This window comes from Trematomus bernacchii, unplaced genomic scaffold, assembly GCF_902827165.1.
Source record: "Trematomus bernacchii unplaced genomic scaffold, fTreBer1.1, whole genome shotgun sequence".
Lineage (NCBI taxonomy): Eukaryota > Metazoa > Chordata > Actinopteri > Perciformes > Nototheniidae > Trematomus > Trematomus bernacchii.
In genome coordinates, this window is record NW_022987654.1 from 1,916,204 (window position 1) to 2,060,382 (window position 144,179).

The window sequence follows — 144,179 nt, forward strand, 5'->3', positions numbered from 1 at the left end:
GCATGCATTCCTCTGTACCTCGCAGACAGTGCTTCACTGTGAGTTTGACAGGAGTGGATGCGTGATAGTGCCTAATCCTGCAGATCCCAGGTTGACACTGCTTCCAGAAACCAGGATTTGAAGTGTGAGTTTATCAAGACGTTGTGTTCACATTGATATGGGGTTGGTTGTCAAACAAGGAGCCGTGCTGAGAGAGGCCATAGTGTGCTACATTTACCTAAAATATACAGATTTACTACAGCAGAGAAGAGAGCACATTGTGTCAAAAAATGATAGGATGCATGGCCTTTTATTGTGTTGGTGTGAACATACAGTTTGCATTGGGATTGTCATTCTGTATTTTGCTCAGCGTTAAGGTGCACGTGTTTTGTAAACAATTATTCTCTTAGCCGCAGTCTTATGTCTTGATAAACTCATTTCTGAATTTCACGCTGAAAAAGAGTTTTCCAGCGCGGGCGGCTACATGGTCAGCTCTGAACTGCTGACTCACCGTGTATTATTGGTGTTGTTTACAGCTAAAAGTGGACTTAAAATAGCTGACACAGCAGTGGAAATGACTTTCATGTGATGATGTCAATTACAGTCAGCATTATTATCTGGAATAAGTAATGTTTTTTTCAATCCATATATAGAGGTTACGGTCCAGCTGTTTTTTGTATTGCCCCTGTATCTCCTTATCACATGCACATGGAAGTCATATGACCTGCTGCTTGCACACATGGACACAAAGTGATGTAATATTTAGGCAACCTTACGCACACACACACACACACACACACACACACACACACACACACACACACACACACACACACACACACACACACACACACGCACACACACACACACACACACACACACACACACACACACACACACACACGCACACACACACACACACACACACACACACACACACACACACACACACACACACACACACACACACACACACACACACACACACACACATTTAGCCTTATACCTTAAAATTATTAATGCGATATCTTCCACTTGTTTGTTTAACATGTGTTTTTTGTGAAACAGTGAAAAACTTCATGAAGAAAATTCGTAACCATTTTAGGATCCATTTAAAAAATATGGATGCCTTATAGAAATGTTTTTTCGTTTTTTCGTTGTTAGGTTGAGACTGAATGGACCATATGACCTTGCTTTCCGGAAAGGTGCTTTCATTAATGATCATCTACAAATATAAGTGCTTTACTACCAAAGGACAGGGTTTTTCACCAACTCAGATTTATAAAGCAGACACAATGACCTGTTAAAAAGTGCTAAAGAAATGTGTTTGTACGGTAAAAGTCTTCTCTAACCATCATGCCTTGCTTCTTCCCTGGATGTCCCAGGATAAGCCACACAAGGTTTTATGCGGCCCAACCTGCTGCTCCACGTGCACCGGCGCTGCATGTGTATCCCCAGCTCAGCTGTGAGCTCCACTGGGACTGTGTGCAATGTGCCATGGACGAACCTCGGCGCTTAAACACTGTAATCAGAGCCAGAGCAGGATATTGGCTAAATTACACATGAAAGCAGGGACATTTGAAGGAAGCTTGAGCACTAAATATTATGATAAATTACGACCTAATGCGAGAAGATAAGCCACAGCTAAACAAGAATAATACAGGCTTGCACGCAGCACGGAGAAAAATGTTTTTATTGCACGATTGCACTTTTATATTTGAAAAACACACATGTTAAATGACTCTATAAACATTTGACAAAACACTTCAAGTTTAATTTTGTTTATTTTCTTGAGGTATAATTGTGCCACATTAACTTCTTCTGCAGAGAGAGGTTTCCAGACAGACACACACTTTATCTAGTGTTCATTATTGGATTAGCAACAAGCAACAAATAAAAGAAGGGTTAGGGTTATCTAATCAATCATATGTATTAAGAGTCTACCAGATAAAAAAAAAGATATGCTCATACGCACTGTGCGGATGTATGAGATTTGCTTGACCTGATATTCCTACAACTGTGACATTTTCGATCATTTTCAAATACTATGTATACTACACATATTTTTTCCATATGTTCTCAGAGGAGTGCTGGAAAAATACAATACAGACAAAAGAATATCTCATGTGAAGTAACTATAACTTTTATTTTTATTGTTATTTCATTCATAATGAGAGGCTGATTTAAGGCTTTTAAGGATGTCCTGTCCATGATGGCTTATTAGTTATATACATTTGAATATCTTATAAATTAAAATCTCTACAAACATATGTCTGTGCCTTTTTTCCTACCACAAATCTCTGTAAATAATCTGTTTATGATTTGGATTTATCATTTGAAATCTTGGATTTAATGGGATAGTTGGATGATTTATGGAAATGCAGTTATTGGTTCTCTTGCAGAGATTAAGATACAAAGTTGGATGTCACGCTCAGCACAAACTTAGCACAAATACTGTAAACAAGGTAAAACAGCTCGCCTGTTTCCGTCTTAAGGTAACGAAATCCCCTGTTACTGTCATGTTTACACTTCTTTTGTGGATTTAAAAAAAACAAGATACAAAAGTTTGTGACTGATCTCAAGAGGCTCTGATATGCTGATGTTGGCTACCTGTTTCCCCCATTTTACAGTCTTTATGCTAAGCTATCTTCATATTGAACACACAGACATGCGAGGGATATCAATCTTCTCATTAAAGTCTTGGCAAAATATAAGCTTATTTCCCAACTTCCTGAACTAGCTCATCTGTTCATCAATGGGAAGAGGCAGGTGGAGATAACATACTCCCTTGCACATTGTGCATTAGATTTGCTTATCATCCACACCTCTCTCATCCTCATTAGAAGTTGGCAAGCCCCCCCACCCCCCACCCCCCACCCCTCACTCCACCATGTCCCATCACCAACCATCCCCCACATACCATGCACCTTCACCCCTACAGCCCCCCACCCCCACCCCACTCCTCCCGAACCCCTCTAAGTGGATACCCCACAGGAAGGGCTTCTCCAGGGGGGAAATGGGTCCCAGATGTCTGCCTTTGTGCCACTGCAGGCTCCTCGGGAGGGATGGAGCCATGGACGGGTGGCTGTGGGGTGGAGGAGGGTGCGTGGTGCAGTGTGCAAACATCAATAACGGCAGCCATGAGGGTGAAGAAACTCCTGGGGTGAAGGTGAGGAGGAATTTAATGATTAGTTCCTTTTGTCGAGCCAGCATGGATTTCCAAACACATCATTTATGATTGGTCACACTGCCGCGCTCCGACCAGCTGAGCACGTCACCGCAGCGCTACGACCTTTTGGTGTATGACGGTAATTGAATTGACTGCATTACGAACTTAAAGAAACTGTTTTCCCTCTTTTATTTTTTTCCCCTGGAAAACTTCAAAAGTTTCAACATGGCCGCCCCTCAGTGCAGTATTTCAGTCAGGAGCAAACCATATGTTGTAGAGACAGAAACAGACAATACATCCCTCTTCTTTGATATCCAAACCCCCATGTGTGTGTGTGTGTGCCTGTAAGCTCATATATATATAGATATATTGATATGTGCATGATCTATTTTCAGCTCCAGAAAGGGTTAATTACGACCCCCATGGAAATAAAACAAAGGACGAGAGCAGGGCCTGAGTGTTTAGTGAAACATTATGTCAAGACTCTGACAAGGAAATGAAATGTGCAACATCAATCAGCCTATGAGGACAGAGATCAAACGAGCCTCCACACTCCTGCATCTGGTTCTGTTTGGACAGCCTCACTTTTTTCCCCCTTCTCTCTTTGCCTTTCTTCTCCTTTTCTTTTCCCCTTTTCTTATTCTTCTTCCATTCTCTCTCTTTCTTTCCCCTTCTGTTCTTCGACGTGCCACGACATTCCTCTAGGCCTACTCGCTTTGTTAGCTCATTTTTTCCATGATGGTGGCACGGAGCCACGGTTTCACTAAAAGGTAAGCGGCAGCTCCCGAGATTAGCCCGGAAAACAGTGACTTTGCTGTCCCTCCACTGTCTCCACCGGAGCTCTCAATGAGACTTATTTCTAAAACCAGCTAATCCTGGAGATGACTCGGCCTGTTATGTAAATACAATCTCATAAAATTCACTGTCTCTGTCCATGGCCTTGCTTTGATGGCCAGATGAGTTTTTTTTTTTTTTCAAGTTGATTGAACCCAACTGGGATCGAGCTACTTTCCGTTGAAACGTCCCTCTCTGACTGAAATGTAAACCAGTGCAATCACGAGGCTCATCAAAAATCTTCTGAACTGCTCTCCGCACACGCGGTCCTTCAAATGCCGCGGCAATCACACCCAAATTGTTGGCTAGGAGCTGTCAAGCAGCGTGTCATGAATGAAATGAGGCTTAGTTACAACCCAGGAAACTTTTGTTAGTAAATAATACAAGTTTCTGAATGGCATGTCTAGACGGCGACTGAATTTAAATCAGTATTGGAAACATCAAAGATGCAACCACTCTTGTTTGGAGGTGATGACATGTAAATGCTACCATTAGGTATGCTGTCATCAAAAAGTACAAAGTTTCCGCAGCGTAGAGTGCAGAAAGCTCCCCACAACATTTCCCTGCGGTGATGCACACATGAGTCACTGGAGTTGTGACGCATGAAGGTATAAACTGATACAATGTTGGGAAACTGATCCGGATTCAAAGTTAGATAAAGTAGTTCTGTTTAAAATTGTAGGTTGTCCCACGCAGATTGCTCAAACATGAGCCAGAAACATGTCTTGTCATCTTTCCAAGAAGACCTCTCTGCTGTGTCATGACTGGCAACGCGTAGCAAATGTGTTTAAGTGGGTGCAGACCCAGATGGGTTCGCGGTTTGGAGGTAGAACATGTGTTGGCTTTGCCTCGGGGCCGTGGATGGCACAATTAGGTGCTCCCTCACCTCTGCAGACCGAGGTCACAGGGCCACTGAGGTCAGGGGTTATTTAGGGTCCTGTCTGTGCTGCTTTCCCAACCCAAGGTGGATGACAGGCAGCAGCTGACGTCATGGTTTTAACCCAAGCTCTCGTTGGTGTTAGAGAACGGGTCATAGAGAGTTGCTCAGTGTACGTCAGTATTTACATACACTATGATATTTCAGGGAAAAAGCTCATCTTGTGAAATTATTTCCAGGATGTGTTCTTGCACAACTTCACATTTTCTCTCAGATCTACCCAAGCTGCTGTGGCCAAACGAATTCATGAAAAAACAGACTTTACAGTTTGTCATGGTCAAATGTATAATTTGTACCATTTATAAACAACAGGTCTACATAATAAAGCACTTTGTTTAACCTGCACATCCTCCTTGAGCTTTTTAATCTGCAGTATTTTCGATGACTCCGTCCAACAGGTTTAACAGATTTGTTTTTATAGTGTCTGGTTATCAGCATGGTAAAAACCGTAGCAGTGTAAACACATGCTTCGTAAAGGAAAAATTAAAAAATGTTTAGCACAACATTAATACACATGATTTATTGCTTTGAGTTACAAAAAATAAAGCTGTTGTTTGTGTTCATAAAAATACTCAATATAAATGTTGTATACAAAAGTTTACACTGCTGATTGTCAGAAATAAAACATTTAGATTCATTTTTTTCCTAATAACGAGTTGATGAATGAGAATGCCGACATGAGAGCATGTGGACTGACGCTCCAGCCCCAAATCTGGAACCCATAAAGCCTCAGACATCCCTGCAACATTAGACACAGCACTTCTTATTGGCTGAGAGCTCCACTTACCCCCTTCCTCTATCGCCCGCCCAGCACACACACACTTCCTGCTTCTCTGCCTGGCTAATGCCGGACCACGCCCTCTGGAAGTCCTCTCAGCCAAACAGAACTGCCCGCAGGCCTCGAGTTAGCGCTTGGGTATAAAAGAGGCGGAGGTGGACCTGCCTGTCAGATGGTTTGTTGTTGTTCTGTCTGCCAGGTTGAGAGGGGAATGTGAAAGTTAGATATTTAACAAGGTAACCAGGAAACAGGACAGCCAGAGCGACGTCCAATCCGATGGAGCTTCAGAAGCCGTAACTTTCCCTAACGAGAGAGAAGACTTTTGTTACACACGCTTTCCAAGTCCAGGTTTGAGAGAAGCATCACAGCTTCTTGTCTTTGCAGTGGAAACTGAGAGGCTGTTTGTGGACAGTACAATGAGAGAAGAGGTGTCCTGCACTAACTCCCCTGAAGGAGGTCTGGGGGCCAGCGAGGAGGAATTGGAGAGAGGATCGAAGAAGAATCACCAAGGAGGAAATCGAAAGCGTACGCCTTTCCCCAAGAAGGACAGCATGGGTCAGACAGAGGAGAGCAGCACCGGCAGTCCCACCAGCCTGCTGCCGTCAGGCCCCAAGAAGGTGAAGAAAAGCCCAACGACAGTGGTGTCGTTGGCCCCCACGCCGCTGGGGCCCAGACTCGATCTGCCCTTTGAGGACCTCCACACTCAGCGTGTTATCGCAAACGTGCGGGAGCGTCAACGCACTCAGTCCCTGAACGATGCCTTCTCATCTCTACGCAAAATCATCCCTACACTACCTTCGGACAAGCTGAGCAAGATCCAGATCCTGAAGCTGGCCTCGCGCTACATCGACTTCCTGTACCAGGTGCTGCAGAGCGATGAGATGGACGCCAAGCTAGCCAGCTGCAACTACCTGGCCCACGAAAGACTGAGCTACGCCTTCTCCGTCTGGAGGATGGAGGGGGCCTGGGCCATGTCCGCAAGCCACTAGGATCCCATCGAACTTCTCTCCTAAACCCTCTCGTGTCCACATCTCCACCCCACCGCCCGTGTCTGTGTTTGCACCCACTTCCTGACCTCTGAACCTCTGAATTCTTCCCCTCTTGGTCTGATCTTAACCTTTTCATCTCAAACCTCCCTATACATTCCTGCTACATCTATGTGATCCATGATGGTTCACTTCATCTGTATAGACAGAGTTGGATCTTTAAACCCTCACCCTGTTCCCCTCCACTGTTTCCACTGCTCTCCCTTGTCTGTCTTACAGTTTAATCCAGTGCAACAAGACGCTCCACTGCAGCCCCCCAGGTATGGACAAAATCTGCAAACACACACTCACACAGACTGCATGAACACACACAGAAATCCTACAAACACAAACATGCACTTTTGTGCACTCAGTTCTGTTTCGCCATGTCATGTGCACACTTTGTAGGTTATTCGTAATTGTCTTTCAGAATATTATTTGTAGCTTTCAACAAAAAATACAGCAAATGCACTTTTAAAAAGAAGCAGACAGGATTACAAAAAAATAATAATCTGTGCTGGTCAAGATCTCTTTAAGTATCCTGTTCAAACTAACGCAAACATAAAACATTTCCCTAAATGTATAAATCTGTCCTACACGTAGAATGTAAGAATTGATCACAGATATTTTCAGACTAAACAACTTAAAGCAAGGTTGATCTGTAAAGCTCCTTTAAAACTGGACATTAACTGAGATGTTTACAAATCATCGTAATGATCACAAGATAATTTAAACTCAGTTTAAACGTAGTTAAAATAACTAAATATCAAAGCAAGATGAGGGTGCCTCTGTTTACATTCAGTACTTATCGATTTGGATATTGACATCTGTGAGTTTTGTGCAACCAGGGGAAAAAATATAAAATCTACCTCGTAAAAACACAAATATACAAAAAGTGTTTTCCGAGGTATAACAGATTCATAAAAAAAAACACATTTACAGTTTTATAATATTACAAATGATGTTTCTAATTCTGATGTTTCAATGTTAGTATGTTTTACTCACACGAGAATATTATAATATAAAGTAAAAGATCACTGATCCCTAAAACTAATTATTTCTCTCTTTTTCTTTTTTTTTTGTTCGGGTTTTCTTAGATTTTAAAATGCTGATATTTAGTTGCTTCTCGTTACATTAAAACTGACTTAGTTAATAAATGGTACGTGACTTAGATAACATAAAGGATCAAATCAAAACAAATATGTTTGTTCTGTGTTGGTTTGTGCAAATGATTCTACCATTTTGGGTGCAACTCTTGCAAAAAGAGATGTTGCTGTCAAAGAAAATCTTCCAGTCAAGTAAAAGTCCTTCAAAAATATATTTGGCAAAATTAAAAATACTGTTGCAAATGATGTGTTCATTTTCTCCATGTAATTGGAAATTGTCAAAATGATCAACAAATGAGATACAATGCAAATAATTCTTTTATGTTTGTAAACGGTAATGAAATAAATATCTATAAATCCCGTACAAACAAATCCAGTGTACTGTATAGACTCTTAAAATCATTGCCATGATTAAAACAGCTAACATAGTCAAATATAATGGAAGGTTGTTGCAATGCATTTTTAAGCACTCTAGTTGTTTCACTTCATTGTGACTAAACTAACTAAACAGCACATTATCATCATAGTAATCTAAACTCTGCAGTGTTTGACAGACCTCTGATGTATTTAAGACAAATGTTTTCCTCCAGAATCTGAAGGATCAACTTCACACAGGGCCTGGTTTTTTTCAACCATTTTAACAGACACCAGATTCCTGCACAGGTACAGCATGAAAGGAAGGAGAGAAAGGGAGAGTGGGGAGAAATAAGTGGAGGCACATCTCCCTCTCTCCCTCTCTCCCTGCAGCCTTGCCCTCTCTCCTTAGGATCTTGTATCGTGCAATCAGGCCCCGCCGGGGCCCAGACAAGCAGGAACCTTTAGATTGGAAACAGTTGTGAGGTATTAGGAAGGTGTGTGTACCAAGGTTAGGGTCAGGCACACAAGCCTGTGTGTGTGTGTCAGCGCATGTACATGTGTAACGATGTGTGTGTTTGTAGTGCACTTTAACTACCTGTGCAGTGTGTGTGTGCATGCATGTGTGTGTGTGTGTGTGTGTGTGTGTGTGTGTGTGTGTGTGTGTGTGTGTGTGTGTGTGTGTGTGTGTGTGTGTGTGTGTGTGTGTGTGTGTGGGGGGGGGGGGTTTGTGTGAGTGTGTCTATGTGAAAACATCTGCAGGTTGGTAAACAGGAATACACTTGCAGATGTTGTTTAGGGGATTTTAATCTCTAAAACACTCCAGGTTTTAGTTTTACGAGAACCACAGTTTAAGTTTTAGAAAAAAAGGAAGCCAGGAAGAATGACAGCATACAAGATAAGCACTTAATTGGAAAAAGAGCAAAGGGGCAGAAATGTGACCAAGTGCAGAGACCTCCATGTCATCAGATAGATGATGGTTCAAAGTAAACTTTAGTACACTTTATTCACTGTGCAGGAATCACAAATAATCCTTCAAGTACTAACACACAGGCTACATACAACCTATATACATTACACTGTCCAGACACACACACACACACACACACACACACACACACACACACACACACACACACACACACACACACACACACACACACACACACACACACACACACACACACACACACACACACACACACACACACACACACACACACACACACACACACACACACACAAGCAGCCTCCGGCCATGTGCACACTGCAGGTGTTCCACTCGCGTTATTATTAAACCTCTAGTGGCCTCAGCAGCAGACGTCCAGGGCTCCACTCAGTGCTGTGGATGGAATGCCAAGGCCTCTGCACGTGGTAGCTGAGTGTGTCCTTGAACACAACGCGGTAGTTATTACCTACCACTTTGCCGGCTCTGCCTGTTATCATCAGCTCTGCAGGGGCCGCCGCAGAAAGTGCTACAAATGTAAGGCCTGAAACTGACCTGAACGTCTAAGTTTAGGAAAGACGATGAGGTTAGAAAGAGTCTGAGAAACATCAAAGGTGTTTGTGCATGATGCATGTAATTTAAAACAGTGTGTACACATGCGTTAAATTACATGTATATCACTCCATTATTTGAAAACCCACAGAAGGTCCAATATATCAAGGGTGTCATCAAAATATTAGATGCAGACTCTTTTTAAGTTTCCTGAAAACTTAAAAATCTTAATCCACATCTCCTCTACAGAATGGCAGATGGTTTTCAGGGAGCGGACAAAAGTAAAAGGAATAACTGACAATATATTGCGGTTAAAACACGTTTAGTCATTAAGTGTAAGAAGAAGTGATCGGAGGTTGTATTTTTTGCAGCATTTTGTTTTAACAGTGTTTCTGTAATGTATTCATCTAAAGTATTCTTCCACTAAGAAAGAAACTAGAAAGTTGTTAAAATACCATCTTAGACTTACTGAATATTCAAGTATTTCTAATATGTTGTTGTACTTTTACTGGCAGAGATCATTTTTCCTTGATAGCCTATAGCCTATAGCATACAGACACACACACCATCACAAATATGATCACACAGCAGGCAGTTGAGTACATTTTGATGATTTGATTTTAGGACGTGTGGGTGTCTGGCTCAGAATGAGAGATGGTTCTGTTTGAGTTGGAAAAAACAATACTCTCCATTTTGTTTATACTATAATCAAAATGCCTGTCACTGCTCTTTCCTCTGCCGGAACTCCTGGCTCTGCTGCGTCCATGTGTGTGAATGTGTGTGTTTTTTGTTGTACAGTTTGCACTGACCAGCTGTTGGTGCTCTGCTGTGCATATTAAATCTCTGGCTTTTACTTTGGACTGATCCAGGACCAGATGTAAAGTCCTCTGCGGCTCGAATGCGTTTAAAAAAATTGTTCATCCAAAAGTTGTGGCTTCTGATACTCTTCTTTATTTTTAGAGACTGTGAGGCGAGCGCAGGTGGGAGGGTTGTTGTTGTGTGTGCATGTGTGTGTGTGTGGGTGTATATGAGTGTATTTGTATTTCACTGCTACATGCATATGTGCAGTTGTGTGTGTGTGGGCCTCGCTCAGACAGCTGCAGGGATAGAGAGCCATGGAGGAATGACTTCTGGTTTGACACGTAGGCGACAAAAACGGCACATAACTTTAGTGAAAAATGCATCAGGGTCTGTCATCCATTGTCATTAATAAAAGTATCTTCGAATCCCAGAAAAGTGCAAAATCTTGACATAAAAAATGCTATACCAAAAAAACTCCAGAAACACATTTTAAGGGGTTTTCTTTAACAATTATATCCAGTGGATCTCTCTTGCTTAGATCCAGTGCAACAGTGGCGGAGTCTGCCACTACCAATGAAAACTAGGGTAAAGAGAGATAAATACTAATAAAAGTAGATTATATGAATTCTTAATGAACAAAAAAATGTTCTGAATGACCTATATTTATATATTTAAATATCCTCCATGCTGTAACTTTAAAACTCAGACAATGTGAGATAAAAAGAAGAATAGAACAAATGTGAACAACAGATTAGAGGTCGCCCAGCACAAAGACGAGCTTTTGTTTGTCAATTTACACATTAGCGTGTTTATGGCATAATGAAAGTCATGTGATGAGCTGACACCCACAAACATACGTCTAACTCTGTCTTACAGACTTCTTCTTCTTCTTCTCTCTGTGTGTCTTTCTCGAAGCACGGAAAGGCACACTGTAATTAGGGTGAACAGAAAATGCTCCAGATGAAATGTTTGCTTGTTAAAACAAGAGAAGAGAAGTCAAAGGAGCTGTAGGGATTTTTCCGCTTTGCACGAAACCAAAGTGTTTGTTTGCTTTTACACATTTTATAACCTCAACATATCAGAGTTGTTTTTGAAACAAATATGCTTCAGACTGACACACAAGTATTACAAGTATGATCCTATCAATGTTCTCATCTTTGGTTTCTTATCTTTGCAGAAAACTGACGATGGAAAATCCTCGACTCTCAAAAAAGAAACATCAGAAGACAATTCCCCGGCCTTTTATCTTTCATACAACTTTTCCTCTTTCTCTGGACACGTGCTTGCCTCATGACACTGAGATGTTTTCTTGATTAACTGTGTTTCTGAAACATCAATGACTCCTCATTCGAGAGTCAAGAGCTGAACATTTTGAATGACGCAAACAAGGAGAGAAACAAACTAACAAACAAACAAACAGCTGGCCTGCGTTGACAAAGAAACAAAATGGCTGCTGGTTCGAGTGCCTTGGGTAACACCGTGATAACCATCATCCTCTTGGCATCGGATGACTCACTGCCAGACGGACATTAAGATGAGTAATGATAATGGCACAGTGATGGTTAGAGGGCGGTCACAGCCAATGAATGTTTACAGCTAAAATGCTAATAAGCTAATCGCTCTGGCTCTCAGAGCCCCGTGTTGTGGGAGGAAGAGGAGCATGTGGAATCTGACGAAGATCTTCTGCTTGTTGTGCTGTAGAAACTGGATAGCTTTCTTTTTATTGTGTATGTTTTTTTGAGTAAGTGTATGTTTGTGAATTTGGTGTATGCACACTGTATAACTTCAACTCTGCTCATGCATTACACTCTGCTTTAATGAAAATGCCCATGGGAAAACGTCTTAAACCACTGATCATAGTTCAGCCACTATTCTGATTATTTTCACTTTAGTGTTTGTTATGTGTCGCAAAAAGTTGTTTTTTAAAAAAGCAAAAAATACTGATTCATGTATATCTTTTTCCCGCCGCTTTAAGAAAGCCGCTTGCTAAGAGTGTTTTCATTAAATAATGCAAAAAAATTGAAAAGCAGACAGTTTCTTGTAAAGTGCGCCAAAGTGTTGATATTGTGATTTCAGCCATAACAGAGGACTCATTTGAAACCATAAGTAGTCTGATTACTGTTTGAACATTTGTGTTTTGTATTGATTTGCATTTGCTTTTGATAATCTTTATTTTGTCAACTCCTGTGGACAATAAATATTTTCTTAATGCTGTATACGAGTGTTATATTTTGATAGTCAAAGGAATATTGCATTAGCTTTTGGCTTTCAGTCCAAAAATTCCGATAGGACAGGAAGCCGTGGTGAATTTACCGTTAAAGTGAAGCAAGTTTATATGTTTATAGGAGTAAATAAAAGCTCTTATGCAAATTAATAGAATCAACCTTTATTAAGGATTTATTTGGAAACAAAAATAGTAGAAAAGACAAAGGCAGACAAAAAACAAAGTCAATATTTACACTTTACATAGTCAGTTAAGAATGAAACTGGCCTTTCAGTTTTGATTAAGATCCAGTTTGTTAAGGCTACCTTCACAAAGGTTGGTCAGCATGACACTTCAAGGCACACAGGCGGACAATTTGGTCTCTAAGTACGCACAGGGTTCATTTTTGATATCAAATATAAAAATAAATCATTTGCATTAATTAAGACAAAAGATAAGACATATGATATGTCAGGTCGCTGCATGATTTCTTTTGTAAAACTGCAAAAGCTACACTCGGACTGTCCTTCATGATATGGAGCTGAAACTCGCCGTCATTCTTTTTCTTCACATTTTCATAACATCAACAAAGATTCGGCAGGTTTTTGGATGCATACACAATGCAACATAAGGAAAGGAACAAAACAATAAAACATACTGCATTTTAAATCCATAGCACCGTCTTCATTGCGTTACACATGTAAAAAGCACTTCAAAGACACAGAATCTGAATGTATAAATAGTTGTTTTTTTCAAGAAATGTGTTTATATATCCATCCTGTGCTTTTGGTGCTGTTCAACTGTTTGGATAGAAAAAAGAAAAATTCACAAACTCTTCAAAGTCTTTGAAGTTCTCTAAGCCATGCCAGTCCAGGGACGGCACATTGTTCTCATAAACTTTGGTTGCGCTTAACCTGTGTCCAATTGCACTGTGGGTATTCAACTATCTCAGTGCTATTGCTCTATCTTAACTGCTAAAATCGTATGTTTGGTCCGGGGCGCAAAAACATCCCCGCTGCTGACGGTAAACAGAACGCTGCCACGTCAATGACAAACCAAGGACACGTCATGTCCTCGTTATAAAGGAAATATAAGGAAATAAAAAAGTACAGCAGGAATGCTCATCCACAGGTAGAAACACTGGTCCACTTAACAAACATCATCAAAGTTCAGATTTTAAGACCCCTCCCATCCTGAGGGTAAGTGCACTTTAGGTTTGTCTTTGAATGATCCAAAATGTGATCAGCATCGTCGTATATACAATCATTTTCTGAGTGGTCACGCTGTACTGAGGCATCATGGGTGATTTGTGTCTTTGCAGACGTGTAAAGAATCTCCTTCTCCCCTGATATTGATACTCCAATGACGAGAGGTATTAGCTCTTCATTGTGACTAATGCCACTGTTACACAACTACAGTATGTCTACACTTTAAAGATGCCCTTCATCAAAGGCTGCTTTTATCTGCCGGGGAGCCTCACCAATAACTGCAGCCGTCCACAGACTTTCTGCATGTGCTCGCCCGACAGGCCAAGAAAGAAAGAAAAAAGCGATTTAAGAAAATATTCAGACATACAAAACAATATGAAACACATGTATGTCGGACTTTACTGTAGCTTCATACTGGATTCTTAAACATCTCCGGCTGATATTCGCAGAAATGTGTGCCGAAGGTCAAATGAGTGAATATTCAAAAAAATAAAACATGAACAAACAAAGACGTTTGATTGTCAACATGGCCGACCTTTCACATTCCAGAACGGCGCAGTGCAAAGCGATCAGAAGATCTTTGTCCTTCATTGCATCTTTGTCACGGTCGGACAAATGACATCATCATAGTGGGACGCGGAGGATGTGTCTGGTCTCCGTCACCGGCACGTCCTGCGGGGATGACTCCTTCTGCTCAGAGTGATTGGCTCCACTAAGCCAGGGTGACCTTTGACCCCACCTTCAAGGTTACAACAGTTCTTGTGGGAGTCATTTACAAGGTGAAGTCGCAGAGCTGTGCTTTGTCAGAAGTGAGTTGTCAGCTCCTGACGCTTCAAGAGAGAGCAGATCCTTCATTAATCCGCCTCTCGTTGTCTTTCTTTTTGAACTTTTTCTCAGATCAGTAACCAACGCTCCCTTCAGGACAACACGTAGAGGCGTCATGAGAGAGTATGAATGTTGCGCAGGTGGATGTTGTATCTCAGTGTGTGTTTGAAGTAGGTCTGCAGGTGGAGGAGTGTTTGGGAGGCGATGAATACAGTGGAGGACATCTGTTTCCAGTGATAGTCCAAATTCTGTGGGTTTGTGTGTGTGTGTGTGTGTGTGTGAGAGAGAGAGACTTGGTCAAAGGCAGCTGTCAGTAGACTCTTTCCTCAGAGAGAATCACCTTTTTCTGTCCGTTTTTCTTCCATTTCCCTTAATGAACGAGAGGAGAAGAAAGACTGTGAGATACATGAAGTTCAGTACTGTGATGTTGCTAAAGCAGAACATATTGAATATGTGCTCCCTACTTGTCAGGGGAAACTCCCATTGACAGTGAGGCGATGGCGCTGACGGCCTCGCTGTCCGAGTCTCGCCTCAGCCTCCGTCTCTGCGCCTGCAGGTAGGACAGGTCCACCGCCGAGTCCTTCACACTGTGCCAGTACTCACCTGCAGGAAGCAAGGGGAGAGAACAGAGGGAGAGGAGGAGAAGAGAAAGATTAATGGCCTTGGTATTCCAGTGTTGTTTTCATTGAGAATTGTTCCTTGAGGGAAAGTGCCTGCACTGCATTAATAAAAAAGCAGTTCTTGGTGTTTGATCCACCAGTTGAAGCGGTTTGATCTGAATATAAGCATTGCCTGTCACATAAACAGCCTCTGGTCTAAATATCCTTGTTGATAATTTCAGAAACTCAAATGCAATCCGTTCTCTCAGGGTCTCCAGGCTCCTGCGACACACAGTTAAATCAATCAGTGTTTTCAAATGTGTTCATCTATGAGTGTGTGTGTGTGTGTGTGTGTGTGTGTGTGTGTGTGTGTGTGTGTGTGTGTGTGTGTGTGTGTGTTCTGGCTATGCATGGAAATATATTTCACCCCGGGCCTAAATTATGGACTTAACATTCTTGCGGCTTTGCAAATATTTTTAATTAATCTAATTTGGTTGGGATAACATTTGTGTGCAATCAGGAGGGGATGTTGCGAAGGTCGTGTGCCAGAGAAGTGTTTGAAGATAATTGGAGCCAGGGCGGTCGTGTGTGTGTGTGTCTGTGTGTGTCTGTGTGTGTGTGTGTGTGTGTGTGTGTGTGTGTGTGTGTGTGTGTGTGTGTGTGTGTGTGTGTGTGTGTGTGTGTGTGTGTGTGTGTGTGTGTGTGTGTGTGTGTGTGTGTGTGTGTGTGTGTGTGTGGGACGGCTGGAGGGAGGGATGGGAGACAGGGAGGTTAAGGAGGAGAGGTGTCCGGAGAGCAGGAGGGATATGCAGAGAGGAGTAGGGGAATGTGTAAAAAATGTGATCTTAAACAAGAAAAGTGGATTGAGAATTAAAAAAGTGTTTTTTTTACGCTGAAGGTGTGTGATGTAAAATAAAACAAAAGTAGCAGAATCAAGGTTGGTAGCAGAAGGTTCATTTAAAAAAGAAAATGTCTTTCAGAAGATTCAAGGAATTTGTCTGTCCGTGCGCTGCCTGCTGTGAGTAATATCACATATGATTTTGGTTTTAAGGTGGTGTCGTGCATCAGGTGGAAACACAAGTGAAAATCATTTTCTTAAAACGTGAGGGGCATTCCTGCCAGCCAATCTGCACGTGCAACATGTTATTCCATACAGTGCCCAGCAGCCCGCTCCGAGCGTATATGGTAGCCTACTGTTCACGCTGCGAGTCTTATATTAACGTGTCAGGCCGGGTCAGGTCTGGCATTGATTTAGTGATAATTTGCAGGTAGCGGGTCGGTGCTGAGCTCTGCAGGTGAGCGGCTGGAAAGAAAGCTGCAAGACTTTTTTGAATATGAATATAAGATGGAAAATGTGTGTGTGTTAACATGTGGCTTATTACTTTGTTAATGCACCTGAAACTCATCACTACAGAAAACACTCAAATGTCTAGGTGTTTTTCACGGTACTGCAATTCCTCTGAATACGTCCTGCTGTAGTTGTTGTTTTTTGTCGAGTTCTCACCCTGAACCTGGATGACTCTCTGCAGCGACTGGACGGCGTTCTCACAGGGCTTCTGGTCCAACACGGACTGGGACAGAGGCTCCACCTGGGAGAGGGCAGGGTCAGGGTTATAGGATGGAACATACTGTGTATCTCTACAGACACACACACATACTGTAGGTTAACACACACACGTCTCACCTCCATGCCCAGCAAGGCGCTGACGCAGGCTTCAGAGGCGTCACAGATGGCTTTGAGGTCATGCCCCCCCTCCAGAGCCAGGACCACCCGACCCCCGGCCAGAGACATCAGCTGACGTGTGAGGAAGCCAAAACCTGGACAACAACACACACATACACACACTTTGAGTGGTTCCTTCATTGTTTGTGAAAAGTTCTCAACATTGAGGTGATTGAGGTCGCCATCATGAGTTCTGAGCTCTTCCTGACTTATAGATACCATTCACTTCCATTCAGGTCAATATTCATTATAAACAGATCTTTTCAGATTCTACAGTTTATCTAAAAATAAAAGAAGAAGTTCCTGACAACAAACATTTTCTCAAATCAGTGCACAAATTAAGTCTAATTTCTGTATGAAGTTGCACTGAAGAAGTTTTGTTTCAATTAAAACATCACCAGAGGCCAAAATGTTCTATCTACCTGAAAACAGTTTTCAATTGTGAGGTGCGATTAGGCTTTATCATTTTACAATTTGTCCTAAAAGTGAATTTAAACTGTCTATTAACGCAATCCTGCTTTATGTCCCTGCATTAAAAATATGGATATTATAAGGAAATGCAGGACAACTTCTAGCTCTAAACAGAAGTGAACTTAAGACCTTTTTCGATCACATCTCTACAGTTGCCCCCTTGTTCGAAACCAAGCCCATATTCAATCATGACTATAATTTAGGTCTTAACTAAACATCTGCTAAGTTTTGTGACTGCATCTTGAACGGTTGTGACGCTTCTGCGGTGACAAAATCTGTCCGCAGAGATATAAACATATGGCAGAGTTCGGAAAACCTCCCCTGTGGTAGTTCCCGCTACAGTAGGTGTCCATGGACACACACAGAGACCCACAATGTGAAAACAATATCCACATCGCTGTCTCGGCTGGTAATAGAAAACAACAGTTCATATGAGGCAGAGGTCATTCTAAGACTTTCTCCAGAGAAATCATTATCAGAGTGTCTGCCGTTGTCTGTGTGAGAGTGTGTTGTTGGGGTTGATTGAGGCTTACACTTTGCTGTGACTTTGTAGCCTCCCAGTGACGACAAATGTCCTTCGACGGCATCAAAGCCAGCGGACACCAGCACCACATCAGGGGAGAACTCGTGGGCGATGGGCATCACCACAGCTCTGAGGGGGAACAGAGGAAACAACACGCTGTCAAACAAACGCTCTATCCTACATTACGTTCATTCAAGCCCTGTGGCCTGGCTGAAACAAGATAGTACATTCAAGAAATCATGTTTTCAACAGGTGTTCATAGTTTGTGCAAGAAATGCAAACTTGGAACAGTGCATACTATATTGTAATGTGAGAGAGGAAGTCATTGAGGGATTAATTTAAGATCAGACCAGACTGAAAAAGAAGTTATTGAAAAGAACAAACTTGGTTTCTGTTTTAAAAAACATCACAGGGTTGATTGATTTGCAACTGGAACGCTTTTACAGTGAAATCCCTTTTTTTCTGGATTGTTAACTGCAAACATTTACTTCATTGCAAACTCCATCCATTTAAAAATGATGAAAGATAAATTATCAAAGGCCTTGTGCCAAGCGCTTGATCTCTGTTCTCGATCCACTCCTGGGTAGCGGCCAACTGTAGAAGGTGGGGTAGCTCCCAGGTGTGAATGTGTGCAACTGTTTAAATGTGAAGCAGAGCACTGCTCAAAAAAAAGAAGCATGAACGCCCTGCAAACCATTCCTGGGTATATATAGTAAAAAAACGGTCAAAGCAAAGCAAATTTAGGGCAAGTGGAGAAAAATGTCTGTATTTGAGAGTGACACGAACAGATAAGAATGGGACCCTTGACATATCTGGACTGAGACGCCCTCATACTGACTGCTCTGCTCAGGGGAGACCACTTTCCTCTCCTCTACGCTCTCCTCCTCACTTCCTCTCGTCTCCCGCTGCCAGTTATTTAGCAAGAGCGCACGGCCCATGCCGCGTTTGATTCTCTCTCTCTCCTTCTCCCTCTCTCAGCGGCAGTTCAAAGGCGTTTGTGTGCGTCTGGTTCCTATTAGGAGCTCGTCCCTCTTCTCACGTCACTGACAGCCAGCCATCTGGGATCCATTGGGCCTAATTACGCCGCCTTTGGATTCCCTAACAATGCACCCCCCACTTCTTCTCCTCTCTTCTGCTCTCCTCGTAGTTTGTCATTCGTCAGTAGCCACCTTAAAAAACCATATGAAAATATGTGCATGCATGTACATATATATCTAATGCACCAGGCAAAATGTATAAATGACTAAAAACGTCCTTTAGTGTGTGCTGTGCTACTGGTGATTAGACTGACCTTTAAAATCTGACCATCATCTAAATGGTCCACACATACACACATGCTATGTCATGACACTTAATCTCAACGCAGCTGAACTTTCTCTTTATTGAACGAGAGTCCCACCGCCACTTCTCGACCACATTATTTCCCCTGTCACTAACACACACACCCAAAAACAGAGACACGCATCATCGACGACTGCCAGTTTTCTGTTCCATCATGAACAGAAAACACATAGTCTGGAACATCCCACCGTGTAAATCATGTTTTCAAATTGAATTAAAGTGCTGGCACCAGGCTCGATGCTTAATTGCATAAACATGGATTCTTGATGCATAAAATGTTGCCTGTAAAGCGTCTTATGCATTTATTTGCACCAGTGAATCCACAGAATGATGGAAAAATCCCTCCTGCGATGTATTTTGCTTTTCAAAAACGTTTTTTTGCTGCACTTTTGCAAAATGACCTTTTTAATATCATTGTGGAATTTGTTGCTTTAATTAGATAGTTGATACTGGAAGTAAATGACACGTAACAAGGGTCTTCGGGGCGGATATGGGCCCCGGACATCACAGCTACTTGCTATGTGCCTCAAACCACTGGACCACCGGGACACTCCTCCTCCTCAGAGCTTTGATACAGGGCAAAGTTTCTCGGGCTAACACACAATACGGTACAGTTCTGCAGTGCGGTCGACTGAGGAAGTTTTACACATGAAAACACTTGCCTTTTCCCAAACTGGATAGAAAATACCAAAACCAGACGCCTGCTCAGGAAAAAGACCAGTTGTTTCTTAATTAGCATCCGAAGCTCCAGTAAACACTGGACTTAGTGTTTCCGAGCCTCTCTATTGGCTCTTCGGGTTTTCTTTACCAGTATGGGTTAGCTCATTAGCATCTTTCCTTTGACGAGGGGCCCACCCACTGAGTCGGCTGCATGCAGAACTGTACAGAGCTCACATAATGTTTAATCATCTGGTGGCGAGCCGGTGTTGCTGACAGAGTTTGTTACCGTGTAGAGCGGAACCAAAGTATATTCATTCAGGAAAAATTAAATAAAAACTGTGGTGAGAGCAAAGGTTAGTCTTGTGTGTGGTTTTGTTTTTAGCACAACAATAAACGGAAAGCTGTGGCTTAAGAACGTATCTATGTTTTGAACACTGACAGCAGTTTTACTAAGAAAATTAAGTTATGAAATCTGTTCCAGATCCTACAGGTAATCCGTCATGGAGAAGGACATCCAACATTGCATTGTAATTGTATGATAATACACTCAAAAGTCTGTCTCACACACAGGTGTTGCATCCCACTGAACTTCAACCAGGAGGAGAAAAATAATGGCTCATTGTACTCGTCCTGGCACACACTCTTCTAATTCCTGTTCCTCATGAATATAATATGCTCTCTGCCTTTTCCTGACCTGGCTGGTTCTGCTCTTCTGTCATTGTGTGGATCTGGTGCTTTCATTGGCTTAACTAGCTCACCACATATTGGTACAGTGCAGCATACGTCAGGAGATGTACATTTTACCACTTATTATTTTATTTAATCTTGTGTTGAATGTCATTGTTCATCATATTAGTTGAAAAGTATCCTTATTATCTTTTCAGACACTTTTACTTGACTAAAAGTATTTTGTCTTATGATAGTCAACTAAAAAGACTTTAAACGTTTTTTTTAGTCAGTGAATATTTGGGCATCGATCATCAGATTGTATGAACATTTGAGTCATTCTAGTCTCGCCAAAATATAACCTTGTTTATTTCTCCTAAGTTCTGTTGTTGTTATGGTTAACTTTAACTTAATTAAGATAAGTAAGTTACTCAGAGTCCTGACTGTGCTCATTGTGTATGTAAGGGAACTGGATTGTTAAAAATAAAACTAGAGTCTAAAAATAATTTATCTCTACTTTGAGTCAACGAAAAATAAATAAATGTATCGGTATATTTAATTATATATATATATATTATGCTTTTGGTAAATGTTTGAGAGACAGTGATGTGTAAGTATATGTCATTTGTAGCAAAAATGGGCTTGAACCTGCAGACACAAGAACAGGCCAAGCACATTTAAGAAAGAAATATGAATGGGCTGATAAAGACATGTTTATTTACCTGAATGCAGCCAGGTACTCCGCATCACCCATGGGAGGGTTCAGACCCCCCGTCCATCCTACGTTCACATTGAAGCCCTCGCCTGCACCTGCACCCACCTGGATGAAGGGAGAGATGAAGGGAGAGATGAAGGGAGAGAGAAAGGGGGGAGCGGGACCAAGAGAGAAAAAAGTCTCTGTGAATGTCTAGAAAAGTTAACGAGTCCCAGTGGAAGTTGAGAAACTGCGTGAGGATGATATATTTGTGTCAAATGTTCACAAAATAAGCACGGCGTGTTTCAAAACCTTGCATTGCACCAATCGAGGAAAAGAGGCTGAATCTCTTTAAGGCAACACCAGGGAGTGATTACGATTCCTAAATGAAAGACGGATGGCTATTAATTCAACACCCCTGTCCCTCCATTTTGATTTTGATACAATTTGTCAAATAGGCGTATCAGTAAATCAGTCCGAGCCACAACAGAGCTACAACCATTTATGATTCAGCTTTAGGTTATAGCCATACTGAGAAATATTTCACTTTTGGAAATTGCTGCCTGATCTTGTAAAACGTTTTATTTATATATTATTTGTATATAACTCGACTGTATACCATGTGTTCTGTATGTAGACATTTAGTTGGTTCGGTGTGTATGTCATGACAAATAAAACCTTAATACTACTCCACATTACTCATTTAGATTTGATGAGGTACTGTAAATGATTTTAGTGGATTTTATTTGCTGTATTGAGATTGACATATACTCCCAAAATGCCAGGCAGAGTGGATGAGGGTTTCTTAAGTTTGACCTCACATATTTGGGGCAGAGAGTGAACTGAGGCCCGGGTCTTGGAATGAAGGTTTAAAAGATTCCTGCTTTTCCCTTTGTAGTCCCGCTAGCAGCCATTTAGCCGTTCTCAAAGCCCTTCACCATCAGTCAATGTGTCAGTTTGAGAGCAGAATGAGGAGCTTGATTGACACAGTCTTGGCAACAAGGCGTGGTAATTTCCTTTGTGTGTGTGCATAAATATGTGTGTATGGGTGTGAGAGGATGTTTGAAAGAATTCTGATGAGCATCGCAGAGCGTCTGTCTCCATTCTTCTCTCAGTGGACGGGATGTTCACAGGGCAAACTAAAAACACATGAGGCCTCCTGTCCTTTGCCAACTGGTAATGTACCCGCATGGACGCGCCCGTGCACGCCGACACACACACACACTCACACACAATTCCTGCCTTTGCTCCAAGTCTCTTGCACTCTTCTCTATCCTCTTTCTCTCTTTCATGTTTCAAGAGTTGCTGGACTGGATTAGGCCGTCGCTGGTTTCTGTGTGGTACTGTGCGCTCTCTGTTATGGCTATGACATCACACCCCTACCCCATGGTGTGTTATATACCTACACGGGGGACAGCTAGACTCCAGAGGTTTACCACACAGCTCAGCAGAGGCTGAGGGGCCACTTAAGGCGAAGCCACATCCAAGTCAGCAGAGCGTTTTATGTACCGTCCCTCATCGGGGGATTTTATGGGAAAACATTGACTATTTTATCCTCATTATTGTGGGGGAGGATGGGAGAACGAGAGGAGGGGATGTGGGGGATTGAATGGGTTGTGAATGCCACCGTGGGTTGGGGTCAATTCATCTGACTGGGGATAGTCATCACACTTGGTTTCTGGTAAGACCGCAGGCAGAATTCATAGGCATCTCAATTTCCTGTATGCAAACATTGGCATGCAATCCGACTGTACACATCCTGTTGTGAACTTCTTACATCCAAAGCTCTGAAGTTTCTGCAATAAACTCCAACAGGGGAAATAAACCTGCTGCACACACTGAAAATCAAAGTGTGACGGGGCTTACGACGCAAATTCACTGGATAAACTTATTTGTAGCTTTTGGAAAATGCACGTTGAAGTCAAAAAGTTGCAGGAATCACAGGCAGCGAATGCAACAAGTTTATTTGAGCTATTTATTTTAAGATGGAAAAACACTAAAAAGAAACGCTTAAAGACATTTTCCAATTAAACTTGAAGAAAGCACTTTGTTTTAAGATTTAATAGAAAGATCGCATTGCTAAGATTCCAGTGGTAAGTTAAGTTAGTTTGATCTTATCACAAAAACCTTGGCTTAACACCTTAATCCACAGCAGGATAACATACATGCTAACCTGTCCCATTTCCCCTCTGCAATGCAAATTATCCATCAATATGACCAAATTAATTATAATTGAGGCTTAACATCATGCAGATTATTCCTGGATTTATTATGACAATCATTCTTCCTGTTTGGACATACAGTATATTCTAATACACAAAGCTCTTGAGCTTCCTAATGTTCCACTGGAATCAAATAATTAGCCAACATATCCGTGCCCACATATCTTCACATGGGTGGTATTATCATGAAGTGAAATATATTCTCACGAGTCAGAGTGAAGGAATCCTCTGGACGAGGAGAACCTGCGTTGTGTTTCTCATGTGTTACTCTTTTGTTTTCACAAGGTACACACAAACACTCACAAACACCAGGCAGTTACCATGACAGCACAAACAAAGCACAACAACACAACACCGCTGTGAAGGACGACTTACCTCACTGGGATGTCCACTACCAGGAAAGAAGTTGCCGTTGTCATAGCGATGGAGGGAGATGTACAGCACGCTCGGGTCATTATAGAAAGCCTCCTGGGTGCCGTTGCCATGGTGAACGTCCTGGGCAATGATTGGATGACAGGTTAGGAAGTTGCAGTGGACATTTAAAACTTCAATTGATATTTTTTTAATGAAGATTTGAGCGTCTGTCTTCATATTTTAGGATGTGTAAACATTGAAAATGTTCTTTTTTCGAAAGGCGTAATGTCATCAAATATGGAATGAAGCAGAATATCATAAGGAAGAAAATTTTGTGAATCTTGGAAATAACCACACATGATTACATATATTGACTTTACAAAGCTCTGGAGTTAGAATTTCAGTTTCAAGGTTATGGATGAAGTTTCAAAGCTTGGACCTATTTGGGAAAGCCATTATGGATTCACATATTTGTTCAAAAAACGAAATGATCACAACTCACAAAGGAGAGAAGAGGATAGTCCACTCTCTAATAATGAAGTATACATCAAAACACATGACCCATAATCCAGAGCAGGGTCTGTAAAAACCTGGAAAGCTTTATCTTGTCAAAGGGAAATGTGTTTCATTCTTAGAAGCATTTTTGATGAAGCAGGTAGTAATTAATATTGATGCATTAATCTGTCACAGAGCACAGTGTGTGTAATGACATGGGACAGGCTCATATACACACACATGGTGAGCAGAGAGGACCACCTGGCTGCGGATCAATATCTGCATGTGTGTGTTTGTGTGTGTTTTTATATGACTGTGTGTGTTCATATATGTGTGTGTGTGTGTCTACTCTAAGCATACGTGACAGTTCAGATCTCACATGGAGAGCAGAGAAAACGTTGACTTATTAAAATAAATGATTAATAGAAATGCTACTGTATAGGGGGCTGCTCTGCTTCTGGGACCGTGTTTGTTTGCCCGTGATACATTTGTGTGCATGTGTGTTCTTCGTCTGTTTATTCCTATCCATGTGGGGACCAGTGATGCCGTTCATGCGGTGAGTCCTTACCCAGTCCACGATGAGGATCTTGCTGACGTTGAGTTTGTGTTGAAGCTGCTTGGCAGCGATGGCCACGGAGTTGAAGAAACAAAAGCCCCTGTGGACAAACAGACCAGGGAAGAGAGGAGGCCACATGTTTTTATCAGGACATCTTCAGCAAATTAATATCATACAAACACCACATGGACCTTAGGAACCTCTAAGTCTACAGTCACGTGGCGTCACATGGTGGCTATTCAGTCCAGCAGTGAATCGAATATATATTTAATCAAGTACCATACTTAAGTACTGTTTTGACATACCTGTACTTTACATGAGTATGTCAATGTTATGCTTCTTTGAACCAAAATTGGTTTTACATCAACAATACTACCCGATAATACCTTACATTATATTAATATCAAATATTTATTTATTTGAGATAAAATCAGGATAGTATAATATAATAAGAGTAAATATAGCTGATAATAGTTCTGTACTTCTTTAATTAGTTTAAAACTTGTACCTGTAAGGGAGGATTTTAACACCGTAGTATTTCTACTTTTACATATGTAAAGGATTTAGGTACTATTTCTACTTCTGACTGACAGTTGCTGCAAATATGGGTGAAATGGATGTTTCATTTCAAGGTGATTTCTACTTTATTTCCCACTGCTGACAAACAAACTGTATTTCTCATGTGAATAACATTATGCCGAATCTATAATTGTACCTCCGAGAAATGCAGAATTCACATATTTTGTGACAGATAGAAAACTGAGCTAATCATAAAATTCCCTTCTTATTCCAGATGATAGCATGGTGTAAATTGCTGGCAGGACGTTTCAGAGAAATGCACTCACAACTTGGCGCAGCAGTTCCCTCAACACTCGCTGTCTACAGTATAGGTATGCAAAAAAAAGTGTTGATGTATGAAAAACAATGGAGGAATGTTGGAAGTGGCAGTGTCAGCATGGGTCGTAAACTTTGCCTTTGTTTGTGTGTGTGTGTGCGTGGACGGTATATCATATATGCTCTCCAAATCTGCTCATCAAGAAAAGTCATTATCATCCCATAAATAACCAGTGACAAGCACTGCTGAGCACACACACGGTCCCAGCTGAATGTGGTTACTTGGCTAATGCCTCCTATCAAAGACTGACACAAATCTATGCACACAAAAACACACACGTACAGTGCACGCACACACATGCACGGCCTCTTTGCTCTGCTTTGCTCTGCTTTGCTCTGTGTCTTGAAAGCTTAAAAGAACCCGAGTGGAGGAGGTGGATCGCCTCGGGCATCAGTCAGGTAGCACACACACACGCACACGCACACGCACACGCACACGCACATGCACACACACACACACACACACACACACACACACACACACACACACACACACACACACACACACACACACACCCACCCACATTAAGACTGAGAGACCTAGACTCTCTCACTCGCTCAGAAGTATATCTGATCTCTAATAAATCCTTTGAAACACTTTGTAGAGACCTCCTGGCTCCTGGTATGTATGCGTTGGTGTGTGTGTGTGTGTGTGTGTGTGTGTGTGTGTGTGTGTGTGTGTGTGTGTGTGTGTGTGTGTGTGTGTGTGTGTGTGTGTGTGTGTGTGTGTGTGCGTGTGCGTGTGTGTGTGTGTGTGTGTGTGTGTGTGTGAGTGTGTGTTGCTGTACTTACAGAGGGGAGGAGTGGTTTGCATGGTGTCCAGGAGGCCTCACAACTGCAAAACCATTCTGTGGGAGGAAAAAGCCAAAACTGTAACACCTTTCTGCTTTCAGGGGTCGCACAGTTCACATCTTCAGGCATCTGGCCAAATAGATGCTACAGAAGGAGGGTTGCTTAAGCAATGTAGTCTTTACTTAATGGTAGTTCACCGCACAACCTGTTGCAACCTGATAATAACATAAACATGGCATTTACTGATAAGAGACACACCTTTAGCTCTCCTTGTGCCACCTTCAGTGCCAGGTCGGTGACACATCCTGCAGCGACACGGGAAGCTACCCACGTGTGAAGCTCGTTCCAGACTGTATCGATGTCAACCTGTGAGAAGAAAAGGGATGAGATACGTAGAGTCAGTCCAAAGTCAGCCTCAGATGACGATATTTTTATATTCATCAAAACTGCACTGTCTTGACTGATCCATAAAGAATTCCTGAGATGCAGTCAGACCAGTTTGCAGATTTGTACATCACAGTGACACTTAGAAATGCCATTCAGCAGGTTTAACCACATTTCATTAAGTCCAGCTGCTGTCGGTCAATGAGTCAGCTCATAGTTTTGTTTATGATGATCCATTAAAAATTGAAACATACATAAAATGAAATGTATGTTTAAACGCACTTTCTTTATTTTTGAAATAATAAATAATCATTATTTTAGTGCAGTTTATTCTTGTATTGTATTTGAAACAATGTAAATATATGGGAGCAGACCTTCTTCTAGTCCTTCTGTGGATGCTAACAATTGTACAGAGTCTTATTTTTTCCCACATAATCGTTCTCTTTGTTATTCTATAAGCCCCGTGTTGTGTTACTCCATGTTTCAAAACTCACTATGGTGGTGTGCTGTGGTGGAACAATGAAATCAGAGGAATTTCTTTTATCACAGACTTTGCCATCTTGTTCCAATCACCCCTCTTCACCAGAGCAGCCAAGGTCCGGAAATCCAGGCAGATCAGTCGTCTTATCAACTAACACCCAGCCCCCTCCTTCTTCTCCTTACTCTCCTCCTCTCTTATCTGCCTTTTCTCATTGTGCTTCACAACAGATTTTTCAGGGCAGTTTTATCTGTGACCCGATCATCAGGCATTTTAGGTCTTTTTATATCTCCTTCATTATACCTTCTTTCATGGTCGTTTACATTTAATACATTCTGTTCTCCAACTTTAAACAATTTATCTCCTTCTTCTGTATTCTCCTCCCCTGTTTGCCCCCACCCATTCCCTCTAAATAAAGTCGAGCTTCACTGTCACGCACCCCTCCAAGCTACAGTCTCTATGTACACCCTCTTTTCTTCCTTTTTCCTATCTCACCTTTGTACCGTCTTTGATTTCATATTTGGTTTCAAAGTTATCTTAGCCAAAAACAATAGCATTAGCAATTTGTACTATTATTAGTTTAATTGTGTAATGAGACATAATCAGCCATGTAATGTTTGCTGTACGCAATTTGATAAGTGGAAAGATTCCCACAGGACTTGTACTTTTAAAATGGGTAACAATGTGTGTGAGTGTGTGTGTGTGTGTGTGTGTGTGTGTGTGTGTGTGTGTGTGTGTGTGTGTGTGTGTGTGTGTGTGTGTGTGTGGCACTCACCCCGACTCCTCCACATGGTAGCATCACAAAAATCCGTTCAGATAAGATTCCTGCAGAAGAATATGTGTGTCATTCAACTGTCATGGATGTTTATATTACTATTATAAGAGCATCATTATTTCATTTTTTTTAATATTGATTTTACCAGCCAGTTTACGGTTGTCCAGCTTGAGGCGGTTGAGGGGGTTGGTGCCGAACAGCAGAACATGTTTCTCTGAATGGACTGACTGCAGCTCCTCTAGAGTGGCCTTCCTACTGGGGATGCGCTACATACACACAGAAACAAATACAAACTGCTTATAATACTGACTCTTGGGGTATGGATCTGCCAGTGTGTGTAGTGTGTGTGTGTGTGTTTGTGTGTGTCATACCTCACACTGGCTCCTGAAACCTGTTTCATTTAGTCTGGACCAGATGCTCTGGACCCTCCCAGCATGCTCAGGGTGGCGGCTGTTGTCCCCGCAGGTACACTGGTGCTTCTGCATCTGAGAATCATAAACCAGACCTGGACACACACAGACACAACGGAAACACACACAAATAAACATTTAAACATTAGTTTCCTCAGTATTTCATGTTTTACATCATACATGATTTGAACGTAACATTTGTCTTGAAGAAAGCGCTCCTCACCTGTGGTGAAGCGGAGCTGGGCTTCTGCTGCAGGGCTGGACAGGGACAGGGAAGGTATGGCTGTGTGTGGGTGTGGAGGCAGAGAGGTGTAGGCCGGGGAGGACTGGGTCCGACCCAGCGGCTGGTGAGGCCAAATGAATGCAGGCCCACTCTGGGAGTCCTGCTGGAGACCTGATCTAAGGATCACCTGCCTCTGTGGGTGAAGGGAATGAAGGAGAGTTGAACAGCAGTAGCGCATGGTCTGAAGTAACTGGAGAAATCTTTAACATTGAATGCCTCTCTCGCAAGTACTGATTATTTGGTCAATCTAATACTTCCTCTCTAGAACAAGCAGCTGTTAAAGAAAATACAGCGTAAGCAAGCTTTCTTACACAATACTGTAACTCTCCTTCTTTTCACATTGAATAAATAAAGCTACAGCGCCCTCTGTTGTTCAAAACATGTGTGAATGATTGTATATAAGCACTTCGGATGCAGATTTTAAACTTGTTTCTAGAAAATAAGTCAAAGCAATATATAATGCGTGCTTATCTTTTCTTTTAACATTAAAGTAACCCCCCCCCAACCCCCCTGGAATTATGTGAGTTTATATCCATACCTGGCTGAGAGAGTGTGAGGGCTCGATCAAGCTGTCCCGTGAGGAGGTGGTGGATTCAGTGTCGTAAACTGAGTCTGGGCTGGCAGTGCTCTGTCTCCTGCGGAAGCTGTCCTCACACATGGAGCCAGGTTCTGAATCACAGACGGACCCGGGGCCCGAACCAGATCCTGATCCGATCTCCTCCAGGTCCATGTCCTCTGATAGGATCTGTGTTAGGCGAGGCTTCTCAATGGTCGTCAGCTGATGTAGGGTAAAGGTTTTATAGTGTTAACAAGTATTAATGTTTCCATTGTTCTCGTTAACATGCATTTGTATGAACAACTGATAATAACAAATGATTTCTGTGTTTAGTCAAATAAAAAAAAGTCATTGTTTATTTGTATGCAACATGCCTGCCTCCCCTCACCTTGCTCAGGTGTGCGTTCTGTTTGAGCCCGCTCTTGTGGTATTGCTGAGTCAGCGAGTGCTGGATGTGTGAGTGACGGCTGGCATGCAGCGTGAGGGGTGAGTGGCTGTAGGGCGAGGGCTCTGAGTGTGTTCGCTTCAGGGGTTTGTGGAAGGGAACTGCACCCTCCCTCCTGGTGGGGGAGGACAGGTGAGGCTGCTGCTGCAGCTGCAGAGCAATGGAGCTCAGACCATGAACTGCAGGGAGGAGAAGAGAGAGCAGCAGGTTATCAGATGGAAAACAAAGAGGCTGGCTGATGGAACAAGAGGAGGGTTGGAGGTTTGAATACATTTTTTCAGTTTCTTTGTGAAACTGCATTTCTGTCAAGCGCCAAGTAGAGGGCGCCCTTGTTCTATTTATTTTAAAAGTATTAAGGCAAAATAAATCTAGACCCTTTAGATCAATATTGCTAAACTTTGTAATTTAATGTGCATCCACATTTTTCACAGCACATAATTTGACTTATTCAGCAGGAGGGGCTCAGGGGTAACACCACGACCCTGCACATGCAGACCTTAAAGGCATGCAGGAGCTAGTTATGACTGTATGAGTTACACATGTGTTACAAATGTTTGCTGTCAAAAAGGAAAATTATTAGTATTTTTTTATGGTTATTACCTACAGCCGTTGGGCACAAGATGAAATCTGAAGAAGGAGGGCTAAAAATTGTCCAATACTAAAATGAACAAACAAGGTGAAAACCTTCCTGCATGAATAACATTACTTCCTGACTACAGACAGTATAGAAAAACGTACACGTCCTAACAGAGTCCCTTGATCTTTTATGGTGAAGTTGTACCACACCAGTTCCTGTGTACCTGTACTACGTTTGACGGCAGGAAACAGATCTGAGTTGAGTATTGGAAGTTGGTTAATGTCTTAGTAAACCATCCTTTCTTTGAAATGCCTTGTATATCCTTTACATTGATCAAATATTCCTTATATTTCTTTTGTAATAAATTATTCACAATTCACCCCGCTTTGAAAGCCCCCTCTGTCTTCTTTGAAGGGTGCTTCAATATTGTCTGTGCTACTCTGGCCAGAATTCTGTGTTCATCCGTAAAATACTTGCATGTAAAGCATTGTGTATAATGTCACCCAAAGGATGCACTGGACATGTAAACCATCAACAGCAAGGTCCAGGGATTTGATATAGATCTCTTTGATCGACTGTGGCTTGGATTGAACTTATTTGTATATCGCTTTGGACTGCCAGATCATTATTATGGTTATTCAAGATGCTTTGCATGAACTTGTTTGTAGTTGTACTGGATGATCGTGCTTGCATTAATAAGGTCAAGTACGGTGTGTATGCTTGTGGATTTGTAGAATAATTAAGACTATGTAAAGCAAGGGTGTCAAACTCAATTTCATCGCGGGCCACATTAGCATTATGGTTGCACTCAAAGGGCCGGTTGTAACTTTAATACTATGAAAAAATATACATATATAAATATATATAATAAAATGTATTATATTACATTATTGCCTCTGCATTGGATTACAATCGGATAGGGTAATAACTTTATAATTAACTACGTCTGAAAGCAGAAGTCCAGGGCAAATAATTGCAAGTCTCTTCAGTGCGCATGTCACAAAATGAGATGCATTGTGGGACATGTAGTTTATGGGCAACGTGCTTCTATAAAGCGGCATCTAACCATATAATAAACGGATTATATTCTTTGCAAGCTCTTGCGGGCCACATAAAATGAGGTTGCGGGCCGGATTTGGCCCACGGGCCTTGAGTTTGACACCCCTGATAAAGCATTTACATTTTGCTCTGTTTACATGCGCAGGGAAATGATAGCTAAATCAGAAATACATCGTGTTTACGAGTTTTGAAATTGATGTTGTTTTTTTTACTGCAGAAATGTCTGATATTCCGTCGTAGGACCTTTTGCTATTTGACTTGAACCCTTTTTGCTTTGCATCACATTTACAGCTTCACAACTCACACGAGACAAGTTGTGTGTGCACCAGGCCCGTGTGCGGTTCCAGTATGAGCACAGGCTGCAGGTGCTGACCCAGGCCTGGATTGCTTCCTTCCAGAGGCAGGTAGACCTGATGCAGAGCCGATAGTGCATACGGCCGGTTGGCTCGCTTATCAGCCTTGAAGAGAGGGGAGGAGAGGAGACATGATGGTAAGAAACACAGGACAGATCACAAGGAGAAAGGAAAGCCCTTTTCATGGTTGCAGCTTAGAAAATGTGCATAAGTCTTAATGGTCACGTTAACATTTTCATCAAGTGAGTAAAGTACCACATGACTGATTCACTAGATATGAAAGCACCACAGAGATAGAGAGGGAAGTGAAAGCCTGAATACACCACATGTTTCTAAAAGTGTTCTAGTGAGCAGGCACTTTTTTAGACATTCAGTCTTACACATATATGGCATGAATGTGTGTTGCTGTGATATGTACATATTTGTTGTTGTGAAATGGAAGCCGTTTATATATTGATTCTTGAAGGTATCGTTGCTCACCTGCGCAGGAAGTCCAGCAGTGATGTTGGGCATGACAGTGGAGTTGGAGGGCAGAGTGAAATGGGCCAGCAACCTCTGCGCCTGAATAAGATAAATATTCATTATACAGGATCAAAAAACATAAAAACACATATTTGCATAACAACGTTTAATTTGTCCTCTCTTTTTGATGTCATATATTAACTTCCACAATTCTGACTGTATTAAAAAATAAATCCAAACAAGACTTAACACCCACGCTACTGTAGGCCATCTGGCCTTCTCATATCTCCCTGTTTAAAGCATTGGACACCATTACTGCCCTGAATTAAACACCCCAATTCATATTCAACTGCTGGTCGTTGTCCTTTAAAGAGCAGGGGTGAAATCCCATTGTTTTTTAGAGTTACTGAATTGATCTGGTTGAGATCTACATGTCTCTTGTATAATACAGTGGAATTTGATTTTGTTTTAAATAATACTAAGTTGACGCCCATCGATCCTGATTTTGCATTTTGTAGTTATCCCACTATTTATTCATTACCAATTTTCTCTTTCGAAAAAAATGGGCTACGCATAGGTCTGTCATCTTTAATTTCCTATCATTCTGTTGTCGTCTTTCTTTGAGAAAGGAAACCAATTAAACAATTTGGAGCCTCTCCTCAACCGGACCGGTTCTCAATTACCTTCGCTAATTGTGTTCAAGTATTCTTGAGCAGAACGCTGATCCCTAATCACTCCTTATATGTAAATACGGTTAAGAAAGTCTGCTATTAATAAATATCAAACAAGGCTCACCTCATGAGCCAGCGGGAGGTGCCCGTTATCTGAATGGAGGCTGTCGTTGGGTGAGCTGCACCCTGATGCTGGGTTGCTGCTACTGCTGGTGGAGGAGTCTGCGTGACAGAAATCAAACACGCCCATCAACTCATGATAGCTAATAGTGAGAACAGATGTGTTCATACAGTTGAATCAAACTGTGTCAGAAACAGTTCGTATTGAAATCACATGTGACAAAATAACAGAAATAGAAATGGCATATCAAATCAGCATACACTTGAATCATGAGTGTTCCAGATAAAGATGAAGGTACTGTACCCAGATTTTCCGTCCTGTGCTTGACGGCGGGGGGGGCACTGATCTTGCGCTGCAGCGGGTTTGGCCTTGAACTGAGGAGCTTCTTCAACTTCCATTTCAAACTGGGCTCAGAGACTGCACACACACACACATATACACAAATCAATATGTGAGGAAGCACACACTGACGGATATTCTTATCTCTAAAGTCATTACATGAAAAGGAAGCTCACAGAAATTAATGACAAACTGACTGATGCCAAACTGTTCATTCTCAACATGCTTTCACTAAGTAATTCACATACTATAAGGACCCACTCAATATCCATAACAAAACTAATAAGTCAAAGGAATCTGTAGCACAGCTGAACCAAGCAAATACCTCAGCCCTGGTCAATAGTTAAAAAAAAGGCTCATGTTTACATTGGTCAGGCTCCAGTAAGCTCAAACAAAACAATCAATCAGTGGCCATCTCAGAGCAGATAAAAGGCAGCTTTGTGTTGTCACCGTGCCAAAAAAAGCACTGGAAGGTGTGAGTGTGTGTGGTGTGTGTGTGTGTGTGTGTGTGGTGTGTGTGTGTGTGTGTGTGTGTGTGTGTGTGTGTGTGTGTGTGTGTGTGTGTGTGTGTGTGTGTGTGTGTGTGTGTGTGTGTGTGTGTGTGGGCAGGGGCGTAGCACAAAACTCCGGGCCCTATCCAGCATTAGCTGACACTCTTCTTCTTCTTTGAATTATCTGCTTTTAGAGCAGGCCCCTCAGGGCACCTAAGAGTTCTAAGGCCAACGTAAACAACAAATGTGTGTGTACTCGCAGCGATGTACAGTAAGACGAAACCACTCCCCCTCTCATTCACAGGGTGAGGGAGACCGGTTCTGGACTCTCACGCGGTTCATTTTACAAATACCTTCTTTAGAGTTATGTAACTGCGTTGGTCTTTTTGTCTCGTTGTCATTTTGATGACTGTTCGTTCTCTCTCTAGCCCTGCAGGCCTGGTGCTTAATGAGTTTCCTGCGTCTCACTGGAAAGGGCACTTTTTCTTATGTGCAGAATATGTAACATAATGCCAGTTTGCTGACAACACTGAGAAGCATCGCGCTGAGCAATGTTTCTCCACAGAGCTATGCAGTCAGATGACTTTGAATCTTACTCAAATTACACAGTTCACACTTGAAATGGAAAATCACCAGTGACCTTCAGGGCTTTAACCTCAGGGCGGGAACCCTCATCACAGACACAAATAGGCAGAGGTGTCTCACCTGTCCTGCGCAGGGCGAGGTCTTTGCGCTGGTCACACAGTGTAGGCTGAGACTTTGGGGACATGTCAGAAACCGGGAGCCTAGGTAACCAAAACAATATTGCAAAAACAACTTCACTCATGAACACCTGAAAATGCATCGTTACAAAGCTTAACAAAGGGCTGTTTTTGAGAAGTTCATGTAACGTTTCTGAGAGATGAAAGGTTCTCACAGGACAGCAACAAAGCATCAAGCATGTGATGAACTTATAGAATTTGATGCATTGTTGTATATTATACTACTCTGCAGTTTATTAGGGAGTTGAAATGAGCACAACCTAAAACATACGCAACATAAAGCAGTAATATAAATCCAAAAACATCATATACTTTAGTAAAACACTAACAGGGAACATTTTACTGCACAACTGAGCATTCTAACTTTACATTTTTATGACCACTATTTTACCTAACTAAGGTTTTAATGCAGACTTTTATTGTGGTGGAGTATTTCATCAGTGTGGTTTAATAAATCTTTTTTGTATTTTCTGTTTTATTGTTATTGTATTACTTTCATCAAGAGAATAGGCCGTTCTTACACAGGGTATATGCAGGAATCCTGAAGTCAAATGTAAGACCTTTTAAGACCTTTTTTAAGACCCTTTCCATACATTTTAAGACCTCGTCGCCACTTCGAGTTTTAACCGGTTACATTGGCGACACACTTTACCTCACATTGACTATATACAGTATTGATTGTCCTTCCTCCTGATCTTCCAACCATTTGGACGCAAACTTGCATTTCCCCATAACGAGGTTGTTTAACAACCGGCGTAAACGGACCTTCGCGCGCTATCAAGCAGTGAGCGTGCGATGTCCTGTTCAGATGACGTCAAATCCAACGGGATGCCATAAATAAACTACACAGAATCACACTACACACCTACGCAATGATTACTTTCAGGCAGACTGTAGAATACAACCTCTGTGGACAATTTATATACTTATTGAAAACAAGCTACAAAATGTAATACCTTGGAAAATGCCGTTTAATACTTTGTAATACTTTTTAATAGCCTTAATTTTCGCTAAATTGATTTATCAACTTTCAATAATTTTTAAGACCCCGCGGACACCCTGTTACAACATGCCTTAGTTTTTGCTAAATGTGTGATGTGTTTGCAGTTGCACAGTCTAAGTTTAAAGTTAAGCATCATTGATGTGTTTGTCCGTTTGTCTCTCTCACCTGTATCCTGGGGAAGGACTGCTGCGGGTGGGGGTGAGCCTGTCATGGGTGGGATGGTTCTTCATAATGATGTGTTCCCGAAGTTTCTGTTTTACCAGAGGACTGGCCACAGCACCTATTCACAACAAAGTCACTTCATCAGGAAAAAGACAATGCAGCTGATAATGTAGAACAATGTTTTTTCATGGAGCAAAGGCACTATAAATATTATTTTGTATCAAAACCAAGTCAGTAGACTTCTAAAGCAGGATCCAGGATATTTGTCACTTTCCTTCAAGCTCGCTTCATTTCCTCTACATGGTTGAAACTAAAAACAGCACAAAGTGTTTCCTGAAAGAGATGTGTTTGTTTGACTTTTGGTTTCATATGAGTACAGATTTCCTTGGAATCTGAGAATACATCGCAGCGCTGTTGGAAATCCCCTTCTTTTTCACTGAAACATACAGTGTGTGCTATGACTCAGATGAAGAGCACTCCAACAGCCAACTGGTCTTACAGAGAACCTGTGAAAGCCCATTACAGTTGTAAAAAATACATTACATGTCATACTCACTGTGTTCATTTTTACTCTTTTGTATCAGCTGTTGTAGCTCTTCTCTTTTCTCCAACTCCATGTTATACTGAAAAGAACAAATGAAGAGATGTGAACCCTGACCAATACAGTCTTTTTAGACTCTGCATGTGAGATATGCACAAAAAGAGACAAACATTGCTACAGCCACAAACACACTGTGCCTCAGATTTGGATATAAATTCATGTTAAAATATAGAAATGTAGCACTAGGTGAAAATCATCATCACTCAGAATCTAATGCTGAGAAGATGGTCTGTTTACAGTAACCTGACCTGCTTCTTAATCATTTCTGCTGAGAAATCATCAGCCTGTGTAAAGACTGGAAAATTAAGTTTAAAGAAAGGTGAAGGAAAATAACCCTAATTTGTAGGTTTAGCCGATGTATTCACACTGCTACTGGGAATGGTCTGCGCAGCTCAAGCTTTCCGCTGTAACTGTCCAACGACACTGGCTCAGGACTTACCTGCAAGTGCTGCTGGGAAAACTGGGAGCAGTGCTGAGAGGTGAGGGGTCCCAGGAAAAAGGGAGGGTGGGGGGCCAGCATGGCCGAATCTAAGACTGGATGTAACAGCCTCTGGGTCACACTGAGGTCCATGGGCTGCTCCCCATGTAGGGGAAATGAAACCTGGTTGCTGATGATCACAGCCACTACAGAAGGAGAGAAAGAAAGACAAATTAGATATTCATTTTACTGAAGGGCAATACTTTCTATGCTTATGGATGCCAATGTGGGGTTAGGATGATCTGTCTCTGGAGCATCTGTTACTTTCCTTATATGTGACTTTTTTCGGTACCACTTTACAATAAGACTACCCTTATAAAGGATTGATAAAGGGTTTATAATTAGGTTATGAATTAGGTTGTAAACACTTTATTAATCATTAAGAACCATTTATAAACCAGTTCTAACATAGTTTTCATACATCAACACAGGCTCACTATTTGGCAAGATGACTAAGCCTTATATTGGCTACTTAGCGAGAATCTACTCAGTGAGCAACAGATACCAAGGATGCTGGCTGATGAAGAAGACGAAGTAAGCTAAGTAGCCAATATAAGACTTAGCAGTACAGATGAATGTGGGCTCACTATTTGGCAAGCAACCGGTCACAGGTGCCCTGTTTATTTCATGTCTTATAAAAGCTTATTAATGATTTATAAAGTGTTCACAACCTAATTAATAAATGAATGACAAACTATTCGTAAACCCTTTATAAGGGTAATCGTATTGTAAAGTGGCCCCTTTTTTTCAATGCCCTTCATGCTGGTTAAAAGATATATCATCATTATAGAGTAGGAAAAGTAGTATAAATATCTTGGATGTGATAACACAAGAGGAAGCATGTTTTTAACAGATATTCACACAAATAAATCCAAGAACAATGTGAGTGCCATTCACAGTTTGTTCTCTACATAAACACCATCAAGAGTGCACTCGGTTTATTTGGCACAAGTGTATGCCCAGATGTGTACTTGAACTCTGCACATTCACCAGTCATATTTCATTTCATTCAAGTCTTCCTGCCTCAAGTGAACTGGCCATTGTCCAGCGCTGCATTCAGAAAAGCCGAAGAGAAGGGTGTTTGTGTGTGTTGGGGTTGGAGGGGCACAAAAGAGAGAAACAGAGAAGAAAGAAAGAATGAAGGAAACAGGGTGGGGAGTTGGGTCTGAACATTGTGTGGTCAAGGCATTTGGGTCAGGTATATAAATCTGTCATCTCCTTCCATGTTTCACTAAAATGAAAGAAATAAAAAGCTAAGTTTAGCCCGAGTGAGACAATTGAACCGAGCTTCGGTGCCCTAACGAAAGACAGATGTCTTTTTATAGGTGCAGGGGAGTGCAAAAAAGGTTTTGATCTATTTATGCAATCCAAAGCCCACAGAGCATGCATGGCACAGTATGGGCCGGTTGGTATGACCTACATAATAACACCAGCCTTACATTTTATGATGCACCAAAACATCAAGACAAAAGCAAATGCAAGCTCACAGATAACTTGATACTTTTTTCACATGTCAACGCGGCTGACACCCGAAACCAATAAACATGATGAGTAATGTTATGGTACCAATACAAAAGCTGAGACACATACAGTATGGAAGGAGACACCTAGCTCCCTCTGGGGTTGTGGGACAGTGGGAGGGGGGGAAAGATATGGAAATGTACTAAGCCTGTACGCCTGAATGACTACAACCCCAACTATTACTCAACAGTAGTATTAGCTGTAACTGGACACTACTTTACTGGCACACCCTGCTTACTTACAGTAATGCTACAGAGAAACAATGAAACCAGTCACTTTCTCATCGCAGTATCTGAGAAAAACATACTTGTATTACAGTTATTCATTTGTTCAGGGGAGTTGTTAACAAATAGAAGATTACAATATCAAACCAACTACTCAGATAAGCCAAAAATGATATAATAACAAAGATAAGTTGAGTAGGATGTGTTTCCAGAGTTGCCACATAATGTTAAGGCTTGGTCTCCAACATTTGCTGCTAGAATTAAGATCTTGCATTAAAAAAAACACTTCCATGAGAGCCAACATAATCAGATTTCAGCAGTTCGGATCTAAAAAGCATCTCAAAACAAACCTGCTGTTACGTGCAAGTCCAACTTAACTTCCATCCTGCAGGAGCCATGCAGTCAGTCCTATCAGACTCAGGCAGCGTAATTTGGCCCTTATTCCCAACAGCAAGACTGACTCAGAGTGAGAAGTATTCATGTCTGTGAAGGCGTTTTATGTTGTCACGATTCCTCTTAAGAAGAAAACACTCCCACGCTCTTAATAGTGCAGGTCAAGTGAGACTTACACGCAGAAGAACATGACAAAACAGGCGAGAGTTAATAAGGCCCGGACTATTTACAGCACGAGATAATATCACACAGTTTATGCCAAGTGGATTCAGTTCTGTTGTCCCGCCTGATACCCAAATCCAGGGTTCATAATAACAACAGTATCCATTACAGGCATGTGTTCTCATGTAGTTTTTGTCATGTTTGTAACAGAGAAAAACAGAAATAAGGTTTGTGATAAAACTTTGATGCATGTTTTCTTGTGCAGCTCATACTAAAAACGGGACATCCCAGGGAGATGAGTCTGTTCTTTACGTCACTGGAATCTTACCTTGCAACTCAAGGAAGCCATTACCTTTCAGACATAACTTAACTTCTAAAATATTTGAACCTGTCTAACACCTGTCTCATGTCCGTGCAAACTCATGCCAGTGTTGAAGTTGACAGGGCTCTATTTTAGGCTTTGAATGCCTTTTGTATGTCATTTTTGAAACGTTCAACAGGAAATACCTGTTGCAGCAGAAACATGTGTACAGGTATTAACTAGAAGCATGCCAGCGTGTTTTCAAAGGAAATCAGACAATCACTGCAGCAGCGGGACTGTGGTGTTAGTGGGGAGTGGGGACTCAAATAATCTGCACAAACTCTCACATACACACACACACACACACACACACACACACAACACACACAGCACACACACACACACACACCACACACACACCACACAACACACACACACACACACACACACACACACACACCACACACACACACACACACACACACACACACACACACACACACACACACCTGAATACCAACAAGTCAGCTCCCCTGAGAGAAAGGAAATGATCAGGAAGTCAGTGTTTCTTCTCATCTAAACAGAAAAACACCTGCGGTATATTTCTACCTTGAACATACAGCTAAGACCAGGCTGCAGCAAACACATAGCTGACTTTTTCTCACTTAAAACAATGTGATACTAAACATCCTCCCTGAGACACACGTCTACACTGACTGATTCAACCCTACATCACGGTATCTCACACGCCCGTACAGCTCTTCTCAAGCTATTTGAAGGTACCTCAACCAGGGATATCCCGACTCATGAAGATTATCACTTCAGCTACATTTTGATTATGAATGGAATCGTATTTATAACTTTCAACACAAGGCAATTCAAAGTGCTTTACAAAAATGAAAGACATTAAAGGTCCCATGTCATGGCCATTTCTACTGATCATAATTCCATTGTTGAGGTCTACTAGAATAGATTTAAATTGTGCAATTTTCCAAAATCACATTGGCTTCTCATACAGCATCTCTGTATAGTATGTGTATTCACCAGGTATTCACTCTCTGTCCTAAACGGCTTGTTGGAGCTCCTGCCCCCCCCCCCTCCCTGTGAGCCCAGTGTGCTCTGATTGGTCGGGACGTTGCGAGGCTCGTTGCTGCTCGCCGCTGCTGCGAGGAGCGGACAAGTTTCCGGGTCGGTGATACAGCGAGAACAAGCGAAACTCATCCTGAGCACACACAAACACTCACAGCCGAAGTAAAAACAATAAGTGTGGCTTGATATTGAGTAAGAAAAAGGTTTATAACGCTGTGAGAATGGGTCTGCGGAGAGAATTTCTCCGCGATCCCAACTCGTCTATTACCAGCGTTCAGGAAGCTCTATGCAAGTCAATGGGGACTCCCTGTTAGTTAGCCAAGGGATCCTGGTGTGTGAGGTGCTCCGCGGATTGGTCCATTTGGGACAAGGGGGCGGGTAATAACCGGAAAAGCATGACATGGGCCCTTTAAGAAAATGGCATTTAAAAACAGTCATTAAAAAGCAAAGATAATAAAATAAACATTAAAAGAAAAAATACATGGATAAAAGTTACAGTGCAGTTTAAGATATGAATAGTTCAATTAAAAGCAGTGGCAAAAAGAAAAGTCTTCAGCCTGGATTTAAGAGTTGCAGTGGACCGGCAGGATTCTGGGAGTTTGTTCCAGATATTTGGAGCATAATAACTGAATGCTGCTTCTCCATGTTTAGTTCTGACTCTGGGGACAGAAAGCAGACCCGTCTCAGAAGACCTGAGAGTTCTGGATGGTTCATAATGAAGCAGGAGAGCAGAAATGTATTTTGGGCCTAAACCATTCAATGATTTATAAACCAGCAGTAATATTTTGAAATCAATTCTTTGACACACAGGAAGCCAGTGTAAAGACTTCAGAACTGGTGTGATGTGTAAAAGAAATATAGCTCACAGAATTTCCTTACACCCAAAGCAATATTTTTGGATGATTTATGTGGCTTGTGCGACACCAGAAGACCAAAAACATGAAAACTCCATACAGGCTATGATGGAACCCCATAATAGTACCCCGTAAAATAGAGAATATATTCAAATTCAAGCATATTCTTAACCTTGAAAACATAATAGTTACAAATCAAGCATTTTGGAAAACATATCTAGACTTTGTACGAGCCCTTCTTGTATTTGCAAAATGTTTTATATCTTTCTAAAGTTTAAAAATAAAGGCAAGTCTTTGTTACAAATGTGTTTGGCAGACTTTTGTACTGACTGTGAAGCTGTGACTTCAGGAAGACATGCAGCATGACTCGTTAAATGTCCAGGCACAAAACCAGAAGTCGCCTCATGATGCATTCAAAGAACAGTCGAAGTTAATTTCACCCTGACCCTGAATGTTTTAATAATCTGCTGACTACTTCCTATCATGGAACTAAGACTACAACCCAAAGGGACATTTAAAGCTCACAATTAACTAAATAGAAGTTCACTGATTCAGATGTTTCAGCCAATATTGATTTCCATGGTCTGCTATTCATCAATTGTGGTCTAAAAATGCAAGCTTCATATTTTTAAACTGATAAGAAAAGCTATTTATATGATAGAATCTGTAACGTTTTAAAAATAAGGAGAACTCCATCTAGATAACATCTGCGTTCGTGCTTCTGTCTCTCTCATTTGTGGTGCTAAAAATAGGCAGGAGACAAACTTCTGGTTTCTGTAATAGCATATTCGTTTCACAACCATCATCCTCTTTCTGTGGGCCTCTGCAGCAACACACTGAAGCAGTGACACACACACATGCTTGCACAAACGCACGCACACATACACACAGAAACAGTGACTTCCTGTTTCTAAAGTTAGTCTGCACCATAACATCCTCTCAGTTCATTTAGGCAAGCAGAAGCTGCTATTTTGGTTGAATGGCTTCATTTCTGCAGCTTGAGAGTTACGGCAGTATTTATATCCACACTGTGGCCCTGAAATGTGCTTTGTTTATTGTTGCCGTGAACTCCACAGCGGTAATTGGATAGAGCTACGGCTGGAAGTAACATATCAGGTTAAATGCTAGCTTCTATTTGTATAACACTGGCAGCAGGCCTGAGATTTATGCCTGGGTAAATAGGCAAAAACGCAGTAAAAGTTAAACGACGGAATATGTCATGTGTTAAAAATATAAACAAATAATGTTAGTATTGTTTTTAATAAGATATCACATGAGTGTAAGAACTTGTCAGGCTGACACTGCACTCTGTATTAACAAACCTCCTAACTCAAACACACAATAGCAACTCTATGACAGTTTCTCCCCCATGCTGGCCACCTTCACCCCTCCACCTATCTCTCAGTCTTTCCTGCGTCCCCCACCGTCCTTACGTTGAGAGGAATCCACAGCTGTTGGGGACATTCTGTCCCTCTGCTTCCGAGCAGCTGGAGTATCAATCTCTGTGTGTGTGTGTGCATCCGTATGAGTGTGAGCTAGTATGTGTGTCCATCCCATACGCGCCAAGGTATTAATAGTGTGCAGTTGTTTCTTTTGAGTGTACACAGCAGGTCTTTGTGTTTGCATAAGTAGGATCTGCCTGTGCGACAGTTGAGGCTGCGTGTTCACGCGCATCGGTGCTGGCGTGTGTTGGTGCCAATTTATTAATAGTGACTGTCCATTTGTTTCTTTTGAAAGAACACTGTGGTTCATTGTGCAAGTTTCAGTATATGTTACCATGCCGGTTTATTTTTAGCGTCACCTGTCAGTTAACACTTGTGTTATTGTGTGTCATCACGCACCTGGGTTTTACGACATTGAGATGCGTTGCTGTTTCTCAATATATATATAGCATCACACCACTTGTTTTGTGTGGGTGTGTGCCTATAAGTGTATTAATAGCATTCCCAATTGCCCACACATGCTCTGTATTTGCATGGCGTGTGAGTCTGTCAATTATTGAGCCTCATATCAGAGTTACTGGAAATGAGTAATGGTGATACTGGCTTATTCTTGTATTGGCATATTGTTAGCAGATATGTGTACAGAAATTGGTCATACATCACATTTGTCTTTATTATATGCATTTGTTTTATTATGTCTGACTCACCATCTGAGTTGTATATACAATTTAAGTTGTAAAAAATCATGTTATTTTTAGACAACATTAATTACTCTAAAATGTACTGTTATGTCAATTTATTACATTTTTTGTAAATGAATGATTAATGTTTTGATATTATTTGGCTATAAAAAGAAAACACATGTCAGCCACAGTTTCCCAGAGTCCATGGTGACGACTTAATAAAGCAAGAAGTTCTAACATTTAAGAAACTGGAAACATTCAATATTTGGAACTTTTATTATTTCAAATAACGGTTTAATTGTAAAAATAGTTGTAAATGAATCAACTGATCAATTAAGCGACTGATCCTTTCACACATTTTCAGAAACAAAATGTGAAGAATCCTGGTGATAAATCTTTGTAATGCCAAAAATGTGTTCGAACCATTGCAATAAACTCTGTAAAGCATACCACACATCCTTTTCCCCCTGCAGGCTTAATAAGTTACAATTTATTATGCCACAAATAAGCCATACTTTCCTACACTTGACTGTGAACAGGATAATCACGACACACAAGTAAAGATTCCTTCATCGTCTAGCCTTTTCTTTTTTTCTCTCATCAATCATCAGTACAGTTTTGTAATGCCCATGCCACAACCAAAAGGTCAGAGGTCAGACAGTTAGAAGACTTCTCTTGAAGTTGTGTCCCTGAGGCGGCGCAGGAGAAAATATGAGGGGTCGCCGGCTCAGAGTAGAACTGTGTCTAAACGAGAGTGTCACAATCTACAGTAGCATGCACTTTACTGTGATTCTCCAGCTTGACTTCTCACAGCCAAAACAGACTGACAATTGTTGAATGGGTTCATTTCTTTCTCCTGTGGGTTCTAAAGGGTCATTTCTTTGGAAGGGGAAACCAAAGCTAAATTTGGCCCAGGGAACTGTCATTGAAACGCTCTGTCTTATTTGGCCGAGAATATGTGTGACTGCCAAGAAAATGGACACTGGTGCTAGCAGGTGCTGAAAGATAAAGGGGAGCGATAACACGGTTCATTAGTGCCGATACACTGCCTCATTCAGACAAATTAATACCTCAATTATGCAAATCATGACATGAACCACTGTTTGACCTGAAGGGAACACCGGCTGACTTCCTATACTTCCAACAGTATCTGATTCATGTCTGTACACCTTATCTCCACCTACACACCTCCACCCGTGCTCCATGATCCTGCCTTACCAGATGTTACATGAGTGAATGTGGCCTGTATGCAGCCACACACACATACAGAAATGCTAGATTATATTAGTTTTTTACATGTAAAAAGACACAGGGCATGAAGGTGATTTGCCTGAGAGAACAGGCTCTCATGCTCACTTCCCTAATGAGTTGCCCATGTGTCTGCGGTATACTGTGTATCACAATCTGTTATTGCACACTGGGTTGGCAGGCTATCGACACAGAAGGGCTTCTTTGTTTCAAATCCACCCTGCTGTCAGTGAGAATAAGGTTACTGTCTTCTGGTAATAGCCGGCTTAACTGATGGATTTTTAATAAAGTTACTGTCGTTGTTTGAACTTTCCCTAATAAGCTCAATTTTTTTCCCCATTATCTCATGCACACACACTCTTGCGTGATAGCACAAGCAGAGTGACGGTCCTGTTGCTGTGTTTTTGAGGAGCGGTATCAGTAGTCAGCTGAGTTGATCTTAATAAATCAGGAACAGGAAATGTGATCTGGGGCTCTGGCCGGCCCAGAACACTGTCCCTATTGTCAGAGCACCGCTGTGGCTCACACTGGGAAACACTGGAGGCTTTTAAAGGTTATCTGTCCTGGGAAAAGGTACATATTCACTTTCACAACTAGAATGTTTATAGCACATAGGTGTACAACATTTCTTTATATAAAACGATGATGCCCTGATCACTAAATAGATCTATACATTGATGTAAAAAAGGCCTTTCTGGGGTGGTCAATAAAAGTTCTTCTACTAGTTTTATAAATGATTGAACATCTGGTCAAATACTTTTGAAAGAAAGTGATTATCACTAATGGTGAAAAGTTCTCCATCGGTCAGCTTAGTCATCAATGCAGCATTCACGGTACAAATATAGCACTGAATTTATCATGACCTCATTTTATTAAGCTGAAGACTTAAAATACCTTAAAAATAAAAATAAGGTCATCAGCTTAGGGTTTAAGAAATTGTATCTGGCGGTTTTCACTTTTTTAGACATCTAACACTTCACCTATTAATAAAACAGATCTATCAATAATGATAAGGAATAATACTTCAGATGACCTTCAATAAATGAACATGTAGTCACATATTTCTTGATACGCGATAATGTTTAGTAATCAAAAGGAAAAGACTTTCAGACATCAATGATTTAAGAAAAAGTTAGCAGATGACTTGATAGGGGAACATATTGCAGCCCTACTTCCAAACCTGTTCTCAACATGATATAGAAGATAGTGATAAGTATGTGCTATTCCTTGTTTCTGGCTCAGTGAATTTGTCTTACTCGATTACAATACAACACTTTTTTCTCAGCCAACACCTTAGAGAAACCAAAACAACTCTCCACCTCTTCCCTACAGTATCTGTGTTAACCGCATTGGGATTTGAATGCTCAGAAAAAGCCTCTACCTAAACATTATAATCTTTTTGTTCTTTAAATATCCTGTATAAGGGTTACCCACCAAGCAAAATGAAACCCATGCTTCATACCTCAACTGCAACACATGAAAAACTGACTGCTCACAACCACATCACACTGCAAATGACTTATAGAAATTGTAAGAATTACAGTACAACTAGTTAGGCCAGTGCATGACTCAGGGCACATGCCAACTGTAGAATCACATAGGCGATTTGTGTTGACATACAAATAAAAACATATCTCTATTATGATGATGTGTCATTTGAACCTGCATCCACTCAGCGTTTATGACTTTGACAAAGCCAAACCCAGAGGCTGTCACAACTTGTGGAGCAAAAAAGCCTTTGTCATGAACAGTTTGATGTAGGATGACACTAATCATGTAGCATTATGATCAGATGCCTGGATACAGTATTTTCCATGCTGCAGAGACAACCATGCATGCAAACAGGTAGACATTCAAAGCAATAATGATCCCTGCTGGTTATCTGAGATGATGAGAGGAAAAGAAAATGAGGACGACGAGATCTAAAGGGTCAGAGAGTGTGGTGTCGATTCCTTTGGCATGGCCCACATGAAACTAATGTAACTGTATCCGTGCAGCACTGAGGCTATGACCTCATCCCGTCCAGAGAGGGAACCTGGACACATGAGAACATTATTCCACGCATGGCTGCCCTTTGAGCGTGTGTGTGTGTGTGTTTTCATTTTCTGGGGACTGAAAGGGGCAATTTTTATGACTTCTGTCATAATACAGAACACACACTCACAACACAGCTGCCTGAACCCAAAATCCATCAAACAACCAAACATCTGTTGCCTAGTAGTGAATGAGTCAAACTTTTCAATGACGTTATGGGCAGAAATACATCCAATAGGAAATTCTACACTAGCACTCACAAAGAGGACTTAATACCATAATTACATAGGCTAATTGTTTGGTCTCTTTATCACAATAGGCACGTTGCCTGTCAGATTAGGATAATTACCACATCAAGTTACAAGTCCAGGCAGGTAATGAAGCTAAGGTTGCACTCTGGCCATGTACTACGTTTATTCTGATCAAGGAAATCATTATGACTGTTTTATTTTACATTGCTGTAGCCTACTACAGTTATTCAAGTGAAAGGAGCGGAGGACACTACCTGCACATTTCAATCTCAGCCATGTGAGCTTTTACCAGGAAGTAACTAAGTACATTTACTCAAGTACTGTAATTAAATACAAATTTAAGAGACTTTTAATTGACTTGATTATTTCTAATTTTTGCTACATTGTACTGCTACTCCAGTACAATTCAGAGGTGAATGGTGTTCTTTTAATCCACTACATTTATTTAATACATTCAGTTACTTTTCACATTTGATTAATTATTTGAATTATATTCAACACTTTAATAAGACTTTAGTTACACTGTCAGTAACATTCACAAGCTTGTAGCTACCCTGCAGTATAGAAAGGTAGCTCTGCACCTTTACAAGCTTTGAGAAACAAATTACTGCATCAATAACTATAATCAAAACATATAATATAATATATTATTCTGAAATTGACCAATTTGCATAATGAATACTTTTGTTTTTGGTACTTTTAGTGATGCTAATAGTAATACTGTACTTTTACTTGAGTAACATTTTGAATGCAGGACTTGTAACAGAGTATTCCTACACTCTGGTACTTTACTCAGGTACAGTATCTGAGTACTTCTTCCACCTCTGGCTTTTACACCTGTTGAGTTTGGAAGGAAGCCAGAAGAAGGATAACGTGGATTTAAAAAAATGTCATGGTACGCAGCTGATGTTTATCTACATTTTAACCACACAAATAGTTAAACAACAAGTTCAAGAATGTGAGCTGAGACACGTCTTGTGCACAAGGAAGCAGAACACTAGCAGTCGAGTTTATTTTTGAAAAAGTTATTACCTTTTAAAAAAAGTGTTAGGTTTGCTTGTTTACTGCTCGGTGCACGTTATCAATATAGAAACTGAAAACATCGCCTACCGTTTGGAGGTGACGTTCAAACGCGACGTATTTCCAACTTCATGCCACACTGGAGAATCTGACAGCCAGGTTTAAGGCAGCTATAGCAAGTAAGAAAAAAGAAAAACAGATCAAAACTTCGTCCCACTGAATGTCCTTGTTACTTTGACTAAGCTGCTCCGGTCGTTTTAGTGTCAGTTTAGCTGCCTGGTGTTTAAAATCAAAACGTTGGTTCCAGCCGTTAGTTAGCACGCGTCTCTGTCAAAGCTGCTACACGGATAGCTAAGCTAAAACTTTAAAAACGCCTCGGTTTTTATGTAAGATAAAGACTGAGCTCCGTCACCGAGAGCTGCTATCCACTTGTCTGTCTCCTGCTCACTGAACGACGGAGGTGAAACTGCAGATAGACCAGCCGAGAGTCACTCTCATCCGCCTGTGTGAAGCTGTGCGAGGGCTCCATCTGCTGAACTCAGCTGGGTAAGAGGGATGCTCTCTCTTTGTGTGTGTGTGTGTGTGTGTGTGTGTGTGTGTGTGTGTGTGTGTGTGTGTGTGTGTGTGTGTGTGTGTGTTTTCTAGGTACATTTACTGAAGTCTCAAGTAGGCTACTGTTCTAAAGTGCAAATTTGAACAGACCTATCTCCAATACCACTTTATATTTCTCCTCCATTGCTTTTCAAAGGGAAACATTACAGGATTGTTTTACTCTGCTGCTACGCCTATATTTATTTGAGAAAATATGATGTATTGTTATGGATAAATATAAGGCAGTAGAGTTTTGATCCTTTGAAATTCCCAAGTGACCTGGTGTAGGCCTATGTAGTTACAGTTGCTTAGAACCTGGAGAAAGACACATACAAATAGATAAAAAACGAATCATAGTGAGGAGGAGCATATAAAAGAGGTCAGTGAAAAAGGAGCAAGTAAATAGCACTTTGAGTATTATCCCTATCACTTGTGCCATCTTGTTGATGGTAAACTTTAAGGTCGAAACAGTAGATGAGTTGACATTTGAATTGCTTTTGGCTGTGTGTTTTACAGCAATGTAGTGTGTATCTTTAGGACACTTTTATGGGATCAGACAGGATACTTTTAAGGGAAAAAGGCCAGAAATATAAATAAATCCAGATGAAACACAACATAGTTAAAAGACATGTGCATATTCGGTCATAGGCTTTACATATAATTCTATAAATCCACTTTACAAAAAAAGTAAATTTCATTGTGCAGGACGGGGTTGCAGAGCCCTCAAAACCTAAGAGAAAGTAAAAAGTAATTTGCCTTTTTCCTGATTTTCCGGTATCTTTATTTCTGGCTCTAACCACTTTGTAAAGCCAAAGGCAAGTTTTCGAGTCAGTGTCAACAAAAAAGTCATAATCTATTTGGGACGTACAAACGCCTGCAACAACTCTTAATTCAGACAGTGATGCCACTCCTCACATGTCCTCTCCCAAACTAAACTCTCACTGTTTCTCACAGTTTCCTCATCGCGCTTGTGGACAAATCCACTATCTAAATCATTCGATCCATCAAGATAAACCAATCTGGGACATACCAACCAGTAAAGCTGAGCCAGTTTTTATTTCATGTGACTCAGGCATGTCCTGTCAATGACTAAACTGTTGTTCAGTTACAATTGTGTAGCTAAGGGGAGAATGATGGCCTTAGTTAGAAAAAGGCTGTCAACATAACTGAGTTTAATTTCAACAACAGTATGTCTTTTCCCTTGTGCTCTTCTTGGCAGGGCCAAGTGTCTGTGTCCTGAATCATTTGTGATACGTAAAAGCAAATTGAATTTCATAGCAGATCTCCCATTTTCAACTGCACATGCTTAAAACAGAGTTTCCTCTATTTGCAGATGTAGAGAGAGCTTGGTATCTGTTGCTGCTTAAGTTTCTTTCCCATTTTAAACAGATTATATTTGAGAGATTGCTTTTTTATGGCCTCTACGAATAAATTCATCAGCCATAATCAACCTTCAATCATTCTCGTCAATAAGTCATTAAATAAATTGTCCCTATCCATACATGTCTCTATTAAATGCTGTACTAACACATTTGGATACAAATATTTAAAGTGCCTGATATCTGATTATAAAATGCAGCCCTGTTGACATTTTGATACAAAAATGGGAAAGTTTCACAATGAGTCATTCAGAAATGTTTACAATGAAATCTGCCACGAAAAACATTTTTTTGCAAAAAATGTACAGAATAATGAACAATAGGACTTCTGAGTGGTCACTGTTTTTATAAAAAATTCACTGATGAACTCCGCACCAACATTTGTGTTTCTGGTAACAGGTCATTGTCAGACGCTCATTCTTTTCTTGATGCATTACACTATTTCTGTACTGTTTCTGTGTCCTTAGCGCAGTCAGCTTGTGATCATTTGGATCTGTGTGACTAACTCAGACAGAGAGAAGGCCAGTCATGAGACCGCTCAGTGAAAGCGAACAATATGCTGTGGTAAAGTCATCCTCAAGGCTTTATCACCAGACGCTTATAGAGATGCAATTTTTAGATTTTTTTAAATGGAAAGCCAGAACAGTGAAGAATGGAAAAGACACATATATGGCATACATGGGTAGGACTCAAAGGTGGAGTTTTGTGGCCAGTACGACTCACTCCTCTTCCAGTCACAGGAAGCCAGTAGGAATGAGAGGAATGCAGTCAGGCAATACGGTGATGGAGGGAGCAGCAGTTGCAGGGCAAATTGCCAAGAAAAGTGAAAGAAAAGGAGGGAGTCAGGGAAATGATAGTGAGAAAGTGATTAGGGAGTAAAAAAAGGCTAGGGCACGAATAGTTAAGATGCACATCAGGCATGGCTCCAGAGCCGCAATGACACATGTAAGAGTATTTGTTTCGCTCTGATCTTTACACAGCTTAATGTGGCTAATGTGGGGGATATTGGAGTCAATGACGGAAGTGCCAAGGTACATTTTTGTGACCCCTGGAATGTGTGGAGTTATCAGTCAAACACATTTCCTGGTATCAGGTGGAGGCTCCGCATTCAAGAATGTGTTATTTACTATGCAGCGGGTCATACTACCTCACATGCACACACATATCGCAAATTAAGAAGTGCACACGGAAATACATAACACAACCACAATTAAATCTGTTGATCTCTTTAGGGTTTTTTTTAAGCTCATTGTTTTGCTTTTACTGCCACTTTCGCTGCACTAATCAAACCTGATAAGGCAGATTTTTTGGCCTGCAAGTAACACATGGTTGTTTTCATTATCGATTTATTTTCTAGATTACTGTACAGCAATTCATTGATTTTGTCAGAAGAAAGTAAAAAATGCCTAGTTATTGTCATGTAGCTCAAAGAAATTCAGTGTACTTTAAAATAAAACTGAAAAGCAGGGCATCTGTTTCAAAATGATCAATAGGTAGACCAATCATTGCAAGTCAATTTATTGTATTGTGTGGACAAGCTCAGGATTGATCTCAGTAGATACAGTATAACTGTACTCAGCTTTCCAAGCACAAAGCAGCATGGTGAAGCATTAAGCTGCTGAAGAGCCAAATCCCTCAGTTGTTGGAGGACACCAGAAACACAAACACTTTCAAAGGAAATAATCTATCAATGTTGTTCCACTCCCCCAAAATGGCCAAAAATAGCAGTGTATCCAGCTTTAAATCCCTATAGTTGAATGATTAAAAGAGAAAAGACATTCAACCAAACTATGAATCTACAGATCATTGCCTTGTTGTATCCATAAAAGAAAAAATGCTCCATTACGCATGTAAAACAGTGGTTGTGAAGTTCTTTAACTTTGCTTAAAAGAACATTTCACGTGAGCAGGTAGGCCACGCGAAGCTCCTGTTGGCAGCTGTGAGGTGACTTTGAAGCGAGAAGGCGCTGGAGGCCGCTCGCTGCGGTGCGAGCTCTCTAAAGCCTTTCCATTCCAAACAGCAAAGCAGAGTCAACCCACAGAGGGGATACATAGCATTCAGCACTCGCCTAGTTTCTCTGGAAACTGACTGTGATGCTGGAAAGTGTTGCTTTACGACGCCTTCACACTCCTGTGTGCACACGTGTGGAAAAAGGTCAAAACATAAGAGTTGAGAACAGCGTGTACCCCTTTGAAAAGGTTTGTGGCGAATCTCTAAATTACATGTCAAACTGAAAAACCTGAAAGGTGACGATTTCACTGAAACCGCTGTGAAGTGAATGCTCATTTTGAAATCTCCTTACAATGTACATTCTTTATTGGGCTGTAGATACATTGAGAACTTTTATTTTCTAAAACATCCAGACATTTAATGAGAGAAAGTATACATTTGCAACAAGTAGAGTGCCATATATAATGCATGGGGTGATTATGTAAAGGAATGTAGTAAAAGGCACAACGTATCATTAACATTAACTTTATACTTCCTTCTAAAAGGGGTTTCCATCGCTGTATAGTTGTTGTTGTTGTCACTATAAATCTCTTCATCCCCTCAAAAAAATGTTGGACGTTTTTTCCTGTACAATTAAACTTCCCAATAGCAGTTACATTTCATATCCAGCGGATTCTTGCAATTTTCCACAAGGGGAACACAAATAAATGACTGCATATATCGATTGTTATCTAAACTGCTTGTTCAGGTGTAAGAAAAGGAAGTGAACTTACTGTCAACCACATATTTGGAGATCCTTTTTAAATTCCTTTACAGCGCTCACTTGACCTCAGTTGTCAGCCATTGCTGTGATAAAGAACGGTCTTAAGAACCGAGGGGTGAACTTTTTTGGGTCGTCAAGATTTGACTATAAATCCTGATTACTGTACTGGCTAAGCAATTTGGAAAATGTGCTAGAACAATTACAAATGCAGTCATTTTGGTGCCAGAAAGCAAAGATGCATTTAAGTTTTTGATTGATTGGATATTTTTGGATAAAGTTGTCAGTGGTGTACGTTTCGGTTTGTAGTTTTATCATTTAGATGTTTAAAATAAAAAATTCTAATATGATATTTATCAAAACTTTTGGTTAGGCTTTAAGTATGCAAGATTGATGTCACAGCATTGAAACACACAACATTGTTTCTAATCCCTGTGCCCAAAAGACACAGTGTCTTGATTCACTGTGAGACGCAGTGTGATCAGTGACCCTGACAGAGTGAGAGTTACGTCCCTGAGGGCCACTCCCAGCGCTCTGTGGCCTCTTAACCTGCTGCCCCTCGACCTTCACAAACCAAACAAACTCAGTCCGATGATTTATCACAATGACAGCTATATCGACCATCAAGTTCATCAAGACATTTTTACAGCTTTGCTGCTGTGACTGATTTTCCACGTTGGACGTTTATTTTTTCTCCCGTGATATAATTAAAGATTCCTTCAGTTATCATATTGCGATTGGCAAATATGTTAAAATGATTATGAGATAATCTTAGATTGATCATGCTTGAAGGTTGATTTTCTAGAAAACATCTCAAACTGTATGTATGTTTTTGATGGGGTGGAATCTCTCCGTTTTTGTATCAGTTTAAAACTCCCTAAAACAGATATCTGTGTTCATCACCACAGGCTAAATAAACCACGAATGTTATCATTATACTCCTATTATTTTTCAGAGAGAGGAGTTACAGTCTAATTTATAGCCCAACAAACCACGTACACAAGTGTCTAAAAATGGAGCAGCACCAAGAGTAAAAATAGAGCAAAAGTTTCGTGTTTTGGGCGAGAGAGGCTGAGGCCAGCATTTCATCTTATGCAGGAAGATTTATGTACAGAGCACAAAAACAAGGAAGGAGCGGTGAAAAACTAAACCTGCAGCAGACTCTTCTTCCCTTTGAGTTACTTTATAATGAGATTGACCAAGAATGTGTAAAGCATGTGGCAGTACTGATGTGATGCATAGGGCTTGTCCAGACTTCTATACAAAAATGTGTCCTGGGCAAAAATGCACAAATAAGATTTAAAACTCAGGCACATCAACATTTTTTTCAATTGTTGCTGTACTTGCCTAAAGGTCCATCAGCACAGAGGACAGCCGCTGTTGTGACAGCAACTCTCACTGTGTCACATCTTTACATTTTTCTGGGCAAATACTCTTTCTCATTTCCGTCTCTTTGATCCGTCTAACTTAGTATTACAGTGAGGGACTGTTGTTGTGTGTCTCCCTCATTCTTTGCACTTTCATACTTTTTCTGGACAGACTAGCTCTCCAGGGTGGGTGGGTCTGTTTCCAATTTTCTCCCCTTCCCCGTCCTGAGAAAGGACACTTTGAAAACCAAACAAATAAAACCCCCAAAAATGAGCTACAGTTATTTCCTTTTTCCTCGCTGTTGCTGACCACAATGTTTCTTCTTGCACATTTTATATGTCTACAGTATGTGATTTGCAGATATAGGAATGTAAAGTGTAGCAGCTTCACTTGAACAAACCCAAACACATCTTAAATGAAGCAAAACAAAAACTGACCATCTGCCGATAGTCACAGTGAGGATGAACCAAAGCAACAAAAAGATACAACACTTTTTCCTCAGCAGCTAAACTTCTAAAATCCTCTCTTTAAAATATAATACATACAAGATGCCAAACTTCCTATTCAGTCATCACAGCACATCTTAACACGTTTTCACAGATTGATATATGATGTGAACATTTGCCTACCAGTTGTGGGTGCTGACATCCAAAGAGGGGTCCGTCAACAGGCCAGTCCGTCACAGAGGCCGCGGTCCTCGGGGTGGGGGGTGGGGGGGGGGGGGGGGGGGGGGGGGTGAGATAGATCCTGCTCTGACAGGGGAGTGGTGCGGCAGCCCGGCTATGCACTGACACTGAGAGTCACAGTCAACCCTCTGACTTTACTGTGTCTGGCACTTCCTCTCATGTGAGCCCTCTGTCTCTCTCCTTCTCTCTCTCTCCTTCTTTCTCTCTCTCTCTCCTTCTCTCTCTCTTTCTCTCTCTCTCTCTCCCACACACTTAATCACTCCCCCTTATTCTCCCTCTCAGAAGAGACACAGTTGCTCTGCCCTATCAGCCCCATGTTACTTTTTGTCAGTGCTGCCCCTGCACCAGAAGCGCCGGGGATGGAGGGGAGAGGGGGGGGGGGGGGGGTATCTTGTGTGTCGGATAGAAAGACAGATTATGTAGTCGCTTGTGTCTAAAAAGACAATAGCAGGAAGTGTTGCCTTAGGATGCATAAAGTACATAGGACCGAAATAAAGAAAGCTGCATCAAGCATTACAAATGTTAAAAGACACAATGGTACACATATAGCTTGTCAAAGGCAGACCAATAACACTGCAAACACAGATCTACAAAGCAAGGTCTGTTGTTGGTGTTCCCCACTGTCTTCTTTGATTTGACACCATAGCAGTTGCACCAATTCACACCAGCTATGTAGCTAGAAATGTGTGATTGTGAGTTGAAAATGGCTCTAAAGATTTTTAACACGAAGACAGACGAAACAAACCATTATATCATATATTATTTTTTCTTCTTTAAGTATGGATTATTTACTTATTTAGTTGGATTGAATTAACGTGGGAATTTATGAGACTTTTTGTAAATAGTTTCAGCAGGTGGGATATCCGATTCTCATGTTCGAGCAGCTGGAACCAGGGAATGTTGGATGTTTTGGTTCAAAAAAATGTTCACTGAAATTATTTTTAGTATGTGATGAACAGGATAGAAAAGTCATTTTTGACATTCGGTTTTTCAACTTCGTATCAGTCAGAACACAAGTCATTTCAAACAAACACACTGAATACATATCTCCCTTTAGTTAATGTGCTTAACTTTCAATCCAATAAGTAACATTTTCAAATTCCTATATTGCAATCATTTTAAATAGTGATGTTTCAGACTTTTTTACAATAAAAAAAAAATAAATGGTGATGGGAATACACTCTTTGGAATACATTCATGTCATTGAATGTGTTTCCTGTCCTCTTATTATCAAATGATCCATACCATCAACATGTTTGCTCTTATCAAATCAACGTATCTTTCATCTGACCCACCGTAAACCTTTCAGCAGACATTACATGCCACAGACAGACATAACAGGGCAGAAGCAGGCAGCAGACAGCAGTTTCAACAAACATTAGTCCTGTTTAGTTAAATTAACCTGAGTGCACTTCCCTCTGTCTGTCCGAGAGAAATGTAGCTAAAGAGGTCGACAACCCTCCTGACCTCAACTGCTGTGTGGTCTGGCCGCCTCAGATACCGCGCTATGGATTAGCTTGCTGGTTCAGATGTAACTTCATCCTTTGGGAAAACATACTGACCAAAGGAAACCCATGTTTGGGGGTTATGACCCTTTATCCTCGTGGCAAGTGAGAGGGATTCTGAGGTTAGCGTGACTCGGTTTCTCCTCAAACAAACTCTATGAAGAGAGGAGGATTGTGATTGTGAAGAAAAACTTAAAGGCAACACATTGATGTTTGTTTCTAGAACTTCAGTGGTAGCATGTTCTGCTTCTTCAAACAAGTATTTATTGAGTGTAAAGAAAAGCTTTCGTCATGTGTTTCAGAAACTTCCCAGAATGTCAACTTAGCCAACATGAGAGCATGTGGGTTTTATTATGCATAAAAGAAACAATCTGCAGTAGATAAACTCATTTTGAAACCCCTGTGGACACAAATTCTTTACAATCTGGTGTAATCAAAGGGAGTTTGGAACACTCACAAGTCTGGGGCTGGGTTGATACAAATATGTAACCTGTTCCTTTTGGAGCACAGAGGAAAAGGAGACAGAAAAGACGTGAAATCTGATAAGAAGCAGGTTAGGAGTCCTTGAGGAATACAATGCATCATCTGGAAACGTGAGGTGCATGCAGGCTGTTAGAGCTCCCCAAAGAGTAGCGTGAGGAGAAGCGGTAGGAGAGGGGGAGCCTTTGTCTGCCAGAGCAGTAGTGACGGATCACAAGAAGAGGACATACTGAAAACCTCCTTTATGATTGCCCATCATGGCATTTGCCAGAAAAAGTGAACAGGGATGACTATATTATATGAAAATATTATATAGTTACCTTATTGTCACCTTCTGGTAGCATTTGAAGTGTTAAATGTTTTTGAAATAGTGTGGATTCCTGAGTTTGACAAAACCAAAATATTATTTCGTTTTTAGAGAAATATAAACATACCTTTTCTGCACAACCGTTTTTTTTAATTGCTAAAAGCTATTAGATCCAGGTCTAAAAATAGTAAAACAAATTCTCCAAATGTTAGACGACATCTGTCCAAAAAAAAAACGATGGTTTCTGATATTTTATATTTTTGTTTTAGTCAAATAATCACATGTAAAGCCCAGAGTCTACTGTGCTATGCTTTTTTTCTACAAAATCTTTCTTAAACCTTATTGTATTTAACACATGTGTGGTCTTCTTGTGAGTATTTGGGATCTAGTCAAAATCAACCATAGTGTCTTTGTCATTTTTGAATGTGAGACTAATCACCTTTTGTTAAGTTTCTATATTTATTTATAATTTTGTTGGGAAACAATGTAGGTCTGGGGCTTAAAGGATGCTATATCACGACTTAACTAAAGAACAAAATGTTGTTCGTTTTTTAGTTCATCTTTTATTGGATTTGTTTAAAAAAAACAAAAAACAGAATGCCACCAGACTTTTCCTTTATACAAACAATATTACAAATACAGTCATCCTTTTTTCCCGTCTCTTTATATTACATTTAAAAGGGTTCAATAGCAAAACAACAAACAAAGCAACTGTTGCTGTCTAGACCACAAAAGGTCGACATCGATAAGTCGTGGTGACCTCCTGAAGAAAGCGCTCACACACTTCCAAGAATGCTGGCTGTTGTGCTGCGGGCCGGCCGTCTCTCACAGGAAGGGGGGGTTTCCTGAAAGGTCACGGTTGTTCCAGCAGACCAAACACTGGCTAATTGCTTTGTTGTTTGTCGGCCTGGTGCCTGTTTTTCTGTTGCACTTTTCCTTTGTTTAGAATTCCCAAGTATATTACCTGAGCCTGTGGCCAAGAGATGTGGAGGACGGAGAGGGAAGTTTGAAGCGTGGGAGACAAAGGAGGGGGTGGTTGAGCGGTGAAAATATGAAGGCAGCGGTTGCACGGTGGATGCCGTGATTAGGCCGTGAAGGAGCCCCCCCGTCTCTCAGGCTAAAAATAGCGGGAGTAGGAAGGTGCTTATGGGACCGGGGGGGACAGGACAAGCAGAGAACGCAGTAATTGGCGAGAGGCAAACAGCTGGGGGAGTGTGTGTGTGTGTGTGTGTGTGTGTGTGTGTGTGTGTGTGTGTGTGTGTGTGTGTGCGTGTGCGTGTGCGTGTGCGTGTGCGTGTGCGTGTGTGTGTGTGTGTCAGGAGGCTCTGTTCTATGCAGCTGTGCTCTGTCTTTCAGAGGTCTGTCTGAAAATGTTACATTGCCTCTTTCCCTCTCTCTCTCTCTCACACACTCTCTCACACTCTCTCACACACACACACACACACACACACACACACACACACACACACACACACACACACACACACACACACACACACACAGCAGGAAGGAGAGTAATGGGTCCCTGACAGCCAGAGCCCTAAAGAATGAAAGAATGTGCAACATGAGGCAGGGGAACAGCTGTATAGAGGGGGGGGGGGGGGGGGGGGTAGTTGATTCACAGAAGAGGGGCGAGGTACAGCCGCAGAAGAGCTGAGGGAAAAAAAAGGGGGGAAAAACATACTTGGGAGTTACAGTATGAAAAGAGGGTGGACGTTTCTGGAAGTGGAATCAACAAATTTATCGGTGTGTGTCAAACATTGGTCTAAATCAAACCCAGAGCGTCCCGGCAGATGTTTAGCTCAGCTGTTGCAGAAAACACTCGGCTGTTGGGTGGATGCGCCTCTGATTAAGTGGGCTCTCTGTAAAGAAACGGCCTTGGGAACTCGAGGCTGAAAGACCAATGCAAGGACGACAAATTGCAGATCCCTCGTGTGTGTGTGTGTGTGTGTGTGTGTGTGTGTGTGTGTGTGTGTGTGTGTGTGTGTGTGTGTGTGTGTGTGTGTGTGTGTGTGTGTGTGTGTGTGTGTGTGTGTGTGTGTGTGTGTGTGTGTGTGTGTGTGTGTGTGTGTGTGTGTGTGTGTGTGTGTGTGGAGGTAGTGGAAATACCATGAAGTCACCCTGGCTAAATAACATGAAGTCACTCTGGCTAAGAGGGTACTGGGCACTTGGTTTTGGCTCCATGCTACATCCTCATAATGTTAAAGCTGGACCATGGAAACATGTCTGATCCTTAACTACATGCTTATCCACATGAATTTACACCTCAACACTTTTATGAGCTGCTTAACCACCTATTTGAAGGGAGACCCGGCCAAAATATACATCTGTGAGTTATGTTTTTGTATCGCTGACTCGCAGTCTGTATTTTAATGCCAAAAAAAGAATCTGCATTGTGCCGCTCCCATTTTTGGAGAATACGAGCTGCGTTTTGGTTCCACGTTCACACTGCAAAGGGAGAGTCAAAAGGAGGGAAAGAAACAGCACAGCACAAACCACAAACAATCATGAGATACAGCCGCACTGCCACACATGTAATGTAGATACAAACATGCACAATCATGCATGCACACAACACAGATGTGCAGAGGCTCTGGCTCAGATTTAGACTTCATTTATTTTTCCTGTCTTTGTGTTGCTCCAGAAATGGTTGATACATGGCATCAACACACCGCTGGATCTTTCTAACACACTGTTTAGAGAGTTTTTTTTAATTCTTGTGAAATCCTCTCACTCACTTTCGTATCTCTACTGAAGAGACCACCGTCGCCGTGGTTGGAGATGACACTTATCGCAGCATCTGAAGTTTTTTTTATTTGGTGTGTGTGTGTGTGTATGAGATCAAGCCTGTTCAGGGTCTACATATCACGCTGCACCTGTGTGCTGGCGGAAATGCAGCCCCCCCCCCCCCTTTACCGTCACCACAACACACATGCACAAACTCACACAAATACACATTAGCCGCCTGTACTGTCTCATGTCTGTCTTTTAACCTTAATACTTGACATTTTCATTGTTGACACCACTCTTTCGTTTTTTTATGTTATGTGAAAGTTAGACAAATGAAATATTACAATAGATGCATGAGAAATTGTAAAAATAAAAGCTCAGAAAAACGACTTCATCATCATCGGATATGTATCAGTTTTTCTCTGTACACAAATACAAAAATGTTGTATACAATATTCCATCATTTCTACACTGGTATATTATATTTGTACATACACCTTCAGTGTTAACAGTGCATGGTCAAAGTATTACTTGGCTGTTTTTGGCCTAAACAGTAGTTTTCAGTGATAAAAGCGCTCTACCTGCAAAGCACCAAACAGCAGATTAGCATAGTTAGCTAAATGTAGCCAGATACGTATTTTCCTCAGGAGTTAATAGAGAATAAAGCGGGGCTGAAAGAATATAAATGTAGGACTTACATTCATAAGTTGCTGCAAATAAATGCTCATGTTGTTCTGTATGTATCTGAGTATTTGTTGCATGTGAAAATTGGCGGCTTGCAACAATTAAAGGGGACCTACAGTATCATGCAAAATGCACTTTTTGATGTCTTTTATACATAAATATGTGTCCCCGGTGTGTCGGAGAACTCACGCAGCATCAGAAAATAAAACCCTCTCTCTTTTCCTCCGTACCCAAATCTCTAAAAACGGGGGAACAACGGAGCTGATCCAGATTTGCATCCGATATGACGTAATATCGGAAATGTAGACCCACGGCACTATCAGAAACGTTGCTATCAGAAACAATGCCCGACTGTTTTGGACGTAATATGGTCGGTGTTTACATTAGCATCGCTAACACTCAGAGCTAACCTGTACTGGAGAGCATGTGTGTGAAGAAGCTGGCAAGAGAGAAAGCCTTTGAGCTCCATACTGTTTCAGAAAGAATCCTTGATAATCCATGATATGGTGTTTCATCACGGCAGAATTTAGTTTAGACAGTAGCTGCCGGGTCCCGCATGAGCTCAGCCCCCTCCTTTTTTATTTTGTATCAATCCTTTAATTTTTTTAAAGCTTTATACCCAAATCAGCACTTTTGAAACAGGAAGTGAAATAGAGGGATATGAGGCATGGAAAGAATGGGTGATGTGTTTGGTATTGTGAGCAAAACACTTCATAGACATGTTTTTTATATATTTTTATATATCTGAGACCTATGCTATTGCCTACAAAAAGCATGATAGGTGAACTTTAATGGTAAGAATGTATGTCAATGTCATGTTCAGGTTTCCACTAGAACCAGATGAAACAATGAAGTAAGTTATTACAAGTGTATGGATTTTGGAAGAAAGTTGAAATTGCAGATAGAATCTGAATAGACACACAAACACAATAATAAACAAATGCACATTCACACACAAACACATTATGCTTGAAGTCAGTGCTTCAGTTTAAATGAGACTCCAACACTCAGTGGAGCAGTGAATTCCTTCTATTGTTTTTTAACTCTTATTCTTTGACTTAAAAATATGTAGGATTGCAGTCAAAACTGAAATAATCCCTTCACCCTTCACCCTACACTTTAGAAGTTTTTGAACAAGTGCAGTTTAAGTAATGCCAAGTTTAAAGACATCATTCGTGAATTTTTGGGCTTTTCCCTGCATTGCAGCGCTGTTCCCCAAATGGCTTTTAAGAAAAAGAAAAAACGCCCCACTCGTGTTTTGTCCATAATACTGACTTTATGCAGCCAATATTCCCCCCCCCCCCCCCCCGTCAGATGTGTTTACTGTCTCTCTCGGTTGTATGTAGGCCAGGTTGACCACAGGGCTGCCGAGGAGGCCGCCAGGTGTCCCCCTGCCTCCAGCTGTGATCAGAAACACTCTCTGTGGTTTTTACTGAGAAAATGCCTCGCAGCAGAGGTGTGAATACACAGCTTCAAGATCTGCTCACTTTACACACACACACACACACACACACACACACACACACACACACACACACACACACGCACACGCACACACACACACACACACACACACACACACACACACATTCAAACTGTATGTGACTGAGAGCATAGCCCATGTTTCACATCACATTATACATACACTCACATGGCACACATCCACAGCATAGATGCATCACTACTTTATCAACATTACAACTTTTAAAATGACCTGCTTTCTATGGCCAACGTCACTCTGCAGAAAACCCAAAAGCACCTGAACACACCGGCACACCTACAGTAGCAGCCCACTTTAATATGAAACGTACTCTTTGGCTCATCCACAAAGCGGTTCATTATATGACATGTGGCTTATTTTACGGCAATATCTTCTGTGCTACACACATGTCTGTGTAAAGCCTGAGATGTTAAATGTGCAGGAAACCACAGAGACACTCGGCTCGAGCGCCACACAATGACATTTAACATCATATTCTCTCTGTCTCTCTCTCTCTCTCTAACACACACACACACACACACGCACGCACGCACGCACAAACACACACACACACACACACACACACACACACACACACACACACACACACACACACCATGTTGACATGCTCACAATTACCATGCTAAGACAATAATATTTAGTAGATAAAATGATTTATATATTCACCATCTTAGTTTAGTATGTTAGCATGCTATCTAGCTAATTAGCCGTAATGTCAGTAGTTTTGTAAGAATTTAGTCGTTAACCAAAGTATTGGACAAACTGTGCTTTCTAATTTGTCTGATATTTTATTTATATAGATCATAAACACAATTGTTCTTTAATGGGCTTTACAATATGTTCAACATACAACACAGTTTATCCTAATCTCAGGGTTAGGATATAGAAAAACGACCTAATTCTCATCGTCCACATTACATGAGGTGTGTACAGGTTAGATATAGCGATGCGTTGGAAGACAGATGACCAGCTACACTTATCTGTGTAGAATATCATGATGTTGTAAATCAGCGGTGGAAAGTAACCATGTGAATTTAAAAGCTGTTGAACTTTGCAGCAATCTCAAAAGATTCTTACTGACCCGTGTTCTCAGTTTCATTTGATTTAACACGAAGAACTTTCACACCAGTTTGAAACATCTAATAGGTGCCAGACCTGCTCTGGTTTTCTGACTATAGGTAAAAACTAATGTTGGTTCTACAGAGAATATTTGACACCAGGCTGCACTAAATAACAAAACAGCAAAAGATGCTGAGATGATCGTCGAATATGAGGTGATTCTCTTCATCCATTTCTTTACCAGCGTTAATGTTGTAAGAAAAACAGCTGACACCTTTCAGTGTGTAATTCAGAAGCTTTCTCACTCAGGATTTTACAGAAACTGTTTTGCCTTTATAACCTCCTTTTCACGACCTTTATTTATCCACAAATGTTCTGCTGTGCACATCAGTTGTTTTTATGGCAACGTTCTACTTCTGATTTCACAGATACACACATTCAAGTCTGGTGCATTCAGTCTAATGCTGTTTAAATTCCTTCCTCAAGGGCTCAGCGAATGGAGTTCACTTTCAGATTTTCCCAGTAAAAAGAGAATGAAACCAGAGACCTTTTATTTGTATTATTTGTTTTCAAAAGTCAAAAGTCAAAGTCAACTTTATTGTCAATCTCAAAATATGTGTGTACACACAGTAAGATCGAAATATAGGTATAAAATAACACATTAAAATACAAGAACACTCAATAATTACAAAAACCCCACAAAATAACCGTTTACTTTATGACCACCACAGCTGGTAAACACAATAAAATGACTTGGAAGTTTAGTAAAGCAAAAAAGCATGTGATATCTTAAACCAATAGAGCAAAGCAACCTTATTCAGCTCACTATACAGTAATATGTGTTGCCGTGTGGACTCCTTGAACTCTAAATAACATGCAAAACAATAGGGTTCAAAGCAAAGAGTTAAAAAAACCTTCATAAAACAATAATGGTGTTCAGACAAATTGCTCACACAAAAACAAAGTGTGTGTTTTGGATGAATGTTAATAAGTTATAAGTTATTTTTTACTTTACACAAATGTATATTTAACTTACAATGACTGTAAACTGCAATGTAAGTAAGTAGGCGATAAAAAAGGCATTTCTTCCAACTTTCAAGCAAACTCCATGTATAATGAAATCAGGACTGTTATAGGAACCACATGACTAAAGTGGCTGGAGAGTGAATAAACAACACAGCGGTATGTGTGTGTGTGTGTGTGTGTGTGTGTGTGTGTGTGTGTGTGCGTGCGTGCGTGTGTGTGTGTGTGTGCGTGTGTGTGTGTGTGTGTGTGTGTGTGTGCGTGTGTGCGTGTGTGTGTTTCACTCAGAGTATAAATATAGGGCACAGGAAAAGACGGAGGAAATGTTTGGCTGTTAATGCGACTCCACAGCCATTATTTTCCAAGAACGCTTCCTCTGCTTCTTCCAGCTCTGCCCTCTTCCTTTTTCCTGGAAAGTCGGGAGGGCACTAGAATAACAGAAATCTTATAAAAACTAAGATGTTTTTCTTTCCTCTTTTGAACAATATCCAGCTCAGAAAGAGAATGGAAATGTGTAATTAACATAAAAATGTTCCTCCTGTTCCACATGAATCACCCAGCTTTGTAATAACATACCATACAGTTATTAGTCAGTCTTAGCATGCTACCGTTAACAGTAAAGGAGTGACTAACGCCTCCTGATGTTACATCTGATTAAACGCTGGTTTAAACGCTGGTTTATTGACGTATGTATTTTCTCTCTGTCTCCACCTTCAGCTCCGTGAGAGCAGAGTTTGTTATTTTGCCCCATGGAGCACCTGAGAGCGGAGAAACATCCAGGGGCCGTGCAAGCGTTCCTCACATTCTGAACCGAAAACCACATGGTGGGTTTAACCCTAATGACATCTGCATGACTTGCATAAAAGGGAATCTAACGTCCAATCTAGATAAGTGGGCACAGAATCAATAGAAAAGAGGGAAAAAGGGGTCTTCTCTCTTTCGCCCTGCAGGCTCACAGGCGTTCACATTACGGATCACACTGCATCGTCCTGGTTGTTTGTCTTCTCATCGTGACTGACTGTTTAGTTTGAAATAAAACTCTCTCTCTGTCTCACACACAGAACGAGATATGCTCACAGAAAACAACACGCCCTTGTTATAACTGGAAAGTCACAACTGACATCCCTCTGCAGGCGGCTCTGGGCCAACCGAACAGACTTACCCCGAGCTGGAGCGCAAAAATAAAACACTTCTCATTATGCCAGGGTCATTCTGAGTAAAACACACACAGTTACATTTCATACACAGTCTGACGCAGAAGTGGAATGTAACACTTGTGTACTATTTGAGTTTATTGTACTTTACCATTTTATGATACTTTAGACTTTTTCTCCACTTCAGTTTGGAAGCAGATTTTCTACTTTTTACTACACTAAATGTTTATTATCACAACTTTACTTTGCATATTCACATTCCTATTAAGAAGTAGTTTAAAAAACAAACCTTTCTGCTGCAACATTAAAGTGATATACTCATTACTGCATCAATAATGATAATACAATAATATCATATATTGTTAAATGGGGAATTCTGAATGATACATTTTTTACCTTTACATTTGTTGTGCTTTATCCATATTTGATTGCAGCTCTATAACTTGTAACAGTATTTTTAAACTGTGGTGTAACACTCATCTTGAAGATTTTCATTTAAATAAATCTACGTTGGTTTGATTGATTGGTTTTGGTGGCTAAAATCCACTTCAAGACACTGGTACTAGCGTACCATGCTGCGAATGGATCTGGCCCTTCAAAGTCAAAGTCAGCTTTATTGTCAAAAATTCTACATGTGTTATACATCCAGAAATATCAAAATATCGTTTTCTGCAGTCCTACAGTGTGACATGTATACATAAAACAAAACAAAAAGGGCCTAGATAATCCAGGACATGGATTAAACCATACACCCCAGCACGTGCACTCCGCTCTGCATCAGCCAAACGGCTCGCTGCACCCGCACTGCGAGGGGGACCCAAGTTCCCATCAGCAAAAACACGTCGGTTTGCTATCCTGGCTCCAAAATGGTGGAATGAGCTCCCCATTGACATCAGGACAGCAGAAAGCCTACACATGTTCCGGCGCAGACTGAAAACTCATCTCTTTCGACTCCACTTCGAGCAACTAACAAAGCACTTATATACTAATAAAGGACTGGCTTATCTAAAGCTAGTTGAGTAGCACTTGAAATGTTTTGGCTCTATGAAACCTGATTATATGATTCTGTTTTTCTTCAAGTTTGTATCTTCTTGGTCGAATGCACTTATTGTAAGTCGCTTTGGATAAAAGCGTCAGCTAAATGCAATGTAATGTAATGGTGGCATTCCCTGGAGAAATCACGATCTCTGGAAGAAGAGTTCCCAAAACACACTTGCAATTATATGTTTTTGTAAAGGTTGCCGCCAAAGGGAAGAAAACAAAGATCTTTAAGATTGTAACTTTAGCGAAACCTTTCAATACTCCTTCCACCACCTACTCACTGTCTATCATCAGTCTGCACATGTGCTGCAGTATCAATCTGATAATATGAGGACAGCGCCCGTTAGTATTTTTACCCGCATTGACAGAAATAAATGAATTTGAAGTACACCCAATTGTGCTTGTACACTGCAGTGTGTATATATGTGTGTGTGGACGTCTTTATCTGGTACTCACAAAGACTAGTCTCTGCCTCACCCTAAAACGAAGTCATTCTTAGAAGTTGTCCCGGTGTGACCCTGTTGTTCACTGAGAGCAGAGTCTGGTACACACAACAACCAGAGTACAAATTCAACTTGGACTTAGTGCATTCTTTTTAATCACGTCTTTTGTCACATTATATACTATGTAATTGTGACTCTCTTGACATGTTTGGATTTTGGAATCTGGAATCACATTAAGTTGAGTATTTATAACTTTAAAGCAACACAGAGTGTCTAAACAAGCTGTAAACAAAGCTCTGACATATTACCACCTTATAAAGCTGTTGTGGCAAAAGCTGTATTTGAACACTTCTGGCAATCCAAAGTGACATTCACAATGTATTGTGTCCACACAGAGAATGCCCAATGTCTAACATTCACTCCACTTGTAGCTCTATTTTAGACTACAGCAACTCCTGAAGGAAATAATCCGGATTTTTAGATAGATAGAGAGATAGGTACTTTATTGATCCCAATTTGGGACATGTTTGCATTGCAGCAGCATACAAAACACAAGGCAATGTATAAGAGAAACTAAGACACAGAAATAAACAGTCCAATATATTTCAGAAATGGAAATAGCTTCTGAATGCTCACATGCTATTCTCTCACTTTATTCACCTGCTCTTGAACACTTGGCATGTTGTGAGCAGAAGGTTTTTAGAGCCTTTTCTTCTAAAGCAGCTGCCTGCTGTTGCTGGGAAAAAAGCTGATGGGATTAAAACTGTACATTTGCCTAAAATCAAAACAATGAGCTGAAAGGGGCTAAAGTGCTCTGTAGTGCTGAGGGGCACTGAAGACTATCAATCCCTTTCACATCGCACATTTGTCCCCTGGCCAATTAATTGTATTGAAATATTTATAACTGAATCCTTAAAGGACATATGGATTTATTCAGCTATAAGCCAAAATGTTAAGGAACTCATTTCAATCAGCAGAAGGAAAACTGAGATTGAAATGAATATGCAGACAGCCAGGTTATAGAGGGCAAACGTGTGCAAATCAGTGCCTTTTGATTGAAAAACAGAATAACATGAACACAATGTGGCCTGCTTCATTACTAGAACCATTTCACATACAGTATGGACGACGTGCTGAAATTGATGTTCAACTTCACACACCTGATGATGTCTAAGACTGCTTCTTGTCAGTAATGCTTAGTATCAATGGGAGGTAATGCACAGCCAGAGATACATCCCCTGTGGAAAAGTACAGGGTGTTCAGTTTCTCCTTGCCCTGTTTTGAGATAAAGCAGGCAGAAACCCTCACCTAAGGGTTTTTGCTGCAACCAGAGCCTCTCTTTCCTCCATCTAACCTCGTGCACAGACGCAACGGCTCAGCAGAGCGCACGAGCGCAACCTTATCAGCAGGCTAAAGCCTCTCCTCTGCTCCGTACCAGGGCTGACAACTAACTGTCGCGCAATGACTGGATTTCTCTGATAACCTTTTATGTGTTCCTCCTGCATATCACCACTGGTGCAATCTTGCTTCATACACAGGCAGCCAGAGAGGTGAGCTGAGGTGAACTCCAATCTTTTCCGACATATTGAACATATGTCAGATATATCTTCATGCAAGGCTGCTTTGTGCGGTGTGTGTGTGTGTGTGTGTGTGTGTGTGTGTTAACCAGCACTGTCACACACACAACATTGTGGTGAGGTTGTCCTTAGTGACCTAAATGAAATTAACTGTTTCTGACTGCTGCCAGTTTTGAATCAGAGAGGTCATGGGTCAAGGCCCATTTAATAAGAGACAGTGCCCTCTGGTGGCCACATGTTATAGTCAAATAACACTTTAAAAAGGAGATAATTTAAAGGAAAAATATAAGTGTATTTCTGATTTATAGGAAGACAAACATCCAATATTTTCAGTTTCAACATGTTTTGGGTATTTTGGCGGACCAAGGGTTAATGCACTGACCTAAACTGCAGTGTCCCTTTGTGTGGGCAGGGGACTGTGTTGTGTGTTATTGTCCACCTACGTGTATCTCCGCTCATTGAGTGTTTGAGCTCAATTTTGTTAATTCAATAAAGGCACAAATACAATTCAAAAATAAGATCAATCATCCATAGAATGTCATATCTATAACCTTTTTATACTCGATGACAATTCAGTTTCAACAACAGAAAAATTATGTTTGGGATCATACATACAGTAACAGATGCACATCTTAGAGAACTTTATTCAATTAGATCATTATAAGCCATATTTTCCAGAAAAAAAAAAGACATCTTGAATATATTATGCTACCTTTGAGATGAATGAAGTTCTGCTTTTGTCTTAAATTGGATTTCTTTGCAAACATAGTGCACATGGTCAGGTGAAGGTATTCACATCCTTTCTCCCATTTCCTCACAATAAATATGAAACGTGTTCAGAAAGTGTTTCAGTGGCACACGCTATCAGATATCCTTTGTTACTGTTGTTCGGTGTGTACTTGAATATTTTCTAGCACACTTGTTTTTTCCATCACTATACTGTACCTTAAAGAGCTGTTCAGAGACAGTAAGCAGCATCTGATGAGCAATATCCACAAGCTGTATTTAATTGATATCTAGACACATATATGAAAGATGTACTGTATATACATTCAAAACAAATCACACAGAAGCCCACTGCTATGTACAACTGTTTATTTTTGATTTGCAAAACATCTGACAAATAACATTACATAAACACCAATTTATAATAGAAAAAGAAGATCTTTGAAAAAAAAGAGGCAAAAGATAAATTGCAATTACATTAGAATTGAGGTGGCAACTTTTATTTGATAATTGGAGCCATACCATGCTGACCTACACAGGCAGTTTATGGCTAATAGATTCATAAGTATGCATGTGTTATAAGCAATACGTTAAGTGCTTTTGTTGGATCAGGCATTTTAATTCAATGTGGCAATATTTGGGTTCACAATACAGGGTGAGAATACAATGCCAATTTCAAATGTGACTCCTTAGAGAAGATCAATATACATTGCTAATTTCATACTACTATTTAAGAGGCCAATCTCACACTTGGGCAACTTTCTCATTCGAATTACACTGGGGAACATCTGAAGCCCGCTTCATTAACACCTTCCCTGCATTAACAGGGTTTTAATATGGCACACAGCTTGGGGTGGGCAGGTGTGACCATGGCGACATTGTTCCTCAGTATTCACTAATCAATAAAAATTCACTTATTTCATTCAGTGTTTACCTGAAGCAGTTTGACATGAATACAAAATAAACTTGGTTTAAAAATTCACCAAAGTGAGTAGTTGCTCCGTTAATATGATACTACGATCTGAAAGTATTTTCCCCAATAAGCACCACTAAGTTGCGTTTCAATGACACAATATTTCAATGAGGCTTGTCGCGCCGCTGCGGGCTGACTTTTGGACGATGCCTGCATCATGTTGCGTCAACAACACGCAACTTGGTGACGCTCCAGATAAAAGCAGCATTGCATGGATACTGAGGATTTTTATTTCTCCTAGATTCCCCTTGTTAGACCAAACATCGGCAGGGAATGATGAAGGGAGCAGACTTTAGGACAGGAGGAGAGGGTATAGGGGGAAATGACAGAGGGGGGGGGGTAAGAGGGACAAGGGAAGGATGGCGTACTACAGAGCAAAGACCGTGCTAACAGTACCAAGTGGAGCGCAAACACACCTCCCTCTTCTCCTACTGCCACAAAGTCTCTCAGGTTGTTCCTTCTTCGCAGCTGCATTCACTCCACAAAGTGCTCCTCTGCACTGTGTCCTCAGGAACCATAACCATGGAGGTACATATCAACAACATGGCAACCAGATTTATTGCATCTGATGTTGATAGATATCTTAAAGGTCCCCTATTATACTGTTTTTCATCAATATATTATAGGTCTCAGATATATACAAAACGTGTCTCTGAAGTGTTTGGCTCGAAATACCAAACAGATCGTGCATTGTAACATCCCATAAACCCCTCTGTTTCAGCCCCGTTTCAAAAGTGCTGATTCTGGGTCTGTTACTTTAGATGAAAATAAGGAGCCACTCCCCACGCCCCTCTGAGATATTTGGTTAAAAAGAACACAATGGTGCTCTAGGAGGAGATTCAGGTGATAAGGTGGTGGGGGGTTACCTTGGTTGGTTATTTGCAAATGGTTACACAAGCCAAAAAATCGTTATGACATCATAAAGTGGCCAAAATCTGATTAGCTCATTTTCAGACCGGTTTTTATATAAATGGATCAGGACAAAAAGAGAGCGAATACTTTTTCTTGAAACTTTCAGAATCTCTTTACACAGAGGGGACACATGTTTATATATAAAAGACGTGAAAAAGTGGATTTTGCATGATAGGTGACCTTTAAGGACACAGAGGCAGAGGAGGGTGTCTTCTACTGGAGTGGATGCAGCCTCACCCTAGCCAGTCTGAGCTCCGTCAGTCAGAGTTCAGGCACTATATTAAAAACACTCCTGGTATTTTGTGCGTTAAAAAAAAGAAAGAAGGCAATGCTATGTCCGAGAAGAAAAAAACTGTACAAAAAAAATCGAAGAAAAAAAAAAAAAAAAAAAAAAACTATGAATGACTTCATTAGCTGGACTCTCCCAAAATCTGTGAGATATCTCTGAGGTAATCATTGAAGTATGACTCATTAGACAGCAATAAATACCAACATGAATACAAATATTACAAAAGTAAAAACAGAGGCAAATGCTTAATGCTAAAGCAAAAAATCTGGTGCTAAAAGAGGTAGGTTTTTTAGGTAGATTATGGTGTACATCCATTGTGGACACTCCTTTTTGTAGGAACTAAATTAAGTTGATTCCATTACAATCCCTGTCCTAATTGGAGAGAAAAAAAAAACGGAAACAAAAAAGACTTGAGAGCCTTCGTGTGGGGGATCTGAACCGGACTGATATCATACATCTGTTTACAGACAGGATTTGTAATGGCAACAGTTATACAAAAAAACTTCAAAAATGTCTACATACATGATAAACTGTAAAGCTTGCTGGTGATAGTGTACCATGAGTTGTATATTGCAGCTGTTGTTACTGTATTTTGTTGCCAATCTTGAGGAAATCTCCCCAAAAAGACGGCCTCATCTAGTGTGTGGTAGATATCCATTTTCAACGACCTCAATGCTGCCTACCATGGTAAAGCCAAACAGGAACAATCTGGGGATGCACCATGTGTAGCTTGAACTGTATGTGCATGCTATGTAGTATTTGAGGATTAGCTTGGGAACTTTGTCCCATAAACAACATGTATTCACATATTTACGGAGTACAAATGGGAGAAAAGAGGCAATATGATGCATCCACAAGACTCTTCCTGTTTGGTTTTCAAAGCCAAAAGAGCAACTCTTCTTTTACCCTGTTCTTTTTTATGGAGGGAACTCTCCCTGTGGCACTTACAATGTTCACCAAACCTCCCGCTGTGTTAAACATACACAAATCAACACCGCATCTCTATCTCAACAAAAACAATATATACTAAATCAAACCCATTTCTACATACAGGAAGTATGTATTCAGAGAAAATCTACAAGGAGACTTTTCAAAAACTTCAAAAGTCAGTGTTCAGTAACCAAGCACATCATGCCCCTCCTCAAACTGACATTCTATACATACGAGTGGTACTGCCTAAAGACACTCCAGTCTCTACTCCTCAACGTCCAATCACTGTAGGGACACTTTTGCTTTGTGTGTGTATCTATATCCATATACAAATACACCCACAGACTACATATCCCAAAACTCATGATTAACTGAATTGTATTTAACTAATGAATATCTCCGTGTCCAGTGCTGACTGTCAGCTTGCAGAGTGTCACAGTGACTTGATGAAGAGTTGGAATAAAAAGTCACAGTGGCGGAGAACGGACATGAAATCCTATAGAAGGTTTACAAACTCATGTAGGCTGAACTAACTGAAAGCAACAACTTCTCCCAAAGCAGAGTTGTGGGAATACATCCAGCTCAACGGCAAACACATGCGCTCTCCCACTGCGTAACCCTGGTCTGCTCCCGGCCAATCACAGCAACCGTTTAGGTGTCTTCTGTCACACAGCAAATAGAAGACAAAATAATCAAGTTTGAGACTCGCAAACTCTCTGCAAAGGACTTCATTTAAGCCAAGATGCCTTAGGGAAATCATCTGAACACGGCAAGAATTCAACTTCTTTGGGGAATTGTGTTGAAATAAAAATTACATTTTATTTGATAGAATTTCACCATAATTCCGCATGCAGCAAGCCGTACATTACTGGCCCCTAAACCTAAGCGCTAACGCAGTTTGGTTTATAAGCCATTAGATGCTGTTTAATGAAGCATAAGCCAAAGATGACTGACAGCACTTTGACAGCAGAGAGAAGGCATACGAGTTCCTTTCATGTACACGCTTATCTGCCAAGAGCCCTGGATAAATAGCATATGAGTAAGAAGATTATATAATGAGGATATCCAAGGCTCTGGAAACATCATTTAAATTCACTGTAATAGATCAGGTGTATTATTGATCTATATGGCTTATATTAGAGAGCAGCACGTTATGTTAAGCTTGTCCTCTTTCTGAAAAGAAACCTTGGAAATTAGGCAAATACATCAACCCACCACTAAAAAAGATATAATTTTACTGAATCAAATACACAAGCAATCCCTGTTTAAGCCATTTCTAATTCATTTTTACCAAAAGATCAAAGTCAAAAGAACATAGTGTCTCAGAAACATAGTGATAGTGAATCAAATAGAAATGGGTCAATATTGTATTTGCATATATATTTCTGAAAAAGTTGGCCTTGAGAAATATCTATGTAGCCCTATGTACAGCGACAGACATATGATATAGCTGGTATTTACAGAATGCAGCCACTAGAGGGCTGCGCAGCATACATCATCTTACAGGAGGGCCTGGGTGTGGAGCTGCGCTGCCAGGCCCTCCGACATTCTACAAAATCCACTTCCCTGTCAGAAACGAAAGGGGTGTGATATCTGGGTCTGAAGCAGCTTCCCTAGCTCTCCGCCCACAGAGCTCACTGTTTACTAAGAAGGAACAATTCATGGAATTGTTTTTAAAGGTGATGTGACATTAAAAAACCAAACAAAAACATCCATTGCAATTACATCAGTATATATATATATATATATATATATATGCCAATTCCAAGTATGGTATGCAGCTATATATTAACAAGACAGGCCCCTTGCTTTGGCCTCGATTTACTATTCCAGTTAGATTTGGCATCTTAGCCCTTTAAAATCTGTGATAATATAGATAATCAATACATAGGCTTGCGTAAAAGGTGGAATAACAGTGCTTAGGATACGTGTGGTAGTAATTAACTATTTACAGGGAAACACACAATTAAACAGAAAGAGGAAGAAAGAAAAAACAATTTCAAAAAAGAGAGTCTGAAGCCATAATGCCGGCTGAGTTTGATTGACAGTTAGCAGTGTACAATATCTAAAACATTTAGTGGCTAATTCTCACCTCAAGACCAGGCACCCCAATGTCCCATCAAAACCTCACTAAATGACAGACTATGCTCTGTACTCTGCAGTATAAACCTAACGAATGACAGTTTCCTTCATAGGCTGTGAGGCTAGTATGTCGAGTGGCTGCATGCGCGAAACGAGCCATGAAGCAGCAACGGTTATTTTTAGGTACTGGAAGCTTTTTGAGAAAGTAGACCATACCTTTGGTGAAAGGCAAAAGGCATGCGTTTGCATTGTATACAGTCATATACATACATCCGCTGCCTTACAGAGAAGTAGATGAAAAACAAAAATAAAAAAGTTCTGAACCATTAAAAACCTTTTGCACTGAAATGTGCATCCTGTATCTAGCTTTGTGTAAAAGTAACTGTTTCACTTAGGTGGTGTAAAACAACCCAAGTGAAACAAAGAGGTAGCTCAACTGAATGGCTAAAATGAATAACTGAGTATGTTTGTTGTGTTGATGTGTGCATGCCATGTACACACACACACATAAAGTCCAGGCATTTGAAGCAGCGGTTTGTTGATTTAAATACAGACAAAGACACTGCATATAGGCAGAAGTTGTATGAATAGTTAAATGTGTATTATATGAAGTCTCCTTTGTTTACTACGTCCCCTAACATCTGCTTGCTCTCCATACAACCTTGCTCTTCATGCCAAGATAGGCTTCTTTAGACAAGACGCACATAAAACCACACATCCAAAACACTCAAACACACACACGCATCTCTTTCTCTCTTCCACTAGCTTCAAACTCCACACCTCCATTAAGTCGCTCCAGCACACCCTCGGCGCTCTCTCTCTCTCTCTCCATTTCTACCCTAAGAGGGTCTCCTCTCCAACGTAGGGAGCTCAGAGGGTCTAGGAGACCTCGCTGCCGAACACCTCCAGCACCAGCGGGGTGAGCTGCATGCTGTGCTCCGGCTGGAAGGAGAGAGAGCGGTACTGCTTGGAGTGCTCCTCGTTGAGGCTGCGCAGGTCCGCCAGCTTCTGGATCATCCTGGCGTAGAGCAGCCGTTCTCCTGGGTGGTGCAGCTGGATGTAGGCCTGCAGGGTCTCGGACAGGTGGTCTTGGAGGGCCTCGATGCGAGCGTGATCCTGCACACCTGGGCGGTCTGCAGAAAGGGAGGGGGGGGGGGGGTGTCTTTAGATATTTATGGGTGTTACGCAAGCTAAAAGCCACCCCTTAAAATTAAAAACTTAATTTGAAAACCGATGCTTTAAGTGTTTGTAGTACAATGTGAGCATTTTAACCATAACTTCTTCAATTTAAATACATATTTGTATTGTATTTTATCTTTAATTGGAAATGTTCACTTCTTTTGTGTTTATAAATATCTTAATTCTATATTATCTTCCTCTAAATGTGTATGTTTATATAAATATTTAATTGTCCTTCGTTTCAAAATGAAGCAACGGACACAAAACCAAATTTCTCCTGGGATAACAAAAGTATTCTGATATATCGTGTTTAGAATGTAATAATATTTGTGCCACTAAAGAAATCCTAGAAGTCAAAACGTAAGCTAACATCAAATTGCCTGATCTTTTAGTTTTCCTTCGGTTCTGGTCAGGTGGCGAGCTAATTTTAGATCAGAGAGAACACATCTAATAAATAATGAGGTGGCTCATATTCAATTCAATGCAAATATCCACTTAGTTACACATGCTTTCTTGCACAACTATACATGTATAATGTATGCACTAACTGCATACCATACACACACACGTTCAAAGGTCCCGAAGAACGCTTAGATCTGCACTTCAACGTGATTCAGGATGACTGACAGATATCTGAACCTGCTTGAGATCATCTCTAATTACAAATATTTAAGCTTGTTCAACAAAAAAGCTGTAATAAGTATCTTCTCTATAGGAGGAAAAGAGGCGATCACTCATAAACAATTCATCGTGACCCCTCTATATGTTGGCCCCCCTGCAGTCAGACCTACCTGGAGAGAGCAGGCAGATGGCCATCAGCATCACATGTTCCTCCTCCTGCAGGTTGAGCTTCTTCAGGCCCACCTGGAACTTCACCAGCGGCTCCAGCAGCTCCAGAGTGTGTCCCGCTGCAAAAACACGCAACACATCATTACTGAGTGCAGCGTATAGAAGCAGCAGAGGAGACGGAGCACTTTTGGACAAAATGTACTTTCCGTTAAAAGGCAGCTCATTGTGGAATAGCCTCCCAACTGAGATACGGGATTGTCCCACTCTCAATAGCTTCAAAGGTCAACTCAAAGAATGGTTGAGAAACAAACGGACATGTAATCACCGCTAAATGCACTTTAACACAGGGGCATCTCCTCTTGCACTTTATGTAGCCCTTGTATCTTCTCCTGCACTTAATATGTCGTAGCTGCTACATTGTACATGTGGTAAATACGTGTGTATGCTGCTCATGCTCTTTTTGCACATCATGTATTTGTTTTTGCTATGTATATAAATGTCATGTTCTTAAATGTTTGGAAATTAGCTCAAAGCTAAAATCTGGCGTATTTACACTTGACGCATCTTTTGTTTTAAGTGTTCATTAATGTGCATTGTCCCTGATGAATAAACGATTAAAATCACATAAGAAAAGCCCTCCAGGGAAACCATCCCGCTTTCTCATTTATATTTCATTTTCTGAGACGGGAAACGTCTTCTTCAGCTGGAATCCTCTCCGAATCCTTTTCTTGCACGCGGAGTGTTTTCCGGTTTGTTTTCACAAAGAACTCCTGCCTGAGAGATCCTTATAATCAGCTCATTTGAATGTGGATCAGTGTTCAAGCCATGTATGAGGTTTTAAATATAAATACATGAAAACACATCCAAATCCTGAAGAACTGATAAATCTCCTTTCCCCTTGTTATGGCTGCTGCTGTGTGATCAATGCTTTCTGAGCACTGACTAAATGGTGCCTGTAGCTGTGAAGCACTTTCAAATTAATTAATCTCTTCCTGTAAATGTTAATGAACTCTCAACAAATATGACATGCTTTGTACTGTATCTTATTAGAACAAAGCATTTGTATGATAGCCTTCAGACAAAAGTAAAGACTAATGCAAAATATGTTTTTTTAAATGTTTTGTTTGAAAAAAACTAAATCTTACTTTTTGGAAATAATGTTTTACTATTGTATTTGATATTTGTAATGATACGAAGCAGTAACTATGATGAATAAAACAAATCTGAAACCAATAAACTGGAACCAGGAAAAAAGATAATGAATTGTAATTGTGTGTCGGAGAGAAACACTTTATTGAATACTTTTATATCTTTTTTTGTAATACTTTCATATTTTTTGATTGGATATTGTGCATTAAAAACATTCCTGTCATGTCCTTGTCAGTTCCTTCAGTGATATTTTAAGAGGAGCAGCACAGAGCTGCTTCTCGACTGCAGACAGTGGTTGTTTTGTGTGGTGCGCAGGTCAGGAGTGACATTCTTCTCTTGATCCCAGAGAGAGGAGTCTTGTTTGAAAGGCAAATGAAAGCCTTGCCCACAGGGACCTCTGCGGATATGTAGGACTGGTTTCGCAGAAAGAACGTATATTAGCATCCTCTTTCCTGTGGGTGTGTACTCAGGAAACTGCCAGAAACCTTTCCAGTACTCCCACACTAATGATCTGGTCACTATCTTAACGCGAGGCCACTTCCTTCAAGCTCTGAAAATAAGTGTTAATGTGTAACGTGTGCGTCCTTTCTTCAGCCGAGCCGAATGAGCTGGAGAGCGTGCGTATGCATAGCTAAACTGTACACGTGGCGTAGTTAATACTGACCTTTGGTGACATCGCTGACCTGATATTTAAAGTCCGGCCCACCACAGCTCCAGGACATGTCTTCCAGGTTGAAGCTCTGATTAGAGCGCAGCATGATCACCTCGATAGCGCTGGACTTGAGCAGGGCGATCTGGTCCTCTGCAGTCAGCTCCCTGCGGGGAACGATATCACTTATGTTAGTGAACCATATATAGTTAATTATTAAATACATTGTCTCTAAATAACATTTATCATGCAGTACTGGCAATGTCTAATTTGAAGGTTAAGAGATACGGGTAAACAAGTGAAGATTCTGGAATATGTCGTCAGCTGTGATTCATGTCAAAGGGATTTTGCTTATCAACCGACGAGAGTTTCAAAGTCAGTCGCTGTCTTAAATGTTTATCAGATACGAGCTGTGCTGGAAGACAAAAACATTCAAAAATATTTCTTTCCGTCTGCTTCCTCCCGCTGTGATGGGTCCCCGTGTATGGAAAACCCATTTGATAAACATAAATCACGCTGTTTCAAGAGTCCTCACTGTCACGGTGAAATCCGGCGTCTAGTAATATTAGGAAATTTCTTTTTTTTTTTATTATTAAAGACCTGAACTAGCAGGAGACATGAGCTGAAGCCCGCAGGTCTTCAGGGGAGGTCTGGGTGTTTTCAGTGTTTAGGGAGCAGATCATAAGTGGACAAACATTCCAGAGGTAATCCGAGTACGTCCATCACTCACTGCCAGTGGGAAAGACAACTTTCAGGAAATACAGGCCCTGACTCGTTTTAGCCTCGACTTTGGGGTGACCCCCGAGACACTGAGCGCTTGTCCCTGTCAACACACCGAGAGACAAACACGCTGAAAGGTAGCAGCTTCCATGTGTGGAAGGGGGCGGGGAGCAGGGAAACAATGAATAAAGCCTTGGCCAAACATTGTTATATTGCCTTTACAGTCACAATAAAGGTGTCGTGTTTGCCACTGGTACATGATCCTTTACTGTTTTCAAGGTTATCTTGCAACTCAAACCCTTATATCTCTTCATTGGCCTTGTGCAATTCAAAATAAGAAATTGTATTCCCGGAAATAGATCTGTTTACGTGCTTAAAACCTGTTGTGATGATCAGATAACTAGAGGTGTGTCTCCCTCCAAAAACAGGTCAGTGAATCACCTACTAACATACTAAAAAGGGCCGAACAGTGCGCAGGACAACAAGTCCTTGGCAAATGTACAACCTTGAAGGAACAACACAAAATAAAAACATTTCCCACAATGTGTCAGCTATCTGTAAAATACAGTCCATCAGTAATCTCTGGCCTTTAGACCACAGCCATTACTGTGGCACAATATCGACTAATCAGGCAGAAAAACAAGTAGGTGTACAAAGTCTTCCACACACATTTAGGTAAAGAGTCACGCAGACATGAACATTAAAAAGAAATCAAGAGAAGTAGTTCTGAATATTTTGTCTGGGCGTTTTCGTTATTACTAATATGTTCAAGAAGTCCTCACTGGTTAACTTGAGCTGCTCTACTCTATATTAAAAAAAAACTGAACGACAACAAAGACAATCGGGAAGTCCTCTGCAAAAGCTCAGTTAATATGTACCCTCTTCTCTATCAATCTTTGTCATGTTGGTATGCCCAGACTGAATTGGCCACATGTCATCATCAATAGTTTCAAAGGTCAACTCAGAGAATGGTTGAGAAACAAACAGACGTGCAATCACCGCTAAATGCACTTTAACACAGGGGTATCTCCTCTTGCACTTTAGGTATCTCTTGTATCTTCCCTTGCACTTTATATGTCGTTGCTGCTATATTGTATTACCATGGCATAAATACTTGTGTGTGCTGCTCTTGCTCTCTTGCACTTTTTGCATATCATGTATTTTGTTTTTGCTATGTTTGTAAAATGTAATTTTCTTAAATGTTTTATGTGAGGGACTGCGGATGGAAATGAGCTCAAAGCTAAATCTGGCACTGTTACGCTTGACACATTTTAATGTTTTAAGTGTTCATTACTGTGCATTGTCCCTGCTAAATAAACGATTAAATAAAATGAAATGTCAGCCAACTGACATGTTTACTGGCTATCTTACAGTTCATTGTAAACCTGGAAAGAAAAAAATGTGTTTTCTGTCTCCGAGTCAAATTGTCTAGATAAGGCAGGTTTCTGTCTGTCTAACATCTGACTAATGCAGAGTGACAAGAGTCAAAAGTCTGTCAGACACAAACACAGGTATAATCTTGATAATCCTCAAAATATGCTAAAAACTCTTTAAATGGCACTCAAGCATACAATTATAATGTTACTTACTAAACTGCAGCACAAACTGGACATTCTTTTAAGTAAAAACAAACAGTCTTAAATAAGTGCTTGAATACAGGATGTTTGTTTTTATTTAACTTTCTTTTTAAGTCAGAGTCTGCATAGCTTTTTCAAGTCAATATGTGCGTTTATTAATGATTATCTCTATAAGGAATTTCCCATCATCACTTTAGGGTAAGTGTTTTTTTATTGCAATCATTAAATCCACACTAGTACCTGAACCCGGGGATCATCTTGGCAAAGCCGATGACCTTCTGGATGCTGTAGGAGACCAGGTCAGCCAGGTGGGGCAGCATGGAGAAGCTGGAGCCCTCCTCCTCGCTGGAGTCGGGGCTGCTGCCCTGCTCGTGGTACATCATCAACAGGTTGTTGAAGTTCATTTTGGTGTCTACTGACTCTGCAGCGAGCAAGATGAGGACAGCAGAGAGGAGGTCAGAAGAGAAAACAGAGGTCATTCACAAAGCACCATGAAGTCACACTATTTCTTTATGAATAGACACGCTCAGCGCTGAGAAAAACAAGAGAAATGATGGAACCGAGAGGGCCTGGTGATGGAAAAGGATCATCTGAAAATACACGAGGTCAGTAGGAGTGGGATGAAACTGAGGTGACAGCTATGACAACATGTGAAGCATGCAAAGCTTGCTGGGGTTGTTTTCAGTCATTTGTCTCCACTGAGTGTTGGCGGTATGCCACGGGACTGTGTCCCTCGCTGTGTGCACTCCATTAGTGACGGGTGCATTAATGAACTCATGTTTACAAGTAGGAGTCAGGTGTCGGGGTTGTTCACAGAATTTCCTCTGGATTCTCAGTAAAGCAGCACAACAGATTATATACGCCAACATGCTAACAGCTGAACTGGAAAACACTGCCGTGTTAAATTAAGTATTAACTGATTTTCTAGAAACTGGCCTGACAATTGTGGGACAGATCACCTTGTATTTAAAGTCATTATTTGTGTTTAATACCTCAGTTACCATTTCAGTTAAGTGACAGCTTATTTTTGCTATTTTTAATATAAGATTTGCTGAAACTAGTTTGATTGTTACCCTGGACAGTCACAGTTTGCACTTGATTCAGACTGAAGCCTCCACGGTGTGTGACTCTTACCTGGAGAGTGACTGAAGGAGTCAGAGGAGGCATCAGACAGAGAGTGGAGGGAGGCCGCTCTGCTGGCACTACGCGTCACCGGACCCTCACGCACAGGGGGCTAAACAGCAGAAAAGTGGACGGAGAGATACGGAGGATTATTAATTAGTCTAGTCACCAAAAAAATGAAATAATAATAATCTTGGAATATTTCACAATTATGCTGTAAGAAAAAAAATGCATCTTCATTCACAATCTTCAAATACAGCGCACCAATTTGTGATTTTGATTCCCATTATATATAATATGAAGTAGTTTTGTTGAATATCTGTTGAAAAAATAAAACACAAGGATGAATTCTGATGCACTAGAATTACAGGTTAGAAAGGTCTGAGGTGTTTGAGGGTGATTTAACAGTTTCCAAAGGTTAACTGGACCGTGTGAGATGTGTGTGTTTACAATACAAAACATGACCCTTGTTGACAGGCCGTGGAGTTAAGCCAAAGCAGAAACATTTCTGATGTGAGCAAACAACAACACGAGTATGCTTTCAACCACTCTGTTGAAATGACAAGCATAATTGCATAATTGTTTATCTCTGTCTGTCAATATAAACCCTTCGAAGCTGAAATAAATGTGTCTACAAAATGTTAATATCATGATGAGTATATCTGAATAATCCACAAACCCTGAAGCGGCAGAAGTCAGTGTAGGAGTCGTCGTATGTTTTGTGGTGCGCCTCCACCAGCGTGGCGATGACATGGCTCTGTTCATCGCTCAGCCGGGGCCGCCGCGCCTCCTTCTCCGCTTCGCGCATCGCTTCCTCTTCCTTCCTCCGCTGAATCAGGTCCTTCTTCCTCTGCACTTCCTCATCTGTCAGAATGACTGAGGGGGACAATATAAAAGAGACAAAGAGAGACAGAGAGTGTTAGAGTAAAACTAAACCTCAAGCGGGGTAAAAGCAGGGCGACTAGTGGGGAAAAATACTTTAGGACATAATAAATTGGTTGCGGTACACCACTTTTAAAGCTTTTCAGTTTGTTGTTGCGTTTGATTTTTTTACGACAGCTATGTCAATGTGAGGTTGTCAGGGCAGGGGTTGTTATTCTCTGAAAGAAGCGAATGGGAGGGGATGGGTCCATATGGAGACCCCTGCTGCAAAGAACAAGTGAACGCATTGTCTCTGTTCTGTTTGCTCCTTGTTGTTCTAACCACTGAATTAGCTCACAGAGACAGAGAGAGCCGATGCTGCTGTTTTGAAACGGCAATGCCACTGGCTCCTCTTAACAGTACAGTATATAACAGTTCTTCCCAGAAACACTGGGGAGGAAAGAACGTTCAGCTGGAAGTGAGAGGCCTTTGCTTAAAAGAGGCCCAGGGACAATATCCGGATACATGAGGAGAAAACACGGGGAAAAACGTACCTGCTATTTACAGACCATGAAAATAAACAAGGCTGTGAGGAAAGAAGAGGCCTCGCTAGTTTGTACATAACAGCAGGTGTTTGAACTTCAGATGGAGTAAAGTCACTCTGTACAATGTGGGGAGGCTCTACTAGTTCAAACAGAACATGTTAACACTGTAATGGGGGCGAAGACCCAGAGATACTTGACCCCTGTCCAAATATTACATAACATATGTACAAAAGGGACAGTAGGCCCCCAATACTGCAAACACAGAGTTGTGTAAAGTTTGCGTTTCATCCAAAAAAAGAAACAAGAAGAGTAGACTGTTATTAATGTCTAATTTATCTGCAAAAAGCTGCTATTAATGAGCACATAAGTGTGGGGTGACCACAAAATCTGTTCAATTATTATACCTATGAATATATTCATAACCACTATTTAACCCCACAAAAGGGGTTATCCCTATTTGAATACATGTAGTGCATCACACAATGTGATATTGCCCTAAAGCATATGGCTCTTGTGTCATACTTACATTCTTTCATCATGCCAATGTCCACACAGCGTTTGAGCCGGCATGCCTGGCAGTGGCGCCGGTTGTCCTTGGTGATGGTGCAACTGCTGTTAAAGGGACACGTGAAGGCGGCCTTGCGCTTCATGCTGCGCCTAAATAGATTGTATACATTTTACAGTCTGTTAAAATACACACACATATATCAGTTCATGGACACACAATAGTACGATTCACTGACAAGAATCAAGTTCTATTTTTGTGTATGAACATTATAGCAACTCACTGGATTGACTTTGAATTGAATAAGTGGATAAATAATTGTAAGTGAAAAAGCATAAATATGGATGAGTACTGGGAAATCTAAAGAAGAGTCCTTCGAAAGTGTGACGCAAAGCGTAGTGAGTCAGTCATCAACGGACTGCATGTACTATCATTTATTCACAGATTTGATGAAAAACACACAGATGCATGCGTGGTGAGAGTTCAAACGAGGGCCAGCTGAGCGACGAGGAAGGACATTATTAAACATCCTTTCTTTTTCATCCTCCCCCTTAAAGTCTCAACACCACCCGCCGGGAGGAACGGACGTAAACGGGCGGATACATCAAACACACACAAGCTCAAACAATCATTACTTGCTATAGTTATGTCTTAAAATTAGAAACTCATGTGTGTATCAATGATCTGACAGCAGCCAAGGCGTTACCCGTAGGAGCGAGCTCATTTGTATTCTCCACCTGCTGCTGCGCATTACTGTGAACGTGGATGTTGCCAGTGCTTTTGAGTGTGTTTCTAATGCAACTGTGGGTGGTAATTATATTTAATATGTGTGTGCGTGGGTGGTTGGCCATTATAAATGCATGTTAAGACCGGCGTTTGTATGCTAATGTTTTCATGTGTAAATAACTTGCCAGTCGTCATGCATCACTATACTTTCATCAGGGTGATACAAGTAATTACGCTGCACGAGGCATACTTAGTGCACGTGTGTGTGTACATTGAATATGTCAATATAAGCATTTGTGTACCTGAAAAACCCCTTGCAGCCCTCACAGGTCATGGCGTTGAAGTGGAATCCGGAGGCTTTGTCGCCACACACGCCGCAGATCCGCGGCACGTTCCTATCGAACTCATCGGGGCCCAGAGTGGACGTACTCACAACTGTGGTTTCCATCACTAGATAAAGAGAGGGCAAATGGAGAAAGACAAACAAATAAGCTCCAGGTTATACAAACGGTTCACTCAATAAGGGAAAAACATGAGATGGGTTGCCAACTTGTGGCATCTGAAGTGAATTTAAAAATATGTTCTTAAATTATAATCTGGTTAGTGTTGCGCAAGATATGCGAGAACAAAATAATATTTCATATGACCTACCATAATATTTTTGATTAAGATCTGCTTTTTTTGTGATTACATATAAAGGGTTGTCTCTTTTCAAATTCTACAAACGTTGTCCCTTCCTTCAGGACATTTCAAGTCCCGAGGTTTCCCCTTTAGAGTAGAATTCAACTCCAGTGTATTTGTCCCGGGGTGAGGAACTAAAGCCGTATGAATCAAATGGAAAAACTCTTGTTCCACTCCCAAAAGCTGAATCTGGGTTACATTTGATTACATACTGCTCCGAGTATCTATTTCACTTAACGGCCTCGTGAGAAGGAGAGGGGAAAAAAAGGCATGTCACCGCAAGGCTAGCATCCTCATAAACAAACAATCACTGTCCCTTTTCACAAAGCTCCTTTCTTATTCTCCTCTTTGCTTCCACTGCGGAGTGAAAGCGGAGCAAATGATGGGTGGGTATGGAGGGCCAAGAGAGGAGAGGGTAACTAAACCGATACGATCCTCCACAAACTCACAAATCAGCACCCAATGAGAGGAATGGGCCTGGATCAATCATTTAAAAATGTTTTTGACTGATCAATCCATCACTCATGTCCAATTAAAAACCAATGGTCCTGCTGAAGTTCTCACATACTCTTTTAAATGCAACAACGGTTTTCTTTGTCATGTTGTTTTTCTACTTCAGTGCAACTTTGAACATATTATGTACAGTATGCCTTCAAACCAAACTCTTTCCATGGCCAATTTTATTAACAGGACATAAAACAAAAGGTCAAAATCAGAAAGGAAACAGAGGAGCTTTTCAACTCCTTACTGCTGCTGCAGGCAAGCCGAGCTACTGTACGCGGACGTCTTGTATCTTAGCACCACATGCTTCACATGGGAACATCTGACACGGTTGTTACGGTACAGTGCAACGGTAAACATGCACACGACTGGAAGGAGACGCAGCTGACAGCATATTTTGGTGGGGGGATTTCAGCAAACTGATAAACAATAGACCACAGAGAGACTCATCAGGTTAATGGGAATCCCATCAACCTGGGAAACTTAGGATGGGCTACCGTCGATTAGCCTTAGTGCTCAACTCAGGTTAATCGATCAGAGCCCTTGTTTCTGTTTGGCTGTTTACAATATCTTTCTAAAGCGGCTAATATCAGTTATGATAGTTGCAAAAGAAGAACAAAAAACAGACCTGCATCTGATTTAGAAACTGCTGAATGTGGCCCAAATCTGGAGAGAAAAAGTTCAGATTCCATGTGATTTGTGCACACGAATACAAACAATAGGACATCTTTATCACATGTGTGAAAAAGAAAAGTAGATTTAGACAACTTTGTCTATTCTTATCACTGAACTCTTGAAACAGTGAACTCTGGCCCGATGATTCAAAGCTTAGCAGTAATTTCACACAAAGTACAGAAGGGAGAAAACGTGGGTATCTTATCCGTAACCTGACAAACACAACATTTCATTTACTCTTATTGGAACATTTACTGTCCCTCTGCACTAGGGCTGTGCAATTAATCGTATTTTAATCGCAATTACGATTTTGGCCTGCCACAATTACGAAAACAACATAATCGAAAAAAACAATTATTTTGCTTTGCAACATATTTGATCTAATTTATTTTTGTCTAATTTATTTGTATTTATCATATTTATATATGTTTAGTAGCTTGTGGAAGTGCGCTCCAAAATATTTGTTGATCTTGTTTATTGGTATTTATTATTTTGATATTATTTATTTAAATGTATCATTTATTTTATTTATTTTTGTATTGGTTTTTCAGTTGAATTATACGTTCAGGGTAATCAACAGTTAAAAATATACCGTTCAAATTATTATTTGTATTTGTTTTAAAGTTCAATAAATGGATGTTTTCAAAGTCAATGAATAATCTTATTTAATAATCGTGATATCAATTATTGACCAAAATAATCGTGATTTTTGCCATAATCGCACAGCCCTACTCTGCACAACACTTATTTGTTTTGTTGCAATAGCCAACATGCTTCTAAGGACAGAACAGGCAGGAGTGTGTCCTGAACTCCCCCGTGCAGAGGCAAGGTACACACGTAGGTCCTTCATACCAGGCTATGATGCTATTGTATTCTACACATTTAATATCTTCATGGCCACTTTACAAATAGGGTTTATTCATGGCCACATCAAGATAAGGCCTCCACTATTTACTATACGATAACACTAGTCACCAAGGTGATGTAATATGAATGGGCACAGGTTTTACATTTCAAGCACTCCCGCCATGCAGCTACATAATGTGAGTGACATGCTGGCCAAGAGTCTGAGGCTACTTGGAGTTTGTATACAGGCAAATAATTTGAATGAGCCAGTACAACGAGTTATTGCAGCCTGAACCCCCCAACCCAATCGGGATATCTGTTAGATTATGATTATTGTGGTGGCTTTAAAAGTGAGAACAAGTCAGCAAATAAGCAGAAAGCTTGGCCAGGTTATGAACACTACTTTCTAGACTCCTGCTGACTTGCACAAGATATCCCTCTTTACTTAAATCGCACCAGATTACACTCTGGGATTTATTTGAGCTAGTTGAGAGTTTTTGGAGAGAAATGTGTTACTATGACTCTTTTTAAATTGGTTCCTTTTGTGTTTGGTGTAAATATTGATTTTCAATGAAAGAATGTTGGAAATAATTTCCTTTTTTTTTTTTTTTTTTAAATCAACAAGCAATTTGTTTTATTTGAGCAATTTACCGGGAAGAGCAGATAGCAATGACTGACTTGGATAGCCATGACTGACTTAGATAACCCCTTAATTTATTGCAACTTATCATTAAACATATTTTCTCATATGGTGATGCCCTATTGAAGAGGTTAGATTATCAACATACATCGATGTCATCTATCGATGACCAAAATGAAGAATGGCAGCATCTTCAGCTTATTTGAATATATAATTAGTCTTTTGGCAAAAAAAAACTGCCATCATATAATATAATATTACACAACACTAACCAGAATAAATGGCAGGGTGCTTTATAGAACATCAAATCTGTTCGGCTGCATGTCAGCAAACTAATCCCAACAAGCACTCGCACTCATCACTCACTGTGAACCAAGAGGGAAAACACCCATTTACCATAGCATATCATCAACTGATCAGTGAAGTCACTCCTCTGTGATTGCATTTAGCCATGACAGGCCATTATACTAAATGCACAGTAGTATTGAGAGAGCGCTAAATAATGCATGAGGTTATTAGACCAGATCTGTACTCATTCCTGTCCCGGGCACGCTCAGCTAGAGAACAGGTTTTGAGCTTCAGGCTTCTACTGGATGTCTCACTCTTGAATGATATTGTGTGTACGACATGCGGCGGCATAAATCAAATCTGCCATTGCAGTAATAGTGTGAGACATTACTCATGCGTTACAGCCTAAGGATAAAGCGTATCAATGAGGTTTCCGATTAGCTCACAGGGCTGACTACTGCTCTTTGACTATAACTAGTGTGCTTAAAGATTGTAGCTTAACTACTTGACCAATTTGAGAATCACTGTCATTCGTTTTGAATTGGGCCTTGCAGCATTATTATGCATTGCCACTAACAATATTAGTTAGAAACTTTTCAAAGCAATTGTTAAACTCCAATGTGTCGGAGCTGAAATGATTCACTTCCTGCAAAAAGAAGCAGCATATTTTAGACCGGAATAAGATGTCAAGAGCACAGTGAGCATTAATTATAGTGTGTCCTCTGCTTGTTACGTTCAAGTCAGGAAAACTTGTCAAAGGTTGGCAAGTTACCAAAAAAAGGAAAGCCGTTTTTATTTTAAGCAGTACTCTTTTTCTACATGTGCATGTTTCTGTTCCAACATCTAATTAACAATCTTAGGCAGCAAGCCAATCATTAACAAAGACATGACCGATGAGTTGAGAGAGGACTCGTGCTGTCTTGAATATCTTTGCCAAACATATTTAACTATGTACACTAAAAAAGAAGATTACACAAGGACAATCTTCTGAATGTGACCGACTATAAAAGTGCACATATCCCTTATAAAGTGGGGAGCTACTGACTGTAATTAGGGGACATCTCAGCATCACGGCTAGTAGGAGTTGGAATAAGCTCACACCAGCTTGAATATGAACAACTTCTACTTAACTGTTATGGCTGTTACATTAGCAAATGTGAAATACTTTCAATCTCTTTAGTTGTCTTTGGCATTTATTGAATATGCTCTTGTTAATTAAAGCAGTGGTCACAGTGAACATAAGCGTTTTCATAATTTTGTACTTATTTAAACAACCACATGCCCAGTAGGAAGTTACAAGAAATGCTGGTTAAGCACCGTGTTTTTTTGCAGCAGCATAAATTCCTGTGTCACATGTTAGGCATAATTGTACTCTGCATATGTGTCAATTACACGTGTAGTACAGATGAGCTTGCATGTATTGCCCTCCGCTGTTAAGAGTCCGAGAGGAAGTGCCAGCGCACACGAGAGGGCAGAGACAGTAGTGTGGAAGAGAGAGAGGGATGCACTGGAGAAGCAGGCCAGAGGGCACGGGGGGGGTCGGGGGGGGGGGGGGGGAGAGATGGAGTAAAAACAGATAGGATATAAACATAGATACAGCGAGTAGGGGAGGGGTGACCTCTTTGTCACAATGACTTTCTGTGTCACAAGGCGGATGTGAGAGAGGAATAGTGTGTGAGCACTCGACAGTGGCCCAGAGAGAAGAAAACAACACAAACAGCCTCATTTTGTTATCCTAAAAGAAGGCTAAAAATATACTGTCACAAGCTACTTCAATTACTAGCTAAAAATAAATAAATGTCTCATCTCTGACAGCGTCTCCTCTTGAGAGTATCCGGGGAACTATTATTGCTATAGGATTTAAATGTTTTGTATGATTTATCTCAGTTGGTGTTGCTTTTACTCCCTTTATTTAATCGAGATGTTTATCCCTAATGCAAATCCCTTGTTGGCCTAAAAGACTTTAAGGTTCAAAGCACGGAATGGATTGGATAACAACCCATGTGACAAACACACCCCCCTGCTCAGCCAATGAGAAAAAAGACATTGAAGACTGGCACAGTTCCGTTTTTGGGGTTTAACAAAGGACATAGAATACATCTGATGATTGCTTCCTCAGATGAACCTTGAAATGGCAGAAAATAGGGATAAATTACTATTTTCTGAAGCAAAGATGTCTTGTTTTGTCCAACCAACAGACCAAGCCCAAAGATATACCAGTAAGCAGCTGGAAGATGGAGATGTTTGGCATTGACAGATTTATAATTTCAGCTTTATTTAAAGTATTCACAATTTTTGACAAACGAAGAGAGAGGAATTGATCATGTAGCGCAAAATAATCCCTTTTGGATGCGAAACTGATTCATCCTAAAGAAAGAGGTAAAAGAAACTCAATCTGATGAATACGGGGATAAAAAGATGGAAAAGAATGTGAACTGGAAGCCTGGGGTTTGGGAGTCTCAGTGAAACAGCATCAGTGGTCAATGAGCAGGAGATGAGGCCTGCTGTAATTACGCGCAGTACCGCAAACTGACTCAGGCTTGTCATTTTAAATGGGTGGTGAAAGCTGCAAAATAAAGACATTACCCTAATTTTGGTGGCGTAGCTAGGGAAGAGGCTAGGGAGTTTCCTTTTCTCTTTATCCCAACAAATTAAACGAAGGGGAGCGAAGTGCTTCTTAGCATGCAGTGGAGCAGTGACTCGTCTTTTCCTCCTTTGATTTATTTACATCATGTCTGAAATGGCACGCACGTGTCCCTTAACCTAGGGACTGACGTGACAACCAGTCCCTAGGTTAGATGTAAAGACATGACACTGTCTGCAGAAGCCTTAATGTCAACATTTGATAAATTGTTGAATCTAAAGATGAATCGTCTTGTGCTGTTGGGGGGGCCTGGGCTTAATTAAGAACAACATGTCTTGTCATATAAAATAATATCTATAAAAACGTTGGTCTAACCGACACCACATTACAAGTCCAGCGATTAAATATTAACTACTGAACACCTGGCCAATTTTTTATTTAGTGGAGTTGAAGGAATATTCTACCAAAGTGTGCATAAAATGATTTAACCTGCGTCTCATTTATCAGCGTAAATTGTTTGCACCATCTGCATCCCAAATGTATACGTCTAACTCGCACCTTCTAATTAGTTGACATTAGATGTCAATCAGTGCTAAATTAAATCTCGACTACAGATGGTGAGAACCTTAGGGACATAGAGTCGAGACTTGATAAGTGCTAATATGAGATATAGTAACACTCTACGCCGATGATATTGCACAATGAGTGCAGTACTTCGAAAATGGTAATTCCTGAATATTTGTATTACTGCTGCAGTTTGATCTGCTGTAAAATATTCATCCAGGGATAAGTGCCAAGGTGCACCATGGCAGGAATCCAAAACCACTCATAAAAGGTAGCTTATTTCCTTCTGTTCTACTTGCTACTTCATTTCATGCTGCGCCATTGGTTTTCTTTGTCAGGTGCCCAGCTAATACGAAAAAGACATAAGTGAGAGCTTAGCTGCAAAAAAGACCTGGAGCACAGCCCAGATGTTAGATTAACTTTCATCAAAGTCAATATTAAGTGATTATAAACCCCACCCTCCACCAACGCCCACCATCTAATAAAACTAATTAAGTGGGGCCATTATTGCCTGGGAGTTGAAATGAAACGTGATCGTCGACATGGCAAGATATACCAAAGTGGGTAAAGAGGAGGATCCAGACAGCGTTTCAAGGAGGGATCATTTTAACTGCACACAGACGTGCAGAAGAGCGGGAAATAAAAAATAAAAACTCTGGCATCACGTCTCAAGAATGTCAGCAATGAGCTTATAGACCACATCCCAACACATAAGAGTCAGAGTCGGAATCACATCCAGACTTATAACAGCAGAGGAGGAAAGAGAGGGAGTGCTGTGGAACGCCTGACAGGGAGAAGGAGGACCTGCCTGACAGTCCAATGAGCATCCTCCGTCAACATCACATGACGCAATCCCACAAATGGTTCTGAAATTGTTCCATGCTGCCAAAAGTTTCTCTTAAAGGGAAAGACAGAGAGAGCGCGAGAGAGAACAGGGAGAAGTTGTGGAAAGGGTTGGAGCGAGAAAACATAAGGCTATGTGTTTTACTGCATACCTCGGGTTAGGTCACTACGAGTACAGAAGAGACATAAAATAATCATATCTGGAATAACCCGGCCTGCAGATCAGGGTTATAAATATAAAGTACACACCGTAATTCAAATATGATGTGTGTTTAGAAATTGCCTAAGAGAAACAATATGGGAAAAACAGATCGGGAAAAGAGAACAATGGACAAAAAGAGACAATGTGGACATAACAACAAGTCGACAAACTGAGTGAATGCAGCTAAACAACTGGCTGAGCAGACTAGTCCAGTCCTGTCCCTTTGCTTCCCCCTCGTTCTCCCTCCCGCAGCCTCCACGGGTCTATCTCATGCTCTTTTCCTGCGATCACAGGGAGCATGTTACAGCAGCCGTAACAGCACATGACAAGGTGACCTGTGCCCCACACAGGATGGGCTAAACTGGGGTGGGGGGTCACATGTCCTGTGTCCAACCCTATGGTCTGTGCACCACTCCCCCCCCTGCCCAGGCCCCAGCGCTGGCCTGCAAGGCGAGAGAGAGGCAGTGACGGCAGCCTGCCCCCTTATGCTGGGCCCCTTGCTGGACTCTGGAGAGGGAAAAGAGACGAGGCAGGGAGAGGCCCACTCAAACACACACCGAAAGTCCTGTTTATGTCTATGCCGAATTTGACAGAGAATGCACATTCTCAAGCACAGAGAGTTGAGCACGCAGAGAGCCAACTGGACAAAACCAGACAGGCAACAGAAATCTGGGTGAGGTGGGTGCAAATGCGAAAGCCCACAAGTTGAAGTTATATAACCTCAAATAAATGGTATCCCCCCTCTCGGGAAATACGTAAATACTGTAGATGAGAAACAACAAAACACTTTTGAAAGATGGAAAAAATGTATACGTTACATCCATAATTCAGTTGTAAATAAATAAATCTAGATATCCTTCAATGCCCTATTTATCAAACAATTAATTATATTGTTTTATTCTGGACGATATCTTTCTGTATGACCTGTGCTCCATATACAAACAAATTCTACCTGTGTGATGATGTGTTTGGCCTACAAACCATTAACCAAATAATTGAGGACCAAAAGACATTAGGGGGAACTTAACACTTCATTAGTCTCATATGCAACTCAACATATGTGGCAAACAGCACGCATGTACAGACGTACACACAAGTGGGTCTTTACAAGTACAGCAGCCTCCTTCTTTCTATAGGGGTACATGTGAGAGGAAGGGACCAATTACTGTAGTCACGAAAGGGGGGTGGGGCGGGTATTTCAATGTACAGAAGACCTAATGGACTGTACCATCTCCACAGCACACAGGTCCATTACAACCTGCTACAGATAAAGTCAATACAGACACCAATGGAGCCCATTTTGTATCTTCACACACAGAAATACACTGAAAATGCATTCAGAAGTTGAAGGATGAATGGTCCTCATTTGGGTTGAGTCTCCCATTCGGTCCCAAATAACAGGTTATCTCGTACATTTCCACAACATATAAATTCAGAACATGTGTGGCTGTTGATCTCAAGAGTGCCAAGTTGTTGAGGAAAGACGACAAATTCACTTTTCTAAAACAAGCAATGAAGAAGCAGACATAAAAACACCATCTTCCCTACTGCGTTACAAATGTCCATCTCAATATTAAAATGTGTATTTACATCCTGTAATTTGGTCCCCTTCAGATGTACTTTGAAGGGATGAGCAGCAGAGAGAAGCGCTAGAGGCTTTTTGAATTTCCGAATCAAGTAAGACAAGACGCTCGTAGTAATAAATGATGTCATTATCAGGCAGGGGCTCAGTTCTACATGACTATGCTGTCAGTGGTTAAGGAGTAAAAATAGGTGTAGATTTAGAAATAATCCTGCCACGCTGTGTGTGTTTGTTTATGTTCCTAATGCTTAGACACATTTTTGGACATGGTCTAACTGTATGTTACATGAAAAGAGGGCTGAATTCTCCACTGACCCCTGCAGCCTATCTATGTTTTATCATGGGTTATTGTGATATTAAAAAGGGAGCGAACTAGCTCATAATTAATTAAATAAATTATGGGGGAAATTCCACAAAGTGTGCACATCCCTATAAGTCAGGCCTTTAATTTAAAAGGGGGTCACTCATTTAGGTCACAAAGTACTGACATCAACTTCTTTCATATTGTGATGTTACATTCATGGAAATATTGATAATAGTTAATGCATTACATCTTAATACATTTGTACTTGTTCAAAGAATCATAGTTGTGAAATCACGAGACTGAAACAATTCCAGGAGATACGATTGCGGATATGCGTAACATCAAAGCCACATATGTTAGGAGTTGATCACATGTTAATAATAGACTATTTCAGAGGAGATGTTCAAAATACAGCAAGCAACACATATACACGTGCAGGAGGCATGTCTTCAAAGCAACAAAAACATTTCTCACCTGAGGTTTTAGCATTCCCTTGTACAATAGGTAAGTGTTGAAACCTTGCATCAGTTTTTCCCAAGTTGTTAATCCTGTTCAATAGAAAAGCAAAATGGCATGTCGCAAGTCAGTGAGTGGGCCTCGTACCTGACCAGCCGTCCCTCTGTTTATATAACAGTTAATTACTTTCAACAGCAACATGCGCACTCAATTGTGATCAACATGAAGGCGGTAGCGTAAGTGCGTAGGGACACACGCACACACACACACACACACCACACACACACACACACACACACACACACACACACACACACACACCACACACACACACACACACACACACACACACACACACACACACACACACACACACACACACACACACACACACACACACACACACACACACACACACACACACACACACACACACACACACACCACACACACACACACACACACACACACACACACACACACACACACACACACACACACACACACACACACACACACACACACACACACACACACACACACACACACACACACACACACACACACACACACACACACACTAAAACTGATACAACAACAGATTAAAACTGTGTCAAACCTGTTTCCTACGAGGATTTGAGCAACATAAATTACAATTACTCAACTTTAGCATTCCTCCTGTGCATGCACGTTTCATACCTCGGCTCAACTTTTCCCCATGAAGACCCGAGTTGCGTTTAATCCTCTTTAGTCTCTCCGTTGGTCGTCGTGTTCATTCATGCTCTTGCAAAGTGAGTCCCCTCCATGTTGCCTGCTGGGTGGGTTAGCTTCGAGCAGAGAGAGGACCGTGTTGTACTAAACTCAAAAATGTGAGGCGACTTGGGGAGAAAACGTCAAACTCGTACGCCCTTCTAGACGTCGGCACACACACACACACCACACACACAGCAGCGCTGGTAGTAGCTAGCGTTAGCGTGGCTAGCTGGCTGCTTTAACCCTAAAACGAGGCACCAAGTCCAACCAGCTTACTAACCGCTCTGCGACCGCGGCCGACGAACATCCAGCGGAAAAACAGTCGAGACGCAGATTTATTTCAAAGACGTGCAAACGTACGCACTAACATGGAGAAAACTCAATCACACCTACGGTAGTCCGACGTGAAATACCTCCTTCTTCAGGACCCAAATAGATGGCCATTACTTTTTGTTATGCACCGCCCCCTCTTCAGGACCTCTCCGGGAAAAAAGGGATTTCCCCCCCAGCCCCTCCGGTAACCAATCACCGGTGGGCTCGACGTGTATCCCTTGCTGTGATTGGTGACATTTCGGCCGAGCCCGCTTTTCTTTGGTCGGCTCCGGGGCCCATAAGCGGAGAGCCGCCCCCTCAAACAGGGGTGTGTCGTGACGTCAGAGGTAACGGAGAGGTAAACAACTTTGACCGCGTGAGGTTTAAAGCAACATCGTTTCGCCTCTAATCCCTGAATCAATGGACACCCCGGTGTGGGGGATCACCGCACCTACATAATACAGTGTGATTTCTCAATAATGTGTAAAAAGTCCCGTTGAGGTATTTTTTTTCTATTGCGCCACGGTGTCTTTGTTTTGCTGCTTCAGGCTTTGAGCCATATATTTGGAATTTGAATACACAACACCACCACCATCGATACTACGCAGTTGAAATAATAAAACCAGATATAACTGGTCCTTAAACTGCCGCTGTGCGCATTTTGCTTCATCATTTCTTTGACAGTTTGCAAATGTGTGCACTGAGGCGTGTGTGTCGGAGGGGTGTGTCCACTCTGCAGTACAGTGGTAGGCTGGGAAGCGATGCCGATGCTGCATGGCGATCTTGCCATACATTTGCAATGCATGAGAAATGGCCCAGTATGCTAAACATAGACGATTAAACAATCCATTACACGATCACACTGGGCAAACCTTGCTGAATTGTTGAGCCTATACCAAGGTAAATCTCGTTTTGTTTTTTTTAGCAACTACGCATTTATTACATTTGTTCATTCATGGTTGTGTGCACACGTGAGCTATGTGGTGTTAATGGTGTGTACGATGGGGCCAGCGGAGGGGGCCTGGGTGAAGGTCAGGGGTGTGTCTATAATGTAAACACAGTAAAGGCGACAGATACGAAGGGGAGAGGAAAAAGAGAGAGAAGGGCCTCATCCGGTTCCATAGAACTCCTTTTACTCCTGCTGCAGCCTGAAAACAGGAGATAGATCTGTGCAGATTGTAAAGAGAACACTGTGTTTGGCTTTCAGATTATTTAGTATTTCCATTGATGTTAAGGGAGTTGTCTTTCAAGCAGTAGACATTATTTCCTGACATTTTACGAGGTCAGTCAATATATTATGTTTTGTTTATTTTTGTATTAAATAAAAGCTTAACCAAATACAATGCAATTTAAAGGACTTTTATTACGCTACTATTTCGATCCCATTCTGTATATTGTACTATTTTGAAATTATCTTTATTTTGGCTTAAAAACATAATACAATTCTGAATCAGAATCGTAATACCTTTATTCCACAGAGGGGAAATGTACATTTGTTACAGCAAGTAAATAGACAAAACATCAATGCACCCGAGTTCGTAAACAGATGAGTCAATTTCAAATAATATCAGTAACAAAAACATGTAGGCTGATACTACCTTGCCTCTGTTGTTTTTATCAGATGTGTTTCAGGTTTTTTACACATGTATCACCTGCACTAGTCTAACAATAACATGTGCTCTAGCTACAGTGTGTTGTTCACTGCTTTTCTGCTTTCTAAATCACAGCCTGCATTGCATTGCCTCCAAAACAACAAGACATGTGATGACATTCCCTAAACATTCCTGTCCACTCCACATTAGAAAGCTAAACATTTTGTACCCGCTGTTTGGGTAAAGAGTACAGACCACTTAACAATTACGGCCACATCAAAAAGCCCAACTTGCACGTGCAAAGTTCAATGTCAACAAAAAACATGTCCCATTTTATTTTCTGTCTTAAGCAAATTAGCATAACCTGAGCCCTCAAGCACCTTAGACATGTGTCATAAGCTTGTTGACTTTTGATTCATGTCCAGTGACTGGTAGTAAAGTGTGTGGGTGTTAGGTTCATGCCCATGGAGAGTTGATCCTTGTCCTGCGGCTTGGGCGGTTTCCAAGTCTGGCACCAGCATTGGATCAAGCTGCTCCGCTAACAGGGATTTGTTTGGCTCCACAACACCCATGTCAGACATGTATCGTGGCCCAGCCATTTTGTGTTCTCACATGCTCCGGCCCTTCACAGTGAGGTGGCCCACTGTTTGGAAACCAGAAGAGTGGAAATTGTAAATCAGAAACACTTGACACACTAAAAGTTAGCACCAGTGCCACAAATCAGTTTTGTGGCACTGGTGCAGGAAAATAAATAACTTGCATAGTAACACATGCCTTAAGAACATAATGAGTTGACTTTATATGCTTTTCTATGGTGTAAAAGGACAGATAAGGACATCAGATTACACACATATTAGGATATGCACATCCAAGAATGTGGCTGCAGATTTATAGGAGATGCATTTCATTTGAATTGGTTGGATTAAGATGTTGTTATTACCACCACAATAACAGAAAAATAAAACATTACAGATAAAGACAATCATTTAATTAAGTGGATTACTGTGCCGAGTCAAATTGCCCTCAACTGCATGTCAACATCATGTTGCACGAAAGCAATGTACCGCAATTTGAATTGTGGACTTATAAAAGCTGAGACAATTCATGAAACGTAAATAAAAAAACTGAAATTACAATTTAAAAAGTGGGTTTAAAAGTGATTTACAGATTTACAACCCTATTCTGTATACAGCAGAACAATCAGGTCAGGGCATATCAGGTAAGATAAGAAATACAACTGTAAAGATTTTCATCTCCAATAAATACATAAACACGTGATTAAACATCATGTGTCTAAATTCTTTCTTGACCTTATCAAACCTATATTAATTACTGAAGACAAACAGAGCCACAAAAGGAATACAATCTATGTCACAAATCATGTTTTTTCTCCCTCCCAAATAAGGGAGTGTTTTGTGAGTAACAACTGTCCACAGCGAATGTAAGCCAAGCCCTCAGGTGCACCAGTCCCCTTAAAGCACCTGAAGTTATCTCCGGACAGATTCTAAAAGCATGTGTTGATCAACTGGCTGATGTCCATGTGAATACACACAATCTTTGCTCTTTGCTCTAGTTAGTACCTTTGCAATACAAAATGCATTCATGTCGGACCTACAGTATGAAACCTAGGATATCCTGCCTGAGGGGACTACCACCCTGTGGCACTTACGTCTGTCATCATGGGATGCCTCGGGCTGCTGGTCAAATCCCACATAGCCTTACTTCCCTTGGGCAATCTATACAGTCTCTTGACCAAATAGCAAACATATTAACTGCTTCTCCTCTGTCACACTTGGACAGGAAGAGCACATATCTGAGAATACTGATTATGGCCCAGCCTTCAATATAATTATCTTCATCCTCATGGACTATGGCTGTGCACCACTATGTGCAACTGAATCTCAGACCTGATGAAAGGCAGAAGGAGATTGGCACTTCCTCCACTCCATTCTCAGCAATGCGGACACCCAAGACTGCGTGCTAAGCTCATGCCATTACTCCCTGATCACACATAACTGAGGCACGGCACCGCAGATTCCTGCTTTCATCAGTCTAAAAATGACATCACAGACATCAGCAAAGTCGCTTACTGAGTTTTCATAAAAGTAGAAAGAACAAACATGTCTGACTTCCAGCCTGGTTTCTGAAACATCATCTACTAAGCAGGAGGTTATTTGTAAAATGCAGACCCATGTATAATACATAAATAACTTGTTTCTTATATAACATAACATTCAGAATAAACGTGCTACTTTGAGAAGAGTATGAATTGAAGCAAAGCCATTTTTTGTTGTTCTTGTGATTTTTATACCCTGGTTTTGTGTGCACATACAAACGTCTGACAATGAGACGTCTGCATATGAGGTAGAGGTGACACTATTAAAAAATGATGTCAGTGAAACAATGTGAAGGAGATAATCGTGGATGTCAGGTAGCAGCAAAGGCCAGGAGGAACCCCCCCCCCCCCCCCATTCTCATCAATATTCCCTAAGTGGAGACAGTCAGCAGTTTCAGGTTCCTTTAGATCAGCAATGCTGCGTGATGTTGACTTTTAAGTCCAGCTTGTCTCCATAGATCCTCACTACCTTCTACATGTGCTACATTGAGAGTATCTGTAGCAGCTGCATCACTGTGTGGTGTCCGAGCTGCACCACCCTGGACGGTAAAGCTGTAGAGCAGGTGATGTAAACAACAGTTTCTCACAGGCAATAAAGGACCAACCCTCAAGGACATTTACCACAGGAGACGCTTGAAGGAGGCCCACAGAATCTTCCAAGACCACACTCATCCCAAAGTCTTTTACCTTCTGGAAAACATTACCAGGACATTATTTCCAGAGCCAGATAGTTCAGGACAGCATCCTCCTCAGTATCATTAGACAGTTAAATGTATTACCAAATATCACTCACTTACATCCTGCCTTCACTGCCTCCATTGCTCTGTTTTGAAACATTTATTTAATATGTCTCTAGTGTAGGTGTTAGTTATGTAATTTAAATAATTAATTGTCTGTAACAGTTAAAAGTAATCAAGTTTATGACCTCTCGAAATTTAGGGTATTATTGAAATAGTGCAAGTATCCAACTAAAGTACTACAGTAAATGCACTTTTTGCCCTTGATTTGAAGCTTAATAATCAATAAAATAAACAGTGTCTCATAATACACTTTTTTTTCAAAGCATTATCCATAAACCGATAGTTATTTGGAAAGAAATGTGGATAACCTTACTATTCTAACAATGATAGCAGAACAGAAGGTATTTTAATGTGTGACTCATGGTTTAGATTAGAATAAGGACTGCATGTTCTCATGAGTGTTTACTTAAACAAACACGTCTCTTTTGAGTCAACAAGTTTGTTATTGCAGCAAATATTTACCGTTGTTAGAGTTAATTCCTTCTTCATAACATTTTACTAATGGCACCTGAGGTAATTTTTCTATTAAATAATTTCTTAGAAGATAGCTGAGAGTAGGACATTTTTCCTGGACTCAGTTCTTAGAATTCTTAAGGCACTAAAACAACTTTGAAAACAGGTACTGCAACTTCTACGTGATAAAGTTAATTTAGGGATGCAGTTAGATTGGCTTTGATCATTCATTCACAGATAGAAGCATCTTAAACCTTATACTGTGGTTAGTGTTTTTCTCCAGAGGCTCGCTGGGAGCTGTAATATGGAGATCTGACTACACAAGGTCTATTTAAGTACCTCTGGTTCCCTCTTCTGGGAGGTTGAGGAACAAAATAGCCACCCATTTTAATATTGTACTATCACACATTATAAGTCTAATTGTTTCAATTTTTCCAAAATGGCACAGAGGAAATTTACCTGCCAACAAAATGTGCTGCTATGCAACCACCTGCTATGTGCAAGACAAAACAATAAGCCTAAACATGAAATGATATTACACCATTACACAAGTGGTTTTCCTATACTCACCATATCTGCCAACTGATGAGACTTGAATTGGATTGAAAACCTGCAAAACAGATGGGCCTGTATAAGATTGGTTTAACTAATGCTTAAACCTAATAATATTCGCTGTATTTTGCCTGTATATCATATATTGTGCAACTAACATTCCCATTCACAGCAGCACAAACCATATTTCAAACTTGGGCTGGCTATAGTTCCACTAAAACACTTAAGCAGTGTTTGTTGACTTTCTCATTTTCTTTTCCTAAAATGACCTATCGTTTCCTTACTTAAAAAAAAAGGAATGAACAAAAGCGTTACTTATATGTATCAATGCAATCAGTAAAACCTCCAAAATGAATAATCTGCCAAAAACACGAAATTGAGCGAAAAATAACGACAACAGATTGTTTGACCAAAGATGCTCTCTCTGATAAGACACCTTTTGGCAATTAAATAATACAATATTTTATTTTGAAAACAGGGCTTTTATTTTGAGGAGCCGAAATCGGATAAGGAGTAGCTAGCTAGCAGACGATATTGAAAGTATTTGACGTGACCTTAACATCTATAGTACATTATTTGATAACACACAACATTAGGGCTCGGTTAGAAAATAACGTGGTCGACTGTCTGCAGCGTTAGATAGATGCGCATGTTATTTAAAAGCTACAAGCTACAAGCTACGTCTAATTCACACTCCGTTGCTCCTGTCTCTCATCACACAGCGAGTTTCGCTAGCTTACCAGTTAGCTTGGTGAGCTTTCGTTAGCTAATGAGCAATACTAGACTACGGTGTATCTGGCACTCTGATTAAGAGTTGAACCGCATCGATAGCGTACTGTTCGAGAAACGTATATTAGTGTTCCAGTGAACAAAATATACACAAATATAACGCAAATTCTATATGGGATAATGGCGTGGCTGGTCCCATGGTGTAATGGTTAGCACTCTGGACTTTGAATCCAGCGATCCGAGTTCAAATCTCGGTGGGACCTCACCCTTTTCATCGAGTTACTGTCAAATGTTGTTAATGCTGCTTTTGATTTGTGCGGTTTAAAGGTGGTTGGTAAATGTAGACACTGAGAATACGTGGTGAAAAAAACTTGAACCAAACTTACCGCACTTTCCTAGTAACAACAACTATTCGAACAACCATTTTTTATTTTATTTTTTCTAAAATGCAATACTGTCAAATATATTGCTAATAACACTATTCCTCGAAACACAAGCATAAATCCCGTTTACGGCATTAACATTCTTTACATTGATGTTGTATATTTTAGTATACATTTTTTAAATATGCACAGATTTGACATGTCGGCCTATTTGGTATGCAAACAAGTAAAACATCTTATAATATAATGGACATCATATGCAGCTTATAAATGATGAAGCATACACACTGTATTTGAAGGATTTTTATTACTTAAAATGTCCTGTGAAATATGACATACACCATTCTTCTCAGAGGCTTAAAATATATTACTTCTTTTACATAAAAATCCATTATTAAAAAATAATAACTGTGCTGGAGTCATCATAATACCGCATCAGTTTATAGAAAACACACAAGTACCAAACAACAAAATTTATTGATAAAAAAACTGAATTTCAAAATGTCTTTACACAAAAATGAAGTCTTTGGCTTAAAGTGAAACTCCCCTGTAAGACATAACATACTTATTATGTCTTGCCTTGGGTTAAGGTTATTTAAATACGGCTGTGACTAATATGTGATATGGAAGGAGTTTTCTGGTACCTGTTCTTTTTAAAATGACGTCCACAACACTGCAGATATTTTATATTATCTCATATGAGACTGTCCCTTTACTCTAACTACAAAGTAAGGCTATATTTTATTTCTAGCTCTAGAAATAATATTTCAATAATCCGGTGCACCACCTTTAAATTACATTCCTTCATTTAAAAACTGATTTAAGGCTGACCCCCCATTTACTTTCTTATGTAGTTTTAAGCCATACACATGTTGTTTAGACATCTGTCTGTGTTTTAAATTGTAGGAAGGAGGTTAAGCATTATACATGTCTACATCTGTGGACAAAATACTCTTTTTAATATTATAGTTGCATCAAGAACCCAATGTTGATTGTGACAAATATGTGTGTAAATTGACTTTAAATGTCTCCTCAGATAATGAATACACAATATATTCAATTACTTCCTTTACTCTTTTTTGTATACATTGCATAAGGACACACATTGCAATAGTGCCACTTTATACTTATAAACATGACTCATACATTTAAAAAAACATGTTTCCTTTAGCTATAAGTATAATGTAAAGAAACTTTAACACAAATAACAGTGTAATACATGGATTGTCCCTTATGCAGCTTGTGAATGTTTTGTACATTATGTGAACTATTTGAAACAGATGGATAGAAATAAAATTGATTTATTCACAGCAAAATAAAAATAAACATTTGGCAAAAGTAAACAAAGTAAGCTCAATTTTTGGTTTGTTCACTAATCCTATTGAAGATGTTGCTCTGTAACCTGACGTATAAAACAATACTTTACCTTACAGAGTGTTGATCTGTCAGAACTGGATTCGGTTTTTAAAACAGTCAGAGTACAGTTGTGCCACCAAAGTAGTCACAAACACACTTCATTAAAAATCTCATCCCCCAAAATCCCCAATGGTCCAAAATGTTCAATGTCGCCTGCTCTCTCATCTGCGTAGCTGAGGTCCCAGCATGACTTTGTTGATAAAGTTGACAATGGCCATTGCTGGCTGCTCTGGGTCCATCTCTGCAAACAGGTGACACACGTTCTCTGTGGCGCTGCCGGTCCGCCTCGCCACAAAGCCAAACATCCTGCACCAAAAATGAAGGCATTACATGTTAAAAGATGGAGGAGCTAATAATAACTTAAAGAAACCCAATATTGTTTGAAAAGGGCAAAAAAACACATCTGGTTGTGATTAGCTGCCATGCAAAAAGCACATTGTACCAGTGAGTAATATGTTTTGCCAAGAGAAACACAGTGAAGCAAGCACTTACTTGCTTGACGTGCTATCAGAATTAGTCCACCTGAAGCACGGGCACACAAATAGAGACACAGAGACAAAACGTAGGAAAACATGAATATCAGACATTGAGACTGTTTAAAAAGACTATAGAGTAGGCAGTGCACTTCATTCAAGTCCTCTCAAAGTGAAACATCAGACAAATAACAGAACACTTATATTTATAAAATATAAGTCAATACAGGGAGTATTTGTCCAGCAGCAGCAAAAAAACTGCCTTTTTTAGATAATCAGCCAAAGTATACGAGCACGTTCATTAAATCATACTGTCAAGGCCTGTTTCTCCAAAATCTCAGTGACTCACCTCTGGTCTTGGGGGTTGATACTGCTGAAAGTCACACTGTTGATCGGGTAATGTCTCCTGAAAAATAATCTGTGTACATACAAACCATATTAATTTGTATTTGCAATCAGCTTTAAGTATCCAATCTGAGGTATACAAATCAAATGTACCTGTTACATCGATTGAATTGAAAATGTCATCAATGCTGCTAATAAGTAAATTGTTGTGTATAAGATATACCTTCTTTTGCTGTCGGTCAGAGTGATGCCCTGAGCAGACACTTTGAAGTGGACCACTGTTGCCACTGGACGTGGATTCAGGGCCAAAGTACACTTGGTAGCCTTTGAGATGGCCTCGGGGCCTGTCAACGACTCGGTTTCCACAGAGTTCAGGTACAGCACGTTGCAAGCTTGTGTATGAGAAAGAAGGGAAAATATGAACGTATGAGGCTTGAGCAGTCTCTGCTGGTCAAACGTGAAAACTGCAACTATGTTGCTGCATGTTATCCTCTTAAGGAAGTTAAACGGATTCACCAAAAACACAACATGTACTACCTGCTCCTTGTTTGAGGAGGTCAGCCGCTGTGCTGGTGTTTGTTGCGCTCTGCATCTCCTGAAGCTCCCCCACCAGATCTGAAACATCAAAGCCTGTATTTACAAAACAATGCCTTATAGATTATTGAGAGTCCAGTACATAGCTGTTTTAATCTTTAAAACCTTCAATTGTACTCTGATATTACATATTTCTTATATGAAAACAATTGATATTTAGTTTTCTGGATGAAGATCATGACATCTAAATGTTATAATTCTGAGTTTACCTTTTTCTGGGATGCGTAGGGCACAGGGCAGAGAGATGGGAGTTATTGAGTGCTGGTACACCAGGGCAGATAAACTTCCTGAATCAAAAACAGAGAGAGAAAATAGGTGACACAGATTATAATTATTACAGATAAGAAGGCATTAAAAGGAAGACAACAAGAAAGTAAATAACAACAAACGCCTTTAGGTTTACAGCTTAAAAACGATCCGTTTCAGTATCTCGCACAAAACTAAATATGTGAAAAGCATTGCGGCAGGTGTCTCCCACATAACTGACCGAAGTAGGACTCGTTCTGACAGCCCTTGATCTTGACTCCCCGTGGCCCCGTCTCGATGAGGAAGTGTCTCACCAGCTGTTCCAGAGGGTCCCCTGGGAGAGAGGAGAGGAGGAAAAGTAGGCAGACTGTCATGCTGCAGAACATACGATATCAAGATTCTGATGCTTATAGACATAGCAAAGCCATAATGTCACAACATCACATCAGTGGGAAAAAAAAAGATACAGGAATGATAATTAGTGCTTGATAAAAATGGTTATTAATCATATATTCAAGTATACCATACTGGCATCAACTTATATACTTATATATATGGTGTCAGGTGTCTGTTTTATTCAGATCTGGGGCTAGACTGAAATATAATGCTGTTTTATAGAATATTTCTTTAGAGTAAATGTTATCTTATTTTTGTATTTGATGAATATGTGATGATTTCTGATTGTGAAGGTTACATTTCGAAATACATTCTATTGACTTTAATAGCATAGTATAGTATTCATTTAACTTTCTCTTTTGGACAGCAGTTATCTTGACTTGCCATAGTAGGAAAAGCACAATTGATGCTTATAACATGAATCAGTCTTTTGTATTCAAGTGTCAAATGTGAGGCTTTGCAGTGTGACAGTGAGCAAGACCTAGGATCATACCTTTGCAGCCAGTGATGTTGGCGTTAGGAGGAGGGGTGGCCACTTTGAGGGCCAGGCCGTACGCCCCCTGGAAGGAGTTACTGTCTCTGATGAGGAAGGTTCCTGGTCCCTTGTCCTTCAACACAGCTATGGCTACAGTAGAGAAGACACATTAAAGTTTGGGTGTAAAGTGTTAAATAACAGATGCAAAAAGACAACAAATGGGTTTCATGTCCCGTGCTGCTTCTAGTATGAGGTATTTAATTGAATGACTATCATTGATGGTCAAATAGGATAACATTGTTTGGTAATGATGATTTCGAACATAGCATCATCCTAACCTTGGTCTCTGGAGATGCCTGGCTTGTACCAGTACTTGGAGCTGTCCTGAACAAACTTAGCATTGACCTTTATTTCGGCCTCCTCCCTGCAGCTGTGTTGTGAAGACCCCCGTCTCTGCTCTCCCACAGAGGGGGAGAAGGTAACGTGGTGCGCGGGGGCAGGAGCTGAGGTCATCCGGAGTAGAGAGTTGTGTCCGTTAAGGGGTCCTTGTGGGGCAGAAAGCCGCTTCTTCTCGGGTAGCGGGGGCTGGATGGCGGGGATGGTGACTGCAGTGTACCCAGTGTATGGTACATGAGGGACGTTTAGTAATGGGTAGTAATATGGCGCTATGGGAAAGGTGGGTGTTTGGTATCCGTCGGGCACGGGTGATGGGGGTTTGGTGTCTGTTGAGCCGTCTCTCTCTGGAGTCAGCCTCTGTCCTACTGCGTCTGTAGATGGTGAAGAGCGCTGTGGGGAACAATAAAGGTCTGGGGAACCAATAGGAGAGTTAGGGGAAGTGTTGGAAGGGCTGGAGCTGAGGCTGGTAGAAAGGTTCATGGATACGCCTCTGCTGCCCTCAGAGGGGGTATCACTAGGAAGGGCGGAGCCATTTAGTTGGACTTGCACTGGAGTGATGTGGACGGTAGCGTAATTTGAAGTCTTTGATGTTAAGTTAGATCCGTCTGCACTTCCTGTGATCTGGGCGACGACAAGTTTACCATCAGAGCTCAAACTCTGCTCACTTGAGGCTTGTGTGGAGTTTATGGATATGTTAGAACTTTGGGTTTGTGTTTCACTTGTTACTGGTGTGATGCTGGTAGTTGTGCTGGACTCCAGATGTGTCGAGGCTTCCTGGCTTTGAGGAGGGCTATCGGCAGTTACACTAAGAGAAAGACAAAGTATAGTGAAACAAGTTCATTATCTAGAAATCAGGATTAATGTCATTTTATTTTCAAAAGAAAAGTTTCTCCCACCTGTCCTCTGTGTGTGTGGGGCTGCTGCTACCAATGATTGTGTAGTCATTATCAGAGTCCAGTCCAGGAGTGCTCGATTGTCCATTAGAGTCTGATTTACCCTCTGAACCCTGGGATATTTCATCTTCCACGTTAGCCTTTGCCTGTTCCACTTCAAGAAGTAAGATACAAAAAGATCAGACGATGGTATAACAAGAAATAAAAAAATAAATAATATTTTAAACATTTAAAGTAAAAATCCCCATTGTATATATCAACCCAGAGTCCTGATTGGGTCTTATTTGCAGCACCCACCAGCACCCGCAAACTCAGTACCAGAATTGACCCTTTAATATAAATCCTGCAACATGACTAATCAAACACACAGGCTGCTATATAGTCACTCACTTTAAAGTGCTCTTTTTTTACCTGTTTTAAGCTAAATATATCATTTTTGTCACCTGCGCCTACATTTAGGAATCTTTTACCTTGAGCTCGTACCCATTATCGTTACCCATCTCGTTACCCCTATCAAGTCACCTTTGGGTTGCTCAGCGTGCTGCTGGTCTCTAGAGGGGGTCTCGGGCAGCCTGCCCCTCCCAGGAGAGGGGCTACTGGTAGGCAGAGGTGAGGCTGATCCAGAGTGGTACCCTGAGACGTAACCCCGGCTCTCATGGCTCTCGGCTGGAGACGACTGATAAGGAGAGCATGGACAGGAGTGGCGGGGCTGTGGAGGAGTGTGATACCCACTGCTGGCTCCATCCCGCACATCCATCAGAGACTGGGGGCTGGGGTAGCCTTGATGAGGTCCAATGACATATCTATGATCCGGGTTTGGATTCTGATCCAAGGTGGAGTGGCAGACGCGAAATGCGGGCATGGCTGGTTTGCACTGCCAGAACTCTGCCTCTCTCGCCACCTCCCATGGATTTTCACTTTCCCATAGCGGAGGCGCCTCCCTTGTTCGTTGTACTCCTTGGGACCAGTGTGGGTTTTCTGATTGGTCGGGGTGCAAAGGGTGGAACGCTCTAACTGATTGGTGCTCTCGTCTGTTGGAGCAGTCCCGACAAGCGCAACCAGAGGACGACGTTGGAGAGCCAAAGAACATTTCCCTATAAGGGCTGGAGGGAAGTGATGGATGGGAGTGATGAGAGGAGGGGTTGTGGCCGGAATAATGGAGCAGGTGACACTCCTCCCCAGTGCAAAGTCTGTTTAAGGCTGGGAGGGTGTGGCTGTGTGGGTGGGTGTGTTCAGGGCTCGTATAAGGGTAGCAAGGCCTGTGCAGACAGGGCAGGGGAGGGGGTGGGGTTGGACGTTCCCATGGTAACTCTGGTAAAGGATGCCCACTATGACGATGGCAGAGTTCCATATGAGTTGAATGAGGAGGTGGAGACACAGATTTGGTTGGTAAGGCCGGCAGAGTTTGGCTTTTCGGGTTCTTTTTAACGCTGTTGCAATGGCCGTGACAATGACCTTCAGAATGGCATGGCTCCCGTTCCCTCTCCCATCTGCCATCGCCACACTTTGTAGTCGAACGTCCACAACTCGAGATCTCTCGCCTCAAACCTCCAAGATGTGATGGGTCTCCATCATCTAAAATCGCAGTCTCTCTATCCTTCTCTTTCCCTTTTCTTTTCTCTTTTGTGCCATCGTCCCCGTCTCCTCTCCTCAAGGGACAGTCTGGGTTTTCTCTTGATGAGCGGATTATGGGTGGAGATGCGTCTTCCAGGTGATCAGAGGGAACTGACGAGCGGCTGGAGTCAGAGGTGTGGGTGAGAGGCTGGGTGTGGCTGGGAGTTGGAGGCTGAACTGTTGGGCTGCTGGTGAGGCATCCGTTGGGTGACGCTGTTGAGGCCGTCAAGCCCGGCCCACGACGTTTCCTCACCTGGGCGTACAGACTGCCGTCCAGAGGACCCCTCGTATGAGGAATATCTGTAAAAAAACAAGAAGAGATTAATGTTTTATTCTTGTAACGTGGATACACTTAAAGGTGGGGTAGGTAATTTTGGAGAAACCAGCTTGAGTGCGCTAGAATAGAAAAAATACACAACCGGAAAAAATCTGCCACTTCCTTACAGAGCCCCTCCTCCAACACACACGAACGCGCACATGACCAATGAGGGCACGAGATAAGTTTGTGCACAGATGGAAGGCTGACAGGCAGGTAGGCCATCCAGTTATTTTAGCCAGGCCGGCTAAAATGATTGGTCGTGCTTTTTACAGTACTACGGCTTCCACAGATGACATTTTTTAATGGATTTTTTGTCAAAGCACTTAAGATATTCATTGCTATCGGGATGTTAAGAGCATTCCATGGAATATAACAAAAAGTGTATCTCGAGCCGGTTTCTCAAACTTACCTACCCCACCTTTAAACTTGTGTGTGCGCATGTTTCTTACTTTCAATGCTGTCTTGGTGGTGCAGGTTGAAGTTCTCATAAGAATCCCATCTCACCACAGGGTCCAACGTGTTGATGTCCACTTTGATGGAGGCGTCATTCTTGCGGTATTCTCGACCTTGGAAACCGGACATTTTGATACAAAGTTTATGATAATATACAAAAATAGAAACAGAGGCAGTGACACACAGACAGTTGAAAATAATTACCTTTCATTTTTTCAGGCCCGTTGGAGAAGATAAACTCGACTGTAGCATCTGGAGGGAACCTGTCATCTACAGAAAGAAGAACATAAAGGCAATGCCTAAAATATCCAGATGGTGGCTGATAAAAACAAGAAAGTGCTTTCTGTGAAGTGGAAACACCAAAGGTAATAAATAAAGAGACTTGCTTCTTTTTAGCTTCATGCATGAGTGCGTGTAATGCTATCTGTACATTGCATGCATACGTCAGCATGTAGCACTAAGGGCAACTGCCATGAGACTGCTGCTTACTGAGCCATGGACAAGCATTTCCCCTTCATCTCAACTGAGACTGTCATTTGATATTTGTCTCAGAATACACACATCCCCACAATGGACTGCGGCTCTATAATAAGTGGCTCTTGAATTATACAGCCGTGTGAACCATTTCAAGGAAGCAATAGACATATACAGGAGTTTTCCATTTGATCAGCAATCTATTGAATGTATATTCAATATATACTGATATGTCCATTTTAGTGTAGTAAAGCAGTAGTCTAAGCACTTCTCAAGGCACGTAAGTTTATTTAGTAAGCACATTTTAATACAAGGCGATTTCATAGAAACACGCAGCAGAAATTGCTTCACTTAAATGAAAACGCCAAGGATATATAAAAAACAAAAACACATCATTGCTTTAAAACAAAGGCTGTATTATTACACCATTTTACAAGTCAGATTAAAGCATCAATCTTAAATATCCTGTAAGAAATACTGAGCGAGGTAGTGAGTTCCACAGTTTAGGAGCATAATAAGAGCAGACCCTCTCACTGGTACTTTTACGGGACACAAAAGGAACATAGGAAAACAGTGGAAGACTTTAGTGTTTTGACTGTAACATAAATAAAACAAAATATGCTTTTTTTACCAATGCAGGCCAGGTCCAGTTCAGTCTTGCCAAACCACAGCTGGGCTCCGTGGACAGTGCAGGTGTGGAACTGGACCCTGAACACCACCTCCCTCTCTGCTGCTCGACTCCGCCTGTGGTAGCACTTCACCTGCAGAAAGATGGAGGTAAGACACCGATGCTCAAACATAGGCTATTTGACATGGACTTGGATATATGTAGATACAATTAATAAATACATTTTTTATTTGCTTCATGAAAGTGTTCTTTTAAGCCGGATCATATGTCTTTGGTGCGTGTTGCTGCCGTGTCAATTGATTACCGTCCGAGACAAATAAAGTGCTTGGATGTCTCCCTAGAGTGCTAAGGGCTCTGAAGGTTTTTACCCTCGCAAAGACATGCACGACAACATAAGAAAACAATTTAGCATGCATTTTTACGGTCTGCAGAGGATTTAAATGTATTATAATAACAAAAATCTATTGGGAATCTAATCAGGAATTTTTGAAAGGAAAAGTTACATCACAGTCAGGAAAGATTTAGTTTATTTTTTGTATAAACAATTGAAGGATTTAAGTGAAGTCCAATGTGTTGGTAGTATTCAAATGAAAGTCTCATTCTCACCATAATATCCCCCTTTAATAAAAGAGCTGGCTCCATAGTCACACACAGCTTCCTTGCCCTGGAGCTCTGGGGATCACTTAATACACACACACATACACAGAGTAAAACAACGGCCACAGCAGCTCAAAACACACATTTAACCAGTCAAAACATGTGTCTGCTGGGTTAAACAGTGGTAAACACATTAACCTCAACGTAAGCACAGAGCAGCCTACACCTAAACACAGACAGCCGCCTGTATAGACAACATGTGTCAGTTGGACAGCAGAAGGAAAAGACTCTGCCTCAGGGGAGGTGAGCTGAAAACAAAGTGGACATGTACTTACTAGACGCCTGAAGTGTAGACGAGCTGTAGAGATTGGTAGATTTTCAGGAATGGATAGAAACCTGCAGATACAGAAAGAAGATGAGGAGAAAAACTGTTAAGTTTGCAGAAAACGTTTCATATGTGTTTCGCTCGAACAATGTAAAACACTTTCTGTTGACTTTTCAAAGCTATGATTTAATACAACATCAGTTTCTATAAAACTGACCTCCTCCCGTCTGAAAGTTTGGTAGGGATGGAATGAGGATCTGTTGGAGGAACAGAGGACTGCTGTTCATTTTGATGGTGCCTGACAGCAAACCGCCGAAGTAGAAGATGTACCTGAAGGAGAGAGGTGAGGAAATGCAGTCACTGAGGCAAATGACAGCTGCACCAAGTGATATGTGGCAGAGGAGGAAACTCTAAGAAATGTCTCACCTGTTCTGAGAGGGCTGGAGGGAAGAGGAGACTTTGTCCTCACAAAACTTCCTCATTGCTAGAGTGGTGAGAGCCTGGTCCGCTCTGTGGAGGGATATTAATACTTTAGTACAGATTATAGTTGTAGTGAGGTGAAGATTAGAGTAAATCTAGGCTGATGTTGGTAACTTTGCAATCAGTTTAATCTATTCAAAATAGTCCTGGACATTTATTTTTCCTCTGATCAGATCTTGCCAACAACAATTAAGATGTGAAAATACAAAGGAGATATATCTCAGCTAACATGATGAAGCAATTGATCAATACAAAAATCTATTGTTAATAATAAGTAATTGTTTACAGTTTTGGACAGTTTTTTTGGACAAAACTAGCTATTTAAGTATGTCGATTTAGGCTCCAGACATTATACAGACTATCACAAATAATGAGTTGCTTCCCTGCAGTGATTAAATTAACTAAACTATGACTGTAGATGATCAAAAGAGTGTTGGCCTCGATGACAACAAAATGTAACTATGAATAAAGACATGTAGTTGTATGTTTGACTTGATCACAGCACAAGATATATTAATAAGGTAAGGTATGTTGGCAATTTTAGAGGCAGGTATCACATTTGTCCTTGATTGTTTAATGGCAGGTGTAAATTAAAAACATATAATTAAATTGTACACAAGCTGGTATAACAAGTGCCTTGTTAGATGTGTAATGATGCAGCTTACCCCGCTGATATCTTGCTGTAGTGCATGTAGGCTGCCACGATGACCCCGGTCTTCCCTTTGTTTCCCTGTCAGAACACAAATCAAAGTGACGATGAAATATCTTTCGCCACAGTTTTACATTTTTCACAGCTAAGCGAGCAGATGTGGATTCAGGTGGTGCTGACCTTGCAGTGGAGGACCACCACGTTGTTGGGGTCAGAGGTCAGCCAGGTCTCCATGGCTTTACAAACAGCACAAATCCTGTCCAGGGGTGGGGCATGAACATCAGGCCAGCCGTAGTCCTGCACCTGAAGCGCAAAGGAGGAAAGATGTTTTTAATTATGGTTTGGTTCAAAAGGGTCAGACCCTGTCCATTAACTCAAAAAATACAAAGATATTACGATGGTGATCTGTCAACTTTTCAGGTGTAAATACTTTTACCTTTGGGTTAAGTCTGGTGATGTCATGTCTCTTCTCTGATAAATTCAGTAGCTGGAAAAGGCACATCAAAAGATATCAGAAATCTATTTTTACATATCAAAAGAAAATGAAAAAAATAATACATTTGAAGAAAGGAGGGAAAGGAAGGATGGTGATTATACCACCCAGTCAGACATAAAACAACCGTCCTGGAAAGTGACACAACAATGCAAAATAAAAGCTGTTTCATTTATTTTCATACAACCTAAATAGCAGCCTCTGAGATAATTAGTTTTTCCTTTACAATGATGTGAAGTTTTATTCCTCATGTGTGCAGTGTTATGACTAACCAAGAACTTGTCTTGGTGCTTGGATTTCAGCATGGAGGCCACTTCCTGTAGGTTTCTGCGGTACCGCTGCTCCTCCAGCTCCGGCAGGAAGAAGACAGAGATGATCCTCTCCGTGATGTATGTGAGGTCAAAGTCATAGTGGCGCTCCATCACATGCTCCATCACTTGTTCCAAACTCTTACTCCTGGAAATGGTGAGAGTTTATTGTTTTAGTGCAGAAAGTACAGCCATGAGAGCGGTCTTATTTAATGAGCATTTTATTTCTGTGTATCTATTTTCATGTGTGACTCAGGCTATTCTGTACCTCGGTAGTGAGCCTCTCTTCTTTAGTGATGTAGATTTAGTGGAGCCGTACTGTAAAAACAAGAAAAGAGTAACTCTACTGCCGTTCATTGTGTGATGACATCATATAAACGTACATGTAAACTCTTACCAAGTCTGGTGTTGAGATGCAGGTGGGAGTCACCTGAAAGGGAATGAGCACAAGGTTAGTTTTTGCAGCAGTACCACATGTGAACACACACACACACACACACACACACACACACACACACACTGGGAATGAACCAGCACATGCCAAGTCATGTGTTTGGTTTAACGCTCTTGGTCCTGCTACAGCAGCGCTGATGAAGGGATGGAAGGGTGGAGGGAGGAGGAGGAAGAGGAAGAGCTGACAGAGGAGGATGGTAAGATTCATTCTCACTTTCCTTCTGTCATCTGCTGCAGCTCGTTTGAAGAAGTGGCTGTCAGCACAGATCCTGCTGTTCCACATGATGGGTTAGTGACGCATGATGTCAGACCCGCACACACACACACACACACACACACACACACACACACACACACACACACACACACACACACACACACACACACACACACACACACACACACACACACACACACACACACACACACACACACACACACACACACACACCACACACACACACACCACATATACACACTTATACTTATAAAGTCAAAACAAGCGCCAGCAGAAATGTAAAGAACTTAATGATATTGCAGTTGTTTGTATAAGTCATGTGCAAACTGACTGATTGAGAATGATTTTGTGTTCTTTTTGCATCGTAAAGAAGGAATGGAGTGAGACTGGGATTAAGCTTTACATGTGGCGTGCAGTCCTTGTAGTCCGCTGGCGAGCCAACAATTAATTTGCCAAAACCACAAACACGCATACACACAGAGAGAAAGAGGACGAGGGGGGAGCTGAGGTCATTTCAAAAGGCTACAGCCACTTCTTCAGGATTGTTTATCATGAGGACAGCAGTTGACCCTGAAGTAACATGCTAGTAGAAACTGGTGTGTCAGTGCATGTGCTACTTTTCCGACTCATTTGATAAAGTAATTTACCATGCAATCACATCAAATGATTAAAATCAACAATGAATGGAACATACGGAAATTAAGTAAATGAGCTGAGAGGCGGAACAAACGTTCCACACAACTACAGGCTCTGAATGTAAACCTTAAGAGGTGACACCCTGTCAACTTTTGACCTCTGAACTGCTCCATGAGATTGATTGACAGCTGAGCCAGTGATGACAGATGTCGGGCAACAGGTTACAAAGGCAAATGCCTGCAATCATAATGATCTACAACTCTGGAAAACAACAGTATATATACTGCCTACAAATATACACTCAATATTTGTAGGCAGTACAGTTGAGGAATGAGCAATACTGGAATGTACGTTTCTTTTAGATCAATGTTGTAACTTCCAGGTAGATGTTGGTTTAAGGACTTTTCTGTAAACCCTTCCTGCTCTCACGTTGACAAAAATAAAGACACCTAATGATCACTGGGAATGATTGTCAACTGAGCTCCAGATACATTTTATTGAAAATTAGATTTCAGTTCCTGAGAGATAAGGTTAATTTGTTTTTGTCTTTTTACAATAGATCAGAATATCTGCATGTCTTGTAGTCATATAGTGTCGGCAACACAAACATGACACATAATAGAAACTGAACGAACCATGAAATGAGAAAATGGCTGTATCTCAGAAAAGAGCACATTCAAGTACTTGGTATATATGTATTCACAAGTACCAAGTTAAATGTCAAAGATAGGCCTGCGTATGTAGTGTGAAAAATGTTTTCCTATCAAATATATTGAGGACATTTTATTGTGACTAGATTTAAAGATCAAAATGTCTGGGTATTTTTCCTTGACATCGTAAATAAAGTCGGAGACTAATGTCTGTCTGGAAGGTTCAACTTTAACACTGATTTGCTGCTAATATCCTTAATCTTGCAGAACAGAGGGACTGCGGATGGAAATTAGCTTAAAGCTAAATCTGGCACTGTTACGCTTGATACATTTGAATGTTTTAAGTGTTCATTACTGTGCATTGTCCCTGGCAAATAAACGATTAAATAAAAAAATAACAACTAATGCGCTGCTTTCTCTAGAGTAATATAACTAATCATGTATCTTTAGTTCATTTCAATTTATTGTAACGTTCTATATTTCCAAGATGGGAACAATGGCACCTTGGAACATTACATAGAAGATGGGTTTTCAATGACATGACATAAACCCAAATGACAGCTTTCTTGCTTAATGGCACTCACACAGACAGGAGATGGCAAACAACATTACAGAGGGGGCACAGAGAAATACTGACAGAGAGATTAGGAGAGCGTGATGGGGAAGAGGGAAACATAAACAGACATGTGATCCAGAGAGGAATGAGTAAAATGAGTGAAGGGGAAAAGGGCATGCTGCAATTGGTTACTGCGTGGTAGGGAACATTCAACAAAATGTGCGACTGCTGAACTGACAAGATGATGCCAGTACGTGATTATCTTTATGCAGGTCTCTTTCACACTGACAGACGATGTATTTAATTCATATTTGTTTAAATCAATGAGGTTTTATAGTTGATCAGTTATTTTCACAATGCACCACAGCATAATAATAATCTGTACGTTCCAGTAATGCACAGCGACAGTTCACAAACACGTTATAAAGCCTACAGTAGGAAATGAAAGAACACGGAGATTCAGCCATAGGGGAGAACTCTTCTCTTAATAGGCTTAATAATGGTAGTTAAGTGGATAAAGTGGCTGGCTGCAGGAAGGAACAGAAGGAGACAGACACAATGTGCCCATGTGTAAATACACACACACACACACACACACACACACACACACACACATACAAACATGCACACAGAAAAAGACAAGGAATGAACTGCAGCATAAAGACAGAGGAGGAAGACTCCGGAGTCAACAGGAAGCAATTTGCAACAGGATGTCAGTGGAGATTGACCTAGGTTCACACACGCACAGATACATACACACACACAAACACATACAGCGTTTACATGTGTCTGCGTTGGCTCTGCCAGCCTCAGGGTCTTCATTAATGCATGTGGACTGTACGCTGGAGCCACTGTGAGCAAAGCCATCTGGTTCAGTTTGTCCTGCTCATCAGCAGCATTTACTGAGGTGCCAATGACAGCACTCCATCCCGTCCTCAGAGACTCCCTCACTGACTGTTTAGTGGTTTCAGATTGCCTTGTTCATCAAGTAACACTTTTTTATTTTTGTGTTTAGTGCAGCCACAGTCTTAGCTTAGCATTTTTTTTTAATAATGCATGATCTATTTACTGTACAGAGGTATATACAGATAATGTTTGAATCTCTTTAACCATAATTATAAAGTGCTATAAGTCGACATTTTAGACACAGGAGTTAAAGTAAAGCACCTCTAAAGTAATTTGTTTAACATTGTAGGTTTTAGAGATTCTGGTAGATACATTCAACCCAGTCTCACGGCATTTCGTGTTATTAGTCACGAAATTAATTTAATCTATTGATTCGTGTTCACCAACACGATTTTCAATGCAATGTATTTCTATTGGTAGTATGTTTCGTGCCTGCAACACGTCTTTTTGTCCGGTCGGGTCTTGGAAGACCGGAAGCTGTGTGGTTCATAAAAACATGTTCTTACTCAATATCTTACCCTAAGCCTAACCCTATCCCTTTTATTTTAAATTGTATAATGTCTGAGTTTTTTTGCCATCAGTGAGGAAAATAAATGGCTCAGAGCCTCAGAATACTGAAATCTGTATTTTATGTCATCTTTTTTTCCTTCTAATTTGTTATTATTTGGTGCAGGCACGAAACATACTACCAATATAAATACATTGCTTCTAAAATCGTTCTGAGTCAGAATACTTAAATCTGTATTTTTTTAAATGTCTTTTTCCTTCTAATTTGTTATTATTTACATTGCTTTTAAAATCGTTCTGTGTGACACGAAAGAAATGGCGAAATCGTGTTGGTGAACACGAATCAATAGATTAATTTCGTGACTATAACACGAAATGCCGTGAGACTGTGTTGATACATTTGGTCAGAGCCAGGCAAGTAGTTTTGCCCTTTTCCAGTACTCCTGTTAGGCTAAGCTAAGCTAAGCTAACTACTAACCAGCTCAAGCTTCATATTGAACCGAGAGAGATGAGAGTGGTATCGATTCCCTCAACTGGGAACAAAAGCAAACACGTGCATTTCCACAAACGTCTAACTATTGTTAGGGCATTATCTCAGGCTTTGGAATGTTTTTCATTACATGGATTTACAACCTTTATTTCATCAACTACAATTTAGATTGCTTGACTGAACAGCTTTAATCTTAAGAATGTAACAGTGGGTCATGATGAGAAGTTTACTGGCTGCTTGAGAACAGAGTGACTTCTTTAAAAGTTGTCACTGCCCCATCTTGAATCCCCACTCCTGTTCCATGGAGAGGAAATCTAACAAATCTGTCGAAGCAGCTGAGTCAGTTTACGGGGAAGCGGGGGATAAATGTGAGTGTTTGAGACTGGGGTGTTGGTATGTCGTCCAGGAGGAGCAAGTTTCACTCTGACAGTTGACTCAGAGCTGACACACACTCAGGAGAGGGAGAAGTGAGTAAGACTTCCCGTTTGAAAGTGGGAAAGAAAAAATACCCATGGCGTATTCCAAGTTCCATAGTCTCACAAAAAGACAGTGAAAGCCAAGCTAAATAAAAGTGAGGCCTTTAGTTTTTTTCCCACTGACTCTTACTGTTTCACCCAGGGTACCAGAGGACACATTTAGGAGTGGCTGTGATTTAGGAGGCTTCACATGAAAGTATGGCATCCCCTCTCCTTTTTCTCTCATTATCGCTCTGCCTTTCTTCAGTTTTCTCTCTTTGATCTCTCATTTCTGCACTCCCCTCTGGTTAACCCCTCTCCTGCTAACCCACGCTGTCCTCTCTCTTCTTCCAGTGCCCTGAGGACAGGATGACCACAATCATCCCTGCCGTGAGATACAAGTATGTGCTCTCCCTGAATAAACAACATCAGATGACACCTCGATGAGCATCACGCATACCCAGGGCAGGTCACTATGTCATAAAGAATAGATGAGGGAAACATGAAGAAGCCAGATTGAAAGCAGGGCATGGGCCAGGGAGTGGAGATGTGGATAGAGATATGAGAGTGAGGAAAAGACATCAGGAAGAGAGGAAGGATGATGAAAGAGGAGGAGAGACAAACAGAAATCAAGAGTGAGTGCTGGATGGGAAGAGAGATGTCAACAGCTGAACACGCTGAACACTGACACACAGCAGAGAGATTTCACTGAGCTATTTTGATAGAGCTACTTATTTTAGACTATACGTCGCTCAGAACACTTAAAGGCTAATTTTGTCTATTTCTCCATCAGTGATCTCACAAATTCACTTGCAGGCGCAGCAGCAGCAGCGACATCTTGAATAAATCTGCCAATGGATCTTTACTAAATCTTCCCACTTTGCAATAATTGAAGAATAACACACTTTTATTCAAGTATACTGTCTTCATCCAGTAAGGCACCCTATATACTGTATTGTTTACTTTTAAGACACATCTCAAACATGTGTATATTTGTATATTGTTAGTTGTCATTTAGCATTTTTTTACCTGCCAAGAAACTATAGCTGTACTTTTATACTGACATTTGACACATAACTTTAAAAAGAGATGCGTTATGAATTATGCTCAATCAAACTGTATTGTTTTTAAAACACGTCAAAAATAGAGGCATAGGAGCTGTGTCGTTCCTGAAATAATTAACAAGGCTTGCTGTGTATGTATCTCTTTGCTTAACCTCTCAGGAAATGAGAAGCAATGAGTGAATGTAAACATTGAGCTTGCATCCGTGTGAGTGTGTGTGTGTGTGTGTGTGTGTGTGTGTGTGTGTGTGTGTGTGTGTGTGTGTGTGGGTGTGTGTGTGTGTGTCTCCCTAATTCTTGATAAGAAGAGTAATGCAGTCAAATTAAATCAGCCACGATAAATATTTGTCCACAGTGCACTTTGCTGGTGAAGATTATAAAGCGAACACGATGTGACCAGCTTAATGAAGTTACACAGATGTTGTGACCACCTGGCAGGATTTTCTATCCACAACATCCACTTCAACCACCATCCTACTGGGTTCTCCATCTCTATCGACTTAAAGCTGTTTCTAACTCCCTGCTGATGTGCCACGACACGTGGAGCTACTGCAGGACAGCATGTCCCCCCGGTCTCCCGTGGTGAGAGAAGAACCGAACAGAAGAGATTGAAAAACACAAGACATTTGTTCCATGCCGCTCAAGATACCTCATAGACGAGAAGCCAGAGAAATTCTCAACATGAAGAGCTAGACTGATCAACGATATAAGCATACTGCAGATATCTCACTATTAACATAAATGATGTCCGATAAGTATCAAGAAATCCTTATAAGAGGTTTTTCAGGATCTGTTTCAGCTTGCAGATTACACAAGCACATATTCCATAAAGCAGCAAAATTGCTATATCAATTTATAAATCAGCATGACACATTAGTAGAACAGCTGGTGTGTGTGAGCAGACACTGCAGCCATCTGTATTTCACTACGCAACATTAGGATCCATCACATCAGATGATGTTAGGACAGCTGACTGTGTCTGGGATACAAACATTTGTCCCTGTTAGGTGCCTTTTGGTCATAAAGGATTGTCCGTACACAATTAACTACCCAGAGACAGTGTTGAAGTGGATAGATACTGTCGATAGGGAAATTGCATTCTTACAGCAGCGTATACAAGTTACACAGGGAAAATAGTTTAGTGTTAATACAGTTCAAAGTAAGAACAAGTTCTTCATACAGATAGATGCCTGCTGGTATCCAGGCACTTGCAACTGCACACAGAAGCAGACACACATCAGTTTGCTTCAGCTTCATCAGTTTTACAAAATGTTACGTCTACAGGCCTATATCAAAAGGCTTTAGGTACAGTTTCTGTATTTAACTAACCTGCACATAAACTGAACTATCTCATTAAAAAGTAAATATTCAGTCACTAGCATTAAAAATTTAAAATCTGTGTATTCTTTTAGTAGGTCACAGCAGGAGTCTCTGCTTCATCTTCTGCACTTGCCTTAATCACAGTAAATGAAATCCTCTTTCTGGGCAAAGCGAAAGCTCTCCGGCTACAGCTTTAATGAAATAATATGCACACTCACATGCCGCATTATCAGAGCAAACTCTGTAAAGGGGCTTAAAGGATGTTAGACTGCAACTCAGTAGCAAAGAACAAACACACAAAGTACATGAAAGTCTAGGCTGACGTGCTGAATACATATATATGAATAAACAAAACTCAAATCAGACACAGAGCATGTTTTTACCTCTCAACAAGCAGCGTCAGTCTCTCCCTCTGCCTCTGAGCAGTCCTGTCTGTAGAGTGGGATACACCACCTCCCTCTCTCCCTCTCATACAAGCTCTCTGCTCACTCTTCTCTCACCAACTCCCCTTGCCTCCCTCCCTCTCTCACGATAACACACACTCCCTCTGTGCCAGCAGCATATACAACATAGCCTTTGCCTCTCTCTCTGCTTGTGTCATACGCACAGAGGTCGGGAAGCACGTCGACTGCGCAAGTGCTTTCCCCTTGCATGTGCTCTCACACACACACACACACACACACACGTCATAATACACCACATGCAGACACTGTGCAGCCTTGCAGAGGGCTGCTGTCCAGTGACCTCTCCTGTGGCCTGAGGCTGAGAGAGAGATGACAAGTGGCAGCAGGACAAAGAGGCAGAGTTACATGCGCTGGCTAAAGGATGCAAAGAAAAGAAGAAATAGTCGTGACTGTTATGGAGACGGTACTTGGTTGGCATAACAAAAAGATGAAAGTATTTAAAACTGCAAAAAATGGCACAGAGAAGGCGGGAGAAGTGTGACTATAAAACATCATAAAAGTAACAAAGAATCAAGGTAAAAAAAAGAAGATAATGACAGACAGAAGCAAGAGATGAAGGAAGTATAAATAGAATATGTTGGCATATGAGCAGCACGTAGGAGCATACAGTGAAGGCATTGCATGACATGAAGCAGACAGCAATTTGCAGCCTTGACCTAATGTTTCCCTTTATTTATGAATACCCTCAAATGGGACTGATAACACACACACACACACAGTCTGCCTCCCCAGCTGCCTTTCACTTATTTGCGTCACCCCCCCTCCCTCCCTCCCCTGCATGATCACTCACTGGGGCAGGCATCTACGGCACTCTTGTTATTTTCTATATTTAACCTCGAAGCCTCAGATTGATCATCATCCCGTGTGACGATGACCACTCTCGTCCACGGCGCCTGCCTCTATTGCAGCCACCAAGAGTTGTTTTTGGCTATTGCCGTAGTGACCAGGGAGACGAGTAAGACCAAAATAATAATCCTCTTTTAATACATGCTGCTAAGGCACAACAGCTGGTAGAGTCCAGTTGTAGACAGGGTGTGTGTGGAGAAGGAGGACTTCCCCCCCCCCCCCCCCCCTGTTATAAATCCTGCAGGCCTTGAGCTGACCTGAAGATCTGAGAATTAAAGGCAATGTGCTTTGGGCTGGGTTTTTCTTTCTGTGTGTTTTTGCTGTTGGACAGTAAGGCAAAACAGCAATGTTACAGCAAGGTCATGAGTCTACTCAGTGGTGTGTGACACTGAGCTGCTGTGAGCGCAATCACAGAAGATCAGAGGACGCCACTGCCAATAGTAAGACATAAACAGTGGACAGAGAGAACTTCTCTCTTGCATAACATTTGTCTTTTGATGAAGCATTTCTCTCAAAAGCAACAAATATTACTCAAACATTAACTATTAAAGTCACTGTCTTTGGGGAAAATGTTGTACCCACCTGCTCTATGAGGAATATTTCCTTGTGCCATTGTTTAACGACACACAAAAAAAGTGACAAAATATATTTCTCTTTGATTTTGAGTCATAAACAACATGTCACATTTACCAATAACGTGTTCTGAATTATTTATTGTAGCAGCAAAGTGCTTTTCCTATATATTGTATCAGCAAATGTGTACATTATTGCTCACACAATGTGATGAACAACGGATACGGTAATATCATATATTGCTCACATCTCATTTTAGCTTTGCACTTTTTCAACTGGAAAAGGTCACAGAAACTCCTCTACAGTAAAACAGACAGACAGCACACAGTTTCCTCTGCAAGGTGCCATCTCCCTGAGCTATGCTACTTCTTGTGCTCCCTCCTCCTCTGACCCTAACACAGAAAGCTTAAAGCTTACTACTGCCCCCTTCTGATCGGCCTAAAGGGACTTCTCACAGACAACACTAATGGGAATTCGATTATTATGTAAAATGTGATTTTTTAATAGGCAGAAATTCCTCCTATCAAGCTGCATTACGCGGTCACTGAGACTTTCCTGGTGGTCGAGGACTCTCAGGAGCTCCCGTGTTGCCACGTTAACACATGACTGAATTACTCATAGCAACCTGGCTGTTTGCAGGTCATGGAGGGTGGCCTTCTTTAACCAGACATCTAGGTCAGTGCACATGACTTACTCCATTTAAGACTCAAACTGTATCTGAAGTCTGAACTTCTATCACAGGACCACTATTTGCTCAAGACAGGAGGTAAGTAAGGGGAGGAAACAGACGGCTTACCTTGGCTTCACATGTCTTGTGAACTGCAACCTTGCAATCTGCACAAAAAAGGGAAAGGACATGTTTTACTCTGAAAGGGGGTTTGAAGGTAAAAAGAGAGAGGACAGTCAGGCTAAGCTTGTGTCAGGTAAAGGTAAACGTGTGTCTCTGCATGATCTGTGAGACATGCACTCACCCTTGCAGAAAGCCCCAGGGTTGTCGATGTTTTGCTTGCACACATCACACACCCGTTTCCTCTTAAAGCTCTTCTCTGTGAAGACGTGGCTCCCTGCTTTGGCGAGCTGCAGGACCACAAATAAATACAATTAGTCAAGAGGTTAAAACAATAAATGCTCCTGCTCCAAGAACGGCATTCACTTAATCATTTTAAAGAACTGAAACGGGTTTAATGCGGTGATATGTTCAAGTAGCAGTTTTCACATGTGTCTCAAAGCATTTGATCAGAACATTGGATGGTCACTGTCCCCTGTCTGGCGGCTGTCATGACAGATATTTGCTGGTTCAGTGACACACCAGCAGGAGCACAGATGCCCTACCTGCCGTACACTCAGCATTCTCTACTGAAAACTCCTTCCTGTCACACCACGCTGTGTTTTAAGGCATCCTGTTGTCTCGTCTTTTAACTTGTCCTCATTATGTCTCAGACTGCAGGGCAGCTGAGATGATGAAAAAGAAGCAGCTTGCTGTGCTGCCACCTTCACTAAAATGTGCTGCATTGTCACACGTCAGCTAAATGTAATTGAATACATATTATACATGATGTTCATTGTTTCAGTGTTGCCCAAGGGGATGCTGTTAGCTTTCTTTAGGTCCCTTGTTGTGACTGGACATCTATCTCAACTTTGTTTTTCATATTTGGTAAACTACAAACATTCATGTTGCAAATGGGATCAATTGAAACATGTTTGTGAGCCCCTTTTCTGTTTTGCAAACATCAGGTCCAAGTCATATTGTCAAAAAGCCAACCTCTGTTTATGACTAAATCCATCCTTAGTGTTGTATTTTTTATGTAATGCTAATTAGCAAATGTTGGCATGGTAACACTCAGGATTAAGACCGTGAAAACAACATTTATAAACATTGTGTAAACATTAGCATGTTAGCATTGTTATTGTGAATGCTTACATATCACCATATTACAACTAGCATTTAGCTCAAAGCTTTGCTGTGTGTAAATACAGTCTAAACCTAGAATAGCATCTAAATTGCACTTTCTAGTAGTGGCCATTAGCAGTGGACTCACAAGCACGCACTGTAGGCCGGCTAAGTCAACAATACACAGAGAAGCTCAGATAACAACACACAGAGGGAGAGCTAATTCATGCTCGGCTCAGGTAGACATTTCTCTATTATCTCTTTATATAGCATAAAGAAAGCCCCTCTTATAATAGTAATATAACAGGTTGGTTACCAAAACTATTAGGCAAATGCAGTGACTGTCTACTATTCAACATTTATTAATTGTTGATGTGTTTAATGTCTGGGTGAAGAATCTGTGGTCTCTCCTTTTTCATGATGGACATATTAAAAATATTCTTTCGACAATGCAAGGTGGTACCACACTGGCCACATTGGACCACCATGGCAGCTGCGTAAACAGATTAGATTAAATGGGCTTGTTTGGGTTAAGCACAGAAAGAGACAAAGGTAAGTATCAGTTTGCAGTTCTCAAAATGTTAGACTAAGTTGAACGGTTTGATATAGAAAAATACTCGAAATCAATCAATGAATTTGCTAACAGTATCCATTTGTCAATGGTCAAGATGTGAGCTTTAACCCTGGAGAAAAACCCATAAAAAGCATTGTACAAACACACACACACGGACTGAATGCAGTGCAATGATTTATTATCCATGGATTTTTCTTTTTTTAAAGCAATACTCAACCTTCCCAGCAAACGTTTATATAAAGCTATGGTAATGCCCTCCTAAAGCAATGCCTTCTAACAGCATGTGAAGCACATTAAGCCATTACATCTTTCCTTGAGTGGAGCAGAAGGAGGGGCCTGGAAACATCAGGAGGTAGATGGTGTTTGTACTGTAGGGTACAGTATGTGTGTGTGTTTCTGCTGAGGCAATGAGAGAGGGTCACAAACAGCGTACCTGAACACACTGTTTCATTTCCAGTTAAATGACTGGATGCATTTCTCTGGTCTTGAAAAAACATAAGCTCAGGCATTTTTTACTTTTTCCCATGTCTGGGTTTTTCCACACAGAAGAGGCATTGAATTATACTCTGGAGGTGACGGTGCATGCACACTAAAACTTTCCCAAACACATTTTAGTTCTCCTATCCAGAATACAGAGGGAAAGGAAACTCATTCTATTAACCACACTGTATTATAAAACAGCCATGACTCTCAAGAGAGAGAACGCAGCCTAAATCCTTTATGACTGGAAATGTATAATTAATGTTTTATGTAGCCCCAGAGCTTTGTCTGCTTACATAATGTGAACGTAAATGCAACTGATTTGAGTTATTTTCAGGGTTATGTTTTTAATGAGACCTAAATTAATAATCACAACAGGCTACAATTGAAATGTCAGAATTTAAATTAAATAGCTGAGTTGAAAAAAAGTTTGGGTTATGCAATTTCTTGTTGAGGGTAAGATAAGTCATTTGATGCAACTGCATACAATCGCGCTAAACATGAAGCTTAAGCCTGGAGATGGTAAACACAAATGATAGAGGCTATATCATCAAGACTAGGTAAAGAGGGAGAGCCAGACTGACTCATTCAGCTAAAATATATATTTTTAAAACATATTACATTACATGCTTTTATCCAAAGCAACTTACATACTCAATACTGGGCAATCCCCACAGGAGCAATTTGGGGTGAAGTGTCTTGCCCAGGGACACAACGACATGCTGACTGCAGTGGGGTTTGAACCTGTGCTCCCCTGATCCAAACACCAACACACTAGTCCACTGCGCCACAGCCTCCCATATATTCATAAAAACACAAGAAAGATATAATGTGTTGTTCCTAAACCTGCATTAATTGATATGTTTAGCCACTAAGTATTAGTGGCGGCTGAAAGTGACATATCATTACATTTTAAGGTAGGCCTAATATGGCAAACTTCTCTGTTAACCAGATACCTGCTACCTGTGTCCGTCTGCTGTTTTGGGGCTGAACAAGTAATATCCTACAGGAGGCTTTGAGAGTTCTGTCGTTGATAACAGATGCTTAAATTGGGTAAAGTTGCGAATGGACAGCTAAACAATGAGCTGACATTTGCTATAAGCCAGTTGATAATTCTCTGCAGGTTTATCACTATAAGAAAGCCCTCTCACATGACCTACTATCTTCACATGCTTATTTAATAGATTGTCAATATGAAAATATTATTTATAGCCACTTTAAGTATTTATGTGAGGTGCTGTTAAGCAGATTTTGCTATCTTTGGACAGAGCTACGCTAGCTGTTTCCAGTCTTTGAGCTAAGCTAAGCTAAAATGTACAGACAGGAATTATTCTCATCTAATACTCAACAAGAGAGAAAATAAGTATACTTCCCAAAATCCCTAAAGAGTTAACTAATCAGGGAATTCCAGCATTGACCAAACAAATAAATAATATGGATTTCTCAAACTGTTAGATTCTGTTAGCCACTGCTGAAAGAGCTATGGAGATTTGATGAACAGTGCCGTACAAGCATAAACCATAAGTAGGCTCTCTACAGTCATTAAGAAAGCATGTTGTTATTGGAGGGTCTGATGTCCCACCATCAGATACAGAGTGGTCACACAGGGGTCACACGGGGTGTTTAAAACTGTTGGAGGGTGTGCTTGGCCAAATATAAGCCATCAGTTACAAAATCATTTCAATCGTGTTTTATGTTTTTTTTTAATTATATAGTTACTCCATCTTCCAACAAAACCCCTTATTTTGATCACTGACCTGTACTTAACAAACTGTCACAGGCATTGCTGGGACAGATTACCATTATGCTGCATGTATTGATCTTGTAATCACAGCAGCAGAGAAACATTGGACTATTGACAAGTCCTCTGCTGCTGTGTGAAGCTGCTATAAACCATGGAATCCACTGAATGTGCTCAATATGGGTCTGTCTGTGCTAGCTGTGTGAGTGTGTGTGTGTGTGTGTGTGTGTGTGTGTATGTGTGTGTGTGTGTGTGTGTGTGTGTGTGTGTGTGTGTGTGTGTGTGTGTGTGTGTGTGTGTGTGTGTATCAGGGGTGGCGGGATTTAGGAAGTGAACCGGACAATAGGAGGGTATGTGGCAGAAGAGGATCATCCTCCCCTCCAGCCATTTACATTTGAAATTAACTGATGGATTTTGGAGCTTGAATTGATTTGATTGATGTAATACCCCACTGAGTTGCTGTTACTTCATAAATCTGACCTGAGATTGCATTGTAAAAAGTAGCCCTTTGCTTTGGGGCAACACAATTACACATGTTTCCAACATTGTACATGTATTTGAGGTGTAGAACAGTTGCATACATATAACTCTCTAGAAGTCAAATATCAGCCAATTAGGCTACATATTATGAGTCACAGTTAATTGTTGTGCATTAATGTATTGCAGAATGAGATCCACTGAAAATGGTACTGACCAGGTTAATGACTAGTATAAGGTATTCCCCTTCTTTAGGGTCTGTACATTATTTCAAGGGACAAGCACCTCAGTTGACTACATTTCGCTATTTAACCAGATACACAGGTTGAAACCTCTCCACAATAACCTAAAACGCAGGACGAGCCAAGGGCACCGCCTGGTGGACAAATAGTAGAATAACTTTATCTTGCTGATAGTACAATAGCAGATAGTGGCGTGGCATTATCTGTGCTGAGTGCTGCAACTGCTGTTACAAGATCACAAGACGACAAATGTACCTTAAATTAAGTGAGTTATATCTTAGTCCAAAAAATACACGCATATGTTTAAATCCTTTTATTCAATATCTATTTCTTTGGAAGTTTAGGGGACGGACTGCTTGATTATATAACTGAAATTAAGTAGGTAAACCCCTGAATAATGCACTAACGACATTAAATATTTAAATGAACTTATCCACGTTAAAATGTATAATTCTATGCATGTATTACCTCAAGGCAAATACAGACGGTTAATCGGTTTTCAAGTACATACGTGAGAGATTATATTTCTTGTGCTAAAATCCAACGGTAATGAAAAGTTGACAAACTTATTTTCAAATAAACAAAAGCTTTTCAAAATCCACCCAGCAAACAACTTGCACTAAGGTTGAAGAAAAACAATGTGGTTGTTATCAGTCAAATAATGACAAATGGAATCAAAGAGCTTTCTAAAAACCAAAAACATGACATGACTCATGGATTTCAGGGCATTGTGGTGGGTGTCTTCTTACGTACCGGCCTGTCACTATGACACTTTTCTTCCATTCGTTATTCTTTCTCTCCATCTCTCTCCATCAGAATGGCGAACAATAGGAAGCAGTAATTGAATTGTTTAGTGTGCTATATTGTTTATCATTATAAGCTCTCAAACTATACTTCGTTTGCACGGACTAACAGTCTCCAGGCTCCCGTGACTGTCAGCAGTATTGCAGTATTAAAGAACCCCACCCCATTTGGAGTTTCGCGGCCAAAGCCGATGTCATTCTACAAGCATCTCTGACCGCTGCAGAGAGCCTGGAGCACTTCCACTTCTAACATGGCGAAGAGGAGAGGGTCAGGCACCAACAGAAGCATAATGGATTTCTTTATGACTGTGGCTGCATGCGCTTTTATTACTGTGAGGGCACCAGCCGTAACATTTTAAAGAGACAGTTCACCCACAAATACATGTTTTTCTCTTACCTATTTGTGCTATGTATCAATCCAAATGGTTTTAGTGTCAGTTGCCAAATGAACGAGATATTGCCTGTTGATGTGGCAATTATGCCACATCAAGGTGGAACGCTCTTCCCACAACTGTAAAGGAAAGTAAAACTATACTTACCTTCAAAACCTCTCTTAAAGAGCACCTTAGCGGGAGAGCATTGCAAAACTGGCCCCGGTAATGGTACAAATCTCAACCTGTCGTACAATGGACAGCTTCCCCCCCCCCCATCTATGTATATACTCGCATTTTAGACTCTGTTACTAACTGTATATCTGTAGACTTGGTATGTCTTAAATGTCCGGTTAGGATGTATTAGAACGAAATCTAAAATGAAAATTGTAAATAAGTCATCTGTATGTAAAAAACCAACTGTATGTAAATTGTAAATAAGCCATCTGTATGTCAAATATGTCTTATATGTCTTAAATGATATGATGAATTGGAAATGGGGGACCCTGATGTAAACAAGACGAAAGTCTTTCTCTGGTCTGCATCCCCTTAAGAATTGTATGTTTTGAGCTGTACTGTACTGTACCCAATATACAAGCTGTTAATAAACTTTTCAATCAATCAATCAATCAGACGACGGCCTTCTCTGGTGATAGATAGCCCTCAACTGCTATGTTTCTATCCAGGAATCATGACCCTGTTTATTTAGATAATCCAGAGACCTTGGTCTGAGCAGTTTTATAAAGGAACTATTTTCTTCCTACAGTAGCCCCGCAAGAGATACTCATTCCTGAAAGTGCTGATATCTCCAATTCTCGGAAACTTACACTAAAACAATCAAGATTGATAATTATCACTACAGGTAAGAGCATAAATATCTATCTTTGATTTTGGCGTGAACTGTCCCTTTAAGGGATTAACTAAAAAACAACCTGGTCAATTATTTAAGGTTGTCCCATTAATTCTCTGCTATATGTCTGAAATGCATACAAACGTACATCTTATCAAATTAATTAAAATAGTTAAAATAAACAGCTGCAAAACACAAACACACACGCTGTAAATTGATACAGCATTCAGTTACACACCCCCTCTCCACTTAATGCGGTGTGGGAGTTCTTTTCCAGTGACACCTCACTACTGGTGACATGCTAGAGAGCAGGAAACACAACTTCTTGTTTTGGGTAACACACACACACACACACACACACACACACACACACACACACACACACACACACACACACACACACACACACACACACACACACACACACACACCACACACACACACACACACACACACACACACACACACACACACACACACACACACACTGTCGACTCAGGAAGGGACAGGAGCAGGTGCGGAGCCATGGGTATGCTCTAGTCCTGGCAGGGTATTTATAACCTGCATGAGTAGGGGCGTCACCTCTAAGCAGCCATGAAAAGGCTGAAAATAGGTGCGGGAATTAGTGTGTGTTTTTGTGTGTGTGAGAAAGAGACGGAGGAGAAGAAACAGACACTACAATCAACATTAAGAACTCCTGGACTGTTTGCATGTATGACATATTTCACTACTCTCACTGCAGAGTCCACCCATTCAGTAGGGACGATGGTATCATAATTTGGCATGGTCATACACACACACAGGCACACACACACACACACACACACACACACACACACACACACACACACACACACACACACATGAAGTGACATGACTATATATTAGTTTTAACTCTTTGCTGCTCTAACCTGACATACAGCATGCCAGCGTATGGTTTACTCTGACATGTGAGAATGCACACATTCTGATGTGTAGCCTTGGCGCTTAACCAACCGAGACTTTTTATTTTAAGTCTCCATAAAAGTCCTCCAGAGGCTTTACGTGGCTTGCTCCTAAATCCATACATGTTTCTAAATAGAGCCAGCCGCCAGGCAGACGGCGGGTCAGAACCGGACAGTAACCTAACCCACTTCCTCTTGAACTCTGCCCCCCCGAGGCCATGATTAACAGGGATCAAGTGGATGGTCCATGAGTGGCTGTAAATTACTTTGTATTTCAGGTTCATTGCCACTGATCCCATTGTGACAAATTTACGAGGTAATTCAAATCTAACTTTTCACCAATGTGATTAACTTTACTAGTGCGTGCCATTCATGCATCTGATGCTGGCTTTAAGGAGACCTGCAAAACACATGTTTATCTTTTGGTATGCGAGCATCTGCGGCACAAGATGCTTCTCATTTAACGCTGACAAAAACAATATTTCACAAGACATTGCTTTGGATCTAATTTCGGAACGTAGTGGTAATTGGATTCCTATGGGTGCTGTTTGATGACTAGTATGTTGTCTATGTGGAGTATACCAACAGACATAGTTAAATCAAATGGCAAACCATACGCAGCATTTAGGCTATTTAACACATCTGCATTACCATCATGAGTTAGACCTATTAATCTTTTAATCTGTTTAGTCAAACTCAGGTTTACGCTTTCCATTTAGCTACTAATGAACCCAACATCCTGTGTGATCATAAGCAAGGTAAACCAGAATGTGTACAGTTCCCTAATGAGCAATTATTCACTTACCTCAGCAAGCTGGAAGATTTCAGGATGCACCTCAGGGTCTGCCTTTATGGGGATTCCTCCTGTGTCAGTACTCGGTCCACTGTTCTTCATCCTGCCCGCCCCTGTGCTATGAATGCACCCCATATTTCCAGCAGATACCTTGTTTAGCTCCTTTTAATTTTTTTAAGTCTCCTAAACGTTCCTCCTCTAGTGCTTTGCTCCAGAAGGTCCCCTTTTTTCTTCTCCTATTCTCAGTGCTTCATATTTTAGACGGACCTCCTTATGTTTCTGCGACAGCTAAGGTCTTTCTCTCCCAACATGCTTATTCTTCCCTAGCGACTCCTCACACCTCAGCCCTTCTCTCTGACAGCTTGTCCTGCCTTGAAATCCACTCCAGATGACTTTTTTCCCGTCTCCTTTTCCCCCTCTCTTCTTACAACCCCTCTTTCACCCTTCCAAAAAGTGTCACCATGCACAGACCCTACTCTCTTTCCCCACACCTCTCCTCTTACAGTCTTCCCTGTCCCTTGCTCCCTGGCTATCCTCACTATGAAAAGCATGCAAGCACACACTCTCCCCCTCTCTCTTCCCTTCCCCCTTTCCACTTGCCAAAACCTCCGTCTCTTCTCCTGTACAGACCCTCAAATGTTTCACACAAGGCTCTCCTGCTCCACAGTTACAGACCCTCAAGTCTTCCCCTCTCTCTCTCTCTCTTGCTGCATCAGGCTTCTCTTGCTGTTTCTCCATGGGGGAGAAGGGGGCAGCTGTTTTGGCTTGTTGATGTCAGGCCCTTCCCCTTTCCTTTGGCTTGACTTCAGCCCCTCTCACTCTCCTCTTCCTCATGGGGGAGTGATTAGATAGAACTTCTTTCACACACGTCATCCCTCTAGACTCTGTAACTTTGCACATGAGAACATACTGTAGTGAGTTGATCCCACTTCTACTTCCTGTCAGCCTGATGTGAGGAAGTGAAGACTTTTGACTGCTGGCATGGGTTTCCTCGGTTGTGATCTTGCAGTTTGACAGGACACCAATTTTACAGTAATGTCCTCTTTTATTCTCTCAGTGGCTCTCCGCTGAAACAAAAAACAATGATAGGCTCTGTGCTTAACTCTGAGATCTGCTTCTGAAGTCGTTAAATTCCTTCAGCTCTCTGTAACACACACATAGCTATATTTCCCCAAACAACATTCTCTAGACAAAATGCTCCTTCAAGCAGGGGCTTTAGGGTTGCGAGGGGAAAATCTCCAACAATAAGCTCTTTTTAAAACCATGATGTTGGCCTCCAGTTAGACCATACAAAGCGGCCCTTAGTTTAAAGCGAGACAAATCTGTGGCTGTGAGCTAAATTAGGCGACAAACCCATCAAGTGCACAAGTACATCTGCACAGATCCATCTTTATTGCAGTTCCACATGGGTGGACCCAGCATAGTTGACCACCAAAAAGATGGGGGAAAATTGCACTTGATACATCATCTGGGGACATGAATGACGCAAACACGAGTCATGTTGTGGCTTGAAGTAGAGGGAAGGACCCTCCTGTGTGGACCAGCTGTTAATTCACATGGCAACAGGGGGGGTTATGGTGGTGGGGGGTGACTAGGGTGCACAAACACGCTAGTTTAAACTCTAAGATTAAGAAGTATTGAGGTCTGTATTAAAGTGAGACACAACACTACAGGCAGCAACATTGTTTTTTCCTGCACTTGTCAATCATTTTAATTTGGGATACCTTCCAAAAGACAAATGCAAGTGTTTTTAATAACTTTCTCTATTAGGGTTTGTATATTTATCCAATTTTTACCCCAAAATCGCTTTAGATAATGGTATATTGGCACATTTCAGAAAACTGAAACAATTGTCCTAAAGTAATCAACTGCACAGGTTTCATAGTGATATTTATTAGTAGTTTTAACTTATTCATTGGTGGTGTAGCAACACATCGATGCATTACTATGTAAGATGGATGAGAACTTCAGTCTCTGTTGGAAATGTTACCGTTACAGCATTACCTACGCATGATTTAAAAAATAGACATTGTTGTCACTGAATTTACTAAATAAATGGGACAATTCCCTAACTTGACATCGATCTAAGCGAGATGCAGATAAGAAATAAGCAGAAGCCTTAAGACAATTGTCCAGCATCTTTCTCTCACACCCACACACTACATGCCCTATAAATGAATGGTCTCTAACTATAAACAAACTATTTTGTTAGAAACTGTGAAAGAAGTGGAGCTCTCTGGTAGGCCATCGGTGAGCTTCAGCAGACACAAACTCCTTCAGTGTGTCCGTGCAGCTCAGCAGGATCCTGACCAGCTGCCACCAGGAGACCGGCCCTCAGCAGGGGGTCGGGACTGAAGAAATGTTGTGTCTCACAGACCACACCGGGAGAACAGTAAGCAATGGGGAAAACACTTAGTTGCTCATAAAAAGATTTGTTTGATGATGCAATTCTGCAACTGACAACACTTCATGGTTCGTTTTGAATGACTGTCACTATAGTGTGTGTGGCCTTAAACGCTTACACTTTAAATGACTTGAAACAAGCAGTCAGCTCAAATCCCTCCACTAATGCATACAAAAAATGACCACATACTATATGAATGCACATAATGACCCCAATTTATTGCAAATTGGAAGACAGGTTCATGTAATCTTGTGGAAGTACTCACATCCTGCTAAAGGCAACTCCATACTTTGCCCAAATATTTGTATTCCTCACTTCAGGAAGAGTGAATGATTGAGACAGCTGTGGAGAATCTTTATGACTGCTGGGAACGTGCATTACAAGCCTTTAACTGATGTTATTTTTTTCATCAGGTGTGTAGTAATAGAGACATCAGTACAATGATTGGGGATAATAGCAGTAGGACTTAATTGGTTCTTCAGGCAATAATTGTTTTTCCAGCCGTTTTCTTTCAACATACAAGTCATCATCCTATCTTGCAATACCGTCACTCAGTTTAGCATCAATTCAACATTTTGTTGCTGGCAGTTTCTTTTTTTAATTACTAGTAACGAGCATCAACAATCATGTCAGAGTATTGGAAGGCAGGATATTCTTCATCAAGTTTCATCAAAAAAAGAATCAATAGATTTTTAATAACTGACTTAATTATGAATATAGGGGAATAAAAAGGGCTTATAATTAATCGTTCTGCATTCAAGTTGGGCATTACCAAGATAGATAGGTCAAAAGTTGATTAGAATGAATAAAATCAGGTTGGTAAACTGTATCTCCGGTCATATCATCCAACCTCCCCCCACTGTAGATCCACAAATATACAAATTCATTTTTTCCCCACTTTTTCCATTTATTTATTACAATTAATTCAAGGTCATCCATCACTTTTCAATGTGTCAGCTACTCCTTTTTTCCCATTTAAAACAAGTCCAGTATGCGACTATTCTTAAGAAGCTGAATAGTCCTGAAGGCGGGGCGGGGGAGGGAGGATGGGGGGGTGTTTTTAAAGTAAAGGACAGGTTTGTAGGAGGAAAGGAAGGAGGGAGTGATGTCCTCCCGGGAGCCTCTTCCACGTGAGGAGTTTTTTTCATAAGCTATGTGAGATTATTTTTTTCAGCGGTCGTCTTTTTTCTCCTCGTATTGCGCTGTCGGGCCTCTTCTCGTTATTTTCTCTCTATTCTACGTCCTCTGCGTCGTCCCCGTCCATTAGCAGAGCGGCGTACTTACTCGCTGAGCTGAACTTCTACAAAAGGCAAAACAAAAAAGAACCTGGATCAGTACAGTAAGCTTTGGATGTTAGAAGAAGAAAGTAGGATGAAAACATTAGGGACAAGGTTTCAAACCTATAATGTGCGGGGGAGCACTGATACAACTACTGAAGGCTTTAAGGGGAACTCTTTAATGAAACTTATTTGAGGGGATGTCAGACTGGACTAATCCTGCGCAGTGAAGGACTTACAGGGGTTGGGGTTTCGTGGAATTTCTTTGGCTCTGGGGGTGGTCTGGAGTCTCGGTCTCTTCTGATATCCTTTCTACAATCAGAGCGAACACTGAGGTTAAGATCTATCGGTGGACCTCAGTGCTGCAAAGTTGACCCTTGCTGTGAATCCTCAAAACACACACACACACAACTAAAAAGGAGCACAAATTCATTATCTGAAAATGTACATCTACAAGCTGATTGGTGTGCTCAGTTTATATTTACTTATATTTAGAAGAAAAGCTTCACAATACAGTTCGAACAGTTCTGAGTTTCATGTCCAATTGATGTTGTACTGAAGTTTTAGCACTCAAACTGATCGAAGAAAAGGTCGAGCATTAAATAGCACTGCACAAGTCCTTGTAACAATGAATGCATCATGAGCTGTGTAACTGAGCAAAGGCCATTCTTTACAGATGCCCACTAACTCTCCTCCTGGAGAGCCTAGCTTAGGGTGGCTGACCTGTCTGCCTCCTTTCTTCGGTCTCTGTTGGGACCATCTCCTCGGCCACGCCCTGCTCCATGCCCTGAAGAACCCCCTCGTGCTCGTGGGGGCCCCCGGTCACGACGCATAACGTCAGCCTTGTTCTCATCTTAAAGAAGCCAGACAGTTGAGTGAAGGGAGGGAGGTTGTTGGACTTTGTAAAGGAGACTACACTCACAACACACTGCAGCATGAAAAGCCACTGGGTTGGATTCGAAAAGTGTTAGTCACTGATGCCGGGCCAAATGAGGGTTCACATCTGCCTGCATGCAAGCTGAGCTTAAACCGTGCAACTCATCTAGTTTCATGTTAAATTGGCTTTAATGTTGTATTCTTATACAGCACTGTTTCCACATTTGGCCAGTTTGCTGAGTCTGAACCTAAAACATACATTTATATCATTTAAGTCAGAATTGTGGTGCATGTGCATATTATTCTGCAACAAGGCAGACTAATCGAGACATGTCAGTGCTCCCCTTGTAATGAATTCAATCTCTGCAGGAAGATGAGATGTTTTCTTTCCAGTATGATGCAGAAACAAAGTGTGAAAAGAAGGACAGCTTTTCTTGCCCCTAATCCAGGAAATAAACAAACAGTCTCGATGAAAAACACTGGAGCTTCATATAAGACTTATGTTATTACACGGACTACGTACATAAGAAATGTACTTCCTGTCTGCTTAGTGAAAGTTGACATCTAACTTAACAGAATTAACTGAAAACACCGGATTCTAGTTTTCATTTTCAAACAAATGTCAAAATGTCTTTATGGATTTTCGAGTCTGCAAAACAACTAAGAGAAATCCTTGCAGTTACAGTTAATCTTACAAGATCTATTTTTCTGCCACTAACGGGCTCTTGATCAAAACAATAACAAGACAGCGTAGCAGATCATGCGAGTTGGCGTCTAATACATGCTTGTTGATTTTGTTTATAGTTTAAATTATTTGTTTTATGGTAATCGAGGTCTACACTGAGGTTTGGGTAAACATTCCCCACACATCAGCAGGCCTTACCTTTTTCAGATTCTCTTTCATCCGCAGAATTTGGGGAGCTAAGGAGAAAGTAAGAATAGTCAGGAGTTTGTACACAAAACACTTGAACACCGACAGTTTCACTTTTCCAATAACTTTTGATAACTAGTTCTACGTGTGAAATGTTTTGAAATGGCAGTTTCTGAGCAGTGTGCTGGGGAAAGGCTTCCCATCATGCAGCATGTCTCACCTGAGCTTGGGAGGAGTCGACCCACCGGGGGAGACAGGAGAGGCCGGAGGTCGTCCGTCCCCCTCACTAGAGCCTGTGCTGGCTGCACTTCTCTTGGCCCAGACATTCTCCTTGGGAGGAGGCGCTGGCACCACCTTCAGCAGCTCCTTGGGGGAGTTGGTGGAGGGGGGCAGCGGGGAGGTCCCAGGGGAGGAGGGCTCACTATCTCTCGCACTGAAAACCTCATTCTCCCCAGAGCGCTCACCATCTCGACACCTGGAGCCTTTAGGATGAAAAAGAACAGCGTTTTGTTAGGTTTTTTTTTTAAATACAAAGTACATTGCACACACATCTTTTTTTTTTAAACAAAAAGTCTAAAAAAGGTTCTCAAAATTAAATCTTTATATGATTGTCCAACAGATTAGATGACATATATATTATTGTATTATTCTGTATTAGCTGAAAGTGCCATGTTAAGAAACAGACACAAAAATAAGATACACAGCCGGATTCCTGAAGGCAATCTTTAACTAAATCAAACACGGACGTATCTCACCTCTTCCAGAAGTACTTCCTGGCTGTGAAGACTCACTTCCTGTGCGAGACCTCGAAGGATGACTTTCTTCATTGCGCCAGCTTGGGTCCCTGAAAACAAAAAAGAAAATAAGTTTATACATTTACAAGAGTAAAGTTTTTTTAAATCTTCCTAAAATATATTTTTAGGGATGGATACAATGAGCTTCCCCCAATAGAGTGTTCATATAACATAAATAACCAATTGAGTTATCGCATGTTCACAATGACATGAAGAATCATCCATGTGGACCCCTGACCTGTCTCGAATCTTTCTGTCAGGTCCTCGTCCTTTGTCCTCCTCCAGCTGCCTCTGCAGTCTCTCTTCCTGTTTCTTCAGCCTCTCCTCCACCTCCCTCTCCTTAGCTGCTGTGTCAACCGGCTTGGCTGAACCAAAGATGGAGGAAGTCCTGCTGCCGGAGCTCGGAGGTGCAGCTACAGCTGGGGAGGGACCTCCCCCGCCACCACCACCACCTCCGCCACCACCACCACCACCACCGCCACCGCCTCCGCCACCTCCAGCACTGCCTCCCTCCTCCGCAGGCGTGCTACGGGGCTTAAGGTTCAACTTGGGTCTCTGTGTGGAACCGGCTGTGAGAACAAGAAATAATTATATTTCTCCCGTTGAAACTTGACAGATTATACAAAATGATGAATACATTTGTTTTTAAATGTAGTTGGGTTGGCTTCATTTTGTTGTACCATTTATATTAACAATTATTTTCAGTCTATAGGGTGCAGAGGATCTTCGTCAAATAATATTTGCACAAATTGCAACACTAAAATAACCCTACTTCATAAAATCAGTCAATACATATTATTTAATGTGATGCATGAAGTAATAACAACGCTCACCGTCACTTCTCTCTTCACGCCTCTCCTCCTTCCTCTCGAACCGGTCCTCGCTGCCCCCGTAACGTTCCCGTTGACCGTAACTATCACTGCTACCCCGAAAGTCATCATCGCGGCGGAAGCCAGTGCCGAAGGCACGACGACTACTTCCTCCTGCTCCACCACCACGAGAGTCAAAACCTGGAAGGATGGCAGGGTAGAAAACCGGTGAGATATCAAAATGGAAGAACTAGTGCATGCATGGAGAACAGGGAGACGTGTTTGCCAATGACTTGATTGAGATGGGATTGTTAAAGAACATTTGAGGGATATTATGATCAGGGTTTCCGTTAGCCGGTAATTACCGGTTTTTAGCTGGTAACATTTATTAAAAAACGGTAAATTCAAAACCTGCCAGTCAAAATGTCCGGTAATAATTAGGGATGCTCCGATCGATTGGCCGCCGATCATTACCGGCCGATATTCACTCTTAATAGTTTGATCTGTGCTCTCTATAAAGGCCGATCAGGAGAGCTGGATCTGATCGATATGGACATAAACGCGAGTGAAGTATAACCGAACGAGAGAGAGAGAGAGATCAGATCAGCTGCTGAGTCTGACGGAGGCACGCAGCTGTTCACCTGAAGCCCCGCCCACTGTTTAGTGAGCTGCATGAGAAACTGACGGGCTGTCAGGAGAGAGAGGGAGGGAGAGGGGAAAAGAGAGGATCCGTTTCTCCCGTGTTATTATCCAAAGTTAATGTAAACTTTTGAATAATGTACTTCTACTACAAGTAGTTTGTTTGAATGTAATAATGATGTTGTTTGTGGAAGCGTATCATTTTTTGAAAAATGAATCTGAACTTTTACGATTATAAACTGAAGCAATATAAAAATGAGCCCCATTAACTGAGTTTTAAACATCAGCATATCCGGTCATAGTGCGGTAATTACCTGCTAACGGAAACTCTGCTACACAATTCTTATTATTATTGAAACATGACTGGTAAGTTTCGAATTTGTCCGGTAAAATAATTTTTTCCGGACATTTGACCAGCAAAAATAAATCCTGATTATGATCATGAAGCCTAAGCTCATACGGGCAAGAGGATCTGAACGAGCACGAAGACACACCTCCTCTATCGAAGTCTCTACGGTCCCGGTCATCATAGCGATCGCGGAAGCGGTCTCTTCCTCCATCATAGCGGTCGTTGTCCCGCCGCGGCCCGTCTCTGAAGCCGCCCGGCTCGTAGCGGTCCCGTGATCCTGAATCAGTACCAGCACACGCAAAAAAAAAAAAATGCCGTTTAACATAGGGAATTCCTCTTCTAATGAACTGTTAGGGTTTGGATTGAACATTAAACAGAGCCTGGGAGATAGTCACGCATTGTTTTTTAGCAGTTAAGTCAACATTTTGGATAAATATATAAATTGCACTTAAGCATGTTTTACACCTGAAAACATGTTAATAAATGTAGGGACAACAAAGTTAGTTAAGTTTTACAAATTGTTTTAACTAATATTATGCCAGGTTGTTAAAGTGCTATCAGCTTTATCATAGTCAAATTGTGACTGACTAGTCAAATCGGTCCCTTCTGTCCAAAACTTCTAAGACAATTATCCTTGATCACAATTGTCCTGGCTTCAAGAGTGAAATAACAATGATTGTTCAAAGCAGGAACGAAGCCAATTCTGACTCACTTCCTCCAAAGGCCTCTTCTCTCTTGGGAGGTGCATCATCAGCCTCTGTGCTGCCGCGAGGAGCCCTCCAGTCACTGTCAGTCTTGTCAGGACCCAGGTCCGACATCCGGCCGCCCCTGTCCCGGCCTCCCATAGACCCATTGTCTCTCTCTGAGGAGTAAAGAAAAATAGATTTTAGGTTTAAATGATAGGATATTAGGTTTTAGGGACATATTCCCACTTGCTAAATGACATGTAATCAAAGAGGCCAGAAATGGTAACCGCAAAAAAAAATGGTAGCATTGTACCTTTATCATTAGACTGGTCAGCAATATCTACACGGATCCTTCGGTTTCCCAGGTTCTGTTGAACAAACAGAGTTAGTCATTCTTCTGTAAACATTTTTTAAATCAGAGATAGAAACCCACTTTCATTCATTGTACAACTTAAATCTTTATTTTGTGCATTGAGGCCATTAAATACATTTTAACTTCAGATTAATTGTTACGGGGAATGTAGTTCACTTAGTTTAGATCCATGGTTTCAGATTAAAATGTTAAACTAAGTTCTTGTTGCAGCCTCTCACCTCCTCATTGAGACTCAAGGCCCTCAGAAGAGAGTCCACATCGTCAAATTCGGCATAACCAAAGCCCTTCAGCCTCTCAGGGTTACTGGGCTCCCGGGGCAGACGCACTGCACTGATCTGGGGAGGAAGAAAGTAAGAGATTAACATAAAACCAAATGCACTAAACTGGGCCGAGCAATGTACCAGTGCACCCGTACAAACACACATTTTGGAAAAAACAAATATAGAAGAATTGAGTGTCTATTGAACAAACAAGGCTAGCCTGTTTGCCCTGTTCTTTATAAATAAACAAACAAATTGACTGGTAAAGTTACAGATTTAATTGAATATGGATGACTGACAGTAGGGATGGGTATCGTTAGGATTTTATCGATACTGCTTATCGATACCGGTATTTTTCGATACTCTTATCGATACTCTTCAATGATTTGGTGCTCAGAATTATAGACATGATTACAAGATGTGAAGATTAAAGGTGGGGTATGTAATTTATTACAGAAACACTTTTTGTTATATTCCATGGAATGCTCTTAACATCCCGTGGCTCAGTCAGTAGGGGCTTGGACTGGGAGCCGTAGGGTCGCTGGTTCAAGTCCCCGACCAGACCTAAATATGGAGTGTGGACTTCTACTTGGAGAGGTCCCAGTTCACCTCCTGCCCTGCCGTGGTGCCCTTGAGCAAGGCACCGGACACCCCCCTTCCCCCCCACTCCCATTGCTCCCCGGGCGCTGTACAATAGCTGCCCACTGCTCCTAGTACTAGACTCCTTGTACTAGGATGGGTTAAAAGCAGAGAACACATTTCACTGTGTGCTGTGTGCTCTGCATGTGTGACCATTAAAGAGGGTTTCATCCCTCCCTATTAATTATTATTATTATTATTATATATTAAATGCTTTGACAATAAATACATAAACAAATGTAATCTGTGGAAGCCGTGGCGCTGTAAAAAGCACGACCAATCATTTTAGCCGGCTCGGCTAAAATAACTGGATGGCCTACCTGCCTGTCAGCCTTCCATCTGTGCACAAATTTATCTCGTGCCCTCATTGGTCATGTGCGCGTTCGTGTGTGTTGGAGGAGGGGCTCTGTAAGGAAGTGGCAGATTTTTTGCGGTTGTTTATTTTCAAATTCTAGCGCACTCGAGCTGGTTTCTCCAAAATTACATACCCCACCCCACCTTTAAACAACAGTCATTTTATTGTAATTGAATGTAACTTTTTCAATGTCATACCAAGCAGGTATGAGTGTGTTTGACAGTGTGTCTCTGGAAGGGGGCGGTAATTAGGGGCAGTTCATAAATCCATGTAAACATGACCATTATTCAGTTAAAACGAGACACCTCCTAAACCGGAAGCTCCGGTCGGCTAACCATTATAATCCGTTTATTATTTAAAATTGTAATGATGGATTATCAGTAATCATTTTAAAGTTACACAGAGACATTGGATTAACTGTTTTTATGCCCTTGAACACAACTTTTGATCACAAAACAGCAAAGGTAAGACATAATTATCATCATGGCTACGCAAAGTGAAGTTGTTTTCTTGCTCTTTCCTGGCTGCTAGTTCAGTGAGTTTTGGTCGTAGTGATGAGACTTATACCAATGGAATCTGTGGAATCTCAGCTTTCTGTGATATGTTGTTTGTGATAAAATGACGTAGAAAAGATCGCTTTTGCCAGTTATGTGCTAAAGTAGCCGTTAGCCCGCTTTGCTAAGTGTTGATTTAGACTCTTGGTGTTGGACTTCTGTTCCGTGTAGGTAAAATGGTTCATATCGTCTGTTAGCCGAGTTTCTTCCCGTTAAGTGGGTATGCATCATTAATAGGTTGTTAAATGTTAAGAAGCCTTGAGACGCTGTTTCTAGCAAGATGTTGGGTCTCCCCCTGTGGTCTGCCCCCGGGAGTCTTGTAATAATAAGAGCGCTGTTAGGACAGATGACGAGTGGCATTCACAGTGGCCAATCAGAGTGGTACTCAAACCGGATACGTCACACGGGATGAGGGTTCCCAACCAACCAGAATTGTTTAAACTAAGGAAGTAGCGTAATTCATATACCGATAGCAGCACCGTCTGTCCAGCGGCTTAACGGTATACCAATACCGTCCAATCAGGTACCGGTACTGACTTAGTACCGGTTCTCGACACCCATCCCTACTGACTAGCTTGTCAAGATGTTCAGGAGAGTTTCACTGTTTGCGTTTGCTTACATAACAAAGAGTAGCAGTAGCTGTAACAACTAAGTGCTATGTGCTTTATGGCCTACACTGCATGCGTGCTTGCTACACTTACGGCCAAGCCACGAAAGAAGTCTTTGATCGATTCCTCAGAGACATCATAGGGCAGGTTGCCCAGGAAGGCCGTGTAAGGCGGGCTGCGGGGCAATCGGGAGCGGTCCACATCGGGTTCACGCGCTGAGCGAGGTGCTGTCGGAAGGACGGACCGGTCAATGTTCGATGCCCGGGAATAATCCTCCTCCACGTGCCAAGAGGTCGAGACTGGAAGGATGGGAAGAGAGAACATTTAAAACAAAAAACTTAGTGTCAGTTATCGAACTGCAGTTGGAAATGCAAATAAAGTATTTGGCAACTTGGACTCAACAAAAATGAATGTTAATTGAAAAGTATATGCATCAGTCACACAAACATTCAAGAGACACTACAGCGAATGCAAAACTTCTTTAAAAAGAAAATACTCAGTTTGACAATAGATACAGCTGAATGCAAACCCCTTAAGATGGCCATTTTGTTCAGCAGACACTTCATGTGTATCAAGATATTGTTCCGTGAAAAATACATTGGAGTTAATTATCAGTATTGGCAG

At 41.1% G+C, this 144,179-nt stretch overlaps 5 protein-coding genes, 1 long non-coding RNA gene and 1 other non-coding gene across 16 annotated transcripts in view; 3 read left to right on the top strand and 4 right to left on the bottom strand.

Annotated features, from left to right (window-relative positions):
- The first annotated feature begins 5,884 nt into the window (after positions 1 to 5,884).
- Positions 5,885 to 12,695, top strand: LOC117486497 (twist-related protein 2-like). The gene is made up of 2 exons (XM_034134962.1): positions 5,885 to 7,003; positions 11,659 to 12,695. Exon 1 carries the CDS (start codon positions 6,114 to 6,116, stop codon positions 6,684 to 6,686), a length of 573 nt encoding a protein of 190 aa, XP_033990853.1. The 5' UTR covers positions 5,885 to 6,113; the 3' UTR covers positions 6,687 to 7,003; positions 11,659 to 12,695.
- A 156-nt stretch (positions 12,696 to 12,851) lies between these two features.
- On the bottom strand, positions 12,852 to 55,099 carry LOC117486498 (histone deacetylase 7-like). 4 transcript variants are annotated; one of them, XM_034134967.1, is made up of 26 exons: positions 55,016 to 55,099; positions 48,429 to 48,508; positions 37,078 to 37,262; positions 36,594 to 36,660; positions 36,041 to 36,155; positions 34,817 to 34,896; positions 33,585 to 33,698; positions 33,285 to 33,382; positions 32,508 to 32,588; positions 31,979 to 32,132; positions 29,982 to 30,217; positions 29,576 to 29,815; positions 28,978 to 29,170; positions 28,716 to 28,849; positions 28,490 to 28,610; positions 28,345 to 28,394; positions 26,966 to 27,073; positions 26,708 to 26,763; positions 25,034 to 25,121; positions 23,992 to 24,111; positions 21,423 to 21,520; positions 18,044 to 18,162; positions 17,001 to 17,134; positions 16,821 to 16,905; positions 15,182 to 15,320; positions 12,852 to 15,086 (listed from the first exon to the last, which is right to left on the bottom strand). In XM_034134967.1, the coding sequence occupies exons 3-26, from the start codon at positions 37,207 to 37,209 to the stop codon at positions 15,044 to 15,046; spliced, it is 2,805 nt and encodes a 934-aa protein (XP_033990858.1). In that variant the 5' UTR covers positions 37,210 to 37,262; positions 48,429 to 48,508; positions 55,016 to 55,099; the 3' UTR covers positions 12,852 to 15,043. The 4 variants fall into 4 exon arrangements, with proteins under 4 accessions (XP_033990858.1, XP_033990856.1, XP_033990857.1 ...); XM_034134965.1 differs by lacking the exon at positions 48,429 to 48,508; XM_034134966.1 differs by lacking the exon at positions 55,016 to 55,099 and having other exon boundaries at positions 48,429 to 48,761.
- Positions 48,797 to 66,078, top strand: LOC117486499. The gene is made up of 3 exons (XR_004556279.1): positions 48,797 to 48,884; positions 65,079 to 65,185; positions 65,423 to 66,078. It is a non-coding gene; the product is annotated as an uncharacterized LOC117486499 (long non-coding RNA).
- A 5,159-nt stretch (positions 66,079 to 71,237) lies between these two features.
- LOC117486531 (vitamin D3 receptor B) lies at positions 71,238 to 95,709 on the bottom strand. The gene is made up of 10 exons (XM_034135023.1): positions 95,176 to 95,709; positions 94,495 to 94,568; positions 84,613 to 84,760; positions 83,606 to 83,736; positions 82,353 to 82,549; positions 81,686 to 81,785; positions 80,792 to 80,972; positions 78,270 to 78,421; positions 76,459 to 76,575; positions 71,238 to 75,621 (listed from the first exon to the last, which is right to left on the bottom strand). The coding sequence occupies exons 3-10, from the start codon at positions 84,756 to 84,758 to the stop codon at positions 75,368 to 75,370; spliced, it is 1,278 nt and encodes a 425-aa protein (XP_033990914.1). The 5' UTR covers positions 84,759 to 84,760; positions 94,495 to 94,568; positions 95,176 to 95,709; the 3' UTR covers positions 71,238 to 75,367.
- A 6,265-nt stretch (positions 95,710 to 101,974) lies between these two features.
- On the top strand, positions 101,975 to 102,046 carry trnaq-uug. The gene has a single exon. It is a non-coding gene; the product is annotated as a tRNA-Gln (tRNA).
- A 410-nt stretch (positions 102,047 to 102,456) lies between these two features.
- LOC117486579 (tensin-2-like) lies at positions 102,457 to 132,779 on the bottom strand. Of its 4 annotated transcripts, none has more exons than XM_034135090.1 (27): positions 132,074 to 132,778; positions 123,867 to 123,972; positions 123,692 to 123,729; positions 114,138 to 114,170; positions 114,009 to 114,058; positions 113,705 to 113,888; positions 113,376 to 113,426; positions 113,120 to 113,242; positions 112,956 to 113,020; positions 112,237 to 112,320; positions 112,028 to 112,140; positions 111,821 to 111,881; positions 111,495 to 111,570; positions 110,892 to 111,021; positions 109,991 to 110,056; positions 109,783 to 109,899; positions 107,923 to 109,314; positions 107,404 to 107,554; positions 106,450 to 107,312; positions 106,130 to 106,261; positions 105,482 to 105,574; positions 105,204 to 105,281; positions 104,938 to 105,015; positions 104,624 to 104,792; positions 104,405 to 104,473; positions 104,075 to 104,104; positions 102,457 to 103,888 (listed from the first exon to the last, which is right to left on the bottom strand). In XM_034135090.1, the coding sequence occupies exons 1-27, from the start codon at positions 132,194 to 132,196 to the stop codon at positions 103,744 to 103,746; spliced, it is 4,620 nt and encodes a 1,539-aa protein (XP_033990981.1). In that variant the 5' UTR covers positions 132,197 to 132,778; the 3' UTR covers positions 102,457 to 103,743. The 4 variants fall into 4 exon arrangements, with proteins under 4 accessions (XP_033990981.1, XP_033990980.1, XP_033990982.1 ...); XM_034135089.1 differs by having other exon boundaries at positions 104,938 to 105,030; XM_034135091.1 differs by lacking the exon at positions 104,075 to 104,104 and having other exon boundaries at positions 104,938 to 105,030; positions 132,074 to 132,779.
- Positions 132,780 to 134,658: 1,879 nt separating this feature from the next.
- eif4ba (eukaryotic translation initiation factor 4Ba) overlaps positions 134,659 to 144,179 on the bottom strand; it is a 12,986-nt gene continuing 3,465 nt past the window's right edge. For 2 of the 4 annotated variants that reach the window (XM_034134883.1, XM_034134882.1), the window contains exons 3-15: positions 143,649 to 143,854; positions 141,358 to 141,474; positions 141,080 to 141,134; positions 140,793 to 140,942; positions 140,226 to 140,369; positions 139,117 to 139,293; positions 138,522 to 138,852; positions 138,245 to 138,333; positions 137,710 to 137,971; positions 137,502 to 137,539; positions 136,466 to 136,595; positions 135,982 to 136,054; positions 134,659 to 135,765 (exon numbers count right to left, since the gene is read on the bottom strand). In XM_034134883.1, the coding sequence (XP_033990774.1) occupies positions 135,697 to 135,765; positions 135,982 to 136,054; positions 136,466 to 136,595; positions 137,502 to 137,539; positions 137,710 to 137,971; positions 138,245 to 138,333; positions 138,522 to 138,852; positions 139,117 to 139,293; positions 140,226 to 140,369; positions 140,793 to 140,942; positions 141,080 to 141,134; positions 141,358 to 141,474; positions 143,649 to 143,854 (1,841 nt within the window). In that variant the 3' untranslated portion in view covers positions 134,659 to 135,696. The remainder of the gene's footprint in view (positions 135,766 to 135,981; positions 136,055 to 136,465; positions 136,596 to 137,501; positions 137,540 to 137,709; positions 137,972 to 138,244; positions 138,334 to 138,521; positions 138,853 to 139,116; positions 139,294 to 140,225; positions 140,370 to 140,792; positions 140,943 to 141,079; positions 141,135 to 141,357; positions 141,475 to 143,648; positions 143,855 to 144,179) is intronic. The other 2 variants (XM_034134884.1, XM_034134885.1) reach the window with 2 other exon arrangements.

Coding starts and splice junctions, on each gene's coding strand:
- LOC117486497 (XM_034134962.1), top strand. CDS start 6,114: ATGAGAGAAGAGGTGTCCTGCACTAACTCCCCTGAAGGAGGTCTGGGG.
- LOC117486498 (XM_034134964.1), bottom strand. CDS start 39,245: ATGGAAGTTAAGTTGGACTTGCACGTAACAGCAG. Junction 36,661..37,077: donor TTTCCCAGCAGCACTTGCAG/GTAAGTCCTGAG, acceptor TGTTCTTTTCAG/TATAACATGGAGTTGGAGAA. Junction 34,897..36,040: donor AGTCCTTCCCCAGGATACAG/GTGAGAGAGACA, acceptor TTGGTTACCTAG/GCTCCCGGTTTCTGACATGT.
- LOC117486531 (XM_034135023.1), bottom strand. CDS start 84,758: ATGGAAACCACAGTTGTGAGTACGTCCACTCTGGGCCCCGATGAGTTC. Junction 83,737..84,612: donor GGCTGCAAGGGGTTTTTCAG/GTACACAAATGC, acceptor CAATCTATTTAG/GCGCAGCATGAAGCGCAAGG. Junction 82,550..83,605: donor CATTGGCATGATGAAAGAAT/GTAAGTATGACA, acceptor TGTCCCCCTCAG/TCATTCTGACAGATGAGGAA.
- LOC117486579 (XM_034135089.1), bottom strand. CDS start 132,196: ATGGGGTGCATTCATAGCACAGGGGCGGGCAGGATGAAGAACAGTGGA. Junction 114,059..114,137: donor GCATCTCAACACCAGACTTG/GTAAGAGTTTAC, acceptor TTGTTTTTACAG/TACGGCTCCACTAAATCTAC. Junction 113,889..114,008: donor AAGAGAGGCTCACTACCGAG/GTACAGAATAGC, acceptor CACCATTTCCAG/GAGTAAGAGTTTGGAACAAG.